Here is a 123,978-nt window from a genome sequence, read left to right on the forward strand (position 1 = left end):
AATTAAGTTGCTTTCTTAGAGAAAAGATGGATTTTGTAACCTTTAGCACTTGCAAGCTCTACAAGAACAGTAGGCAGGGTTTACACATGGAAAAATAAAAAGGGATTTCTTCCCATCAGGGTGCAATAGAAGCGCACGCTCTGCTTAGGGCAGGGCGCACCAACCTGACACCAGGCAGGGCAATGTGATGCATTTTTCTAAGAATTGGCTGACTTTAATGTATCATTGCCCTATAAACAACGTCGGAACAATGCAGCTCGATAGAATACAACCCATTACCTGAGCCACTAAAAGCAGCAAAGTTGTTTCAGCACATAGACTTAATTTCATTTTCTCTGTTGAATTTGGCTACTGCTGGCTGTGCAATGCCCTAAGAAATGCAGGTCTAGAACATGTAGAAGTGAGAGCCAACTGCTCTTTAGGGATCATGGTCCTTGCTGATTGCCTTGAGATGTGAGTGGTTTTAAAAGCTGCAACAAGCTCCAATGAAAAAATAAAACGCAAGTTGCTCATCATGCAACTCAACTGCTTTTTGCCTCCCATCCCTTTTAACCAAGGGTGGGAAATATTAATGTCCAGTATCCAAGCTGCAGAGCTGGAGGAAGAACAGCAAAGTGCTTTATTGCGAGATGGGCTTTTCAGTTCAAACCCATCTCCCAGCTTCTATTCCTTGCATTCGAAACTCGAAGCGAGCTTCTGTTTGGCTTGGAAACTGGCATCTCAATCAGGCACTCGCCACCAAGTGTTCCAAGTTCCAGGACAACGAGCAGAGACAATCACGTATCGCATCCGAACTGCTGAAATTTAGAAGCTTTAGAAGAATTTAGATGGTTAAATTCTACTCCCTGAAACAGAAATATTCCAAGCTGTTGCATTTTAAAAGATTACAGGGATAGAAAGTGCTCTTCCTCTCAAGGCATGTGAGGGGAGAAAACTCCCTCCAACCACAGTTTCTTAGGGAAAGAAACACAAGCAGGTTTGAAACGCGTTTCTGTAAGACAATTATCTTTGTACTTGGGTACCTACAGTGATTTTTATGACTCTCCATCGGACTTGCCAATTACAGGTTTAAAATTTCAGGCTCAATTAACACGGTCTGCCTGATGCTGTTTTCTAAAACTAATTATCTCCAAGTGCCAATACCCGATTCCATATATAATACTTCTGTGAACTTTGGAATTTGCTTTCTACACCATTATTTAAGTATAAACAAAATGGAGCAGACAGCAGTGCCTAAAGCAGGTTGGATACCACATTATGACCTTTTTATTAATGAAAGAAATGCTTACACCGTCAGAAACCCAGGCCTTCTAATTAGTACAGTAGCGGGACACGGGGCTGCTTATTTACAAGGCTCTCTCTCATCCAAGATGCACACGTTGTTCTGTCTTGGGTGATCTTTGTACCCAGAAGGCTGCTTGGGTCAAATAGTAGCACAAGTTTTCATTAGGTAACTCAGCTGCAGCTGGATTTGAAAAGCCATTATCTCCCTCCTGTGGCAACTTCTCTTTGGTGCCTGGAAGGGGGAGTTTCAAAAAAAAAAAAGAATCGAATGTCACCTACCAACATCCTCAAACAAATATACACTCACTGTTCATACACAGTGTTGTGCCTCCACAGGAAGTCATAAACATGTATTTTCTTTCAAGTACCTCTGTCTTTAATAACAGCCAGTCTCGCCCAAGTCCTGCAGCTAGGGAGCTGAAACTCCCGCACCACTCACAGTCCGCACGACAAGCAGCTGCTGTCTGTGGAAGCTCAGTCTTCTATGTTAGCAGCAAACACAGCTAAGCCAGCACCATACAGGTACAGGGCGATACTCAATTTTCTTCACTTTTCAGGTTCCATGGCTATTAAACGCATTGTCTCATGAATGCTGTTGGTTCAAATAAAATGAGGCGAGTGCTTTAAGGTCTCTGAACACCCAATTTCACTCTGCTACAAACAAGGGGATGCCTCCCCTTCCTGTTCATCCCTCCTCAACCCCCTTTCAGATAAGGTGGTTAACTTTACGCAACATTCATTGCAAAAATGAAATAAAACCTTGCCACCACGAAAGCCTCTGCTAGGGATATCTGTTCTTTCAGCACCAGAAGCTTTTCGCACAAGCAGAAGGGACCTGAAAATCCCCCTGCAGCACTGCACTTTAATGTCAACTTACTTTAAAAATTAACCAAGTGACAACGCTTCACCTCTTTACTGGCTCCCCAAAGCAAGCTTAATACTAAAGCCTTTGTGGCTTGTAAAGGAAAGGAGGGTGCACCAGCGGGAAGGACAGGTGGCACAGCCAAATTAGCTATCAAGAGATGACATATGAAACAGTTCTCAAGAAAATACCAGAGAGGACATTGAAACCACAACAGCCCTAGGCCAGCAAACATTCATCCAGGACAGGACCAGAGACTTCCTGGTCTATGGGTGATGGAAAATCGGCTGGGGCTCGTAGGAGCTGAACACTTCCACCCATCCCAAGTGGAACAACGGCTAGGTGGGCTCTTACCCTTCACTGGCTTGTCACATCCAAGTTTTAAATCATTTAGGAAACAGGCTGTACATATCTGTACTGAAGGGCTGAGTTATTTTCCTACTTTCAGTTCTAAAACAAGACAAATAAATTATACGCAGTGTCACTGCTCATCACACATTTCTAACCACTTAATACATGCAAATTTTGTTAACATTTTTCCTTACAATTTTAGTAAAGGGAAACATCTGTTCCCCCCCGCCTCAGAAAGTACATTGCATCTTCCAAGCTGCCACATGCCTTTGAAATTCCATGTTTAATCAACACCATAATCTCTTCCAGAAAAAGACCAGCACAGATAAGCAGCCTTGCAACAACAACAAAACCCTACCATATCAGCATGCATGTTTAAATGTTTCCAGTTTGTCTCAAGAAAAGAGCAGCTTTGAAAACTTCACACCAAACCCAAGGATTTTGCTAATCAAATAATGAAATAAATAGCACAAATTCTGGAATACAAAATTTATTTCAAGCTTATAAAAGATTTCAACATTGCAAATTCTGTTTCGAAACACGAACTGTACATGGATATTTTCCTTAGCATTTAGGATAAAGATCATTGATATCAGATCTCCACAGATTCATTTCAGCTGAGAAGCATCAAGAAATCACATATAGATCTTTACCATCTTCTCCAAAATACATCAGACTCACATCTGCCTTGCCATGCAAGGACTTTTAAATAGTAAAATGTATTAGTGCAACCCCAGTATTTAGCAAAGGATGAAAGGGCCAGAAATAGAACCAGCAATTAAACCATCGGCTCTCTTTCCAGCTCGACAGTTCTCTCCACACATGCCAACTGCTGGGCTGTGCTACTATTGCCTGCACGTGTCATGAAAGGCTTCAAGTGTTCGGAAATCCCTCCACGTGGGCGGCAGGCCATCCTGCAGAAACTTCCCGCAGCGCTGGCACGGAGCCTGGAACAGCTTTATGTAACTTCTTAGCCAGGTCTAAAAGGAAAAGGGAGAGAAATTAAGAAAACTGGATGTGGACATTCCCCTATGTTATCATTCTTGTCAAGCAGTGATCCCAAGGACAGAGAAAGTACTTTGGCAAGGCCCCAGTGAGGTACAGTGGTTTTATAAACAGAAATATGCAGAAGATTACAAGGTCACTATATAGCTGAATTCTCACTTAGTAAATATTTTGCCTTTTAGTCACTTAAGCAAATTTGCTAACAGCAATTCACACACACTGAACAGGAGGTTTTTGCAGCTAGAGTATCTCTGCAGAAGGCAAATGTTCTCCTGCTCCTCATATTTTTACTGGAATTTAATTGTTCTTGATGGGTACCTTCTTCAACTGAGTATGGTTTGTCTCTTCCTATGAGCATCTATCACACCCCCACTGCAAACGTTCTGCAACAGTCTGAACTCTTAATAGCTGAAGATACAAGCACTTTCACAGCAAGCTAACTAACTTCCTCCCTAATGCAATTTTAAGATCAATACTCACTGGTCATAAAAATACTCAATGATTTTAAATCTGATTACGCTGATATATATATATATATATATATTCAGTGATATAAATATATACACGTAAAAAGGCAACTGCTGAACTACAAACAGCAAGTACAGGTGTTCTAGGTAAAGCTCTTGCCTCTCAAGTGTTTTTTCCCATTGTCATACATAACAATAAGCATTACATAACTCAATTCCAAACTCAAGGAGATATGCAACTAAAAAATACCTAGAGCAGCAGATTTATACTGTGAAGGATGCACATGAATCTTGTCATTTAAAGTCCTATTGAATTACATCGATAAGAGAAAATTGTTCCCTGAAGAAGAGGTCAACTGAGTTTATTGAAACAAATCCTTCCATCTTCATCAGAGCCTTCTCTATAGCAACCAAACCTTTGGCCGTCGATAACTCTCCTCCAAAAGAACTGGATCTTCCATGGGTTTAGCAGTAAATATGGGGACAAGGGCAACAGAACACTACAAGTAAATTGCTGTTATTTACTTCAGCTTGGATGGACTCTGCTTGCACAACAGAGAAATCGAATTTTCTGAACTGCGACACAAAAATAGGTAAATGAAGTTGAATTGCGCATTTAAGACATCTGTTGAAAGAAAAAAAATTCTTCTCCATTGCCATCGGAAAATTAGGGCTTCACTACATCCTGTCATGTGGATTGCTCAACTGACAGCTGAACGGACTAATTTATTGACACTTTGGTTGTACATCTGGTTTTGCTTTGTTAAAATTTTTAGTAGTGTTTTATCGAATCAATAAGGCAGGCCCATGGCTTAAACAAACGTGATACCCATTCTATTAAACATTAATTTTCAGACACATGTCGGAACATGAATTTGACCAGTAAGAGTTGTTTTCACCTTTCAAACCCCATTTTAAGATGCACTCTAAGAGAAAAGACTTTCGTGATCTCTCATCTTCGCGGCCTTTTTATTAAATAAACAAAGAAACAAGCACAGCAGGTAAGCGAATCTGACCTGAAATCACACATTGGAAATGAAAGACATAAAAGAACCGATGCTATCTCACACACCTACAGATTGTGAATGGCAAAATTAGATGTTTGTTTTTAAAAAGTCTCAATTACATTGTTCCAAGTTAAGGGGTAATGCAATAGCTGAACTAAAAAGTCTGAAGAGCAGAAGTCTCTCCTCAAAGCCTCCTTTACAGTGGAGATTGCCATGGAGAGAACAGCGACAGCGTTCACTGCCAAAATCCTGAAGGAATTCTGAATCATAAACCCTTGTTCTCACCCTCTAACAGGACTGCTTGTACACAAGTTTATTTCACAAATAAAAACCTAAATACAAGCAGAATTAAAGTGATAAACTTAATTCTGCATGCGAAGGTAGAGTAGATTTCATTAATTTTGTTCAGTAAGGAAACAGTGGAGTACCTCAGTGAGCATTTCCTCCATTCCAAAAAGCTCGGTGCTGCAGCAGGTGGAAGTCCCTTGCAATTCCTTAAGGAACTAGGTTTGGGCTGAAGGTGGATGCAGCAAAATGGTCTCTTCCTGATGATGTTCCTGCCTCTGCCTCGCCACTCACACAGTAACTCTCCCCACAAGCCATACTGGGCACACTGACAAGCAGGCTGGCTCAGCTGGAATACACTGAATGGGAGTTTGCTCTTACTGAGGAGCTTTTGTTGACGCTGACTTCTTGCATCCAGAAATTGACTCCTTGCACGGCAAGAGCAGTGTGAAAGAGCTGGTCCATAACAAAGAGTTTGGCTGAGAGGGTTTTTTTCTGCTATCTTTAGAGATGACCCAGACTAGCTTTGTAAATAGGAACCACTGAGCAAATACTGAGAGCTGTGATAAGAGTAACTGTATAAAGCTCAACCTTCACAATTACCCCATGGTATTGAGATTTTTCATCCTTGTCCAGGTATGAGATAAAGAATTACAGTCAATCTCTACTGTCTAGCTTGCTTAAACAGGTGAAATTATAAGTGCATCACAACTGCCTCATGCCATTCACTGCCAGCAAGCCGAAGCCTGTCTGGAAGCACGTTTCTTCAACCACACTTACCATGAAAGATCTGACTACCACGTCGGGCATCTGAGGCAGCTGGTAGTGCAGCAGAGCAGTGGTCGCGTGATCTGTCACCTGTACCAGACAAAAGGAGAAGAGGCCTTATTCATTCTGCATTTCTGACAAATTAAGTGCTAATGTGAAGAAAAAGCAGCATAAACTCCATGGAGAGGTAGCAAACCGAGGACTACATGACTGTGAAGACATTCTTAGAGTAATTTTGGTAGCTTTCTCCAGGTAGTTTCCATTCCTGCATCCAACTTCACACAACAATCAGCTAAAACAATCCTGATAATTATTTATATGCATACGTGATAATTATTCATATGCACACAGTAAAATCAGAACACCTGTGGAAATTCAAAAACATGACAAAAGCTAGTAGTGTAGATAATCTTTATCACTGCTGAAAGGACAGAAATTTCAAAAAAAGAGAACTTGTTCTTTATTAAAAGCATCCATAGCAAGTAATTCACCTAACTTACTTATGCCTACAGCATAAGAGCAGAACCTATACCTCTGTGACTGAAATCCCATGTATTCCATGAAATCATAAACAAGCAAAATCACTAAGCAAATTTTGTCAGTGGAAAGCACTTTGCTTTTCCATGTTCCCATTTTTCACTTTGGTAATTTTTAGTAGAGAATGTATTTCTTCAACATATGTTGATCTGCTCAACAAAAAACAACAACAACAAAAAAAAACATTGACAATAATGTAGCTAAATTAGATAGTTCTGGAAGAGGTCAGGACTCCTGAGAAAAAAAACAATAAAGTTTTGGGTTTGGTCTTCTTTATTAGAGAGGAAAAAAGAAGAAAAAAAAGAAGAGAAAAAAGAAAAGGATGAGGAAAACAAGGTAAAATAACCTCACTTGAAACTGCATTTTAATGAAAGAGTGAGGATACTCCTCTCCAATTTCATGAGAACACTTGAAAGATTTAAATCTTGTAGTTCTATTTCAGGTTGCTTACGCTGAACAAATAGGAATCGAGCTCTCATTTCCTCTGAAAACAGGAATCAATTAATATGATTATGGCTCATAACTACTTGCATTAGTAAAAGATTCCTGATAGAAAGCTTTTTAATCTACCAGACAGAGCCATAACAAGATCTTACATCTGGGAATTACAGCTAGACAGAATACAAATAAAACATAAATTTGTAACTGCAACAATAATTAAAAAAAAAAAATCAGTAGAACTAACCAATGGTTCAATAGCTTTTTTTTTTCTTCCTTTTTTTTTTTTTTTTTAATTACTACCATTTAAAAATGATTCTGAAGGGGGGCAGTTTCTGAACAGCTATGATATAAATTCACCAGCAGTGCCCAGCCTGCCAGCTGTAGTTTTAGAGCTTCCCAAAATATTATCACAGTCAACAGCTTGCTTCTTCACAGAAGTTACCAGCTTCAGGCAGAAAGTATTGGCAAAATTCTTTGGTCTGCACTTACAAAGATCTCAGACAACACAACCCCAGTAGCTCTTTTGCATCTCATAACTTGTAAATCTATTTATAGCCCTCATCAGTAATTAATAAGGAGACGAGATGTTCTTCTCAGGTGTTGTCTTTCTATTTTCCAGGGCATGTCTACATAGTATAGTAAATTCTGAGTAAGAAAGTGTGAATTGAAATCACAATTGCTGTTCCCAACTAACTCCACTTGTTCCTAATTTGTATTTAGTCTAATTCAGCAAAGCGAATTGTGCTGAAGCGCTGAAAATTTCATTGTAGAGAGGCTCATGCCTGAATCTATTCAGGGAGGTGAATCTGTAAAAGATATATTCCTGAAAATCCACATACAGACGGGCTCTAACCATACAAACTTCCTCCGCAGAACACTAGATGAACACAGTCTATCCTGCAGTTTTAAGTTACACTGCAATTTTAGAAACAGATTCTGCTCCCCAGCATTCACACACACGCCTCACTCCTAAGGCAGCTCCAGCAAGTGCAAGGACAGCTGATTCTGGCAGTTGGAAGGTAAAACTTCTGGGAAAACGTTCACAAAATGGACCTCAACCTGCTGAAGCTCTTTATATGCCAAACACACACACACAAACCCAGAAATAACACGATTAACTGTACGCTAATAGTACAGCAGAACACAAACCAGGCATTTCTTTCAAACATCTCATGTGGTGTTTAGAAATGACTGTAATCCAAGTCCTACTAGTTACGTGATTTTTTTTTTCTTTTAAGATGCTGCTTTTATAGGATAACACCAGACATGTCAAAGAATAGAAAGTTCTGAGGATATTTATGAGCAGGCGCTCTCCTTCTGCTGTATTTCTACTTCTAACAAACTGTATTTTTTTCCCCTGAACAACAAAGTTGTTTTCTCTTGGCATTGAAGATGTGGAAAGTTGCTAAAAAAAAATACTGCTATTAACAAATTTAAAGGGAATGGCCACTTTGGCAATGTTGCACATATGCTGTTCCCATTGTAATGTAAAGCTAATGAGATTCCACAGGGAGATAAAAGCCACACCAGCATTGCTAGAACACTAATCATGTTTTCTGAACAAAAAGGAGGCGATTTCTACCATAAGCAACTGCTTACACAGTGCTTCTGAAACAGATCAAAGCGGGTGTCAAATCTGAGGAAGAGGAGTAGGGGAACGAACCCCGCCCAGTGAAAGCAGCACACAACACGATGGCAAAGAGAAGAGAAAAGAGAAATGACAAACTGGCCAGTGCTTGGGAGTGAAGGAAGAATTAAAACCCTTGCCCCCCAAGGTAACAGAGATGATGAGAGAAAGCATAAATTGTTCAACAATTCTTTAAAAATAGTAAAATAATTCTTAAAAAAAAAAATCGATCCTGAGCTTTACTAATGGGAATATGATTTCACACCGAAGCAAAGCAAAACAAACTGCATATGAGCCAGCTCAGTTAAGGGACACATTTTTTCTTCCAGCCAAGCTGGAATCACAAACGAATTTATTCTGGGTGTAGGATGACATTTTGTGCGTTTCAGGACTTTATTTTATTAACCTCACTTTCATTGCTATATCCTACCTACTGCTATCTAAACTATCAGTCACTTTTTAATTCTACCTCCCTCTATAGAGGAGCATATTCAGAAAAGTACAAATTGATTAGGATATTTGTTGCTCTGGACCTTGTAATAGATTTTCAAGTGATGCTGCAGAAAAACTCAATATCTCACAATTCATATACTGAAAAGCACCTGGCATTTTTGCCAGAATAAAAAAAGAAAAAAAGGCAATCTACTGAAGCCACAATTTTGCTAAATAAAATAGCTGTTGCTTAACTAAACATGCTCCCACTCTCAGACAGAGGAAAAAAAACTTCATTTACAAGAAAAAAAATATTCTGGTCTTCACCTTTAAACAAACCTAAGCTGTCTTGGGCTGTATGAAGTGATTCTGCTTTAGTGAGGTACAGTCTTGCTTTCAGTTTGAACAAGGAATTGTTCTTTATTAATAGTTAGGAAATATTTTTCTCGTTTTTGTTTCCAAGCTGATTAGAAACGTGCGCTTCTTAAACCCATCTCCGCTCCCTCATCTAGAGGGAATACAAAGCAGACTGATACCGGACCAAACCCAATCTTATTGTGACTTTGTGCAAACGCCATCTCCCCTGCTCGCCCCCCCTGGAGACCACCCAGGCACTTGCTGCGAGATGCTCCCTGCGGAGGCGGTGGCGCTCGGTGGCGGTGAAGCTGCGGGCTCCTGCCCTGCTCGTGCAGCCGGCTGCTGGGCTCGCTCGCTCCCTAAGTTATAAATAGCTCGGGAGACCAGCACACAGCGGTGGGCAGCAAGCGAAATCCCCGTTATTTGTCTCAACCGAGCCCACGCCAGACGTTTCTATGGCATTTCTCTGCCCGCTTGCTAGCGGTGCTGTGCTGCAACGAGCTGTCCAAAAATGGCATTATTGGGCCTTGACAAATGCTGTTAGTCATACATCTCCAACAGGGAAAATTCATTCAAAGAAGCATCCTACAATCCTACAATTGTTCAGCTGGGAAAGCTGAACAAGTGCTTCCTCTGATTGCCAGAAGAGGCACAAAATCAAGGACCTGGGGTATGGCATTTCTCCTCCGTAGATTAGGCACGTTCCACAGACGTATGAAGCTAGAGCTGGCCTAAAAACTAAAACAGAAAAGTAAGAATCACGTCATCACATGGCTAAATTAAAGAAGCTGTCTCTATTCTAATATTTTCTCATTGCTATTGGATCTGCTTTTCAAGAGGAGGTGCAAAACTTCCTCTAAGAGGCATAACTTTCCTCGCAACTTACTTATTGGTTTATTTCCTCCAGTAGAGCACTGAGGACTCAATCTAATATAAAGGGATTCTCTAAATCCCCAGAAAGTTTTTTTCATTTTTTTTGTAAACCCTGCTAGGTTCGTGACCTTAACGGCAGCCTATGGCAATGAGTTCTAGGGGATAATAAGAGCACTAAAAGAAAAAAAAACAAAACTATTTTATTACTGTTTAGACCTTTTATACTGTGGAAAACTGCATGAGTGCCTTTGTTCATTTCCAAGGATTCCCATTATTCAATCTTCTCTCCAGGAACACGTTTTAGTCTCTCTGGAGGGAAGCAGGAGAGCACAAAACCCAGTCAGTGCCTCGGAGGCACTCTGGAAGGATGATAAATGGTGCCTCTACAAACGAGCACTGACGAACGCCACAAAAATCCTTTACACACCTTTCCCCGCTCCTAATTCAGTAAAACACTACCAGGCTTTTCTGAAGCACAGGATTTCTTAGCTGTTTTCAGAGCTCCCAGCATTTAAGTTTTTATTTTGCTTGTTCTGCTTACTTGGACTGGAGCAGAGATTATTTTTTTCCGCCTAAGCAGGTCTTTGAACAGAGCCAAATAGTGATCATGTGAAGGAGCAGTCCCGCAGGTGACCCTGGACCAGCCCATCTCCTCTCCTTGAGCAGACACATCAATAGCCCGATAGCTGTCTCATGCATGCATTCATCCTGCATGTGATTTTATTCTGAGATTATTGACAAGAATACATCTTCATACATTACAATACTTATATGCCCTTGTAGTGGTGAGAATTGTGCTCCGAGTTTGGGATCACACATCTCACAAAGAGCTGGGGAGGCACAAAGAGCTGCTCAAAGTTTAGGTTAAAACGTGACTTGGGAAGAGGCATGTCAGTCCAAACAGAGAGCAGTTTGTGGCACGATAAAGATGAAAAACCACTCAGGTGAAATTAAGAAAGGGACTCGAGATCAGTAAGAAACAGACGTATGAATATGACTCAAGCAGCCCAACTGATTGTACCGCATAGCAAGAAACACTGCTGCTCTTACTGAGCAGCTTGACAAACGAAACAACTAATGTTTCACTCTGTTTCCCCAGTTACACAGCTTTGATCCATTCAGAGCAGTTCCACTATTCTACATCTCTTTTTTTTTGAATGCAACTTTACGAATTTCGCACCTCTCTCTACAATCCATATATATAATTTTTAAACTTTCTGCACAGTGACTGGAATCGTGCAGTCCTCACACAGGTTTTTCCTCCCACTAAGATTTAAGCCCCCAAATACTTCCCGATTTCCTATTTGTTCCTCCTCTTGTGCCAGCGGACCAAGACATGCAAGGTGCTAAAATAAGGAGGTTTAAGATGAAAACAGTTGCTACTCCTGCAGAGTTTAAATGTCAGGCAAATATGGCAGTCTGAAAACCTTTTCATTGCTCCTTGTGCTTTTGCCCTTTCAGCCTCCCCTCTCTTATTTCTCAGCTCCATTCTTTGAATTTAACCCTGCTGGTGGATTCAATAGCTACGAAGCTTACTCACCCCAGGACCAGACTCAAGAAGACTCCAGGGAACGCCGAAAATGACCGTACGCTAACTAGTAATGGGCCCTCTGGGAGCTGTCCCCCATCAAATTATACACACTCGGGTATCCTGACTAATAAGGAGCGAGAGAAAAGGCTTGCTGACACAGCCAACGTTTGCAAACAAAAGTCAGGACAAATTTAGCATCGTTTGACAGGGTTGGACTGAAGATCAGAGGTCTCTAGTCCTTAACGTAGAAAGTCATCCTGCAACCCTGGGAGATTTTGACAGGCTCGCAGCTACCACAGACAGGTATCTTGTGAGCTCCAGATGTTGTTGTATTATCACTGAAGACAGAGCTTGAGAACTTGGTGTGGCTTTTAAAGAGAAAAGTCCCTGCCCTTCAGAGCGATGATTGATTTTGCAGCATTAAAGATGGTAGAGCTGAAAGGGCTGCCCGGGCTCCTCGGTGGCAAGAGCAACTCATCCATATCCTTCCTTCTGGGCACAGCGCTCCCACGTAGCGTTATCCACAAAGCCGTACTGCTGATTGGCACCAGAAAAACAGTTCAGGAACATTCAGCTATACTCTGATACAGCTACTGATGATTTTTAGTGGCATGAAAACGTTTGTTCTGAAGATCCGTCAGTACTACAATGCTAATAGAATGTAAGAGTTTCTCTGTTTTAATCATTTCCTCTATTTTGCTACCACTAAACAGCTATTCCAGGGCTGTACAAATGGATACAAGCACAGCTTCAGAGAATAAAGAGAAAATCAAACGAAACACAACACCACAGAGAAGAAACTTACTATGCTGGACCACGGCATTTTCTGTTTTCTGTTTGAAAATTTGTCTTCAGTCCTAGCTTTAACTTATTTAACTATCAGCTCAGTAGTGCCAAATCTATTGATTAGAAAGTACCATCACCTTGCATTTTTATCCCATTTTTATGCGAGGATCTGAGAGCACAGCGCAACCAATTCAGCACTAGCTCCTGTGAAGTCAGCAAGTATTACCCCAACTGAAGGGATGCAGAAATCCGATCCAAAGAGAGGTGAAGTTGCCCAAGGTAACACAATGACAGAGCCGGGAACACAAGCTGTAAAAGCACAGGCAGCTCCTGCACCTGTTAAAGGCAACCTTTTCTCCTGCAGTTTCTTTTCTTTTTTTTTTTTTTTTTTCCTGGGCGGGGTGATGGAAATATTAATGTATTTGGTATTATTTACCAAGAGAGAACTGGAAGACAGGAACTTGTACTCAGGTCACCTTATTTTAGAGAATTAGGAACAGACCAGCCACTTATTTTATATACTTAGAGACGTGTGCACAGACCATAATTAAAATGCATCTTCTCTTGATATATTTTTAAGTTACCATCCAGTGCATACTATTGAAATTAGTATTTTAAATACAACCAGAGAACAAATTCATATGTATCCAAAAAGCAGCCACACAGGCAGCAGTAACAGAGGCATTTCACATTTTCTCACTCACCTCTCTCACTTTTGATCTGAAGACCCTTGCCTGGAGCTGAAGAAAAATTTACTTTATGTACTTATGCTCCCTGAGTCCTTAACTTGGGCTCCTAAGCAATCCTGTACATTTACTCTACACTTATCTTTTGTATGGACAAAGTTACGCAATCAAAACCTCAAGATTTATTATCAATTATCTCAAATCCAAGTTATTCAAAACTAAAACATCCAGGAAGACAATCTTAAACTCAAATGAAACTATAACCTAAAACACACATGGGGAAATTGAGATGATGCACTTAATTACAGAGTCTTAAATTTATTCCATTGCAAAAATTACTTAAAAGCATACTGATAAACAATTTACTAAGATTTACGCTGTTTTGCTTCCCTCTGGATTACCCTACTTGACAAAAATATTTTGAGGAGCGAGGAAAAAAAATAAAGAATATTTAATCCACTAATCTCTGGAGTAAAGAATCAACTACAGCAAAATTCTGCTTTAATGCTAGGCAGAGAGGAAGAGCAACCAACTTCCCCAAAAGCCGTCCTTTGATCTCTAGCACGCTAATACCATAGGTCAAACATCTTCACTTCTGACTGCATCTGAAGTCTTGGAAGAAAGATGCACAAACGCAGTCAATATGCCATACTTTTGACCCCTGCTTTTATGCCCTTTAGAGTCCCTGACCCATTATTCGTTACATAAGCTACAAAAGTAGATGAAAGGAAGCTAGCGTGCGGGCTGGAGACTCAGGTGCCTTGAACTGTGGCTTGAAGGTAAGGAAATTGGAATTTAACCCTGGATCAATCTGAACTTACAGCATTCTGACAAGAGGCCTTCAAAGAGAAATCTTCTCCTACCTGCCTGGAAAATAGCAAGATACAGATCTATCCAAAAACCATCTTTGCCTTCTTAGTAGTTTCATATTTATTGCTCCTATTCTCTCTGTCTTTTCTTACTGAAGGGAATGCCGTTCCATAAAGTAAGTCATTCCTTTTGCTTAAACCATCATGAGAAGAGAAATAGCCAAAACAGCATCATGTAAAAAAATTTACAAACTTGTTTTGGAAACCTAGTTTACAAATTTATTAAAATCAAGTCCCCGGGAGAGAGGGGCAACTGAAAAGAATGAAAGCAACAAAATAAAATTCAAAACAACCCGGTCCTCCCACTCCACAAAAGATTTAAACTGAAAAAGAGTACTTGAAAAATTCACCTGAACTTTAAAAGCTACAGAAGTAAAGTCTCCAACTTCCTATTCCAAACCACGGGCTGAAACTGTGATGGGAAATAAATCCAAACGAAACAACTGCAGAAGTGGTCTCCTTGTTTTCTGCTTGCCGTTTTCCATTACTACAGATTACAGTCTCTTATTTGCAAGTTGTGATAAGAGTTACAGAACAAATGACAAAGGAATAAATTCTGAATTCTTTTGCATAAGGCCCTAGGTATTTAAAATAAACTCCACCTGTCTTCTATACGCATTATGTAGAGAGAGATGATGAGGGACTTACCTTCTGAAAAACCTGATAGTTGGATTTGGACCATATGTCAAGCTACAATAGGAAAAAAAAGAAAAGTTATATATTACCACATGCAATTACTGAGGAAAAAATTTTTAAGTAGCTGTTCAAATTCAAAGAGAGGGCAAGGAGAGTTATGGAGCCTTATTTCTCAGTTCACTAGTTTGACCCATCATCTTTACCTGTTGCAATCTGAGAAATAATGACAAGATTTCATTTGTTTTGCAACAAAAAATGAACACAGTTCACCACAATTTCATTAAAAAAAATCTATACGTACACAAGACCTGCTGAATTACTGTGTTCTCTTTAAAAACAGCAAAATCTTCATCTGTCTGGGGCTGCGGCTAATCTATGCAAATAATCATCAGTTTCAGTTTGTTTCTAAAATGAGGGCATTTTTATCAAGTTGATGCTTGTCTTGTGTCTGAATAAGTGATTCAGTTACAAATGACACAAAGAACATTTAGCTGAATTAAACCAAAGCACTGGTCTACTGGGGCTAAATAAAACATCCCTTAGGAAACTGCATTTACATTTGCAGACAAAAATCACACTAACCGAGATTTAAGGCTGCAAATAACTGCACACATCCATGGCTTAAATGCGTGCTCAACTGCGTATGAACTAAAAGAACAAAATTGAAATAAATGTTATTAACCCCAGAAACCAGAAGGTAAGGCTGCCCTTGTCAAACAACCAAATGGCTCGCACTTTAAAAAAAATTCAGCTGATGTGCTAGTGCTCTTTTAGCCCAGCCTTGTGGAGGATCTTGTACGCTGTCAAAGAGAAAGCAGGGGGAGGAAATAAGAATTTCCTTCAATCCCTGACTTGCAAATCACTTTTGTCTGCAGATTCCACTATACTCAACATTTTCATGTGCACAAAACTTCCCCCAGGAAAGGTGTTTGTTACAGCATTAACCTTAGGAACCTTAACCTAGATGAAAGAAAAACTGAGTGCATTTATGAAGCAGGTACAGCTCCTCTAGTGCTGGATTATGCTCTTTCGTGGACAAAAAATTGTCCACGAACAGTACCACTAAGAGAAAGGCATGGAAAATGACTGGCTTCATTCATTGCTGGTGGGTTACTTCCAAAGCACATAAAACCCCTTTGGACCACATGGCATGATCCCAATTGCAAATTCACCTTTAATCATTGAGAAATGCACATATATAGTGGTTCTAGCCTTCTTGGAGAAACACATTTAAATGCATATGTAAAACCTGCATTTACAATTAATGGAATGACAAAATAACGTATTACGTTTCCATCTGCTGTATTTTAATTAAAAATGTAAATAAGAGAAATCAAGCTAACTGTAAAACTGTGAGAATAAATAGGGTATGGTATGTTCGATACATTCTGCTAAGTTTACATCTTAAAAGAAGTTGATTTAAAAGAAGAGACACTTTGTTGGATTCATCTCCTTTATAATAAAGTGCAGCTAATTATTTTCATTCCAATTTTTGACAGTGTCCGTAAGTGCTAGCTGAAATTACACGTCTTCTAAAAGGAACAAAGGTTAGAGTCTGAAATGAAAGAAATGAGTGAAATACACTAGAGGGAGAAGGATGGTGAACCCGAGTAATTAATTCACGTAGCTAAAAAGGTTGAGAACCCTAGAGGTTCCCACTCCTTTAAGAGTACCAGTGTTATGTGGCTCCCTTCTGAATACTGGTACAGAAGTGACTCTCGAGTCCCCAAACCTCAGTCTGGACAGGAGGTACTGTTAAAGACTTTAAACATCACTTCGGCGTAGATGTTTCATGGCTTAGTACCACTGACCTTGCCGTGAGACAAAAGGCAGCTGACATCTCGGTGCCTTTTCCAGGCTAGCTGAAGACAAAAGTACCCTAAGGCATGTACCTGCAACACTTTACATTTACTGCCTCTTAAGGTGGGTTCAGGAACCTGCCTGAATTCCGACACCACTCATGCTCTGGGCCCCACAGCCGGTGGTTCAGCCAGGACTTGGACCTGAGCTTGATTCACAATTACAATACACCTGTGCCTATAGGGAAGACAGCATCTCGTTTCCCTATTACAAAAATCTACATTTGCAAACAAAAAATTAACACAGATTTTTTAAAACTGTTTTCATGTAATTTCAGGCTTGCTTTAACTGCAGACAGAGTTGCTATAATTGGAATGTATATATGGTTTTGCTAATCTCTGGTGATCAAACCAAGTGTGTGATCCTCTCCAGTTAGACTCAAGACCAAAAAAAAAGGAAAAAAAGAAAAAGGCCACTTCAGATGCTGCATTAAGATGAGCCCAACAGGTTCTGAATGTTCATTAGTTGACAAGGAGATTGAAAAGCTGAGAAAGTAATGAATAGGCATGAGTAATGAATAGTTCTTATAGACATGATGTTATCCAAGTTTAAAGAAAAAAAAAAGAGCCACAAACCCCCTCCCCAAGCCACATGCAGACATCCTAAATGACTGCCCACCTTTTCCCCTGAAACAGAGGATTAAGGCAGAGGCGGATTAAAGAATGCATCGTTACAGGTCTATTATTCTTCAACTTTTCACTTTCAATCAAGACACACATTTGTAACTAAAAAACTGCTGAAAGCACAATTTCAGGGCATCCTCTGCATGTGAATTAAACTGGGGCTTTCTTTCCCAGCGCCCCACTCTCCCCACCCACCCCCAGCATAAGTAACAAGAGGCCATTTTCTGAAGGTCGTCTGAACGATTTCAAAGGCGATAACAAATCAGAATGTTCCCTGAATCTAATATCAAACAGGTCCAGTGCCAACACTTATTAGAGAAATCGGATTCAGCCCCCCTTCACCCAAACACACACGCATCCAGCTTTGAAGTGGAAAGAATGTGGGGATCAGAAATTACCCGAGAGACAGCTCTGGCTGTCTTTGAAGCTTTCCTTTGATACTACTATTTCTTTTCCTCTCTTACGCTAGGAGGCTAAAAGCTGCCTTTTCTTATTGATATGGGGTAATTAATGAAGCCATAGCATTAACATAACCCAAGTTCCTTAACGTGATAATTCAACAGAGACACTTATGTTTCTTCCATCTAACGGATGCAAAAATAGGAATTTGGCTAGACAGTGAAGTTAAGCACTCACTCTAAATACACCCCGTCACGGTGGTTCTTGGGATACGGATCCAAAGAAAAGCAGGGAATTATCATGCCAAAAAAAATCCCAATGCATTTTTCTTTTTATTGGCAGGCTAGGGATACTAACAGATCAGCTGACGATATGCCTGCCGTGCAAGAGTGAGCTGCATAGCTTCATTTATTCAGGAATCAGGACATCAGTAATTAATTACTATCCACGGTTAAATTCCAGTGCACAATGAGTATGTCAAAGTTTGAAATTAAGGGTGGCACAGTGCCACTGCTAAAGCTACAGGGCTAATTAAAATGCATCAGTATGTGGTGGATGCAACGGGTTAGTAGGGTAAGCAAGGAAGCCTGCAGAACAGTCAGCGTACAGAGCCGACTACATGACAGAGACTGCCAGATCTCACCTATTGTTTTTGTGAAGTGTCACCAAAAATGTCTAAGTTATGCAGCTGGCAACCTGGCAAAGACACATTCTGCAGGGTTTGTGAATAATTCACGAGAGAAGTATACGAAGCACTTAAGAAACACACTGATGCTTTGTCTGTATAAGCAAAGCTCGAAAATAAAATACCAGAATACAGTATCTTGTTTTACTCATTACAAGCTTAACACTACCTTTTATTTTTTCACCTTTTATTTTTTCACCTTTGTTTTTAAAATTATGTAAATCTGAAAGACAGAGTAACCAATTTAACCAGACTTCAGTACTGCAGAAACCGTGTGAAGCCTCCACATAAGTACCTGTCAACACAGACAGCACAACGCACGAGTACAGCGCAACCTAAAGCACCCTGGATAATGCAATGTCAGCTTTCCTGCGCAGCCGCTAGCTGTGCCTCAGGGTGCCAACATGCACAGTTCCACAACTACCAGAAACACCCATATTTGTTTTAATTTGATTTGCCTAATGCACCAGAGGACATCAATACCTCTATTTGGACTCATCTCTTTCCCTTCTCTTCCCAGTAATGTGAAATTAGCTAAAACAGCTGTATTTTCAGAGATAAACGATGACCCCCCCCCCCAGTTCACAAGCAAACAGATGGTCTCTTCTGTGCTTTGCAGTGCTTTTCACACTTACTGTCTGTGTGGTCATCGAGTCTCCCAGTGATGGCCATTTCCTCTTTGGTTGAATATTGCTGGATATATGCCATTGCCCCAAGCTCCGCTTCAATCTGAGAAATCCTCCCAGTGAATTTCACCCTTGTTACCTAATGGACCTTTGGACTTGTGGACTTAGGGGGATTACTCAAAAGACCGTCATTCAGCTAGTTAAGTGTAGAGAAGTACAATGATGCTACGACTTATTCCAGCATTCCTTCTTCAACATGGCTTACAGAAAAGACTGGAGATTCAGAATTGCCGTATTGTATGATGCCTCCTAGTTAATCTCATTTCTGCTGTTTACAAATATTAAATGGTCCCTAGAAATACATAAGCAACCCCCCAGATCAGCAATTACTGTGTAACCGCTCACGGGAAAAACAGTCCTCTCCTATTGTGATGCTGACAGCTCTCTGTATTTTTATTATCTAAAGAAGATACTCGCTGATCTCCTTTTTCATACCCTTCTCTCTCTCTCTGAATGCTACTGCTTCCTCCCCAACATCAGGCTGGGAACAGAGAAGCTAGAAAAGTATAGTGAAGCCTCACTGGAGTACTCTCCCAACAGCATCTGTTGTGACAGAGAAGGAATTGGAATGGACTATGTTTGCAATTGACTGTAATCGCTCATTCCCAGCAGGCACAATAAAGTAAAGCGAATCATTGCAAGAGCACAATCTTATTCTTATACTCCAATTACCAGTGTAGTTAATTAGCGGAAAAAAGGGAGCCCACTGTTTGTCAATATGTGTTCCAGTTGGCAAAACTAGCAAGCTACGCATTTATTCACTCTTCCAAGCCAAATTTACTCATGATTTAAGTGGCTGCAGCTCCAGTTCTACTTAAGTCAGAAGAAATGTACCTATTTATACCTAAAACGCAGACCATCAGGTTTGCTAAAGCCCTGAGACGGCCCAGTGGAATAGCAAACTGCCATTGAACAGACACAGGTTCACTCAGCCTCTGGGGAGCAGTCACATAGCCTAGCGTTGGACACTGAAAGCTGAATCGGTAGAAAACAGCCTCTCCTGCAGCCTGGCTTAAAGCAAGAAAACAAGCCAGATGTTAGCACGGATGCTCAGGTGAAGCTAACTGCTCCCCACTGACAACAGACAAAGGTTAGTGCCCTGTGCCCAAAGTTAGCCTTGGTGAGCACCGCTCTCGAACGACGGCAGAGAAAAGGTATACAGCTCTCCTGAGAGTTAACCTTGAGCTGAACAGAAGCCTAATGCCAGATGCTGAGTTTTGCAAAGGAACTCTTCTACTCAGCTTTTCAGCATATATAGCATTATTATATTTCAAGGGAGCTTCGAAGGAAACTGGATTCATCAGAGAAAAGGAGCACATCCAAATGAAATGTGACACAGGAATCCATCAAGCACTGTCAGTGCTTTTTAGGCAGACTATCATTTCACTTCTAAACAGAACTTCGGGTAAAGAGGGGCTGGTGCCGTAACTCTGCATTTATATGCTAATACACAGGGAGTATGCTGCAACTGCTGCTGCAAAATGGTATTTAAACCAGTATATTTGAATAACGCAAATCAAAACCAGGCAATTTTTATTTTACTACTTCCTAGGTCAATCCCCTGCCCTTCGAGTGAGGATCTCTCATCTAGGAAACACAGTTGTGCTATATTCTTCAGTAGATCAGCTCCTGGCCTTTTCTGGGGAACAGAGGTTCAGACTCAGAGCTGCTGAACTCCGGGTCAGTACATAACGTGCTTCTGTGTGCTAAAACACAGTTATCACTTCTGAAAGGAAAAAAAGTCTCACCTCATTATAACATGGCCTATGGGTGCCAAGTGCTCATCTTGATATAATGAACTTTGTATTTTAATAGGCTTCATAATCAGAAAAGAAAGCTCCAGAGAGAAAATGTGCAACATGGAGGCATTTAGTACTGTTACTGGCAAAGGAGCATCCTGGCGGATGTCTCCTTAAGAGACTGTTCCACCCTGAAAAAAGAAACAAACTGAGCTGAAGGCCATCAGGTCCCATTAACATCTTCTGATGCGCTAAAAAGAGAGCCATATGGAGCATGTGCAGTCGGAAGAAATTTGTGGGTTCAAGCAGGGCGAATTGTTCATGAAACGAAACACTTGTGTAAACAGGTAACGCTTGCTTTTAACAGCTGCTGTTCAAGATGAGCTACTACTGACAAGCAAACTGAGGACTACCTACCAATGATTCTCATAGCTGAGCTTATCAACTTGAACATAAAGCTAGCCCAAGATTTCCCGATGGCGCTCAAAAGAGAAATCTGAACCTTGGGCTACTGATGTGCTGGTACACTGAAAAAATGTTTTCTCAGTAGACACTATTAATGAGGCAACTGGGGTCTAAGGTGATAAATCAGAAATTCAAGCAATGGCATCAGAGCTTAGAAAAAAGTCAGACATTTGGGTATGAAAAAATCGAAGCAGAGCACGATAAATTTAAACCTGAGCGCTTTGCAAAACATCCACAAAGTCTTTTGACAGTTCTATGTTTCTAGCACACTTGTGATGGGATTCCTTTTCTATCATTTAAATACCAGGTAAAAATAAAATTTAACGTTGCTGGATATACAGTAACCTACCTTGCCATCTTCAGTATAGACGTTTTCATTGTAGCCTTTTACTATTGTCCGGTCAATGAAGAGGCTCCGCATCACCACTATCACTTTTAGCACTTTTCCTAAGGTAACCTGTCAAGAACAAGAGAAGGACAAAAACAAGCTGAAGGAGAGCTAATGGTGTCTGACTTCACAAGACCATCAAGTTAACAGCTTAAGTTGATGCAATTTCAGTTCTCAATATTTTATAGACAGAACAAAATAAAAGATCTAAAAACACTGTGCGCATTATGAGGAAGAGAGACTATAAAGTGCAGAACAAACATTCATTTGCAACTGAAAATGTATGAATTCACAGAATTCCCTTGTGTAGACATGACACTGCCAAGAAACTCTTTCCATTTTATTAACAACACAACTCAATAACTTGTCAAAAACAATGAGAAAATGTGATTAGTTTCAATGTATTTTATATTCTCCAATGTAAGTCCATTTATAAAAAAAAACTTGAAAGAAGAATCAGACTCTTCTAATGCTAGCTTTTAACAGGAATGCCACTAGTTTAATGTAAAACACTTTAGGTCCGATAAAAATGTCGAATTATTTACCAGAAAACTGAGTGGGACGGGGGCAATTACAGCTACAACAGTAAAAATCTTACATTTTCAAAGGTTTAATTTTCTTCTGTAGAAGTGGCAAAATGCAAAGAATAAAGCTAGTATCACGGAAATCACATGTAAGCTTTCAGTATATAACAGAAATAAGCCTAAATTATATTATTGACAAAAATACAATAATGAAGGCATTTTAATCTAAAAATCAATTTACAATTCAAAGATGAGCTTGCAGTTCAATATGGGTAAGATGTGTCTAATAAGAATTTTGTCTTTGTGTTTTGCTACACAGATATTATTACAGAGTTTTCACTCACCCACAAAAGCATAAAACTAAGATCAGAAAAACATTTAAGCTTATTTTAACATTTCCCAACTGGCACTGGCCAGTTTTCTACTGTTCATGTTCCAATTTTTCGTCCAGTTTAGATTAACACGTGATAACAATCGTCTTCTTCCGCTAACCTCAGCAGACAAATCCACGCCCAAAGAAATCAGTCAATCTGCATCTTCATCCATTTGTTGTATGTTTTTCCCTTTTAATTTCTGCTAATGACTCCTACCTCCCACCTTCAACAGGAGTAACCTCAACCCGATGCTGACTACGACTAACAAGCAAATCAGCTCTGACGTGCAGAGATGCTTTTCCCCAAAGCAAGAGGACGGGAAATCTGGTACAAAGACCCCATGAGCAAGCAGAGGCAGGGACCGTGCTGGAGGAGGGCTAGGAGTGATAGGAAGTGCTAAGAAGGGGGTGAGAACACAGGACTTTGCAGAACAGCTACCCAAGCCACTGTAAATATTGCTTTTCCACCTTGACGAACCATATAGCAGGACAGGGTTACAGATCCTGAAAAGAACAGCTGACATCTCTTTGGTACAGGATGTGGAGAAAGCAGCTCCAGGGCAGAAGACTAAGCAATAGGCAAAAACGAGCTGACAGAAACAGACAGGACATGGAAAGGAGAAAGGAAAAAGAAGTCGGTGTCAGACTTCAAGAAGACAGGCTGCTAGGCATGATTTTGCAAGAACACGAAGAAGAAAAGCAGGTCAGAAGAACTAGTACATTTTTGAAGAAAAATGTTACAGGCTGAAGTAGGGTAACTTGCATCGAGGCCTGAACTAAGCCGACAGCATGAATAGTTTACTCTGATCCCTTTCGTCTTGCAGATTGGGATTTTACGAACATGTCGGAACTACCTGGTGTTCTCAGGCAACCCTATCATGCTATCAAGTGCTGTGAAGTTGGTTCTAAATGTAGAATTTTGCTGGGATACTCCGTAATAAGACCTAGCTGGCCTGCAAATAAAGGAAAGTAGCAGAGTTATTTCGGTACCTACCACTGCATCAACTAAGTTAAAAATACGAAGTCATGACCCAGATGTGCCTGATCTATAACGCTGATCATCTGCTGGAATCAGAAAGACAGTTCTGTTATAACGGCATAATTAATTCGATGTAGGATGAGGAAATGGAGACACTTTGAAAAAAAGTTGTCAGCACATTTAGAGTTAATATTTTTTTCCCTACCTTAGTAAGCCTGGCAGCTCTCTAGGATATATGCCTACTGAGAGAACTGACGCTGGGTAATCATACACAGCAAAATTAGGAGGAGAAAAAGAAGAAATTTTAAACAAAAAAGAAATTTTCTTAATGAAGAGCAAAAAGGCAGTCCTACAAAAATCCAGACCCAGCTTTATATGTAATATTTTCTATTTTCATTGCCTTCACACACTTCAGTGGATGCTCATTTCTTTCCTCTTCCCTTACGTTTTGCATTTATGATATCTCACATTGCTGCCAGGCAGGGAAAAAAAATTGGATGAAGTTGCTCTGAAGCCTGTGTGGGATGTTCCTGAAAATCCTCAGCATTACTAGTCACACGTAACAAACTGAAGAGTCCCATGCTTGGCACTCCAGCTTGCTTGAATATACTTACTGCTGGCCTCAAACCTCCCCACAAGACTTACCTGCACAAATCCTTTCAAAATGCTTCTGCATTAGCTCATTGCCTTTTTACACGTCATCTGTTCCCACATCTTCCTGTGATTCCCTTTTGCGAAGTGTCACAGGTACCCAGACCCCAGCTCCCATCCATCACGCAGCACTGAAAGGTCCAATTCTGCAACTGGTCTGGGACAAGTGGGGATCCCCCAACTTGTCTGAACGTCAAATACGCAGGGTTATGCTGCCTACCCGTCCCTCACATCTGGAAGGAGCAGTGTAAAACCATCCTTAGATATGCATTTTAGATGTGGGCTCCCTGAGGAAGATATCAGGTTGGAATCACTACTTACACAATGATTTGTACAATGGGGTCCTGTGCTGGGAGTAGGGGCACCCAGACATTGTGGTAATACAAACGACAGAATACATTGCAACTTCAACCAGGTTAGCACCAGGCTGTGTGAATGAGCTCCGGTATTAGCAGACCTAATTAGCATTGAATTAGCAGTCTAGTATTGAAATAAAAAACCTCCCTGTTTTACGCTGCTGCTGTGTCGGCATGGGGGTTGTACAGATTTTATAGTGGCTGGGAGATGAAGACTTTCAGACAAACGTTGTGGGACTGTATCAAAAGGCATATTAGTACGTGAGTTAAGTCTGACAGAAAAAACAATTTTGAAAAAGCAAGCATAGCTCAGAGAAATTATAGTTCATCAATTTAACCGCACTGAAAGAACGAGGCAAGCAGTACAGAGAATGAACAGCCTGGCACTGGACTGGAGGATGCAGTCAGACTTGGAAGCCAAAAGGATGCTCCACAGCTCTCTTCAGGGTAAAGCACGTTCTGTGCTATCTACAATAAACAAGGTACCTTTTATTTTTTCCTCTGATAATCGAGGCTCATAACTGTTTTGAGGACTCAACACTTTTGTTCACCTCGACCGTCTTTTACACATCATGTTTTCCAGCAAACTATTTTCTTTCAGTGCCTGCTGAACATGGCTAACCACAGTCTGTGTTCAGAAGAGATCTACGTATGGAATATAATTTACACCTTCAGTCATACAACTGCGTCCCTATGGATCACCCGAAAGAAGGCAATAAAAAACTAATGGCTCTGATAAAAAAGTAATCGGATAGTTCGACTGAACTCCCATAGTGCAGGTCTCTGCTTCTGGAGGTCAAGGCTCGCCTGACTGATCCCTTCTTAATGGGCACTAAAATGCCCCTGCACTTCCACAGATACCAACTGCAAGGAGCTTCTTTCATTATACAGAAAAGATACCTTTCAATTGTGACAAAAAGGCAACAATTCCCTTTCTAAGCCAACTTTTCCCATTAAATTTCAACTTCTTCTGTCGATACCCTGTTAAGACAGCACTTGGCTTTTTAATATTTCGCCTGTAGGATATATGCCAACATGTCCTTGATGTAGAAAATTTTAATTCAAATCAATACGTGTACAAGGTCATTTTAAAATTCAATTAATATGAATGAAAAAATATGCCCCACAGTTCTGTGAGCTGAAAACGGAACAGTTGCAAGTTAAATACTTCTGTAGCTTCTGTTTTGGTCTGCGTAATAACAATGCACATCTAACTTGCTTTTAACTCAAGTGTACTAAATTCAGACAGTTAAGTTATTCATAATGCCCCTGCTTCCTAAAACAGCAGGCTCCAGAAGAAGGTAGGACAGGCGGCTGATTGAAATCTGCAATATTATGCAGCTTTTCTGACAAAAATATATAAAATAAAAATCCTGAAATATCCCAGTTTTAAAAATATTTTGTCTATCACCAAGATAACTCTCAAAGAGCATATGACAGGCAGTGCATGCCAAGGATGGGGGAGGGAAACAGAATCATCAGGGAAAATGCTTTAGATAATTTCTGGTAAGACTGCTAAAAAAGTTCCCAGTTAACATCACTTACTGACTGGAAAAGCAGTGAGTACATTTCCAAATAAGTCAGTACCAGGGCCAAAATTAATTTACAAAATGAGAAGCATCAGAATTCATTTACCCTGCCAGAATTCTGCCTGGAGGAAATAGCTTGAAACAGCCCCCCCTTAATTTTGCCCTCTCGTTGAAACCGACAGCAAATGAAAAGCGCTTTTATAAACAATTTTAAAAATGCATTAACAAATATTCTTCCTTCAGATTTATTTGAGTTTGCTATTAGGAGAAAGCGTGCTAACACCACCGAGCTCGAACGCTTGTGCAAAAAGGTTCCCACAGCTCCAGATTTCCTCTCGGCATCCCAGGGAATCTGCTGCTGATCTGAGCTGCAGATGCTCTGCATTGCAGAGCTAAAAAAGAAAACACGATTTTCAGTTAACATGGGTACCTCCCTGCTAGTAGAAGGAGGAGGATGACTTGGTATGCAGCTTTTATTCACCTTAGCAAACAACAATGCAACGTTGAACCAGGGATATAGCCAAGCTGTACGCATTACTAGCAAAAGGCCAGACACCTGCTCCTTGTGACACCGTCAGCCATAAGCTTTTCCTCCCACTTCTACATTTATCTTACTAATCACTAGAATGGTTGGAGATCCTATTTATATAGACTGAAAAATAAGGTTTTGTATTAAAAGAAAAAAATAATTAGAACCCACCATCCGGGCCTTCAACTAGTTTGTTGGTTTTTTCCCTGTGTCTCATCTGCTGCTGGTGTGAATGCTGTGCCTTCCCTCACATGCTCGCTATTCTTTAATGACGCCTATTTGTAAATAGCAAGATAAGATGCAATTAAGCCATTAGAGTTTAAATAAACAAACATACTAATTAGGTTCTTTACAAGGATTTTTTTTATTATTTTTTATTTTTTATGTTAGGGCTGGAATTTACCTTTCATTAATCTAACCTAATTGCAAGAGTGCACGATAAAACGTCAGCATAAATGAAGGACTTGAAATCATTTTGGCATATCAAGGATGAGCTGGTGATCCTCTCCCTCAGTACCATGGCACATTCTGCTGATAAGACGAACAAACCACATTGTTCAAAGGTTAAACGCCAGATTTTGCCAATGGCCAGTCACACTTACGGATCAGTCACGCTAGTCCAGCACCGCTACGGATGGCAAAACGGATTCTGCCTCTTTTTGCATTCTGTGTTACAGCACAGCAGGAGTTTTACAGGGATTTTACAGAATGTAAAACTGTAAAAACACCAACACAGACCTGCAAACCACTGGGACTGGTCAGCGACCCTGGTGTGCATTAACCCCGTGGGAGGGAGCAAAGCTGAGGACATGGCTCTCTGGTCTTTCTCTACTTTTTCCTACTCCTGTTCACTTTCCCATCAAAAGACCGTTCCTCATCTTCCTGATTCTTACACTGGACAAGTGGAAAATTTACAGCTTGATTCCCACCCACTGCTCACACTGAATGCTTTCTACCTCCACATACATGACCTCAAATGCATTTTTAAAATGCTTCGTAAATGCTGGTCCTCAATCTTAAAAAACAAACTGTGAAGCTACAGCAGTCTCAACAGTCTCCCTACTGGTTCAGAAGAGATTCCTCAAGACCCAGTTACATAAGGGATCCTTGGACATCCCAGCAGCTTTGTTAAAACCTACCTAGTGTCTCCAGGAGAATAAATCCCCAAATGAAGACTCATCACATGTGCCTAAAATTAGGTGCCTAAGCCACCAAAAGTGGCTACGTTCCCATCATAAACCTGCCTACCTTTCATCCCCGCTAGCATTAAGCATGCAGGATATCCACATTTTCTGGAGTCACCGATTCCCCAGTGCCAGTAGCCTCTGGTGCCCTGCTTTGCGTTGCTCTGCAGGGACGAGACATCTGACTTCCAGAAGAAACGCTCAACTGGAAACCCCTGGAGAATTAACCACTAACATGTGAAAAGTTTGCTGTCATTGCTAATTGGAAGGCAGATGTCACAAAGGTCAGTTCAATTAGAAAAAGATACTAACCACAGTCATCTTATAACTTGTAACTTCAGGTCACCAGAGGGATGCGCAGGCACCAGCCCACTAGGAGCAGATGCTCCACGTGCATCCGAGTGCTGCCTCCGAGAAAGAAACGGAGGAGCTCTGCAAGTCCTAAGGCAATACTAGCTTCCTAATGAACCACCGCAACGATAAAGGGAAACGCTTACACTGCTAAGCAGTTTGGTGAAAAGAGCATGTGTGTGTCTTAGGAACAGCGTTAATTGTTTCTAGTCGAGTATGACATTAATACTAATTTTGTATCAATTAGCATTCTTCTTCCCCCTGGTTTTTCAGCTTCTCCCAAGACCAGGGTGTCCTGACCAAGAATCAGCTTGGTGGCCTTTTTTATTGGGCAAATAATAAATTTCAGAATCCATTTTCCCAGAGAAAATCATCCTGACTTTATGTAAAACACTGATAAACAAAATTCAGACAGAAGAAATTATTCAGATTTAGTGAACAGATGTCAAGCCTATTTGCAATTAATACAGCCCGCTTCCATACAATCAGACTGTTTAAAATGCTTGGAACAAGACTTGAAAGTTGAAATGCAAATGTCTGGTTTTACTGAGAATGAATAGAATTTGTAGAAGAATGTGTCGTACTTTTTATAGGAAAGATCTACTAAAAATCTAGGCATCTGTACAATTGTATGAAAAGAATTTATCATCGGAAAGTTTTTAAGATAACATGAAAACAAGAACTTGTGATTTCTGAAATGAGCTTTGGTTTGGCAGAAACAATTTTTCAAATTGAGTTAGTTATACATATCCTTATCCTTTAGAAACAGCTCAAAATATAGAAAACTATTCATTATTTGTAAAAATATTTACCCAATGTTCCTAACTTGTACAGCAGTGCTTTTACATAGCTTTACAAACACTGGGGAGACAGAATATCCTTAAAGACCAAGTAGCTCCTGGATCAAGACAAGAGAGGAAGTTTCTGTGTCCGACTAGGACTCGCTAGCTACGTGACCCTAAAGAAGTCATATCTGTCATTGAAAAAATAGTGCTAATATTTGCTGTTTTGTAAAATATTTCTGATATCAAACAAATGAATTGTATACAGGAATTGGTAGCTTCACACTGAAAAAGTATTCTGAATTTTGGTAGCAGAAACAAGGTATGTGAAACAATCATACAGTAATCACACCATCAAGGTACCTTACTAGAAAAAATAAGGTATTATCTAAGAATACAACTAACCATTTAATACAAGCAAAAATCAAGGTATTTTTAGGTATTTTTCATTAATTAAAATCAATTTATGTTTTCTTAAGATATGAGGTTTATCTATTTATATAGATCCTGGCATTTGACCAACAAAATCTCACAAAAACCTTAAGGAGTCCTCAGTTCCCTCTGCTGCTACTGGAAATTAATTTTGCACAACACTTATTAAGGCTGATATAATTCCATGTTTAGTCTTTTTTATGCATAGTGTGATTAAAAGATAAATTGAAAAATCACTAGTGAAGATTGGGATTAAACAGCACCTTGAAATGATAAACTGCTTTTAAAATCAGTTGAGGATTTCACACAGCTCTGAAAGATTTCAATTATTTATGTGTTTGGTCTGTGTAGCATAAATCCAGACTAATGAGGTACAATTGCTATGTATAAATCTAAAACAAAAAACTCCTTATTGTCTGGAGAAAACAGTAACCTCAAAGGACTAGGAGGCAGCAACCTTTCAAGGCACAGCATTTGCGCTGCCAGGAATAATTCTTTTTCTTTTTTTTTCTTTTTTCTTTGCTTGAAGTTCTCAGCTAGTGTGAAAGCTGTACCCTGTTTAGGGAGAACCCAGCTTAATACAAAGGTTACTAGCCATAAGACTTAGACCAGCAGCTCACACCACTGATAATTATTCCTCTTGAAACACTGGATGAATCGGAGACTCTTCAAGTCCCAGCTCTACAGCTAAGGACATAAATTGATTTCCATGTGCACATAAACTTGTACCTCAATCAGTGTGGGGCTGAAACTTTCTGTATTAGGTCTTTTTTTCCTAAAGATTATTTGTTTGGCAATGTCTCCAGTTATTCTGAAGTTTCAAAGAATCTCAAAAGCACACCCTTTTTCTTCCCCAACTCCTTCCAGTAATTTGCACACTCTTAAAATATGTACGCTGTTTATCACGCCTTTGACAATGACTACATGTGTTTCTGATAAACTGCATGATTGCATTTAAAGACGTCTTAACATAACAAATAGATAACCTCTACGTCCAAGATCTTCACAAGCAATGGCAGGTATGACAAACAGTCCAAGGATGAAACTGGTTGAGATCACAGAGTTACTTAATTAACCCTGAGCAAACACTATGGTTGTGAAATATTCTTAAACAAAACAAGCATTATCTGAATCCTTTGGTATTATGGTAAACCACTCTGCTGTAAGGGAGTAACTCCAAATCTAACTTGGGATGAGTTCATAGTGAGAAATCACAAGTACTGAAGAAACCTCCCTTCTTCTGGGGGAGGTGCTCTTCACACTGCCCATCCTGCAGCACCTTTCGCTGAATGATTTGTGGCTGAAAACAGCAAAAGCTTCTGTAGCAGTCAGGGCCAGATGGAAAGAGCCATATTGGCAGCATCAACTGAGACAGATGGGAGAGAGGGAAAACCTGCCTAAAAGAAAAAATGATAAACCCATCACACAATCACATGCAAAAATACTTTAAAAACAGTCTTTCTGATCTCTGATCCAAGGAAAATATGCATGCCACTGGTTCAGTACAGGGCTGCTGTCTTGTAGCAACAATGTCCTTGATTTAGATACCAACTGTAACATGGAATTCAGTAAGTTACTACTGATTGCAAATGGTGCTTCTTTTACAGTGTCCACCCTTCCAACATACCTTGTTCCTAACCAGTTATATCCAAGAAAATTTACATAATTTCCTAATCGCGCCCGAATCTTGAGAACTATCACATATTTTCTGACCTCAAAAAGCCATCAGAATTGGAAGGCACTCGCTAGATGCAAAGAGGAACCTAAGAGAATGGAAATGGTTTCCAAGCAAGGAAGTAAAACCAAGCATCTTTCTACAGTGAAATAGTTAAATATAAAGTCAGCTTAGCAGCAAATGCAAAAGCTTCCACGACTTAGAGCTTCTTAAGACTGCACTGATGAATTCAATTCTTTCATGGAATATGTTGTTCCACTTGGTGAATCCAACAATTGCAGATTAAATGTTTTAATTCCAGTGGAAGCCAGCTGTTTGTTTTAACCTCTGACTCAGTTAATCTCTTGCAAATTTTGGGCTGTTCAAAGAAAGTTAATAATGGAGTGTTAGAGAGTTGATTAATAAGAACAACATAACCACAGTTATACTTACTATAGGAAAGTGAACAAAAACCTTGAAAAATACAGGCAACATCTAAAAATAATTGGGCATTCAAATTAACAAACTCTATAAATAGTATAAAATCTATTGACTCAACAAATCCGTTTTGGCAGAATAGCTGAGTTTTAGATTCGTGTTACCATTTAATTGGAAACAAGAACTATACTCACATCACATTATACCCAAGCCTTCTGTAATAGCCTGGATGAAAAAGGAAAATATAAGAGGAAGTGCCATGAAAAATCTGAGATGGAAAAGACTGATTTGGTCCCAATTCTTAACAGCGGTATAGAATATTTTCTAGTTTTATTTAAAAGTTTGCAAAAAGATGAGACTTCTGTCTGTCATCTTACTAGAGGAGAATCAGTTTCTAACTGCCATGCTATTAGACCTCAACAGACTCTACTTCTGTGATGATGTCCTCGAGTAAAAACTTTAAAGACTCCTCTCTAGCTATAAGCACAACAGCTGCCTGTGAAAATTGATGTGAACAATAGGCTCTTCTGGAATGAAATCTTGCTTGGTCAGGCAGAAATAAGTCGAATGTATTGGACCTGTTTATCTATAATCCGGCCTTTACTGCTCATTTACTTCAAAGGCAAATTCTTGACTTCATCATAAAACAGAAATTCAATGAACCAAGATCAATTTGAACAAATTTAAATCATATTGGTTTCCTTTTTCTTTCTCTTCCTCCCACTTTTTTTCTTCTTAATTATCATGATTAAGACACACTCATTGCCAAGACTGCTGAAAAACAGAGTGCGTATTTGAGTTTGCGTTCATATTTCTACAACCATATTTAACGATAAAATGTAATAGGTCTGATGTTTAAATGCAGAATTCTTTTTGTCATCCATTTGCCTAAGAGCAAAAAAAAAAATCTTATGTTCCTCCCACCCCACCAGCAGGGACAAATGAAGAACAGTGTTTTTCTGGGAAAAAAAATAATCTTTAATAACCTGCATTTTAGAAATACTAATTAAATCCTTTAAGAAATCCATCTTAAGGGATTAAATGATCCAACTTACCAGAAGCATTGCAGAGGTCCCATTTGGCCGGGACAGCTGGATAGTCATTTCAGGGAACATCCTATCAATGCGATTGATCACATCATCGACGTATCTACCAAACAAAGCAACATAACAGAATTAACACACACACGCTCCTGGGCACAGACTAACAGATTACTACTCCTTTTTAATAATATCCACAGGTCTTTAAATTATTTCTCTTTGATACATATATATATATATATATATATATAGATATATATATATTTAAATGCAATTAAAAGACTTACTGATAAAAGGAAACACACCAGAGCCCTATGTCATTTTGAAAATTAATTACTCTGCCTTTAAAAACATGCATTTACTTGTTTTTTGTCCAAATCTGTCAGCCTTAAATTCCTGCTATCATATTCCCATACTTTTGCCTCGGGGGGAGGTCAAAGGTTGCATTATCAACATTAATCTTTCAGCATAGAAATTCATAGGTTATCACATCCTTACCCCCTCTTTGAGCATTCTAACCATTCTTAGTGTTTTCTTTATTTCCTGAATCTTTTCAATTTATTACACTTCATTATTACAATTCATTTTCCAATTCATTTATAGAGCGCTGGTGACTGAAATTGGCTGGCATGTTCTGGAAGTGACCACATGCAGGGGTACGATGACATCCTTTCTGCAGGGCATAATCCCTCTGCCTCTGTTCGGGCAGGCCCGGCCTAGCGCCCACGCATTTGCCTTGGGTACCCGGTGCTGCGAGCAGACCCCACACCCACTGACGGTGAAAGCTTCCTTGCAGACTGCTCGCTTCCCAGGCCACAGCATCCCATCCTATGTGCACGTCTTATGTCCTTTAGCCATCCTTTCGACACGTTGAAACGCACACTATCTGCCTCAGCAAAGTTTACCACACAGTCAATACTGTGCTGTAAACTGATCTGTCTTCCTATACCACTTCCAGTTCCCCTTGCCCTTGGCATCGTCTATGTGATGTATCAGGGATGTTTCTGCGCTTCCTCTTCGGCTACTCATAGAAACACTCAAGAGCGCAGGGCCAGGTACTGCTCTATGCCATCTTCAGAGACTGTTCCACATTTCCAAACAGGTAAGGGAACAACGTGCCATCCTCTGGAAACCAGCATCGGAGTCAGAACTGAGAACCGAAATGTGAAACAGCAAATAGCAGAGACAGGAGGCCCACGAGGCCTACCGAGATGTCAGCTCCTTACAAAATGATCTCTGAGAGGCTGCAGACCCTGCAGTGCTCGATCCAGTACTGACCACAAGAGCTGCCCACCACAGACCAGACAGAAACACCGCTACGGAGGAGAAGGGAAATGGCCCTGCTACCTCCACCATAAAGCAGCTGTAACGTGACATGGGGAGAGCTGGAGCAGGGCTCTGTCAGTACACGGGAGAAGGGAAGATGGCAAAACATGTACAAAATGAAATATTGTATGAGGAGAAAAAAAGGAATCTTGCCTGACCTTAGATACAGATGAACTATGAGCCCAGGTGGATGCTGTACATACATATTCAAACAAAAATACACAGCATTTTAAACAGTGTGAGTCTGGATATTTAAATATGTTTTTGTTTAAGAGAAAAGTATTTCTGCAAAACATTCTTAAACTGAGCCAAATATCCTTTATTATGCAACAGGTGAGTCTGCAAATGTTTGGAACAAAACACCTGGCAGTATTTGTCAAGTAAACTCCCTATGGGATTTTTCCCCATCAAAGTTACAGGACACCAAGATCGAGGGCTTGTAGATGAGCTTACTCATAGGAGTCACTGAACAATGAAGCCCAACAAGAAACTCCCATTCTGAAACCTGAAAAGTTTTCACACCTTTTCAAAACAGGGAGATGCCACACTTTCCAACTCTGTAAGAGATCGGTCAGGAGGGGCACTACTGACACTAACATCTTGTGCATTTACCAACTCTGCAACTTGATCACAGAACCATGAATGCATTTCTTTACAAATTACTTTCATGCTAGCTCACATATGTGCTCTGATAAAAGATTTTTGTAAAAGATTTTGGAAACTCAGTTGCCCTAGTTAGATCAACAATAAAACTGAAAAATCTAATTATTTCTCTTTAACCTGCTTAGATGAAGGCAAAAAATCTTGAATTCTTGCTCTTCAAAGTTACCCAGGTCTAACGTTAGTTGCTGGGAAAACCAAACAAAAAAAACAGCCCCCCGTCCCCCCAGGAGCTGCCCTCCATTTGTTACTTTGCAAGGGATTAAAAATAACCACCAGAAATATACATATATATATATATATATACATACATATATATATATATACACACATATACATACACACATATATATAATGTATGAATCAAGAAAGTTATACACACACAGCTGGTAAAATCAGTCCATTTTTTACATATAACAAAAGAGTGGAATTAGTTACGCCAGTTTTGCAATAAAACCTTAATCCGCCTTTCCAGTTGTGCAGAAAAAAGTTTCCCTGTTCATTTGAATGACTCATTAACAGCTTGCTTGCTAGTAAGCCTTCAAAATATCCACAAGCCAAGAACTTCCATAGCATGGTGAAAGAGGCATGTAAATGCTTCAGAATGAATAATCTACACATCAAGAGCACACACCTATTTTTAAACATTACTGAATCCCATACTTTTTTTTTTTAAATACACTATGAGAGTTTATGCTACTTTGTAAATGCAATTACTGCAGGCTTAGCAAATAAATTATCACTTGCGTGTGAACATAGCCTGGGACACTCTAATGCAAATGATTGCGTAACTTAAATTTTCTAATTTTCTGAGGTTAGGGTGATAATAAGTTAAACACAAACAAAATACAAAAAGTTGCACATCATAAAACAAGGGCTCCTTGCACAATGACAAAGACGATATGCATTAAGGAAGAAAAATTCAAGTAATTTTAAATTGTATAAACAACAGTTGGATTTGGGCATTTAATCTGCTTGTGTCTTTTTGAAAAAACCCAGTGGACATGCACATTTATCCTTTGAAAATGTGATCCAGGCTGGTTGGAGGTAAGCAATTCTTCAACTCTTAGACCTGATGATTTTTAAATGTAAAACTTCTCTTGACTGCGTGCATTAAAACTTGACTCAAACCCAACAATCAACTTGTGCTACCTGAGCAGCAGAAGAAAAAGCCCTCATTTTTCTTTCAGAAATGACTGGTATAAGGCAAACAGGGAATTCCATGCTTGTGAAGAGTCCTAACTGAAATCAGGCACAAAGCTAACCAATTGGTTAAAAAAGCTGATACAAACCAGAAATCTTCTGAAGACTGCTGTTTGTGTTAATACCATGTTAAGGTCTTTCAAAAGCTGGTTAGTAATATATTTTGCATTTAGAAGCCTGTTAATTTTGTAACACTCTTCATAGGTCAGTTGACACCCTCCCCTCAACCCCATCCCTCCAAAAAACCCACAAGCAAACAAACAAACAAAATTGCCAAGAACCCCCCCGCACACACACACACTCCTAAGGAAATATGTTTTACTTTGGCAAGGCACAGCAGCTTCTGGGACAGTCCTTACAGGTAGATTTTCCTTTCCTTCTCTCACTCGAGAGGATGCCAGAAAAAATCCAAGACCCCTTTGCCTTTTTTCCACTATTATTTTTTTTTTTTTTTTTTTTAAGTAGACATCAGGGCTTCCTGAGGACTCATCAGAACAGAAGGATTCTTCAAGATTCACATAAAATTACTAGATTAGCCTGACTACATGACAGCCTCAAATGTAAAATGACAAACAACCTAATCTAAGGCAAATTCTTCTAGAGATATGCCCTTCAGAGAGGACATCTGGTAAAACATCTTGTGAAAGGATGGATATGATAAGTCAGATGCAGCACAGCAATGTAGAAGCATAGCTGGTGACGATCTTAGAGAAAACTGAAGAACATATGATAAAGACAAGATAAAGAGCACTCCTGAGGCTGTCTGGAAAAAGGGTCAGAGAAAAAGCTGCTGTCTGGAACTTATTTTGCAGAGCTGAAATACATTAATTTAATGCCAAAATAAGCAGTCACAATTTACACATCTCAATCCAGCAAATTACAGCTCAAAAATATGATGGCTCCTATTTATGTTATAGGATTTCTTATATAGTATCAGAAAGCATACCACTTAAGGATGGAGAAAAGTGTCATTTTACTTCCGCTGTAAGTACCTTTAACTTTTAATGTATTTACCGTGTCTCAGTTTTTTCCTACTTCAATAGATGCTGGTTGGAACGAGCATTTACAGACACAGAAATAGTAACACAAAGCAGGGGAAAGCCAATGGAAATAAATTTGCTGAAATATTAGGCATATCTGCATCTGAAGAAAAAAACACATGGAACTCTCAGAATTAAATACGAACTGAAATCATACGGCAACTGTCCTTAAACAAGCACTGCTCCACCTCCAAAGGATTGAAAAGAGTGTCTGGAGAGATAATGGGGAGACAAACCCCTTCCCACAGCTTCTCTATCATGCAAAGGATGCTCCAACAGGTCTGAAGACAGACTGCAAAAGACCACGCCCAGGAGTTCATGCATTCAATTACAGCACAGTATTTTAATTCTTTATAGACAATTTCATCTTGCTTATTCCTCTAGACCTCAAAAAACCTAACTTTAAGACCCTCGGTTAGTCCCATTCTATTCAAAAGAGCTTCGAGTAACTTGAGCAGTAACTGCGCCATGATCCAGATGGGGACACAGCCCAGTCAGTAAGGAACGACAGACTCGATCAACAAGACTTCCGATCATTAAATCGTATCAAATACTAAACCAATTTAGTTAATGTAATTTTACTAGTCAGAGGGAGGATTTTTAAAGAAGCTTTAATAGCTGGCTTGTAACAACTTCCCTCTCCCATTTTTTTTCATCCTTCTCTCCCTCATGCCACAGATTCATGATTTTTAAAGAGGTTTCAAAATTATATTTTTGACAGAAAATCTTTATTTTAAAAATGATAAATAGTAACACTCGGGGGTACGCATCTGAATGTGCAACAGAACCTGTCCAGTAAGATCAGACATAACATCAGATGTTCTCAAGGCTGTCAACACCATAAATCGTTATTTTCATTTTAATGTAGTACAATACTGTTTGGTACAAACATGCTATGGTAATACTGCAAAAGTCAAATCTAACAATCTACTTCACAAACACCAGAAAGACTAGAACTAATTCAAAATGCTATACTCCAAATAATTTTCTTATGAACATGCAGACAAACAACACTATAATAAAGCAACAGAGATACTCTTTGAAAATTTCTCAGCAGTTTTGCCAATAAGCATGTATGTGAGCCCTTTAGTCCATATTACGAGAATAATGCTTGGAACAACTGGAAGAAACTTTGGAAGCCAGTTATAAAATACTGATTAAAATGGACTAATTAGTTATGCAAAATGCTAAGCAAGACGTTTTATAGAGAAACATCAGGCTGACAACACAGAAATAATTCAGGAACCATCTTTGTAGATAAATGCCCTTTGATTCCCTCCTAGAACCTCCATAAGACAATAATATGAAAAACTAATTCATTATAAATACCTTTCAATTCCATACTGGACAGATGGCTTAATTCTCTAATGTGACCTCTTTCTCTCTCCTTTTTATTTTTTTCTTTATTTTCATTTTTACTGGATTAGATCCAGTGATCCAATGTTAGCGTGACGTTTAGCAGCTTCGGCAAGATTTAAATAGCATTTATCCCACGCAGTGTTTCACTTGCATGCTGTTCATTTTTTTCCCCACTCAACAGTACAGTTTAAAAATTAGAAATATAGGTATTAACAATTTTTGGAGGAGGTCTTCCAGAAGAGAGAAATTTTTGTTAAATGATTTTAGATAGAGATAGAAACAGACAGATGCTTGTAATACTTTGGAGCTTAATCTTTCCTTATACACTCAGTGAAAAACCCACACATGAGACGAAGAGATGCTCCGATTCTGTTGAATCTGTGATTCATGATATTCTGGACAGCAAAAGGGGAAACTCTCCACACATTCTCTCTCTTACGAGCACTGTATTGATTTGCTCCCAGATTTTTGGGAGGGCTTTCAGTTACTATTTTCATCACAGCTAATAGCTTCTTTTTATGTGACCAATTTTTCAGAAATATGGGCTTGTGCTGCAAGCTTTTGCTAGTGTATGTAGTGTTCACTAATAAAGACGGGTGCAAAGAGCCTGCTTCCACTCCGGTAAGACCAATGGCCCAACTATTTTTTTCAGAACTAGGCTGAATAATCAACTGAAAGCTTTTAACAGTGGCAGGATTTTGAATATCCCAGGCTTTATAAAGAGAATAAATAGCTTTCAGAAAATCTGATTAGAGAAATATTATGTTTTAAAACTTACAGTCACAGTTCTAGCATGATTTATTAACCACAGAATTAAAGTTTTAATTTGATTCAGCTACCTGCTGAGCAAGTCTCTGCAGGTAGCAAATTCAAGTTGATAGAAGGCTTTTGAGCAGCATCAATTAACAATAGTTATTAAAACAGTGACCTCTGCCAGCTTTTGTGAAATGACACTTCCTGCTTGGATAGGCAATGAAGAGCATGAAAAGAAATTCAACAACTCTCACGCTGAGAAAGCACCTTCAAGTCTCAAGACATTAGATTAGACAGCTGTCACAACCTGCAATATCCGTACATCGAACCTGGAAGTCTCTGCCTCTTTCCCCAAATTCCACAGGTTTTGCTGATTTGTTGTTATTTCAGGCCATTGCTCTTCTGTATAGAACCTCTTTAAAAATGCTTGTTTCCTGACTTCAGTACTAAAGCCATTTGCCTGTTTTGACCAACTTCTCCCCAGCTATAAACTTCCTTGCCAGGCTGTCTTGTCTTACATACATACCACTGCCCTTCTGACCTTTCTGAACAAACTGCTGCAATGGTTTCCTCTCTTTTCTCTCATCCAAATTCAAAGTTTCTGTTGGTGGAAGACTTCAGCCAGGCTCCTCACAACAGCTCATTGTGCTTCCTTCTGTTCCTTTGTCATCTGCGCACTAACTCATTCTTCCGCTACTCCTTTAATGCCTCCGTTCCTGCTGTGAAATCTTTATTCATGATACGCTGTAAAGCAAAAATATTACCTTATTCAACTAACAAACTTCTAACTACCATGAGGTAGACTGAGGGCACAAGAGGCAAACTTGGAACTCGAGTTACATACAGCTCCTCCGGCTGGGGGCTACAACATACAGCAAGCACGAGGGAGTTCTGGCACCAGAACATCTTGGTAGTGTGACTCCACGGGTGTGGGAAGAAGCAAGCCAGAATGTGCGGATTGGAAGGAGCAAATTTGCTAAGATATCCTGGACCACAATTCATCCCCAGCCCAGCATAGAGAAGTGAGACAACGCGCATCTGAAATCTGAAAGATTCAGCTCCAAACCCAAGAGAAGGCAGCTTTCCACTTATTCCAGCAAGATAGCTTGTTTTCCACTTTGCTAGCAGTCTTATTTTGGTCATAAAGGAATTACGTTTCATTACTGAGTGGATGCAAAAGATTAACTTCTGTGCCTAAATAGTCTAAAAGTGTTTACATATAAACACAGGGTGGTCTGCTTCAAAAGCATATGCACGTATAGCTGTACCAAACACTTAGCCATCTGCACTTCTCGCTCACAAAAGGCCAAACTGGTACAGCACTTAAGAACGCATGCTGAGTAGTTTGGACAGTTCTCTAGAAGCCAAGACAGAGTGTTTAAGGGTTGGACTCACAAAGGCATTTAGAAACCTGAGGCTGTGATTCAACAATCTTCAGTCTTCAGCACCACTAGTGACATAAGGCACCGACACATCCCAGCCCCCTCAGCTGTGCTGGGAGAGCTGGATCAGAGCACTGATCTGGCTTAAAAAAATAGATAAAATAAATGTATTAAACGTAAACCAGTTTCATGATTCAACTCACTATGTGGCTGTGCACACTGCGTGCCAGCACAATCCCTGCAAGGACCAAACCTCATGGGACAGGAATGCTGTGCATTGGTGTCACTCTATTACAACAATGAAATATTGTTTTACGGTAAAATGCGTTATTTATACTACATAGTTTATTCAACACACACAGTTCTGCATTCTTCAGTACCACTGCGAATCCACTGATAGGTGACGTGGTGTAAACACATAAGGAACTTCCTCAAAGGTATGAGTTGACAGTGGTACTACAAATGCACACGAGTTCTCATGCTGAATACTTATGAAATGCAAACCTGCCCTTACATCAGTCTCCAGACATCTACATGTTTAATAAGAAAAAGTGTGTTTTCAGAATGCGTTAATCAGTGCATAGTTTGTTTTTTTAAGACAGAGCAAAAAGACTTCTCTTCACAACATCAAATTCCAGTGTACCATCTTAAATAGCGTAACTTTAATTTGGAAAGCCTCAAGTTACAAATAGAGACCTTGCAATCAAATTCCCATAGACATTTCTCTACACAGTCAAAATAGCTTTCTTGGTACTTATATGGAACATTCTTCAAAATGCCTTAAATTCACGGTAGTAATCAAGAGATGAATATGGATATTACAATGTGTGAATGCTGGTTAACAAAATAAGCATGCATCTACTTTACAGTCATCATCAGAATCTTGTCTGAGCCTGTTACTAGACTGTATGCTTTATGAAAAACATCATTAACTCCTTTATATGTACCTCTAGAGGAAAAACAGCCCTCCCTAACTATGCAACATCAGTAATAATAGAATTTCAGAAGCAGTACTTCACAGCATACATATATTGTTTTTATTTCCACTTGCTTGAGAAACTAGATGTTGCTCCACAACTAAGACTAAATGCCAACAACAGTAATTTTCAGAGGCCTGTATGGGAATCAGAATCACTATATAAGCATTTATCTACAAAGACGGTTCTTAAGTTACTTCTAACTTGTTAAGCAATTTGTGCCCCACCTATTAACCTAAATTTGAGCATGCACATACAAGTTTCCATACAGTAAAGCTATGCCAAACGTCCTCAGGAGAAATTCTGAGAAACAACCCTGCACTGGCACGTCAATCAGGCAGCGAGGGAGAGAGAAACAGGAGTAGGTTGGGACATGCTGATGTAAAACCAGTAGACAACAGGCAGTGCTTTGACGAAATCCTCAAAGTAATGCATCATGTTCAGTCTTGTTTCTGGAAAAGACAATGGGCTGAGTTGGGCTTTGGCTCAGCTGCCTTGCCGGGATCCTAAACAAAGTAAACAGGGCTCCCTGCAGATGGCAAAAGGTCCGATTGTTTGGACTGTGTGATGGGATCCTGATGTTCTGTGCTGCCATTCCTCTTCCAAAGCTGGAATTCAGTGTTTTATAACACATTATTTTCAGCTCTGCTATTGAAGACTTATTTCAACAGCAATTTCTTCTCACTTTTTGTGCTTTATTTCTCCCTCAACAGAGCAGAAATTACAGTACTTACCTCCTTTTATTTAAGGCAACAGATAATGCATGATACCTCTTATGTATTCTATACCTATCAAAACTAGTGAGATTTTACTTTTGGGTTGAGAGATTGATGAATAAGAAACAAACTATGTTTTGCACAATTAGACCTTTTTTTGCCCTGTATTTGACCATACGCGAGCACTGCTGGAAGAAGGAGATCTTACTGATCATTTGTTAGGTGCATCCAGTCCCAGAACTTACTGAAGGCAACAAAAATTGCACAGAGTGAGAGGAAGGGAAGATCAAGGATATAAACCTCTGGGGAATGTCTAACAGTATCAAAACATGATCAAAACCACTCTCTTTTCCTAAGACAGGTTTTGTTTATATCAGTTTAGTTACCAAAGCCCTGACATTTTCTGCTTTAAACAAAGTATCCCCTACTTAAATCACATTCTGACCTTATGCAGGCAGTACCATGTGGTTTTAAAACAGGCTTTAAATTCAGAATGGCTCAGTACTCTGAAAATCTGTCTCGGTAGAATTTCTCATCCTCACCATATGTTTTTCTTTTAGTTTTGGCTAAAAACAGAGCCGTTTATTGTCTCTGCCATGTCAGCATCTAATGCAGCAGCACGCATATCAGAGCTTCAGCCTTCATTCGTGAATGCATGTAGGGTGGGCTGTGTGGTTATCCACTCTACCATACCTAATGTATGTTTCATGACTTGATAGAAGCTATCAGAACAAAGATATTCAACTTTTTCATGTAAAAGTTTTATTCTATTGCTATTACCTTAGAATCTGTACTGGACTCTAGCTGTATCGTGGAAGCAGATTTCTGAAGCTTGTAAACATGCTAACATCTAAGGATACGTAGATCAACAGAAGTGCCTGAAGGAGCATATTCGTCAAGAGAAAAAGCACAACCCCCCAAAAAAACAAAAACATTACAGACATGAAGGCATTAAAAACATGGCTTCTGCAATCTCACCGAAGTCGTGACACACTGCATTGCTAGTTCCTTTAGAATTGTATAATTCCTACAGAACAGGGTTTGGGAATACATAATGGGAGCACCAAGAAGACAAAGACTCAAATTTTAGGCCTCACCAACAGACTCCAAGCAGACACAGCAGACTGTCCACTTCAAGATCTTTGTGGTTTATTAAAATGATATACTATGGCAAAAAAGCCAAATCCTAAGAGCAATATTTCTAAGGTACTTAGGATACTTGATACAAGCCTTTAAGGACACTTGAGATTCTTCTCTAATTACACAGGCAATTGAAGGTGAAAAATAAACATTAAAAAAATCACGCCTCACATCAGAGTAATGAATCACAAACGGCACTGCAGCATGCAGTGTGATGTTACTTACATTATCAGTAACTCAGATTCAATTTTCATGACGACTTCTCAAAAACTAGTACACAATTTTGAAGAATGCATTATAGATGGGCAGCCACAAATCATTCAGTCATATTAACTGTACCCAACAACTTAGTCTGAGCCTGTGAGGCCACGAAGTCTACCATTTTTTAAAAGAAAGGTCACACATGGACATATATTTGTGTGTGTGTACACACCTCACATACGTAACTGTTTATACTTACTCAAACAAACAAAAATTTTTTAAAAAGTCAAAAAAGCAACAGCAGGAAAAAGCCTTGGCAGGTGAAAGGTCCAAACAGAAAACCTGTTGCTTCTTCAAATGCCAGGTTAAATATGAGAAGTCCTTGAATACAGAAGAGGCATTAGAAGCTTTAAAAAAAATACCCATGTTTGGTGGCTCATAAACAGCTCTCCATCAGCTGTGTTGATCAGCATTACAAATGCTTGCACACAAAACCAAGGACGCTAACCCCTTGTCTTATTTCCTGCAAACAGACTTGATGAGCGAGCCCTTCCCCAAGCACTTCGGAGTGCAGGATTTTTCAAATTTCAATCTCATGTCAGCACCCTCAGTCTGAGACAGCAAGAATAATTACAGACAGCACAGAGGCACTTCCATTATTGTAAGACGCTAAGTTTTACTGAAGGCAGGGAACGGAGCATGTTAAAAACAAGCTGGGATGCTCGGCGCCCCTGAACTAACACAGAAACACAGCCTCCGAAGCCAAACAGGGCAGCTGAGTCCCCATCCCCAGCTTGTTTGTTAACATTATCCTCACCCAAACCTTGGACAGCCCATGTCATTTAAGGGGCAGAATGTGACCTGTTATAGCCATAAAACAGCATCTCCAGCAGTGCCCACTGTGAAGCCATAGTCAACCAGACTCACAGCCACCTTTGGAAACCAAGGACCAAATGGATGCACAACTGCAACCCTCTCGTTCTTGCCTCTTGGGAACTGACTGGTCATCTGTTTCCCAAATACCATCACCTTCCACCTTTTACAAATGCAACAGCAGATAGCCAAACTCCCAACTGACTTTCTATAGAGGTGTTAAAAACAAAAAAAGATGAAATACTGTAACAAATGATGACTTGTGCAACACAGTACAATCAATTTATCAAAAATTTTTACCAAAAAACCTCTTTCAAGTTTTCTGATCATGTACTTCTCAAGTTTTCTTGAGGCATTTTGATACTTAATCCTGATTTTTCACTTCAGGCTTATGCTTTGACCAAGTATTTCGATCTTCCTCCAGTACTACAGAGATGAAAAATCTCTTAAAACTCAGAGGTTTATCCAAAGTCTCCTTCAAGGTCATCTTTACACCCCTCTAGTACAAAAGCTGCATATAACAACTACAATTAGGTATTTATTAATTCAAGACTCTCTTGTACAAACATTTGGAGGAGAGAAGCCCTTCAAAACATTGTTTTCTAGAAGACATGCCTCTCATCACCTTTTCCTCCGTGACTTTTTAAACAAGCTGTTCTCATTCCAGAGCAAGTTTCCTTCGGTTGGGATTTTTACAGGGCACATGGAAATGAATGGCATCGTTTCCACTGAAAGTCAGCGGGGTGGAGAATTAATTCCCTTAAGTACTCTGGAAAACAAAATTCTCTTTCAACTCCACCACCACCAGCAGAAGTAAACAACGGAGTCTGCTAAAGGAAAGTGCTTATCGTGCCAGTAACCCTTGGGCTTGCCAAACACAGTCCAGACACCTCAGTGAAGCAGCTCTCCAGAATTTCACTGCACCTTCTTGGCTACCTTCCCACTCTTGTAATCAGGTTCTCTCTCATCTGATGTTATTTCCCCTCACACACAAGGATCAGTGTGCAACCACAGCGGAGATCAGAAAGGATTTATGTTTGCTGTGGCTTTTTAAATGCTGGAGTCTGTGCTCTGTCTGCGCTGTTCCACTGTGCTCACCGGGCAGAGCAGAGCTTGAAGTATTTCGTGGGGCTGAAGTCCAGATGGAAGCCAAAAAAGTACTATGGGAAGCAAACATTGCTCTATTCAAAAGTATATTCTTGTACCTGCATATCTTTACCTCACCTGCACAGCTTCCTTAAAGAGTAAAACATAACCCAGCTTTCCTGCCCAAAACATCTGAGGTAAAAGAACTCCTTTAGGATAGCTGTCTCCAGTGCAAGCAGGGAGAAGTTTTCAGCCTACTAAAAAAAATAAAAAACCTATTTATGTAAGTATACTAAGAGAGAAAACTGCTTAAAGTAAAAAAAATAAGGAATGACAATCTCCTTAGGAAAATACAAACACGACCATTAAAATTGCCTAGCTTCAAGAACATGAAGCTTGAAACAGTGTAAAACGCAGGCTCCTGTAAGGAATGAATGTCAAGGTGCTTACCACAGTAAAGAAATTCTGAGACGCTACAAAGGTTTTTACAGTAAATGATTACAAAAAGAGCAGTCTCTGTGCACTGAGGGTCCCTATTAAAAAGGCTGCCCACCGTGATGTGAGTGACTGGCCCGACGCGAGCCGGCGCTGGCTGGGATCCCGGCCGGCCCCACGCCAGGCCGCAGGCTGCCAAGCAGCATTTCAGAAGTTCTGCCACAGAAGGGCCAATAAAGGATTTTGTGCAGGCTCGGAAGACAATACGTGCCTGATCAACCTTTTCTAATCAGCAGCCAAAGCGTCTCGCTTGCCTGTCAATGACAGTGTCTCTCAGCAGGGAGTGGTTTATTATTCTAATACGATGCTCCAGTAAAGAGGGGGTCAGCCATGAATCGCTACCATGAGAAGATTTAATTAGATTTTTACACAGCCTAAAGACACTTCCTGCACACAGACAAAATTTTAAATATGGAGATAAATGATAATGTATTTTAAGGCAAGGTTACATTTGTTTTCCTGTGTTTTAAACACAGTGCTTCTGTTTTGCCTTTTCTGGAGATGGCTGTCCAAATGATACAGTTGTGCTGTTGAGCTTACATGTTTATTGTGAAAAAAGTTTATAATTTAACTGTAATTTAATTATAAACTCTCTAGGCAAATCCTCCAGAGTAGTCCACCTAACAGAGAGTTCTATATTTTCCTAGGAAAAGTCTTAAGATGCCATAAACAGAAAAAATACTCAATTAAAAACTAACTCTGCTTCGTCACAGAGCAAAAGCTACATAATAGTTTGATATTAAAGACAGGCATAATATATATCAATATATTACTTTAGTATGGTGTTTATATAGTGTATGTATATATATTACATAATATATAAAAATATACTGTATAAAGGAGTGCAGCTCAGTTATATTAATAAATACATCTGAAAACTATCTGTATTAGCAGGCAGACCTTTCAGTAAGAGCAACCTGATATTTTCTGAAAACTGGAGGAGAGCTGAAGACAACCATGAGGGCCAGGGCTGTTATAGCTATTTCAATCATTAGGAAACCATTATCTCAAATTCATGCTGCTACCAGAATACAGGTTCACCTAGTAACATGACAGCAAATTACAAGATTAATTAGCTAACATATAGCTACTGAGAGTCAACCAGTTGAAGCTGATGCCCTGCAGAAGCAGATGAAATATTACCAAATGGCATCTATCACCTCAAAGATCATCTTGCAGTTAGGTTTCTGAACACCAGTAAATTTGCAGACGTTTCAAACTGCTCTCCATTCATATCCAATTTGCATTCACTACTCACTGAATTGATATGTGTTTCTGTATTTGGCATTTGTTTAAACATTTAATTATTCTTCATTTTCTGCCTACTTACAATCAGGTTTTCTGTAAATTCCAAATACAAAAAAATTATAACTATTGATCTAATAAATCAATCACATTCTTAATAGCACTTCATAGTTCGTTTTTTTTTTTTTTTAAATAAAATTATCCAATGCAATGCAATCAATGGCTTACATAACTACTTGGCAAAAGACACAATGAGATAAACATTGCACATCATCTCTGAAAAGGAAGCATGAAGATGGGAAAGCTGAAAAAGAAAGCTTGACTGAAAACAAGTCAAATGTAGTTATAGTTACATCCTCAGCTGAGCTACTCAAAGGTTTGCTGCTTTGACTGTCTGTCTGCAACCCATCCCATTATACAGAAAATAGGCTTCTTTGTAAACTGCTGCTAGTAAGAAGCACATAATAGCAAAAGACAGAAAATAAGGGCAAACTAAACAGAGTGCTCATTTTACTCTTTCCAAGGGCTTTAAAAAAATCCCTAAAACATTAACTGTACTTTAAATGTGTGTGTATATCGCACAGTATCACAAGGCAGTAAAGGAGCACGTTCCATCCTCGCATGCCACACTGCATCGACGCTAACTGACAGCTCCCGAGAGGCTCTATACTCGAATCAGAGCTAAAGTTTTCCCAATATATCCTGTCCTTCACATTCAGGAGATGGAAATGAAATACTTACTTAGGATTTGAAAGCGAAGGAAGTCAACTATTTGGACAGGCTGTGAGAGAGAGAGAACCTCTTTATTGAAATGCTCTGAACCAACCAACCAGAACAAGTTAAGATACGAGCAAACATTTCAAACAACCTGAAAACTAAAAACCATCCTACAACCAGCTTCTCTTAAAGTAGCTTATTTACACCAGCATTTTAAGATGTGGAAAAAATTTTCAACAGAAGTGTCTGAGAGATCTGCAAAATGCAGATCTTTAAGATACAGCATACACTGACACTTCAGCAAAACATTTAACAGCAAAAGCAAACAGTAGTTCAGTTGTGTAAGAGCTTACTGGTGGAGAATGATGTCTAAGGCATGATAAAAATTAAGTGGGTATATAAACAGATGATTCAAACATGGTACTGTACCAGCAGAAAGATGCAGAAGTACATACCAGGAGAGAGAAACGGGTATTACACCACACTGGCTTTGCTATTGGAATTTCTATCTCCATTGATGTGTTAATAAAAAAAAAACAACACACACAGGGAAGACAGCAATTGTAGAACAACAAAAAGAAATTAGTAGCAGCAGGTAGTATTTTAGCTGTACTAGCAAAAATTATAATTGATTTTCTGTCTGTGGTGTTGAAGTTGCTATCTGTGCATTGAAAATAAATTTTCATTTTCAAAGCATAATCACATGTTAAAATAGTTCTACCTGGCGTTTTCTGTCAACAAGCTCATTTTACAGGTGCCATACAAAAGCCACCATTGTTGTGACACATCAAGAAATTAGTTTCACTTTCTCAGAAATACCTAAAACTAGATAGCATTAGATTTGCTTACCGACTATTATGCTGTAAAAAAACCACGGTGTTGAAACAGCCTTTTGTTTAAATGAAGAGAAACTTTTGAAGTAGAAAGGATCATGCAAGCACGCAACCTGGTGGCTGATCTGGTCTAGGCCTGAGTGGCAGGCTTCACTAGGCGACTCCAGACCAATCTCTACCTGGAAATCAAGCTGCAACCAAGACCCGGGAACATGGAGCACCCACTGCCACAGCACACTTCTCCACTGCCATTGACTTGACTAGAAAATGCAAACACCTGCAACAGGCAGAGGGTTAAGAGAAGCAGTACCTGAATAATTACTGCACATGAGAACAGAGGAAATACAAGCAGGAATCTGTTCAGTGCACGCAGTGGATGGATCACACTTCAGGAACCGAAACACCTGAGCAATGATTACCAACCAGGAATTATTTCCTAAACATTCAAATATGCTGGTTACTTGCTAACCATACAGCTCAGTGACATTTGCCTAACCAGCCTAAGTCCTTTTTTTCGTTTTTTAAACTAAAAAGCAATGAATGTTTAAACTACCTTTATTATAAATAACACCAAGAAGTACTTTCACCTACAACTGGGATTCTTCAAACTATGAGAGTCTGCCATGTAGCTGATGAGCCCCAAATTCAGATCCAAGCTTGATTTGTATTTCAGTCCTTCACAAAGGGCTCTTTTTATAAGACCTGTCTACAAGGCACATACAGATTTGTCATGAGCAAAAGCATCATCTGTCAAAATACAAAAGCCAAAATGAAATAGAAGGATCTGCATGTAAAAGACAAGTAGAAAAGCCGGGTTTTGGCTTGAGGGGAGCTCAGTTTTATAGTGCTATTTTGGACAGAGCTGTTAAACTTTGACTTAAAATACATCAAAACAGTAAGGTATTTTTTTTGCAACTTCTGGAGCGTATTTGATTTTAACACCAAACATTAAATGTAACAATCAGCAAAAGAGCACAACAATTTTGAGATTCAAGACGTCTAGGGAGCTTGACACAGACTGACAGGCTCCAGCCAAGCTTGCTGTGTAATTATTTCATGTGTCTGCACTTTGTCTTCCATCACTGAAATGAACACCTAAAGGCAAGAACACAAAAGATACAGAATAATACATCACCATCCATTTATCAGAATTAATACTGACAGTGGATATTTAGAGCTTCCTATTGGGTCTCACAGGTAGGAATGATACGGCCATTCATTCTTCACGTGTCACTCCTGGACTTTGAATTTTGTTTAAAAAAATTAACTGGGCTTGAACAACTGGTAAGACAAAATTCCAGACTCCTGACCTATATGAAAGTATCCACCTTACAGTTAATGCTTTCTTTTATCCCAGCTTTGTACAAGTATCACTTGAGTAGCTCTCAGCACTCCCACACAATTCCCAGCTGATACAATTCATACAGCTCAAGTGGGGAAACCGAGGCACACAGCAATTCAACAAAATAGCAATTTGGTCTGCAATAACTTAGTCAGGAAACTCTGCATCTTTAAGTGCTTTTAAACATATGTTGGTGAGAATGAAAAGGCTGATCTCTATTCCACAATTATATTTTGTGATGGATGGAAACAAAGTACCACAGGCAATAATGGAGCAAAATGATCATACATAGAATGTAAACTTTATTTCATTTCATCCAAGGTGTGCAGATAAACACTGCAAAAGTTAAATGACTAATTCACTATTTTATCATGATCACTGCACCAATGTATTACTTTCTTTCCCAAAATAAAATTTGCAAGAACCAAAAGCCACAGAAAAAAGTCAGAATAGTCTGCTAACATTAATAAGGTCTTCCTTGTCCAGCATTTTACTCCCTATGTTACCCATGCAAAAATAAGAATCGGGGAAATCAACTAAAATACTGAGGCAAATGTATCTATGTCCACTTAGAAATGTATGTTACACTACCACACTTGTTTTCAAAATAACATACACATACTACTGAATAATATTAATGAAGTTACAAAAACAGTGCTAAGACTTTATTAGGTAAAAATCTATAGAGCAAAGAGGAAGAGCTCTGCAAAAATAAACCATCAGGAATGCAAATAACAGTAGAGCAACATCCATAGAGAAATGAAAACCAAATAACTTCACCCAGTGAAATTTCAAATGGTTGCATTTTATTTTTTTCATACTTGCAATTGGGAAATTGGGACAAGCAAATACTTGTACCAAAATACTTAAAATCATTAGAAATGAAAATAATGTTTAGAGGAAAACTCTGAAGTGATCAGCTAGAACCTGCTACCCAAGCTTTTTTCATTTAACCCATCCATAGGGTTCCTTGTAAACACATGAATACCCAGCCAATGCCCTAAAGTGAAATTAAAAAGTACTAACAGTTATTTTTAACATCAAGTAAAGAAAGCATAGCAAAGCAGTTCTGCTACTGTGTATCCTTTCCAGACAGGGCATTTCCCGGTCTTTCTCCAACTCCGCAGCCGGGTCAGTTGACCAGCACGAACACAGCCGCCCCGAGGCAGCGCTGCCATGCTCACGATGGTCCTCAGGGAGGGGAACAGCCACTTTAGTCCCCACGTAATTCCCACTTTAGCCCCCAGTAAATCCCCTTCTGCAGTTCACTGCTTAGGAAACCTTTCCCTTTTTCTTGAGTTATTGTCAAAGATACAGGTGACTCTGTAATTGTCTTTATTTTTAGGTAAGATTCGTCAAAGTTTTCTTACTGTGAGACATCCAGAGCTTCCTTCTCAACAGCACATTTCACATTTGAAAGTACTTTTATTCCTGTCACAGTACGGCTGTTTAGCTTTTCCCTTAAATAGCTAAAGGTTACTTGGAATCGCGTAGAAGTACAGAAATGACATCATTAATAAATACATTCAATGTTCATATGGCATCATATTACACAATGTTACGCAATAATGCTGGTTTTGCTAAAGCATCGAAATATAGAGACCTTCTCCCCCACCTTATTAGGGTTCTGCTCTTTTTGCTTGTCATCTTTGACAATGGAATATACAAGCAATGAATATGGAAACACTTGCTGTAATGCATTTCTGAATTTGGCAGGCAGCAGGTTTAATTTATTCTTTTCAGACTGATCGCCTGCTGCAGCAAAGCAGCCTCTAGTCCCCCTCCACACAGTCGAGCTAAAAAGAGGGGGTTAAAGCAATTATATGATGAAAATCAGAGCTTTAGAAACAGCTTTGATATCATTATTAAGTTCATAAAATTTTCTCTTATCTAGCTTGTTCTTCACTAATTAGCCCAACCACTACTAGCCTGTTCCATTTTTTTTTTTTTTTGGACAAAGAAACAAGCAGTTAAACTAGTATTTGTAGCCTTTAATTACACATCAAAATCTTCATCCTTAACTTTCCTTTTTCTGAAAGTACAGGGATTCCCTACAGTGCAATACTGGTGTTGTGCTCTAAAGGCTGCAAGGGCACCTTCTAATGGCTGGGCCTCTGGAACAACTTTTAATGAATTGCCACCGTTTAATGGCACAATTCTCACCCAAACATTACCTTTAAGGCAAGCATACATCAAAGAGTCAGAACTTTGCTGTTTTACAACAGAACTGCAATTCTCAGTAACGCTAACGTTCACTAAGGGCTACACACTGCTTTGGATCTGTGCATATCCTGGAAAATGAACACGCAGAGCTAAGATGGTACACGGCCCCCAGATTCCAGCGAGATACGGCTTTTTCATCTCCCAGCTGTGAAGTGCTCCAGCTAATCTTTGGCAAAGTAGATGGGAATTATTTCAAATCACTGTGCTCAGTCACACAAGGCTGTGCATCACACCCAGAGCAATCCTATTTGCGGGATTAGTTTGCGGAGTATGACACCAAAACATGAACAACAATCAGCTCAAGGCCTCTTTTAGCTAATGCCTCCAAGAAAGACGTGTTCATGGAGCTATTCACTACAAGGACACACGAGCTAAGGCTGTCAGTCCAGAACAGCTCACAGCAAACTGGTAAGAGAAGCTCTTTACGCTGTAAAGAAATTATGAAATCTTAATTACGTGCACTCTCTTTCCACAGTGGTCGGTTAGAATACTTGCTGAAAAGTGAACGCATAGTACAGATTTTCCCCTGTGTTAAAATTCACTGCAAAATTTTACAACACCGCTAATGAAAATCTCAGTAATTTTACTGGGACTAAAGCAACATCCACAACCTCTGTCTCTTGTACTGGCACGAATAGAAATTATTATCCTGTTAATGAATATCGCAAGGAACATTTGGTTTTAGTCAAGTTCTTTTATTTGGACAATCTGTGTTGATCAATGCCTGCTGGTTTTCTGTAATTACTTTGTAAGAAAATACGCAGCTGTATAGCACTTATCGGAATGAAATGAATTTCAGCATATGACTACAGCCAAAAACAAGAAAAAAGGCGTTGATCAGGTGTAACAAAATAAAGAGGATTATTACAAACCCCCCTGCTGTCAGATACATCTACATATTAGGAGATTAGATCAAGATTAAAGTTTTTTGAAGGGATCATATTTCTGAAGTTGCATAGAACACCAAGCTATCGACTCCGTAGGTACCAAGCATCGCCAAGCAGACACAAGAATGGCCGCTGGTACAAAACACAACAAACCTCTGCATGAAGTCCCGTTGTACCCGCGCAGCGGCCTGGGGAGCCTACGCAGCTGTTTGCTAGACCTCTGGCAACATTGGGGAGCTCCCACAGCAGTGATTCCATGGCCCACCTGCTGCACAAGGGGACTGCAGGGCAGTGCCTCCTTCACGGAACACATCCTGGGACCCAACTTGGGGCCCAAATAAACATAAATGCAAATCCCATATATATTCCACTGTAAGAGGGTTTCTCCCCCTGACTGAATGCTGATTTAATAATGTTGGATTGCGTTTACAGAGTAACACAGAGCAGAAATCTGAGACGCACAAGTGGGCTCTGAGTCCCAGCAGATACCTGTTGGAGGACCGAGCACTACAGTACACTTACCACCTTTTTTCCCCTCAGATTTCAGATGCTAATTAAATCTGTGCTGGTCCACTACTGAAACCTGCTCCTTACTAGAGGAACCACATACATCCTTAATGAAGCACAGAAAAGGACAAACAACTGACCTCAAGACCTTACAGACCAAACAGGGAAAGAATGAAAAATACAGCTGTATCATCTTCCTTCCTTCAGTATCTCTGCTACCTTAACATGTGGCAAAGCACATTCAGGGTTTCAAAGCTAAACACGACAGATAACCCTAGTGACAGCAGGGAATAGAAAGAAGAGAAAGCAAATTAACAACTCTATTTACCTCTTACACCAAAATTGAAAGTTCACTTGGACTACCCCTTTCTCCCTTTTTTGGAGTGCAGCTCGGTAAGGTATCTTTGGCTACAAACAGTAAGATGACTGATCGATGTTAAAGCCCCAGTAAGTTATCGGATTTGACCTCACTGGAGTTGTCTAACACGACCCTTCATAACCAAAGCAATACTTCTGGTTTTTTTCTTCCCAGTGAAATTATACTGAGTGCTGAGCAGTAAATACCACGTAACTGAAAGTGACAAAGTGCTCTGTAGAGTGCTTTTTTCCCCGAGTATTTAAACAAAATGCACAAAACGAAAGATAACACAGCTTTGGCAGGCTCATCACCCCTCTGCATCTGGGAACAGTGGACTGCTGAGCTCTGCGAACCAGTCCTCACTGCTGTTGACACGGACCTTTAGGAAAAAAACTTCTGAAAAGCTTCAAATCATCTTTTAGCTAACTAGTCCTTATCACTTGGATGTCTTGTACCACACCCGAAAACCAGAATTAACAACTTGACACCTATATACACAGCTGTTCTCTAGATAAAACTCAGTTCAATAAAATTTAACAATGTGTTATGACCTGGGAATTTTCCCTCATAATCTGTTATACAACACAGGTTCAATCATGGCAGTTGCTTCCCCAGCTCTGGGATCTGATTGTCCCAGCTACTGAATCTGAAAAGAACCTGATCAGTTTACACCTGTTAAAAATTGCCATTTAGTTTCAGGGTAACTTAAATCACAATTTCTAATACTGTGGTGGCAACATACATTACAATAATCCTGACAGCCACATTTCTTAGGTGGGGAAGAGTGGTCAAGAAGATAAAGAAATTAGGATTATGCAATTAGAGCTTTTCCTCCCATGCCTTAGAATACAAATTTAATACTTACTGTATTTGACGAAGCCAGAATTACCCAAAGGTTTTGCTCAAACTAAAATGAAGGTGTACTACTTCCTTAGAAGATCCTGTCCCATTTCCCTAGAACAATCTGTCTCAAATCAATTGTTGTCATCTCTGTTTGGTAGGCAGAGGAGAAACGTGAAAAAAAAATCCAAAACAAAACATGGCTGTATCTTAAAATAACTTGAAACTATCATATTTTCAATAGCTGCTGAAATTCATTATGATCTGAATTTCTCAGCACTTATCTTCCTATAACAAAGCTGTCAAAATAGTGCTTTCCTGTTTGCTCGTTACCCCTTTTAATATTCTACATGGTTTGAAAACAATCACTTAGGGACTTTGCTATTCTCTGAAACAGTGTTGGAGGTGGCACTTTGAGCAAGTTCATGCTATTCTGTAGTTTTCCTTTGAAGAAACCTAACACTGTATTTGCACTATCTGCATTCCTTTGAAAGACTGTACATGAATGCATAACCTGGAAGAGCATCGTCACATCCTGTCCCTCCAGCACTATATTTAAAAAAGAATGGACACTAGTCCCCCAAGGGAATGGCATGGCTTTGAAAATTTGTAATGGATTTTCATCTAGTTAACGGACAAATGCTCGCAAAACCATCTACGGAACGAGCACAGTTCTTTTCACCAGAGGTCACCAAGGGCTAACACTTCATCTAGCTAGATTAGTTGTGGTAGTGAAATACCAATATTTGGGGGGACAAAAGCACCAATATTTTGCACTTTGTCCAAAATTAAGGAAATCATTAAAAAGACAAAAGTACTTAAACACCGATAAGGTACAACAAAAACTTACACGCATGCAGAGGAAAAAAAAAAGACAAAGAACAGATTGGTTAGAATTCTTTAAGAGGCAGTAAGAGTTATTTAACAAGTTGATGAAGTATGATACAGGAAGTTTTAAAGAGACTTTGTATTTATTCTGACCAAGTGAAATACTGGAGACTCGGTTAACAAGAAGTCCTGCAAGATGTGCAAGTAAACTCTGAACACGCTAAATCAGTATGAGTTAAGATTAAATGCAATCTCACTGCATGACAATATGCTGCAGCTCACACTAAAACAGCTTCACAAAACCTGTGCAGAACAGGCATTCATCAAATTACCTAAAAGAAAACAATACAAATGTGATCCAAATTGTTCACAAGATACCAAATAATAAAATTCATGTTTGATCTACATAGTACATGGCTACAAAGTAATTAAACCTGTTCATGTAAATGCTATTGTCTTACATGATAAGGAACTAATTTTTAATCTTTTTCCCTCATATAAAAAGGGAGTAATTTGCAGAGCAAAAGGGTCACACATTGTAGCAACATGTTCTTTTACAGTTCCTGTTGCACTGTCTTGCTAAAAGTCAAGCTAACGGAATACCGGGAGAAACTTAAACATGAACAGGGATATTAAGTGAGCTCCAAGTATTCGAAGTTATTGGAAACTGATCTCCTCCTTAATAATACAATTCCCCATCATGTACAAAAAGATATCTCCATGTTCCAGAATGCAAACAGAGTTTTAATCTTTAATTATATTCTCAACCTCAACTCTTCTGGAGAGAAGTATAGATGTGGGCCCGAGGATTATTTCTTTATTACATTATCATCTCGGTGGTATTTAATGAATATTGATACTTAATACGGCTTTGCCAGTAGGGGGAAGGAAGAATTTTAGAACTGCGCAAAGAACTTCTGATGACTTTTCTCAAAAAGGAAAAGACAGCCGCACATTTTGCTCTTTCACTCTTGAATACTTTTAAGAACAGGCCCACATGTTAGATTCCAGCTCCCAGTGCTCACAGAGTGCTGTACCAACACTTGCATGTTAAACAACCCCATTTCCCACAGCTTACATACTGGTGTCACGCTTAACTGGTGCGTCAGATTCTTGGTTTCGGAGTATGAATTCCTGGCTGGGATTTCAGACCTCTAACACAGCAAGGTCAGACGAGATAAATGTAATTTAAACATACGGTCTTAAAAACAGACTTTAAACATATGGTCTTAAGAACAACAATGACGACAAGCATCTCTTGGCTTAAGCAAGCTCTGCCATTATCCTTAGCGCGATCTGCCTCTTTCATAATGAAACTCCTGAACCTAGGAAGTAATTAGACGCTGTTTATAAAACAAAGTACTGAAAAAAAAAAACTTTTCCTTCAAAAATTCTTGGCAAAGGGCTCATCTGGATTTTTCTTAATGTAGAAATGATAATTTACACAAGTTAAGTTCCAAATAATTTATTTTGGCACATCTAACAACTGGGTATATAGCTTATATACATATACACAAATACCTTTCAGTTAACTGTTTAAGTCAATCATTTTTTTTGACTACTACATTGCTGACTATTTTTAGTTACATTTCTTCCTCGAGACTCACCTGATATGTCTTGAAGAAGGCTCTTAACAAATACAATAGAATCTTGTAATGACACTTGTACAGCAGAATCATTAAATCTGATAGGGCATTAACACTATGAAAAATCAACGCTTCTGACAATGCTAGTATTGAACCAAGCTATAATAAACAGAGCTTGGTATATCTGTAAGTTTATTTTCCACATCCAGATGAACACATATCTGCTGAGCCTGCAAATAAGCTCCTAAAGGAGACTGCTCACTGAAGAGCATCTTCTGGTAAAGTAGCTCCAAAACAAGTATGAACTACTTTTGAATATATCCATCTTCTCGACAAAAAGTAAGGGGATGGGAGCCATCAAAAGATGAGGGGATGAGGAGTTTTGCACAATAAATTGTGCAAGCAATCTTGACAAAAGATTTCTTATTAATCCAGACACTTACACAACCAGAAAGATGGAAGAAGTCAGTGCTTAGGACTCCGCATTCTGTGGCTACATGATGTGGGAACAGAATTTCGTTATATGGCACCTAGAGATTATACAAAAATGGTATTATACCACTAGAAGAACAGCCCTCCTGAGTCTCTACCCAGCACTCTATCCTCAAGTCCTTATTCCCTTCTAAAAGAAAAATTATCTTCATAGCTTTTTGTTGCTCATTTATCTACAACAGTATTATGGGCAGCATGTCTTTTTTTTAAAAAAAAAGAAAAGTAATTTTGCTGGTCTGCTTCTAGCAATACAGTTTAAATTCACAAAGATTTTTACTCAATCTATTAAAATGTTTTCACTGTCAAGTTAGGAAATCCATCAGAGCACACGAGATTTACAAGACAAGTTGAAGTGCCCTAAAACAAAAAATTGGACTCATTTTTACTCAAGCCTCTCTATCCACTGAGCTTGCAGTTGTCAAACAAGAAGCAGACTTGCAATTGTTTATTGTTTATAGTGTCCTTATTTCTGCAGAACTACAAATGTCACAACAAATGACCCTAGAAGGCACCATAAAGGGCAAGAGTCTCAGTACTTATAGTGGTGAGCAAGTTCTTGTTCTGGCAATTCCCTTCCAGGCAAAGGAGACAAATGATTAATTTGGAACACCGAGAAAGCCCCATGCCACAGAGCTATCAGAGTCCCAGGGTTTTCAGCTGAGACCCCTAAAAATTCCCATTAATACTAACTGACTCTCCTGTGTGTGCGCCAATGAATACAACCGCATGAGCACAAAGCCGATGTCCTGTGCTTCCTCTTTTCTCTCTTCCTCCTCACCTCGCGGTGGTTCACTGCTGTCATTTCTCAGCAGCACGGTGCCACAGCGGAGCCTGCCAGGCTCTCAGCGGGGTGGCAGCTGGCAGGGACACGTGCTGGCAGGGACCTGCGTGGGCTCGCTGCTCCCAGCCCTCCCGAACTGCTCGGGGCGTAGTGCTCAGCTCCTGCAGGGGTCGGGGAGCTGACACCGCCAGCAGGACTTTGTTTTTCAGACACTTATTGTAGAATAATACAAGATTAATTAACTGCATCAATGAATATATGTCAAGGGGGATAAAAAAAAAATCCTAAACCTAAGAATCTTTTTCTTTTAAAATAAATAAAATAAAGCAAACCCACTCCACCCCCACCTCAGACCACCCTCAAAAATAAGCCATGCTGGCTTCCCGAAGTGTTGCATGTATACGCTTTCCTAGTCACTTGGAAGGAGCTGACAGCTTTCAGCACTTCAGCACACACTGCTCCGCAATTCTGTACCAGAAGGAAGGAAGCAGCAGCCAGATGAGAAGCATGTGAGGGAACGCATCTATTAGCAAGTACAGGGAGATGTCTTGTTAATAGAAGACAGAAGGAGGGACAAAGCAAGAAGAGAAAGCAGCCAGCAGTTAGTCATTTTCTCATACAGATACACTTGGCTAGAAATGCGATACATAGCAAGCCAGTATTCTGCACTTTCAGAGCCAGAGGAAACCAATACTGAAAAGCAAACACGAACACCAAAAGGCCTCTTTTCAAAACTGAGATACGGCAAAATCAGGTGAGAGATGCCACCTGACGTGCTAAGCCGCCTGTTTCAATTCGGCACCCTTAGAAGCCCTCAGATAATAAAAACAGAGGGAAAATGAAAATTTTACCGAGAGCAGTCACATCGGACAGAGACCTTCCATTTTAAAAAGTATCTTCTTATTCAAAATGACTGATGCTATTACAGATATCTACTAGCGATAACGTAGAACTTCTCACTCCCAAACCAGAGTATATCAAAAGATGGCCTAAGACTGGCAAGGGACAAACAAGCAGGACTACCAAGCATCAGCTGGGCCATTGGCAAAACCCCTTCTCTAGCTCCTTCTGCAAGCAGAAGAAATTGTTTAGCATGTAAGACAGGCTGGAGTTTTTTATTTTATGTATTTTTTAAGAGATACTTTGCAGAGGAAAGGAGAAGAAAAGGAGAAGAAAAAGAAGATAAAGGAGAGAAACGAAGGCCTCAAGTGAACAATGAGTTGCCACAAGACAAATGTTGTTGACAAATGAGTTGCCACAAGACAAAACACATCATGTTTTGCATCACCACTCTTCCAAGACATACCACTTGGCAATACTCAGCATGTGGGATAAAACTCAAGTGTCACCACAGCAATAGAGACCAAAGCTATGGTTAACAAGATAACTGCTCAGATTGCATCACCATTTAGAATTTAATACCACCAATAACAAAAGTTACCTATGCAGTTTCTTCAAGAAACAGGAAAATAAATAAAAACTTCAGTAGCATGCTCTTTGATGTGACTAAAATAAAGCCATTAGATATCAAAGCATACGTATCCAGAATCAGCATCAAAATAAAGAGTTTTTAGAAGATACTTTGTCCAAAGCATTATTTGTTACCTCCTGAGCAAGAGCATTTCCTGCATTTCTTTACTGACTGAAAAGGATTACTGCAGTGCTGCTATTTCCTCCAACCTTAAAATGACGTCTTGGTACATAGCCAGTTTTCTCTACTTATGTTTAAGAAAAGCTCTAGGTAATATAGTCGTTCTGAACAACATTTAATATATGCTTGACTCATAGCACATTGTTACTCAGCCCAAAGACTTGTCACTGAACTTTATTTTATTAGCATAAATCAAAGCAAAAAGAGAAAAAAAAAAACAGTTACCCCTTTCCTGACTAATCAATAAAACTTTAAAAAATAAAATAAAATTCCTGAATTGCCACAGAAAAATTTGCACTGAAGTCAGAAAAGTCCACCTTTTTCCCTAAGATGCCCTTTCAAGGAGATACATAGTTCTGTACCTGCATGTTTTCTTCTTCTGCATTTTAAAGAGAATGAAGAAAAGAATATCACAGAATTATTCATCATTATTTGCATGAAACTATAGAAAAATCAAGATGTTAAAATCCCATTTGCCATACTTTTTTTTTTTTTTTTAAAGAACACTTTTCATAAGTCTATTTTCATAAGTCTTTTCATAATCTACCTCTGCCTTGTGTTAGAGACATGGTATTGAGCTCAACAGCTATATGATTTGACTTAATATAACAATTTTTCTCTTTTAGGACGCATCAAGATAGCAAATAAGAACAAAAACAGAAAGGTCAAAGAAGTCAGAGAACAAGAAACGAGGGATAGATAAAGGGCTCAGCTCAGTACAAACACATTTTCACTATGAATAATGCTGGAAGTGGTAATAATATACTAAAATATAATTCAAAGACTAGCCAAATTTTAGTTACTGTGTTCAAATTTAATTCTATCTCCAAATTGCAGATAAATGCAGCATTGAATGAAAAGGAAAAATCACCTGCAGATAAAAAGACATCTAATACTTTTAAATTTGTTTACCATATTAAGATCTATACAGCTGAAAATCTTCAGTTGTTTTTTGTTGTTGTTTGTTCATGACAGAATATACAAGTACAGACTTTTATATGCAAAAATGTAAGCCAGCTCTTCCCCCCTCATTATGAGTACTGCTAGTAACTGGGGAAGCCATGATAAATATAGTTTTATTTTAAGGCCTCTGAATTAAACCTGTGACAACTGGTATCACAGTGCTCTAGTTTATAGACTTCAATCAGAGAAATTTTATGCTCAAAACTCAACACCCCAACAAAGAAAACAACTATTGAACCAAAGTTTGTCACAATACCCCACTGTCTTTTCACAAATATAACAGAAAAAGCATCTGTTTTGCAAACCTGTGGTTCTGCTACAGCTGCCCTTCTAACCATTCCTGTTCGATTGATGTACCGGTAAAGCGACAGAACATTTTACGGATTCCTGAATTAGCAACCCTTTAAAGTTAATATACAAGGGGAGAGTTCTGTTTACTGTGATCTGTTATCATTTCATATAAAGAAAAAAAATCTAAACTCCTTTTGATTGCTTCATCAACTTCGCCCTGTGGACTCCAGTGACAACAAAGACTTTTATTATTATAACCAGGTTTTTAGTAACATAGTTTATACATCAGTGACTCTTGTTCTGTGAAAAAACACGCAGCTTCCACTAACTACAAAGATGCTCAGTACGATGAATAATTGCTTAGTGCTTCATTTTCTACATAATAATCATTTTCTTATATGTAACTAAATATTTTAAGTAGTTTATTAATTTTTTAAGTTTAGTTGTGGACATCTCTGTGTTTTTGGCATCAATGCACAGACCGCCTAAAGTGTTGATACTCTATGTCCTCAAACAGTTTCTAAGTGTCCTCATAATTGCTTGTCACCTGTAAAAGAGGTTTAGATCCAATGCAAAATTAACATATGGTGAACAGATGGACTCAGAACAGGCATTTGTCAAAAAAGTACTCACACCAAAGACTTTTTGGCTTCAGCCTTTTAGGACCTTCAGAAAAGTGCTACTTGAAGCTCCAAGTCATACTAATCAAGGGAACATCATTCCTCAATGACAATCTCGTGTTGTAAAAACTTATATGCCCTGTTATGAAGAAGAATCCTTGCAACTTTTCTGCTGTCAGAGTGCCACCGAATGTAGAAGAAACAAAATACTGTTTCCATAGGGTACCCCACCCACCCAACATGAAACAAAAATGCAAGCACAAAGTTTTCATTATTATGCATTTTTTAATAACAATAATCACAATAAAAAATTAAAAATAACCCCACCCCACCATGTAAGCCCTTCAACACAGCCCATTACTTACTGAGGGGGTAAGACGAGAGTTGTTGGCTGGGCTTTCGGTCTGCGTTTTGCAGATACTCCCATCTGGTTGGCTGACCGTTTCAAAGACTGCTGATTCAAAAGGCCAGATGCTAGCCCTGCATGGTACTGCAACTGGATAATAAAAAAAAAAAAAAAAAAAGAAAAACATTAAAATATACACCACTGCAGCACTCTGTGTCAGACCTCTACAATCTGTACCACTTCATTAAAATTACAGCCAGCAAGCTATTTCATGTATATATTTCAATGCTATTTCATATATTGCTTGGATGGAAGATGATATGAACAGAAGCATATAAAAACAGCCTGTTGTAAAAGAGGTATTACAAGGAAATTATGCCATTGAGAAAATAAGATGATGAATCAAAGACTTTCTCAAGTCCTAACTCTCCTGAAGCTTGGACTTGCTTTTAAACATTAAGACAGCTCCTCCTCTCTAGGGATCAAGCATCCAAACCATCTAAAGGAAGGTAAGAAGAAGAAAGGTTTGACCCTTCCACTGTATAAACAATTTTTTTAAAAAAATAACATTCATTTTTTTTCTTGAACGAAAACACACAACATTCACAAAGAAATTTCTGCCCTCTAAAGAAAAACCTAGCCTTTGAAATACCTACTCACACATTTCACTATCATCGCAGAAGATTCACATTCAGTAGCTTTCTCCCCTAACCTTTTATTTTAATTGCCAATAAAAAAAAAAACAAATTTATGAAGGACACACGTGAATTTACAAGTTTTGGAGCACATTATCACTGCTCAGATCTAAGAACAGCCACAACGCTGCGTCTGTCCTGAAAGCAGCTTCAAGTGCAACAAGTTTCAAGTTCACCTCTGCATGCTTTCAGCTCCCCGTTTTGAGAAGGAAGGTGGGTGCAGAAGCTCACGATGCAGTGTCAGACAAATGCAATCCCTTTCACCACTCCAGTCCCTGCATCATTGCTTTCAGTCAATTGTCCACAGCCTTGTTCTGAAGAAGGTGAACTTTTTAACGTTACCAACACCGATCCCATGATCCTCGTACAAAAAACGTTAGATAGGAAAGTGTGGCTTACAAACGTTCAGAAAACGAAGTGGTCTTAGGCAAAGCTGTTCTGCGGGGTAATGACTGAAAACAAGGGGAACAGAGCTTGGTAAAGCAACCTACCTGAAAATGGGGATTAAAATGAGTGAAGCTATCCAGTGAGCCAATCTGTCCCAAATATCAACGTTCAGAGCAACCCGAAGGCTTTCTACCAGGCCCCTGGCTTATGCAGCTGCTTTGCCATGCAATTTAAGCCGTGGCAGAACAAGAGGATGCACAGCGTGGCTAACGGGAAGAGAACAGCACTCAGCCACCGAGGGAAGGGCTATTTTATTGCCCTAACAGCTCATCTTAGGCCAATGAATTTTGCTCAAATTTGTTTTTCTGCTACAGATCTCTGGAATGAAGAAAATCAATGAGAGCAATGGACAGCACATGTTTGAAAGGCGATGTTTCAAAGTGTCAAGGGCTTAGTTTTCTATCTTCACCACCGAAATTTGCAGCGAGTGCAATACGCAGGGAGTTAAAGGGAAAGACAGCTCTAGCAGAAGGCCCCTCTGACTCAAGCAACATGCCCTTCCCTTTATTTCTTGCATCTTATTACAGCAGCGCTCCTTCAGCCATCTTGTGCTGGTGACACCACCCAGTTACGTCCTCTGCTCTGAATGACATTGACAGGTACTTCAAGTAAATAACATCGTTTGGTCACTTGCTCAAAGACAGACGTAATCACAGGTGCTAATCAGATGAATTTTAAATGTAACCTTTGAAAAACATTTCCTAACCTCCTGGCTAGCCTGACATTTCGCGGTCAGGCATGAGAAAAATAGGAATTAAAAATAAATATATTCTAAAAAACAATTCTGTCCTTGAAGGCTGACTCCTAGTGATTAAGCCATTTTTATTAATTATAAGTATTTATACATAATCTACCTTTGCTTCCAAGAATGCAGATCCAACTGTCAAAATCTATAAGGGCCCATTAAATATTTACCGAACCAGCCTTATAATGGGAGAAAAGGTCAAAGTTAATAAAACTGACAGGCAGCTTCTGTCCAGCTTGATTTATACATTATTAAAGCATCACATGCTGTACTGCACTGAACGCATTCCTTTTTGGGGGCAGAGGGGTGTTAACTGAAAAGACTGGGAAATTCTTTATTAATCATTTGTTCTGATGAGCAGAAACAAGACTGAAAGCAGTGCCAAAGCAGCACCGGTAACATCAAAAACACCGCCAGGAGATTCAATGGTACGATGCAGAATGAAATGAACGTCCCATTCTGTGCATTTTTCCTCCTGTAAAATACCCTTTTCTGCCAGCATTGCCCACGACAGTAAATCTTAGCTAAAATCGTAACGGTCCCCTCAAAATATTTGGTTACTGACTTGAGAACGCTATTTCCAAACAGACTATCTTCGCTCAGGGAACCCACGCAAAACGTACTGTCAGAAGATATTACGGGTACCAAACAGCTCACGCAGGTACAAGGGAAGCCAAGACGAGCTCGGGGGAGACAAACCCTTTGAGGCTACCCAACACCTGCTTTCGACTTTTCCAACCTTAATGACTCTATGACTACTGTGCTCATTTGAACCAGCAGAATGGTAAACAGCAACAGCTTTATCCATAAAATAGCTAAATATACACTAAACTCCGGTACCAGTGCAGCACTAGGTGTAGGTGTACTGTCAATCGTTTCTTTATCAGCCACCGAAGAAGCCCCAGCATTCAGAGGCAAGCATCCATGTCCTTCAGCCCGGGGGAATTCCAAGTGGTTTACACAACGCTGAACTCTTTACTTCCTTATGAGATACTCCCCTAAAATTTCACCAAGATTGATCCTTCCCCCCCCCCCCCCCCCCCCCCCCAATACATGCAGATGAAACATAAAATCTATTTCAGAAGACTAAGAAATAAAACAACAACAACAACAAAATCAATTTATAGCAGTTAACAGCTAAGATATACACCTGTGCCAACTTGTACAGTTTCACGATACCTGATATTTCTCTCACAACTGTGGTTTCAGAGATGTGTGAATTCCACATTTTAAAAATCAAAAGAGACTCTCATTCTCAAGAACATTGGGAAACTACTGAAAATAATAATTTAATACATACAAAAGCTTTACCTAAAGGTAAATAAAACAGAACTTGGATTATTTTTCATTATTTTTGAGATTCACTTTTTTTTTCCCTAAACAGCAACATGGCCTATATTTTCAGGAAGAAAAGATTACCACTAATGTTTTACAGGTGCCATAAGTCACATTTTCACAGTGTTTGAGTATATGAAAACTACATTCGTATATTAACAGTGCTCAGTCTTCCTCACAAAGTCAAATACATCACAACAAAGATAGCACTTAGGAGTCACTGTTCTCACAGCTGAAATTCTAGGAGGGCAATTTCTTCATTCCTGTAACAGGTCTTTGGCTTTAACATGAACTACTTAAAAAAAAAAAAAGGTTTATTAGAGAATTACAGATTGGATTTAATTCCATAAGCATTAATATTTTTTAAAAGTTAATCACGTAGGATCTTCTATGTATTCTATCCTGGTGATTTTTTCCTTACCATCAACCAAGGCAATCCACCCCTTAAAAACACCGAAACAAAAAAGAACCTCCCCATTCCCCCAGAATATCCCACTACCTTGTACAGATCATCTTTAAGGTTTGGAGTAGACAGGGAATTCTGCTAAGCCTACCTGCCAAGGGGCTCAAACCACAACACATTTATTTGGGTCCCTTCATTCAACACATATGTACATCATCTGGACAGATTATAGGGTGGCCTACTATAGGGTGGCCTGTAGGATTACCCTACAGTGTATGTCATGAAGCTACATATATGTACGCAGTGCTAATTCAAAGCTTTTTAAACTAAAGCTTCATCATTAGAATTATGCTTGGTCTAAAGGTCTTTTGCTTACATAATTTAATAATTTATGGGTTGGAGATTTTGCCTGGGCTGACTGCTGACCAAACAAGTCATTACACTCCACTTACTTACAAGGCCACGTAAAGCTGCAGAAATTAGGGGGTAGGGTGGGGAAATAATCACTTGGAGCATTTACAGTTGATAATCTCAATTCTCAGTTGCACATTAAATTTACATATTACCATTATTCAAAGCTTTTTAAGCACCAGTTGGTTTGCTTAAAAGAATTGAAATCAGAAGGATGACTTTTGTTTGTGATCACATCACGCCACAGTGACGTGTTTTCCAAAGATTCTCATCTAAATATGTACAGACCACACATGTAAACAGAAAGGCATTTTCTCAGGTATAAGTAATATTAAAAATAAATTATTTGCACTTCTTGGAGAAATGGAATTCTACAGAAGTGGCTGACATACTTATTCATCATTGAATTTTCTGAGCTCACTGCAATACTGTCAAATGCATGCACATTTGCTTCCTTTTAAGTTGCACAGTACTTTGCCCCATATCATTATATTATTTTTCCCTCGTGGCTAACAAGGATTTGTCTATTACGATAAAACTCTGGTGGTTCTTTTGAAAAGAGCAATAAGCAAGCAAGCAGGACACTCCCACAGTTTCATCTCTGCAAACTAAAGTAGGCAAGTGAGAGATTACACTACCTTAATTGATACTTTTTTTAGCTTGTCTCAGATAATGAGGCTGGTTTGGAAATTCTTTTTTTCCAAACAATGTTTGATCATTTTAGGATGGCTGAATTCTTAACTTGGCCAGAACAGCATCAATAAACTGAAAGAACAGAGTCTCCAATTTATTTATGCATTGCTTTTCCTCTTGTTGAACCGGGCTGCAGGCTTTTCAATTAATAGGAAAGCTAGACATTGTGCTTTTGCTCTAGTTTACAACTTAATTAGGATACTTTGTTCTATTTCATTGTTTTTTAAAACATTTATTCCCCCCAAACACTTTCTAGTTTACTCGATTATTTTAACAAATACCTATCATCCATGATGGGAACAACAGCTACCTCCACTTCCCTCTTTTTTAAATCCCTGTACAAAGTTATTCCCTCTTTTCCTGAATTCCCTGATCCAACTAAACTGTGAAACTAATGAGCTCGCCCTTCTGTTAAAAGCCTCTTGCATGCCACTGCTCTTATTTGCATTGCATGGTGATGCACAGTGCCAGTGCCTCCTCCGGCCGGTAACGCAGCAGACGTGGAGCATTCTGTGGACATCTACCCACCTACACGTGCCCCTGCACAGGGAAGCTTGCTTCCCCCTTAGGTCCCTCCACCCAAGGCTCAGGAATTGAAAAAGAAGTTGTGACATACATATACGTGATGCAATAGTAGGAAAAGCATCAATACATTTCCCTGTTTTAATGCCTTGTCTTCCCTGTATCTTTTATTTCATTGTCTTTGGATTCATACTTTCGCTGAAAGCACTGTTTTAATTAGTGTCAGATTTCAGCCTTAAATTGTGTTCATCCCGTGCTGTTCTTCCAAAAACACTGAAGTTCTGCTGATGAATGACTGCATCAATGTTCCCTCATTCCAATACTGCTTGCAAGTCTTTGGCTTTTTGCCATGCCAAGAGCGCAAATTTGGCACTTTCTTCAAGAAATTGGTCAAAACTTCAGCATCTGCATCCTCGCTGCCAATAAAATCAGCTGCACTATTCCAAGTCTCTGCAAAAGCCACTCCTCCTCCTCAGGTTTGTTTTTTTTTTTAAAAAAAGTGGTTTGGAATACATTTAATACCTACATCAGTGACATATTCAAGTTTTTTGAATAACGTTAACACAAAAGGACAGCCAAAGGCTCTGAGGTTCAAAGGGATCTTGTTTTTAAAATGGATACAGGCAGAGTAACCATAATTTAGGGCTGCATACAACCTTATTTACCTTTTTGGAAGAATTATTTTAAGCTTAAGATGCTTATAAACAAGTACAAGTGTTCTGAAGGCTTTGAAAATAAGTATTTCCTGAAATATAACTAAATGGAAATAAACTGGCATTTCACTGGATATGTATAAAGCTTATGCAAATCCAACTAGTCCAAAGCGCACAATGAGGCAAAGGGAAGGTAGACAGTCCAAGAACACAAGAGGGACATCTGTTAGTAGATGGAGCAATGCAGCAGAAACGACCCTGCACTAGCACCACTCATGTATTTTTACCTAATACATTGAATTTAATTATTTTAACTTCCGCTAAGTGCCTTTCCTTAGCTTTGGTCACTCACGTAATAATTCAAGTGCACAATTTATTTAGCCTAGCAAACCCCCGTACCGAGTGTCAGCCTACAGCTGTCAGCCTAGCCATGGTTCGTTCTTCCAGCATGGTGAAACCTGGCTTCATGCAGTCTCTCGTGGCCTTCCTGAGGAAGTTGTGCTCAAAGAGCCGAACTCCAGCTTATAGTTCATCCTGACACAGATATGCCACAGGCAGATGGATGCGCTCTGCAAAGCTGCGCCAGATGTTACCGCTCACTTCTACTGCAGATTATCACACTTCCACAGCAGCAGAAGGGGTTGCGTGAATACTCTTTAAGCTGTTCTGGCTGAACTTGCCAAAGCAGGAGATAATTCTTGCTTAAATGGTTACTTTGGCTAATACACAAAAGTAGAAAAGAAGAAAAAAAAAGCCACCTCGCCTCTTGATTTTTTTGCTCAGTTTTCTTGTTCATTCTCAGCACGCCAAACACGAACTTGTCTTTCTTTACATCTAGTAGGCATCACGACGCAATGTTGCTGGGAAAGCCAATTTCCTGCCAGCTAGCAAGGACAACTAATAAAAGTTTTAAGCAACAGTTAAGATTTAGAACAGTGTATGCAGCCTATTTCCCTATATGAACACTCCTGCTATAGCTTTAGAGTATTTGTGACCAGCGTAATTTATACTCCTTTCAAGGCAGCGTAAGCTAACCCACAGAAAGCATTCAGACGAAAGAACAACCAATCCAGGTCACTGTTATATGCAATTAAAGATAATTGAGATTCCCACCCCATCTCTACTAACATGGATTTTTACACAGGCAAACCTCACAGTCACCACAGGCAGCTGCAAGCTATGGATCTGCTGCATTCCAGAGGATGAACGTTGAAAAGAAATGCAACATTTTCCCCCTTTATAACATCACAGTCACAGAATGGTCATCTCTAGAATCTTACTGGAGATGACCATAACTAAGGCACTTGCAAGTAGAATGCTGAAATGTAATGGTCAACAAAATCTGAAAACTGTTTTGGTTTTGCCACAGAGTAATTGAGTTTTTCTGTCCTTACTCAAGTTTTCTGTGTTCAAAAATGAATGATACACATTCGAACCCTGGTGGATTCAGCCTCACATTGACTTGTGGGTGACGCAGCAATCCCAGTGATCACCAGCAGCAGAGTGCTCCTCCTCCTGGAGAGCCTGACTGAAAGTCTTCTCCAGCTAAAACAATATTACCATTAGCTAGTATCTGTAAACTTCCTTTAATTCTTCACAGTAGCCATTTATGGCTTACAACATGGACTTTCAGGAATTTTATCTGAAATAAAACACCAGACTTGAACAAAATTAACATTCTGCATTTAATTAAACGCTGACAAGAAGCTTGATAACCATAAACCTGCAGTCCTTGTCATTTGTACTCGAGGTAAGGAAATCTTACTCCTCAGCACTAGACATCACAATGGATTTTACTACATCAATTTGTGCAATGCGCTATTAAAAATGGCAAAATGTGACCAAACTTTATTTAAAAAAATTAAACTCCCCACCTTTAGTGATTTTTGAATATGTCTCTACTTTTAGATGATCAGACTGTACTACACATAAAATTCCACTTTTGAAAAAATCACTTTAAAAGAAATTTCAAGCTGGGCATTAAAAAAATAGGTACTTATAAAAATCTCAATCAAATTACTTCTTTAGACTTCGAAGAGTTAAGTTATGGTTTTAGGAATGAAAACAGAAACTATCAGGTTTGATTGATAAAAGTGTAGCTTTTAACTAAGACTGAAAAAACTGAAGACTGGCAACATTTTCTCCAGAATAATATGCTTCCTCTGCTTTTTTTTTTGCACAGTGCACATAAATCAAAGAAATGTTAAAGAGGCTCATACATCACTGGCTGGCATTTCTAAACTATTTACAAAATCTGTAATAGTCAAGAGGATGGAATATATAGAAGTGTGACCAGAAAAGTTACTGGAAGAAAAAAGGCGGTTCTTCCATCCAGGCAGGGTTAATTAAGGTTGGAAATGACTCCTGATAGCAGAATTCAAAATACTAGACCAAACTAATCCTGATAACGCAGGGTTACACGAAGCAAACAAGTCCACAGATTAGCCAAAACAGGGAGAAAGTGTATTTGAATAACATGCTTGTTCCACAATTAAGCACAGGGTTCTGAAAATAGATAAAGCAAATGATCCATAATGCTTGAAGTACGTGCAAAGGCAGGGCTGACTTTGCAGCAGCAGAAAGAGCCCCAAAAATATCAATAACTCTAGTGCTTAGCTGCGGATCCATCCAATTTTCACACCCTGACATCTAAGCATACAACTGACTTATACAGATGAGGTTTTCCTCAACAACTTTTACAAATGAGAATCTCATCTCCTCTTCTGAAAGGAAAGACATGGATTATGGAAAGTTTATCTGTCCATCTGTTGAAGATGTCACACTCTGACTAGAGAGTGCAAAAAGCAGAGAGTTGTTTTACAACCAAATCCAAAACTTACTGTAGTCTGAACTAGTGTAAAAGCCATATGCTTTGCAAAAACACCTCTTTTGCTACACTTTTTTTTTTTTTTAAACCGCAGCACAAAGAGTAACAGTTCAAAAGCTGCTGTAATCTTTATTTCTGAAAATAGATCACATTCTCATCTTCCACACTCGGGTAAGCTAACCGACCAGAAATCAGAAAAGCAAGGAAATACTAGAGCGTGCAATGCAAACTAGAAGAGACGAGCTCCAGTGCAGGAAGTTACCCACAGTTTGCAGGTACAGCAGCAGCTTGGAAAGCCCCGGAATGGGAACAGGATGGATGATGCACTGAGCAGAAACATTTGGTGGAATGCAACAGAGAGTGGTTTTACAGTTTTCTCTGTCAGCGTAGAACATTTCAGTAGGAGTATTTCAGATGAAGCTTGTGGAACCTCACGAAGATCTTTAGGATTAAAACAAATGGAATACACTTCGTATTATTTTCATGGGAGCTTATAAGGATATTGTAATTAACTCAATCATACCACAAGATTAATAGCATTTAAAATGCTCCTAGTCATTCATTACAGGCCTAATTAAAACTCTTTTGGTGCTGAGCCAGCAAGAAATACAAAACCACTTGCTAACTACCCATATATAAATATACATGGTATTATCTATTACCTTTATCATGCTATTTGTTTCCATGTTTATTGTACAGTGAGCAGTTTTTCTTTTTAAAAAGAAGTAAAATATATCAAAGACAGCAATAAAAATGGTCAGGACAGCACTTTAGTGGAGGCTTCAACACCTGCAACAGCATACCAGCTCACTACAGCTAACCGGTTTATTTCTAGTTTTACTGCAATAGTTCAGGGCTTCTACAATAGCAGATGCCTTTCCTCCCACACATCAATTAATTTGCAAATGCACTCAGGTTGTAGAAATAATGAAGTGCTGAATGCTTTTCTATTGGCAAGTGTTGCTGTCAGGAGGTGGATGCTGTAGGCGAGGTGCTAAAACGCGCTGCTGCTATATGCATGCCAAAGGAAAGACATGCCACATGAAACTTGGTTGACAGCTAACAGGGCATGTCAATTATTTTATTTACCCCTCTCTCTCACTGGCACCAAAAGGAAGAAACCCCCTCCAGAAAGGTTTTTATTGTATTTATCTAGGCATTTATAGCACACCTTTTATTATAGTGAGATCTGAGCTTATGTGCTGACCCAAGAAACATTTCATATTTAAAGGCTAACATACAAGAAGAGAGAAGTGATTTTTCATGTACTGTTATATATGCTAAGAACGTTACATTCAAAATCATTAAGGTTACAAATGAAGCATTCAATAACTAGGAAATGCTTGACTTGATATTGCCCATGCAATCCAAATCAGTCTGCTTCTGGTGAGGATTCAGACTGATCACACACCTCTTTCCAAAGGACCTCAAGTTAGCACCGTCTGCAGGATTGCATGGGTGAAACAGGCAGTTATTCAGCACCCATTTTCATGCACAAAATGTTATTTACAGTATTTCTCACAGTGCCCACACTTACCTTCTCAGATGTCTTCTATATGTTTTCCTGCTTTATCTTACTTTACAAATATTAAGTTTGCCTTCAGAATTCTTATTCCACTCGCACTGGGAGTAGAGTGGCGTAATGGTTCCTAGAGACAACAGCAGCAGGCAGGTGCTCAGCAATTCTTCAAAGCAGCCCAAAAAGGCTTTAAGTTGGGTTGTGAGCAAGGTTGGAATCTTTACATCCCAATTCTACCACTTGAAATAAAGGAGTAGTCGGCAGCATTTCACCATTACTTTCTGTCTCAACTGGCCATTAATCGGCATCAAAGCACATCTTGCTACCTATACACTGAAAATAGGTTAAAAATTTGAAAGTCCAGAATCTCAGTTAAGTTCCATGCTTTGGAGGACAGCATGTTCTCATGGATACTGACCCTTCACGTTTTAAGTCCTCAAATCAGAAGGCATATAGTTAGTGAGCCCAGCAGAGACAAGAGTGAACTACACTACAGTTCAGATCCTGGACGGTTGATCCTGGCACAAGTTTCCGAGGAAATATTAAGTCAATCTAAAAGAACCTTTGTGAACATTTAGTCTTGCTTCTCACCTAACATAAGCTACTTCTGTCTTTAGAATTTAGCAAACATAGCTAGAAAAAAAGACGTGCTCACCAGTGAAGTCTTCCAAGGAAGGCAAGCCTCATTCTCTCTCTCTCCAGTGCTTTATTACCATGAGCTTTTACACCAAGCACCTCATTACCGAAGTCTGAATTTAACTTCCACTTTCAAATATGAAACAAATATATATATTCAAATATATATCACATTTCCTTGCTAAAATGAAGAAGCCTGTTATCTCCATCCCCCACCCCATAAAGATGCTGGTACAAAACAAGCGACTCATCCGTTACCTTTTCTTTTGTGAGTGGTATAAATTGAACTTGTTTGATCATACAGAGGGAGCACATGAACCCAAATGCTTTTAATCAGTTCTCATGTCTCTCAACCAGAAAGCACAGATTTAACAGGCACCTGAACAAATGGTAACAAAATAGTTGTACAATTAAAATAAGGCTTAAAACCATTTTCAAGGTTTAAAAACTGAAAGTGTTATTAGTAAAGGTACTAACAGGTAAGAAAATTTGTTGTTAAAAATAGATGATTTTCTGCTTTTAAAATATGCAATTTTCAGGCTCACCTTGTCGCCTTTAAATTTTTATAGCATCTTCAGTTCCAATTTAAGATTTTCATACTCAGTAGGCAAGGTTTCTTATGTTCTATATTAAATTCAAGACACCTCCTTGGCATGATCTGCAATATTAATAATATAACAGTACCAATTTCAGGAACAGCAATGTACCATCAACACATGCATACCTACACGAATGGAAATTTAACTGTGTGTATCATGGAAATCTTTCATACGTCACAGAAAAAAGCAGGTCTAAGATAGCTCGAAGATAATTCGAGATTTCCGCTTTTGCCATACAAACGCCTGACCTTGTCATGCTTCACAAGGTAACACCAATGTATCTGAAGCAAGAAAGCATATGCTTCTCTTTACTGGATGCAAAATAGGAAGAGAGGAGGGAGAGACAATGATACTCGGGGCCAACCCCAAGTTTCTGAAGAGCAGACTCGCAGCTGGCACTATTCAGCACAAACGCCTCCCCCCCCCCAAGCCCTAGGATATTCACAGAACTAATTGCCACAGGAGAATTTGAAACCTTGCACTTTGGAAACAATAAACACTACAAATTCCTTGTTTAGCTAGGAATTTACACTGGTGTTATCAAAAGAGCTTTAACTTTGAGACTGAGCTGTTTTTAAGTTGCCATGGGACTGAGTTAAAACCACAGGAAAAGCTAAATGATTAATTTTTATGGATTTCAAGAGTCTGGCATACATTCGACTTTTCATGCCTCAGCTGTCTTGCAGGCACTCTTCGATAACACCATTACCCTCTACCTGTTGACCATCTAACCCACAGGCATTTCGGCTCCGTCTCTATCTGGACGTACCTTCTTCCTATATCCTGCTAATCACTAAGCAAATCTCAGTGTCACAAAACAACAGCTCCTCTGCACCCCAGTTTAAGGCACCAAGCAAACAGCCCTCTCGCTGCTACGTGGTCTTCATTATTATGAAATAAAAATTGCAAACATTAATGCGTTGCTTCAGGTGACCATCGTAAAAAAAAGGAATAGAAACTTAGTGTGGCTGGTCACAGTGGCTTACTTGGTGCACTTACTGGAAGGTAAATTAGGGGCACTAATGACCACAGTACTAATAGAAACTTCTTCTATACGCCTTCACCCACATGAGCACAGCATTTCCTCCGTCAAACCATACGACCAACTTCTGTGATCATTTCAACTACTGCTCCCTTTTCTACTGAAGGCACAACTGCCTACAAGCCATGACGTTACCTGAGTCAGAACAGACAGACACTGCTGGTCTTTTTCCCATTTTTATGATTTTTCCCATTACCAGTGGGGAGGGGAGGGGGTGAAATCGAGATTAAAAAATTATTTGAATTACTTGGTCTCTTGACAAAAGCCTGACCCCCACAGAAGGGCAGCAGCCCCGTGCCCCACTCCCGTACCTCGTGCACTGACTCAAACAGCAGCAGCAGCTCAGGAGGTGTTGGATGCTCCAGGGACTCAAAGGTCTCGCAGCTAGATGGGAGCTGTCGGGCACTGGATCCAAAATACGCAGAGGGAAGAAACGTCCTCCTTGCTGTTCAATTCATTTTGTGGTATATTATCAAAACTGCCCCTCTATCCTGGGATGGAAAACTCTGAAGCATCCCGCTAATTTAGGAGATTTGGCAGAAGCAAAATCCCTCTTTCTGATTTTTGTTAAACAAAAAACAAACAAAACAACAACAAAAAAACCACAGGATTTTTTTTAACATGTTTCTATTACTCTTGCTACAAAGACTTTTGTAAATTAGGACACTACCTATATACGTCCCAAAGTTTATTTTATCAAGCCAACAATTTAGGGACACGAACAACGGACAATTCATTCAACTGCAGGTTTTTGCCTGAGGCACTAAAAAAAAAAAATAAAAGAGCAAGTAAAACTTACAAATGATGCTGAAAGAGCCAAAGACTCGCTTCTGGCATGCTAAGCAAGCGGGAACAATCAAAAGCCATGGAGCAGTTAGTAATTTATACTACTGAGCCTAATGCTTGGACAGTAAGGGAAACAGATGGCTCTGCAATATGGAGATGGCTCCGGGAAAGCAATCGGCACCGGGACACTGCAAGAACGTAGTAGCAATGGTTTGTCTGGCTGTTGCAATAGCCACAGCAAACTGAATGGCATCATTTCTGGGTATTAAAAAAAAAAAAAAGGCAAGTAAAACAGAACAGAACTTCTCAGTTCAGTAAGCTCGTATTCCTTGGTTTAATTTATTTTTTTTTTGGACTAACCTGCACAGTTCCGTGCAAGTAAACGAGCACGAACTGCCCGGCACTAGCAGCCTGCCTCTTCCTGGCCCGTCCCCCCCGGTAATCCTGCATCATGCAGAACGGCTGCGAACGTCAGCTATTTAGTTCTACTTTTAGCTCTGCCTTAAATAAAAGTGTGCTGAGTGTGAGCTGCATAATGAAGGCTCAAAACCATGGAGATGGTACAGACTGCAATGGGACAGCATTACCAACGGGTGGGGGCTGTGTTTTTTGGTTTTCCTTCTGGCAGACTTATTTAATTGGGCAGAACAAAACCAACATTTGCCATGGGATGTTTACAACTGCACGCTGGAGCAGATGAGCAGCCGGCTGTTTTCGCACAAAGTCCTGCTTCAGACCTGGGGACACGATAAGAGGCAGCGGACCCACAGTGCACACGCATACACCAAGATCAGGAAGGGACTTGGTGAGTTAACTCAGTTCAGTTTTCTTGAAGTATTACACTTCGAGGCCTTCACGACTAAGAGATGCACCAGTCATGGGAGGACTTCTATGAACCTAAAAGTTTAGCCTGTGACTTTTCAGAAAGACCAAAGCATTTTGTGCTCTGACCACAGGAACCTCTTACAACCTGCTCGCAGTGAAGTCAGAGGATAAAGGTGCAACAACAGGGGGGCACTGATCAGCCGTGAAACCAACTGGTTTAATTTCTATCAGAGGAGAAAGGTAAGTCGTCAATAAGAAAAGTACTTTCCTCACTAAAGTTTCCATGGTTCAGCAATGTGATCACAGGTACCGTTTACGCAGTACCATTACCTATCCGTGTTCTCCAAAATCTGAAGTTTTCCCGTGAGCCTGCAACAACTTCTGGAAGACAATTTCCAACACAAATCCCGCTGCAGATGAGAAAAGCGAGCAAGTAAATACACCAATGTGACACACAGAGTAACAGACAGACAACCGGGGACAAGTGGAGTTAAAATAACGCAGAATAAATGGTCTGCAGCATTTCCAAAGCCCAGTGACAGCGTACTGAAGGTGTACACAGGGCAGAGCTCTGCAACAAGTCAGCGCTCAAACACAGCTGACAGCCCCTCTCTTTAGTTTGTACAGGCACGAAGGCACAACTTTGTTATTGCACTCAGCTAACAACCAAATACTACCGCTCCTTAAAGCAATAATCAAGACAGGCATTAAAATAAACTCATTTTAGGGAATATGCTTTCAGAACACATTTCTCTTCTTCTGCATTTAAGCCTGATCGTACATTGTGGAACAAGAATTAGAACAGAACCTGCAACATAATTACCAGCGTGTATAGTCACAGCCTTTGCCTACCATAACAGCTGCCACCAGTATTGCTCCTCTCAAGGAAACAAATGATTGATTGAATACCTACTTTCCTTAAATACTCTTGACAATACAGAGATTTTTCTTTCCTTTTTCTAACGGGTATTTTATGTTGGCAACTTATGGATCCTGTATTAAAATGTTTTCATTCACAACAGCAATCTGCTGTTAGGACAACCAAACCCAAGACAAGAGCCCTGTGATTTGAAGGGAAAGCAATAGGAAGAAAAAAACATAAAGCCAGCACTGCAGTATAACATCCCTGCTGGGGCAGGGAGGGGGCCTTTTTCTTCAAGAAAAAAAACTTGCAAACTTCTTTTCACACAGAAACAATCTCTCTTATAACCTGATGATTCCCTGAAACCCGGAAGCTTCATGAACATATGATATATTCCCGACTTTAACCTCTTTGAAGGGCCCTCAGGTGTCGTTCTCATCTATTGATCAGGAGGACATGCAACTGTAGGCGCGAAAACAACAATCACAGCTCCAGCACTCTTCGTGCACCTCTTTTGTGCTTTAGAAAATTCACCATTTCCTAGGTATCCTCCTACTGAGGACAGACACCATCAAGGGTTAAAAAGTAAACAGATTTAAGCAACTCGCAAGAAAAAACCCAAACCAGTCAGTCAAGGCACCGCTTGACTTCATCAGCCACTGAGAGTCACAGAGGATTTGCTGCTACTCTGATTTGATCATGCAAGCCTCTGAAAATTTTGCCTAGTCCATTACTTATTTAGAAAATATTCTTTCCGTATTTACCACGGGCGTAGCGAACACGAGACATTAGCTTCCCCAATCTCACGTTGCGGCTGACAAAGCAAAATGTACACCCAAGTTAGAAGGCCATCGGAGCGCTGCAAGCCTCTGAAAAAGGCCACCTTCAATAAATGCACAATAAATGTCTTCCCAGTCCACTCAAGCACATTCTTCAACTGCTGCTGTATGTCAGCGTCTCTTAAAAGCAGGATGCTTACAGAAAAGCTACAGACCCTCGATTTCTATACATCTGGGAATTAGTGCATTTTGCAAGTTAGCACACAGGAAAATGCACTAAGGACAGTACTTTGTGAGGTAATTTGGACTCCTGGAGTCCTGCTACGAGTAATCTCTGTATAATATAATTTACACATTCCCTACAACAGGCATGTTGGAAAAGTAACTCTTTAGGGGTCATCCTTCCATGTCCTGTTAACCCTACAAAGCCCTTGCTATGGCGTGACCACTGGCGCACTATGATCAAATACATGCAAACCACACGAGAGCAGCACAAAGTTACTTGGAAATTTGCTTGAAGATTAGCTAAAGCATTTGCAACGCAGTAGCCTCCTGTGCGGGAACAGTTCCCGTGCCATTTAAGTCAATTCCATGTTAAACACTTTTCTCTTCTGTTGATCTGTGAAAGACCCAGACAGAAGAACAGTAAAGTTATCTGTACAAAACCAGAACAACAAAATTGTCACGAAGTAAAAGTCTCTAAGAATCATAAACATGCTCTTGTTTATCAGCTTAAACTAAAACTCCTTTTTCTCCACCAATCCCTTTGGCATTTCAGGATTCCTTTTGCTTTGTTACAGGAAACATGAATTATACCCGAGACCCTGGATGCCCTATGTCTCTGCTTCTACTTCATGAAGTCTGCTACGGCAAAGCAGTTGGCTCATTCAGGTTGTTGCAAAAATTACCAAGAAATTTATTCACATCTGCATGCAGCTATGGTTGTCTACTACACGGAAATATGATTTTGAAACACCACATTTACAAAACTGCTTTGTCTCTATGAACTACAGAATACCAAGCTGTCACATAAAACACCAGTAATGAGATGTTCTTTTGATTCCCCACTATCAAAGGTGTCCACCCCGTCAGAGGGCTGCGCAGTGTCTCCATTCCATCTGTGCTGCGCTTTGAAGGGACAATGCCATCTCTTGGATGCGTTAACTCTGGCAACTGAACAACATCTGACATGCCAGCTATGCTGCAGATCTCCTCATAGAAAAAGAGATTTGTCTCCTCCATTTCTGTAGGGTATAGGGGCGTCCTTCCATCCACCTCACGTCTCCCAGAAGGAAGGTGTTGGCTTGGAAGCCATACATCTACCCAGCTCCCTCCTCGACGAGAGAAAGCAGGCACATTGACTTGCGCCCTTTATGTATCGATGCTCCGGCTGAGTAAATTAAGATGTACAGGGGAAAAGCAAAGAGCATCAGATGAGGGTATACAACTCAGAAAAGCATAGTAGCAATTTTATATCTTCTTCAATCTTCCCGAAATGTGATTACAGTTGACCTTTAAATCTAGGGGATCAACCAATCAATTCTGCTGGAACAACCCTGTATGTGTGATCTAAGAGCATATCCATACTTAAAAAAAGAAACTTCCAATGGCTGCCTGGCACAGTCATTTTATTTTGCTGTAAAAGTTACTAAGATTTGTCTCAATTGATTTTACTTGCAAGAAAAACACAACATCAGAACTGCAGCATCAGCAGACACTAAAGGTCTCAGCTTCTCGCAGGATGAATGCGATATCAATAGTTATTAGGATGTATTCATACAAGGTACTCAAGAGGGATGGAGAGAAGATGCTAGTAATCTCACTTAATCCTAACACAACCCCAAGTCAGGTTCCTTGGACTGTGGGAAAAAAAGACTCAGGGAAAATGATAAACGTTCCACAGTATTTGCCAGGCAAAACATTGAATTTGGAACTGAACACATATTTAACAGCTCTTTAAGTAGTAAAGCTTTTGTGTCATGTTAGATGTCAGGTTTTATTTCAGCTGATAAAATGTGCCTTAACAAATAACCCAAGAGAGGCTTCAGGAGGGTATTAGCCCACAGTGGGCTCAGAAGCAAGATCAGCAACTGCCAGCAATCCCACTCATCGCACACTGCAGCCTCTCTCAGATTTCTCAAGTCCTCATTCCGCAGCACAGTCATTGTATAGATGGGAAAACAAAGACATGCATAATGAAATGAGTTGTGAAATTCATCTAGCAAGCTAAGGAGAGAGGAAAGAAGAGGGTGTTCAACTCCAGAGTCCTTCCCGTGCCACTGGGAACCTGGCAACCCTGCTACTCTTGAAACCTTCACCCTTCCCATCAGAAATGTTTTGAGATGTCCACGCACAGCACCATCACACGCTTGTGTTCACACAGTCAAGCAGACAGCAAACTCTTTTCTGCAGAAAGTTACTAACTTCACTCCGCACTATATGCTAGGGTTTCCAAAAGACCCAGGGAATTGGAAAGGAAAGGTTACCTTTTGCTTTCTCAGGCACAAGAGAGCTTACAGACGGGATCAGTTCTGTGATCTGTGAAATTCCCACAAGCAGCTCGGGAAGATGCACTCAGCAATGCAGCTGATGACCCCCCCAAAAAAAAATGACGGCACCGAGCAAACTGAAAATGATACATTGAAATTCTGAAAATACAAGATTTGACTCCGGAGTAAAACTGAACCATACGGCAAGCCAGAAAACTCGCTAAGTCTGAGTGCAGAGACAACTGCAGAGAAAACTCTAAATAGAACCCAACTGAAAGCATATGGGCAAGGCAGGGAACATGGGAATAAAAATCGCACTAATGGTAAAACACACAGGGATGTTTTCTTCTTAAAAGTCACGTAGGAAGAGAAACGTACATCCAGCCTCAATGAGAGAGGACTTTGGGGGAGGGAAAAACCATTATTCTTTGAATGCAGCTTATTTGATGTAAAAGTGGCTTTTTCTCTGAATGAAGAATTCTTCTAACATAAAGAAAAGCCAACTTCTGCAATGAGAGAGAGCCCGGTAGCGCTGCTGTAGTTGAGAATGTCATGATTTCCATCAAAAAACTGTTTTGCAGAGATCAGGAACAGCTGTTTCAAACCGAATTAGACTAAAACTGGAAACAAGCTGTCAAGACCCAAAAAATATATTTTATACATAGAAGAATGTATTTGATTCAGCTGTTTTATCATGGTGGTCAGCCAAAAGAGGGAAATAAAGTAACACTGTTAGATTCCAGACGCTGTCGCAAAGACTCTTCTCATTTTTAAAAGTGAGTTGCTCTTTATGTAGATTTATTTCTTTGAGCATTTGGAAGAGGAAAAATGTCAAACAGCTCATATCACAGATTCTTGAATATTTTCAAACCATGGGCAGCTTAAAACAGTTTAAAGGACACCTGAGCACTTTTTCTGCTCTAGTCCCCATTCTCTTCATTTTCTGTAGCAGTGACAGGATGTTTGCAACAAGGAAAATATACTAAATTGCTGTTGACGTGAAAAGATTAAAATAAGTCACTTTAACCCAACGCTTGCGAGTAACAGCACATGTATATGGTTCCTTTCTGTGCATGCCTGCAGCTCCTAGGAGGCTTTTAGTATTTTCAATATCGATTTCCACAGGAATTGCAATTTCATATAATGAGAAATAAACACATTTATTTTAGAACTGTAGAATGTCACATCTAGGTATAATTCATTTGTGTCTAATATCCCACAAAATATATAGAGTACCTATAACACTATGTTGCTGCCAGTTATAAAAACTTGCTTAGAAAATCCAAGCAGAACAGGCAAATTAATCAAGCCTGGCAGTGGTTTTGAATACAGCTTTCTTCTGAAGCACAAGTCTGAACATCAAAGACCACTGTGATTTTATTACGTATTTTAAGATGTAGTCGTCGTACTCCGCTCTCCAACCCAATCTAAAGTAATCTTGAAAATATTCTTAGCATTTCAACACGTTCATTACTTTTCATAACATAATGATATACACTAATTCTACCCAATAAGTATATTAGTTATTACTATCAGCTTGTCAGTGTGTGTGCCTTTGAAGAAATGTTATCTGGGAACAAGCCAATTCATGAGCATATATAAAGAAAAAGCAAGCTAAAAATGCATTCCCTGGAGTTTGCACAGACACCAGGCAAGCATGCAACTACAGTTATGAGCCATTTCAGCTCTCAGATTACTCACACGGTCTAGCTTTAGGCATTTAACTCGAGCACTTCAGTTCTCAGCAAATTCAGCGAGCACCAGAGCGTGACTGCACCCTCCGCACTAAGCCAAGAACCTTGCAACAGAGCACAACAAGGTAACTGCTGCTCAGGGTACAAAACCTTTTGATCTTGCTGTGAAAAGATCAAAAATGTAAAAGACCAGCACCTAGTAGGATCAATCAGCTTTCACTAAATCTTCTTCTATTAATCCAGAGGACATCTTTTCCTACATGTACTGTAACTGAACAAATGTCTGTGGCTAAAATACTTTATTCAGTTTTGTTTCTTGTGCAAGTGGAAGCTTTATATTCATGACATTTAAAACTAGATAAAATAAACTGCTCAGACTTGGACTAACCTTATATTGGCAGAGAAGCTGATAACACATGCTGGTAAGTCATCTTCAGCTGCAGCCTCCAGGACTGCCCAACTCTAACTGCTTTAAATGCAAGCTGAAACCAACAAGAGGTACCAACCACAAGAGGAGTTAGCAGTGAAGGAGCTCCGAGTGCAATGCCCATATTCTCATCTATCCTCTGTTCTCCATCTCCCACTCCCCCGACTGCCCTGTTGTAGCGCTACTCAAACTTCTACATAGGTCTCTCAAGCAGCAGCACTTTACAACAGAAGCAAAGTCAGCTCTGGGTTTTCTGCAGAAGAAGAGTCATTCATCAGGGTTCTTCCACGAAGCAGAACAGAAGCCTACTGCACAAAACTGAAGTATCCCTAAAAGCTGGGTCAGACACCTGGCCAGATCTGAAATAAAGTTCACCTGCAAAAATAAACAACTGCTCCCCACAAACACACCCCCAGGAGAATGTAAAATGACTGCATCTACTGCAAAGTGTGAACTTCCTAAGTGGCTTATCCAATGTTACGAGTGAAAGCTTACACCGCTGAGAACAGACAACTTTCTTCAAATCACCCATTTCATTTTATTAACAGAAATATTTCGGAAACATCAAATTCTCTCAAAGGCCACCTAAGATCAACTGCACATCCTCTGCAATACACCTTTATATCAAAACTAAAAAGCAGGCATCTACGTGAACAACACGGATGCTGCTGTCGCGGTCTGGAATTTCTTACTCCCATTCTGCACTTGCCACAGGATTGGAGCCACAAAACGACAATGCTACTGCAGGGTAGTGTTATTTTTTTTTTCCTCCAAGGAAAATAAGAAGCTGTACGCACTGAGGCGCATGTACTGAGGCTAGAGATTTCAAGAATCACCATGGACTTTCCATGTCACACGACTCCAATAGTCAAAGCTCAGAATTAACTACTCCTGAACATAAAACTGTTGTCACATTTTTGCCAAATGTACATTTCCATGACACGGTATCCAAATTAGTTGCCTGAACTGCACTTCGATTACATACAGCTCCTTACACAGACCATCTTCAAATTTATTAGCTTTTAGGCGACTTCCATGTTTTGTAGCCCAGTTATTAGAGGAGCGTGATCAAGATACAACAGGGAAGAGCTGAGTATTGCTCATAAGCAATCCAAACCATCCAGTCCCTCCACAAACTGAGGGGATCAGCTTTAGTAACTCCAAAAGAGAAATCCGAACGAGATTAGAGATGAGTGCACTTCTGCATAAAACCCAAATAACAGACACTGCAAGATCAGACAACAACAATAGTGGAGAGCAACAAGGTGACATCATTAAAATTTCTATTTTGTTTGATTTCCTTTAGAAGCTACAATAAAACCTTTTCCACAGAAAGAATACCAATAGGATGTTTATCGACTTTATCAGTTATTTTATATTAGTGTTCATATTCCTTGAATACCCTTCATATGAAGGTCCCCAACCACTTTACAAACATCTTTAATTCGCTTCAAAGAAAGCGAGACACAGCTTCCTTTGAGAGATGAGGAACCCAAAGCAGTTATCACTCCTCCCTGCAGGCTGTAACGGGGTATGTCAGAAGCATTGTCAGTTTTCCCATCCAATAAAACCCTACAACCTAGTCTATAGGAACTACAAGTAACAGGGGCCAGACCTCAAGAAATTCTCTCAAGTGAAATCACAGGCAAATATTACTGTTTTAGGTAAGATTCTGGTTTATGCCTTATGAGACAATTTAAGCCAATAAAATAAAACAAAGTATTTGGGCAACTATGTAAAGAGATGGGGGAAAAAAAAGACAGAAATCCCCCGAATCACAGAACATTAGGGATTGGAAGGGACCTCGAAAAATCACCTAGTCCAATCCCCCATCTCACACACGATAAAATCAACTGTTTGTTGGGAATTTATCTGCAACCTTCCACACAGAAAGGAAACTAACATAAAGGTGGACCTTCTTTTCCTCTGGAAATGTTGCCATGTACATAAAAACCACATTGATCTCAAAACAATACAGAAGGGTCCAGTCTTTATGTATCATAGACAAGTTTACAGTCAGCCACAGAGGATTCAGGAAGTTGTACTGATTTACCAGAGAAAATCTAAAACATTAAAAATAAGGGTTTTGTTCTGCCCAACAAAACAGAAGAAAGCTGTTTTCCACAGCTAACAACCCCTGCCTGGTTCTCACATGAGGATGAATAAACAACTCAAGTTTTTTAAGCACATACGGGCTTTATAACAGCAAGCTCTTAGGATGACAATGAAAGTTAGGCGATGCTCTTTTTCTACTGCACTCTTTGCTGGGGCAATTAGAGGGACTGGAGTCTCTGATAACATCCTCTGCGCTTTCATGGTGGCCACCACGCGCTGGAAGACAGGCAGGCTTTCATCACCAGCAGCAAGTCAGGCTGAGCCACTGGGAGGGCACACAAACCCAAACTTCAGAGGAGTGCTGGCTCCGAGGGTTAGTGACAACGCTCCTGTAGTTCTGCAGTCCTGTTCTTCTATTCCATATTCTTCAATTAATCCCTAGACAGCACGTTGTATTCCTGCTGTATTTCTCAGCTTCTAAAAGTAAAGCATTTTATTCCAACCTAATGTTTGTACCATGACTTATTCATCTACATACTGCAATTCTGTGCGTGTGCATGTCCTAGTTTGATCCCAAGTCTGATATTAATATTAGCAAAGCAGCTTTAACCAATTTGGTCTGATGACAGCATTACACAGCTTAGAAGGGGAAGTGATCACTGACTTACACATCACACAACTCGCCATCCAGCACCAACTGTTTGAAGAGTTCCTGCAGAGGAGAAAAGGAGTTAGGGGAGGAAGAACTGGGAGTGGGCAGAAGTGTTTTGGTTAAAACAGACCAACATCGATCAATTCCATCCTGAAATAGGCTAACAGCTAGAACATTAATACTTAGCAAAGAAACAGGAGAAAAATACTCATTAGCAAATAAAGGTGTTGCACAGCATTAAATAATTCCCACCAGCTGACAAGGGGGCTGTGATTTATAACAGTGTGTATTGATATATCACTTCCCATAATTAGGAAAAGTGAGACCAGTACTGCTTACAGCATTATTTTGATTGGAGCTTTAAAAAATACTGTTGAATAACAACAAACACCAGGCACCACAATAGCGGAACACCTTACCATCCTCTCAGGCTGTTTCGGATTTGAAATGAAGTACTCTAACACAATCCAGCACGAAAGGCAAACTCCATTTGGACCCATATAACCTCATCTCGCAATAGCATCCTAGTGTGAATTATTACAATTATAACTCTGGGAAGATCACAGATATAAAACATCAAAACCATATAAGCCAGAATCAAAGGCTAATTATGTCTTCTTTTTTTTAAAAGTGACAAAGTACTGACTGTCACTCTTCTCTTCTTGAAGGAACAAACTAACCTCAGTCTACTAAAATGTCAATGAACCTCAGCTGACCCGCCAAGGAATTAAGCGTAGCAAAATCTCACCTGCCGTAGCATCTTAGCAGGAATGCAAAGAAAAAAGAGGCTGGTAATTTTCATTTCCTTTTGTTCTGATTATTAGCTGTCAAAAACGTTTTACCAGTTACAATAAACTAGTCAGGATAGCCCTGGGTTGGAGCTTTTTGTTCAGCAACAGCACAGTAATAAAAGGCAATAAAACTCGGCCCAAGAGCTGTAAATCTCAGGGACTCCCAGCTGAGGAGGGAAGATGCACCCTCCCAACAAGAAGACGGACACAGCTGCTGTTATCCATCTCTAATGCCCCCGATGCTGCTTTGGGCAGGATTTCTAGGGAGAATAAAAGCTACAAGCATTTTTTTCCTTCCTCATAAGTTTTACCAATGATTCTTCCACCACCACTGTAATATCAAGGATAATTTGCACACTACCTGCATTTTCCACCCGCATCTTTGCTGGTCACTAAAATCAACCCTGCAATAACAAAATTAAATACTCTCCATGCAGAAAACTGACCAATAATTAATAACCATGGCAGCTGGAGGCAACGAAGTAACACCTGTTGCCTAGTCATTTAAAAAAATAACGAACAGAACATTAATGTAATTCTGAATAACAAGGGCATTGCACCAAAACATTTGCCTAAAATCACACAAAATTAAAAGCCCATTAAAGGGCATTCTTCCAGACTGCCAGGCAAACAACATTAGTCACTAACTATACAGTACTTGGCATCTACAAAGCATTTCCATCCAAAGAACCCAATGCACTTGGGACACATTTAGACTAGAAACTCTCCCGTGAAGTAGGTTAAGTATGATCCCATTTTATCCATAATAAAAATGAGGCATGGAGAAATCATGCATACTGTTCAAGGTTACAACAAAAATTAATAAGAAAGGCAAGAATAGAATCCAAGTGGCCCAGCTCCTATTTTGTGCTCTGTGTACAAGAAAACACAGGGACATGTATCATTCATTGCTCCAGCAGCAGAAATATAAACTCCAATGGCTTATCTACCCAGGAAAGGAGTCCACCCCTAGTAATCCAGAAGAGCCTTTGCAGCCCACTCCCTCTTTGAGCACTGCTTCTGCTCCTACAAAGCAAAGTAAAACTTGCTCTTCGGAGCGCTACAGAAATATTCTTGGGGCATAAACTGTGAAAGCAGCCATTTAGCTTCAATTCAATTCTTATTTTTTTTCATTTGATCCCTTCTGTAATCAAACCAAAGGACTCAGCAACTTCAAGTCTTTTCCCTAAGTAACTTCTTCAGAGCTCCTACTCACCACGAACCTTCCTCCTCCTACCCCAGCAAGCACAAGTGATCTTCAAAAGCAACCTCCAGAAGCACTGGGCAAGAAGCTGATGCAGTTATGGGGACAGTTGGTCCTGGCATTACGTGTGTGTCACATATTACAGAACACTCAAACACTTCCCAACTAGGGTGGCCGAAATCTCAGCAGAAAACAGCTGGATCTCCATACAACAGTATGCCAGACTATTACAACGCTGCATTCTTACAGAATAAAGTCCTGAAAGGACAAAATCTTGGCCAGCTGCCTGCACTTCCAGACAACTGCCAGCACAATAATTCAGTTACACTGTCCATGCTACTGTAAAACTACATTAAATTCAAAATGTTTGAGCGCATCCAAAAATGAAAATTAATGTTCCTTGGAATGAGCACTTCATTTTACAATCAGGAAGAACAAGAAAAAATTGCTTTGACGGTGTTCCTCTACTGTTATGGTTAACATTTAATGGCATTTATTGTCATTAAACTCAATATTTGTGTCTAATCAATACTAAGCTACCAAGGGCAGCCTAACAAGTCTGGACTTTCTCTACAGGCTCTATTGATTTTTTTATTAGTATTTTTTTGAGACCTACAACAAACAATTTACACAATTTATCAGGGAACGTATCAAGATAATTTAATATACAAAAACTATATATTCCTTTTTAATTTTGTCATGTGACTGAAAATAATTTTAATTCGTTAATGGTATTTATCTCAACAGTTCGATTTTAAATTCATGTGGAAAAACAAGAGGAAGCTCTGAAGTAACAAATTTAAATCCAAATATTTTTAATGTATTTCAATACGCATATCAACAGTAACCTCTCTGTTAGATTTGTATTTGCCAGTTAAACGAACTCATGACAACAACTATCCACTTTTGTTCACTTGGTGTGAGTACCACTCATACTGTAAAGTCGATGGAAGTTGCCATAGTCTTCTTGTCACAAATGAGTAAATTAAATAATTTGACCTCAATCCTACTCACCCAGAGAGTCACAAAGTCTGAAAAGCTGATTTTTTGCTTTCTGCTTGAAGTGGTAGATAACAGCCTTCCCAAACACACCACTGCCATGATCGTTAAGTGCCATCTCATGACGACAAAAACAATACCACCACCACCACCGACACACCTACGCATGTTGATTCAAACTACAGAAGGGCTGGAATCTGAGAAAAGCAAACAGACAAATTCAACACACATTTACCTAGCTCACTGGAACATACAGCACCGTGCTTCCATGAAGTTAAGGTCAAGGAAAATAATTAAGATAACATCACCTCTTCAATACAAAAATTGTTCTAAACTTCCCCTCTCTGTGCTGCTGTTAATAATATTCTTTGGAAGTCTGAAAATAAACTCCACCAAGAAAAAAAAAAAAGAGAGAGAAGGCTTGTAGAAAACACACTTGGGCAAGGAAACTTCTAATACTGCAGTCACTCAGCAGCTCTGGGAAGACTTGGTTTGCTGCTGTCCAACAAAGTCAATGTTTTGTAAGTCTGGCAGAAAGAGTGATCCTGTGGAATTTGGTAGCTGATTCACTTTGTGTATTCTCTTCACATAAAATTAGAGAACAAAAAAACAAAGACACACAAAACCCACCACAAAACAAACCAAAAAACCCAACACTCAAGTAAGTAAAAAAGCCCTACCAGAACCTATAGCAGTGATTAAAGCTCAGATGCTGGGCATGAAGTACTTGACAGCATCCCATAAGAGAGGGGGAACCTGCCCTCCAAAGCATTTGCCGAGCTCAGTGAACACACGCTACGCTGTGCATTTTCTGTTCCACCGGAGTCAAAGGGAACACCTTAACAGACACTGCCTCAGCATGCACGGGGCGAGGGTATACAAATGCTCTGCCAAGGGCAAAGAGGATGAACAGATATACACTACAGGCAATAAATAACCTCACTAAAGCAGCAGACAAAAAAAATTTCCCCACTCAAAGAATGAGTTCAAATTCCTGGGTTCCAAAAACCTGCATCTACCCTGACTGCTACAGCTGGATCAGACAACCATACCAGCATAAGTTATTAAATGTTTTATATATGAGATATACATGTTATATTGCTTTAATTGCATCATCAATAATTCCTCTCCTGCCCACAAAACCCCTTGTTTCCCTTGTAGTTTTCCTCGCCTCCTAATACCACCCAGAAGTATGCAGCTGGTGACAAGAAGTAAGGCAGCATCACCCTGCAGGTCGAGTACTGAGGAGCAGTCTCAGGACAGAACAGAAACTCTTCCAACTGTCAGCGTCACCCTAGGTTCTACCTGCTCAGACATAACAATCATAGGACAGAAAGTTTAACAGCTGAGATATATGTAATTACTAAAACCAGAAATCAACTACACCTATTACACGGAGATGGTGTGCATCAGAAGAACTACTGCTGATTTCTGCAAGAGTCCCGGCTTGCAGAGAATATCTTGGCTGCATCACATCACCCGTAGGAATGATGGCTCATTTTTGTCTTACCTAATATCATATCCTCAGTATTACATTAGAGGGCAGATAAGGATCCTTCTGGGAAACAGCACGTCAATTGTAACAAAGGAAACCTCTTTTCTTAAATAAAATTGAATAGGAGAAAATAAAATAACTATGAAGCAGGCCTAAACACTGATGCAAAGCCACTGCACGCTTCTATGCGCCCACAGTCAAACTATTTTACCTGTATGATTTTTACCAATATATAAAAGGAGCCAGTTAGCAAAAGCAAAGACAAAATCAGTTAGCTCCTGCTTGCAATAAGATCGATTTAAACTTCTCATGTTTATGTCAGCTCTAGCTTTTAAGCCCTGTTAAACACCTGGAAAAGTAAAGTTCCTTTACAGCTGCATGTGTGTGTAATTAATGCATCTGACAAGCTGTTGAGATCCCAAACAGCTGCTTCTATTATATGGACAACTTCACCATCTGCAAAACTATTGGGTAAACTACAGTAAGTAAATATCAGGATAGCAGATGCTAATAAATAACAAGAGCTGCCAAGATAACACAATTCTGTAAGGAAAAAGTCTGTGAGTATGATTTTCACTATACTTCCCAGCACTGCTACTTAACTCAGAAAACTTGTTTATGCATCCACCACCAAATCAAAATTGGGTATTTGCTTGACCCAGCATCAAAACAAAGCTGTTAATCTGAAGAAATAACTATTCTAACAATGATAGTAGTACTGTGGTTTAAAGAGCTTCATGTGGTTGATGGTATTTGGAAGGCTACTACCACTACAGTCCTCCAAAAACTGCCTGAGACTGATTCCAAAGCAGATATACTGATATAAATGGACCAAAAAGAAACATCTCAGCTTTTAACCAGACTATTATATAGGACAATTTCTGAAATTCTGATTTCTTTTTTAAAAGCATACCATTTCAGGCCTTTAATTGTTCTTTCAGCTTTAGATAAAAATAAATTTTAAAAAAAAGTATCAAAGCCATTTTTAAAAACATACAGTACTTGGATATACCAAAAAAACAATTTGCTTCTCATGAAATAGCCCGGCTATTATGACTGACCTGACTTATTACTGCCTTACAAGCTACTTTATTATCATGCTCCCCATGTTTTAGAAATAAACAGCATGCATTGAAACATGCAACTGAAATTGTGTGCGCATTCATTTCCCCTGTATTTCATGAATGTCCTTTTGGAATTGCAGCATAGCTCTGAAACTCTACTCCATCTATCCTCCCCTGGCAGCAGCGTGGCTATTCAGGCCATCAGTAATGCATGAACAATCAGAGAGAGAGGAAAATGCCCTTATCTCAGCTCATCAAAAATACAAGCAAGCAAGCCACAAAGGGGTCACAAATTAAAAATTAAATGTGAACAGGCATAAAGCGTATTGACAAATCACCACATCCAAATCCTCCCTTCCAAGCAACAGCAAACACCAGGCACGCATAATAAAAACAAAAGGTGGCCAAAAGATGTAATGAAATAACACTTATCCAGGAAATGTATTTAGCAATGAAGAATTAAGCAGCAACCTACACAAGCACCACTAGGGTCTTCGGTGCTAAGAGTAGTATCTACCCTCAGCACAGGTAACACATCTGTTATTAGAAAAAGGGACAACCTATTCACACCTGCTGGTTATTACAAACCCTAGAAAAGACAGTAGTAAAATTCTGAAGAACCACTAGGTAGAAAGCAATTTTTGAAATACAACTGAAATGGTATCTTTGACTTCCGTTTACAGCTAAAATAAATGATAACAAAGCTAGAAGAAAAAAATGGTTTTTTTCTCCAGGAAAATTGAAATGTATATGTGAGTGCACAGGATGCTAAAACTTTCTGCCTTCTGAAATCAGAAGCCAGTATTAAAAAACTGTTTTTCAAACCTCCATAAGACTCTAAGTTAATAAAAAACTCCATTAGAATGACTCTTCCAGAGCTATTTCATTATGATCTGAGTTTACTTTGATAATATCCTAAAGAAATAATTAAATCAATGAAGACTTAAACTTCTAAACTTGTCATGCAGTTAAGTATAAATGGTAAGTGGCTTTGTCTGAAAGTAGCAAATTATTTCACCTTCAGTGCCAATAATCAGTTTGAATAACAGCAAGAAACGCAAACAAACAAGAAAAATTTTCTCAGCTGTCAAATTTCTACTTTAAAAATCTCTCCTGTCCCACATTTTCCAACCATACCGAAGTTTCTACTGATGCTGAATTCTACGGATTTTAGAAGACGTAACACACATTTGCATTCTGAAAAGTGACTGTATAAATATTGTTGTGGTATTCATACAAAAATCATTGTAGTAGTCCATTTTAATTCCGAATAACTGAGTTGGCTCAGTTTATACAAGAATTTGCCTACCAAGTACTCGTGTAGCCAGAAAGTCTTCCTTGCTCATGTATTGCAATAAATAATTTAGAGTGGAATTGTCTTGCAATGCCCCAGCTATTTTCAGATTTATTATTCTTGCTTACTCCTGCTGTCTTGTACACAGTTGTTAAGAGCTACAACTCCAGAATCTCTCACTAACAGCAGTTACAAAAACAGAAATGAATCCATCCTCTACATTTTGCAACAGCTCACTAAACACTTAAAAAATAATCTTAAGAAAACTTTTAAATAGTGATTCATTTCAATATTTCTATAAAAAGTAGCATACATGTTCAAAAGATCAGGATGGGAACAGGCAAACTGAAGCATAATGGTGCTCAGACAGGGATTAATATTAATTGCAATAATGCAATGTTTACTTATTTAATAAAATCGGATGGGAAGAAAGGGGTATTTTTGATGTACCCACCATAAGTAGACTACGTCCAGAGCAAAGATACCTACCCAACTTCTGTCCCTAAACATATTCTGCATGCAAGATAATCAAATTGATTTTCATCAGAAGTTTCTTTCAACAAAAACAATTCATTCTTAAAATACCCAAAAAAAAAAGCAGTAGTATTATCTGCATTTTCTTTTGGCATTACTTAAAATTCCATAACGTATACAACGCAAAAAACATTAGCTATGCCAAAGATGTTCGGTACAGAGTTAGCGCTGAAATCAGGCAGAAATGGTTTTAAAAGTAGCAAATGATATAGAAAGCCATCAGCATTTCTGATGATGACAACTTCCCTCCGAGTTTTTCTACAAGTAGTTTTAGAGGCAACATAACATAAGCTCACGATTCTCTGCTCTAATATCCCATTGATTTCTGCTACAATGATTACTGACAGGTGTGAGGACAGAACATACTTTTATTTAATATCTACGTAAGACAAGATGCTAAACAGCTATTACAAAGAGAATTATTCTGTCTTGGAGTCAATGCTCCCTTAGAAAAACATGGACACACTTATATTGCAGGAGAGTCTCCTTTCAATTAAAATACCATTTTTGTCCTTGAAAGTAATTCTAGATATATATTATGCTCCCCACTTCATAAAACACTCAGCTATTTTGACAGCCTTAAATATTCAGAGGTTTACTGTATCACAAATCGGTCATTCTGGAGGAAAACACAACTAAATTATATCAGTGTATTCTGTTACCTTATTTGACCATTTGTAGGCTTGCAGAAGTTGGCTGTAAAGAGGTGTTTTGTCCTGAACAGGATCTAGACTCAACAGTCCGCTGTTGTGCAAGGGATGGTTCTCAGACGGTTTACCAACCAGATTGCTCAGACGCTCCAGCTCACTGAAAGAAAATACAACAGCATTTTCTAAAGTCAGACCTGGAGATATGCGTATCTAAGATGTGCAGTCCTTCTACAGAGACAGCAATCATGTTTACACTCTATTTAGTATCTGTACACTTTAAATATCTGTCCAATTTGATTAAAAAAGAAACAACTTAACCACTGCCATTATTCAAAAAGTTTTAAGTGGCCTGTTACTCATTAAACTCATTGCTAAGTAAAGAAAGTACAAGTCAAGAGTCTTTCTAAGACAGAAAGAGTCAAACTATGATGCGTCCTGTTTACAAACACTTCCAGAACTCAAGTCATCTTCTGAGCAAAGCACACCCTCAGAAGCTACAAAATTCTGACTAGAAGCATTGGCTGCGATACTATGGACAACAGCAGAATTATCAAGCAGGCAGGTGTCTTGTAATTTCCGTAATGCACTAGAAATTAACATTGTCCTCATGTAAATATACATATGAACTGGCATTAGTCCCAATCCTGGAGATGGTCCTGCAGAGTTTGTGGCTCTTCTAATGCTTTCCAAGTTGTCAGGGCAAGGAAGCATATCCTGCTTTCCATGAGCAACCTGTACATCTGTAGACGTGTACGAAATACCCAACTAAAGCTTAATAAGCACCATTTTTCCATGAAAAAAAGATCAGTGTGAAAATGATCTATTATTACTTCATATCTCATTTGTCAAACGCTACATTTAATAATAACAAGAGTTAGGCAATGTTAAAAACTTGCATTAATCAGCTGTAGAAGAAAGACTGGCTACTTTGCACAGATATAAAATGCAGTTTTTCAAATGACATGACTAATCAGGTGCCTCTCCTCACGACTCGTGAATGTCAAATCCTACTCTGATTGAACTTCAGACCTTGCACTAAATCAAGAGCAGGATTCAGTCCCTTAAAAGTGTAACTTATGGAAACGTCTGTGAAGAAAAAATCCCAAATATCTCTGTTTACATTTAATGAAGGTTATGAAAATAAACATCAGTGACCAAGGAACTAACCATTAAGAAACTTCTATGCTTTCCTATCACAAAACTCTTCTCTGTTAATCATTATTCCCTCAAGCTTCCACGGCCTACACTAAGTCTCTTGTGCTTTGACCACTCATGAATATGCTTAGCATTTGTCGACACAACCATACGATAAATGTGAATAGACAAGATAATTAAGAATTTGCTGAACAAGGATTCCAGTCAATACTTTCATGACTCAAGCCAAAAGTCCACTGGTAGCATTAACTTCAGTACACGTTGGAGTGTTCACTTTCTACTCAACATCAATGCTTCCCAAAACCAAAACAGAATTATCTAATAATAAGATGCTATATGAATGATATTATTTTTGAGCAGTTACGTTTCAGAAAAAAAAATAAAAAAATACATCAAAATATCACAAACATGATCTAGCGGAATCAGGGAAGAAATGGCACCAAGTACTGATCAACATATCCATTAATGTTCTGGAAAACAAGGTGAAAAAGGACTGGTAAAGCTTTATGATGAAGCTATTCTCATGTAGGGTGCTAGGGACAAAGAGCAAAGAGTCGCTGAAGAACTTCACAGCACCAAAACACCGATGATAAACTGCAACCTAAAGAAGTGTAACATAGCGCACGTAAGAAAAGAGGTCAGAGACTACTGCTATCCGTTATCGTTTGGGAACGAGACTTTGGGGTTAGACTATACAGTCGTTTAAAAAGCCACTGAAAGAAACAAGAAGGATGACCAAATGGATAGTACAGCTTCCATGTTGAGAACAACAAGCCTCATCAGCTTGGAAACCATAAAAACAAAGGGACACAACTTAAGTCTATAAAGCTGCGTGCAGCATCATTCACGAAAATGTTTACCTTATGTCTTAACAGAAAGGAACAAACAGGTAAGAGATTATTTATATCATCAACTACTACAAACTACAAAATCAGCAAAGCCTATTAGCCAAAAACACAAGGCTTCTCCTCCTGAAGACCCTGGACCCAACACCTCTGGAGGCCTGAAGATAGCCTGGAAGGGGTCACTCCGTGCTGGGACACGTCCCTGACAGCGCCGCTGGCTCCACCGGGATGCACCGGCCCCAGCACACCCGGGAGGACCCAGCAGGGCCGCAGTTACCAGCAGCCTCAACAGGTTGTTTTCACCTCTGTGAAGTGCACCAGTCTGTACTAAATAATCATATTTACACTAACTTTCCAACCTTTCAAGTTTTGGTAACACCCTTCAACCACTTGGATGCTGATGATTATTCAGAGCTTAAGAAGCGATTATTATTTTAAAACAAAAAACTTCAGAAAAAACAGAGACCAATCCCCCTGCAACCAAAAACCATCCAGCTAGCCCCTAGACTGCCCCAGCCACTTATTCACAAGCCAAACATTTGAGCAAAGCTCATCCCTCTGGAGCCTCCAGGAGGGAATGTCACAGAGAGGCAGCACCCAAGGAGGCACGGAGCGGGGCACTTTCGCGTTTAGCCGCCCCAAACTTCCTCCGGGAGCCGAGGGGACCCCGGGACCCCTCTCCCCTCCCGGCCACCCCCGGCTGCGGTGAGCGGCGAAGCCCCTCCGAGGGCCGGCTGCTCACCCCAGGTCGCGGCTGACGGAGTGCAGGCTCTCCTGGAAGGCGGCCACGAAGCCCTTCTCGCGGCCCTCCAGCGTCTCCTTGTTCCGCATGCCATCCTTCAGGCAGTCGAAGACCCTTGTCACGCTGGAGCGCAGCGCCTGGATGGCGGCGATAGCCTGGGAGAAAGCTTCCAGGTTCACCCCGGGGCTCAGCACCCCGTCCGCCATCTTAGCCCAGGCCCGGCCGACCTCCCTCCGCTCCGGAGCGTGGCGAGGCCGCCGCGGCACGGAGCAGCCTGGGAAATGTAGTCCGAGGGCCGTGCTGCCCTCCGGCGCCTCCCTCAGCGTTTTTAATTATTTTTTTTTTTTTGTCGCCTTTTCGTAACGTCAGGGGTTTCTTCTGTAAGGGGGGGTTTGCGTCTCGCAACCGTACCCGCCCTGTGTGAACGAAGAAACTGAGGAAATGTCTGCCCGGCCCTGGGCAAAAGAAGTGAGCACTGGCGTGTGCAGCTCTGACGTACCTGTCTCCTTCCTCAAAATGTTATTTTTTTTCCAGTCAAGTGTCCTCTCTCTTTCTATTTTCCCATGCTTTGCATCATTCGCTGCTAGTAGTATCCTAGCTACCTCAGGACCTGGGGTGTATTCCCCTCCTTTTGATGTACTGTATGGATTTTTGCAGGCGTTCAGACAGAAATAAAATCATTTAAAATGAAAGGAAGCCCCCCTCGTCCTCCTGCAACAACTGTGCTTAGTTTTAAGCTGGCAAGAATGTTTCTGTAAGCCTTACACTCATGGCACAATGAAGTTTTTAAGGTTGGGGACTGTGTTATGGTAACAGGGTGAGACCCAGCCTCAATTATCAGATGTTTGCCAAGCACTGTGGAGTTTGAAAGTGCTGTCATAATGCCAAGTATTACTGGTTTGATTTTGTAGGAGCTGATTATGTTTCTGATCCTACCACCAGCTCTTTTTCACCCTTCAAGTGCAGCAAAAATAAATAAAGCTAAATAAGATTAGCGCTGCATGGGCCAGTAGTCACTCCACACAGAGTAAACTGAAGCGCCGGGATGGGTTTTTTGTTTTTTTTCCAGTTTCTAAAATAAATACAACCTCCTTCATTCAGGTATTAATTAAATTAAGTAAGCACAATTCACACAGATCCTTTACTCGGGGATGCTTTCTTTAATATTTAAAACGGAAATGAGTATGACAAGGAACGGCAGATGTGTCACTGGCCAAGTGAAGCGAGGCTTTGCTCTCCACTCAGTGACACTTTTCTGTCTATCATGCAGCAGATTCTGAAAATTGCATCTGATCAAATAAATGTTCTCAGACAACATACAAGGTATTGATTACTGAAACCCTATTACTTAGCATAAAGATTGGGAAAATGAAAGGCTGCATTTCTACCACTCGGATCTTGATAATGCTTTTCTATCTAGGCACAGAGGTAAAGCAGCACTGGAAGCAATATGGTCTGAAGCAATATAGTTCAGCCTACATAAACAGTGAAATGTATAGTGTTGTACTGCAGAGAATCAGCAGTGGACTGAACACACTTAGAAAGGCAAATGCAAACAGATAGGAATAGTTTGTTCTTTATGCAAAAAAGTACTGCATCAAGGAACAGCAGCCAGAGGCAGAAAGGACAGGACTATCTCAGCCAGAGCAGTAATGAGGAGCCAAGTTCTCCTGACTAGGCAACGGCAATTCAGAGCAGTTGGAACTCCTTTGGCTCTGCAAGGGGTTAAGGCAGACTCCACTTCCACACCAAAAGGTAATAGCTAAAGTTGAGAGCAGTTCCTCTTACTACTCCTCCCCGTTTGCCACATATAGGAGGAAAAGACTGCCTAGTTTTGTGTGGTTCGTTTGTAGGGATTGCCCTGCCTAAGTTGCTCACTTCTTTCTTGTGAGAATATTGCTTAAGTAGCATCTTGTCCAAACCATGGCAGTATGCTAGTTTTATCTTCACTACAAGTATATCCTAAGTTGTCATTATGGATATAAGGTACAGGAAACCACAATATCTCCAAGGTAAAAAAGAACTCCTGATTTAAAAAAAAAAAAAAAAAAAAAAAAAAAAAAAAAAAAAAAAAAACGTTTAGCCTTATAATCACTGGTAAAACATAAAAAGAATCCAACTTATGTTCAAAACCTGCAAAATTCTTTACTATCTGACAGCTGTTGAGTGGGCTTTGCAAAATGATTTGGGTGGCCCAACATGGACACATATCCACATCTGAGAAAGCATCAGAACTGACATCTTTTGAACATCTCCACCAGAAGCTCAAGGACCCAGTGATCTCCCTCCAAAAAAAATCACATTAAAGCATATGGGTTATATCCACATTGCACAACGCAGTGTCATGTAGAGATGCAACAGCAGCTGCAGTCCTGGAAGCAGTCTGCTCTGTTAGTTCTGCGTTCTGACCAGACTAATTCACCCTGCCTCTCAGCATTGCTAATTAGCTTTGGCAGACCACTATGCTAACACGGTTACGCTTCAACTAGCCCAGTTATCCGCACACACTGCTGCATTGTGCCATGTAGACAGAGTAAGAGAAGGAATAGAGAAGACTGCACTGAACTGCCAATTCTGGATCTGTTTTGTGGCTAAAGACAGAATTTCATTTGGGTGCTGTCAGTCTCATACATTCATAGCTCTGAACTCACTTGGAGTGAAGGGGTGAGGAGGCGGGAGGGAAGAAGTAACAATCCAAAGTGGCATCACATGCAGCTTGGCAAAAGAAGTACAGTTCTCTCCCAAAGCAGGGAACTGACTGGGGAGCATGTAATTAAGATGAACCTTTCACAGCAAAGTACGTTATGGGTACTCCAATTGCAGCTACTAAGAACTAAGCGGGCTGTAATTAATCAGTAACACCAAAGAAAAGGGAAGCTTTCAGAATCCTTGCAGAGATACTGTAAACAATTTGTTAGGGAAGAATGTACCCCAATTAGAAATGCATTCTCATTTAAAAGAAATTAATTTTGTTGTCAGGAGACAAAAACTAATGGTGACTATTGGGTTCCTAGCAAGTGCAGATAATCTCTCATGAAATGCTTGGATAGGACTCATCATTTGCAATAAATGACGTCATAAGAAACAATCTTCATCTTCCTCTGAAGTAGATAAATGCTGATATTTATTCTGTGGCAAGCTGGACTGATAATCATCAGCAGGGCCTCTTCGTTTCTTCACGCTTCATTGCTACAATGTTGACAAGAGTTCAGAATAAATCTAATAAACTGATGTGGGTTTTTTGTTCAAATAATGGTGAGGCTCAATAATGCAATTAGTAAAATAGTCTTACTATTTTTACATTAATTTCTTTCAGGTATTCAGTCTTCAGTTTGCCACTGAGTTTATTACACAATGTGTCATTGGAACAGAGAGAAGCTGTGGGGTTATCAACTCATGTGTGAGGCTTCTGCCAAGAGAGGGGAATGCATCCTGCCTCCTTTTAGACAGTGTTGGAATGGCAAGGCATATTCAGATGTGGGGGAGCCTTGATCTTCAGTGCTATTTCTTTCCTATTGTTCCCTGAATCAGAATCTCCCACTATATCCAACAATAGTGAGCGAAATCTTATCTGAACATTTCTGCCAGAAGAAACAGTGAAATAATGAACTGAGCTGACAATGATGTAGTTATCATCAGATTTCCTGTAGGATGAATGGAGTTAGCTAGTATTGTTTCAGGCTCTCAGGAGACTTGGCTCCTATTAGAAATGATCTTTCCTCACAACATAGTATGTGGAAAACAGACCTGGAGGCCTTCCAGTCCCCTTAAGGGTCACTATAATTGTAAGAACTACAATTTTTGAAGGGGCTATTCAGTTTCTTATCCAGTGTCTTGTTTTGGTTGGTGGTTATAAAGTGTCCACATCACATACAAAAATTCAGTATGGAACAGATTTGTCTGCAGAACCACTGAGGACTGGATGGATTATGACTCTCAAATTCCCTTGTGCCTGATGAAACTGGCACCCTTGATATCAGTTTTAAGATAATTCAAAGAGATTTGCTGTTATGCTGTGCTGCTTCTGGAGTTTCAGTCTCTGGGGAAGTCAACCTAACACCTTATCCCAGCACTGAATTTGCATGAGAAGTGTAAAGCAAAATACAAAAAGGTAAACCGTACCCAGCAAAACTCCGGTGTATTTTATGCATGCGGAAATTCTGTCCCAAAATATGTCAAATTTTACTTGCAAAAATAAAAGGCTGCTGTTTTATTCTGTATGTGTGCAATCTGCAGAGAATTATACTCAGCCACTTCTTTTCTTTAAACATTCAGTGATCAAGTCTGATGTAAACCGAATGGGAAGAAACTATCATTATTTAAAGGCTACATAACTGCTTAAAATTAGAGTTGCGAAGGCATCAAAAATACCAGAAAATCACAGATGGTTTGCAGATACATTGCATTTAGTCCACTCAACATCTAAAAAAAAACTATGCTTTTCCTTGCTTTTCAGTCTAACTGTTGATGCTTGCTCAAAACATACTTCTTGCTTTAAATTGGGTTTTGAGTCATGTTCTGTTGCCCTATACATTCAGATCCTAGTCACTTTGAAAAATCTGCACAAGTACATGTATTTATAAGTTATGTAGTTAAAATTTAATGTATTTTGCACATTTTCAAAATGACAACTACCCTGAGCAGGTTAAAATGAGACATTAAGCAGGGAACAAAATAGCAGCAGGAACAGACAAGTAGTTCTGCAATATGCAAGTGGCTGAGACAGAATGACCCAGTTACTGCTGCTTGTTGTATTGATGATTCTGCAGTATAGAATCAGTTAAACATGTTCCCCTATCCAAGGACTGCAGGATCAGGCTTTTACATCATTCTGGGATGGTCCTTTATTGTATAAATTAACTAGTTAAAACCCATTACCATTTTTTTTATTCCTGGGCTGTATTTTTGAATGCTCTGTCTTGTGCCTTGGGTTTTCTGTCTGACAACTGGTTCGCTCTGGGGAAAATTCCACTTCCCTTGTCACGAAGGGCCAGGATTTGGCACAATCATTTCAGCGTCACTGCCTAGCAGCAGTCAGCAGATTTTGGATGCTTCAATTCTACTCCTTACCAGTTTCCTTGCAGAGTTAGGGTTTTGCAACAGGCAAGGAGAAGCTTGAAACATGAATGTTTATTCAGTGCATGATTGGGCACATCCACGAGCTATTGCTCTTTATTGAACAGGCACATGAAAGTTTTAATGGCTTGTGTATCTGCTTTCGTGACAGTAAATATAATGGAATTCGTTGTACAATATATGGTGGTGCTTCTTGGCAGGGGCAAACATGCAGCTTAAGAAAGTAGAGGTTGGCTTTCCCCTGTCTCTTTAAAAAAAAACCTGACATGGTAACAACCACTGAGAACAAGTTCAAAAATGTTCTAAGATTCTGATTGGTAAATATTACTTGAGAAAACCCTACAAGGACAATAAGACTTGATATGAACCAGATTCAGGCACAATGTTTGCAGTCTTCAGCTTTGTTCCTCCTAAATATGATCAGAGTGTGCCAAGCAACCATCCTGCCTGACTCCAGAGCTTAGCTTCTCCATTCCACCACCACTTGCCAGAGAGGCCTTTTGCTCCAGGACTTCTAACAAAAGCCAAGCTACTTCTCCTGACCTCTTTACCCTAATTAAACTACTTGATGGCTTTTATAATCACCTCCCCATAAACCAGTCAATCTCACCAGGATTTTTAACAGACGAAACTGGGCTGGTCTCCCTTAAAGCATCAGCCATCCTGCTAGCAGCAGGTCTTATTCTTACTCTTTAGCTTTTCTTGTATGCCTTCATTTTCCAGCTATAACAGAGAGAGGCCAACAACAAAGATAACTGTAGGCAAATAAGCTCAAGGCTGAATGAGAGCATGGAAACATGCAGTTTCCCAGACAAGTCAAGCAAGTTCTAGCTACTTCATAGATCAGATATGCTTTCAAGCTGTTTCACACTGTATTGTCATCAACCCATTAAGAGAACAGACAACCATGCTTTTTAAACAGAAATCCAGACAAAATAGGCAGAATAAATCAAAGCTGTGGGATATTCAGAACTTCAGTATTTCAGGAATTCAGTACTTCATCTTGACCTTTATTAACGAAGTATCAGAGCCAAACTTTAAGTAGATACAAAGGGACTTTTAAATCAATAAGCTTTTCTACAGTCCTGCTGCATGCCTGAAGACTCAGCTTCTGGAATCTGTAGGGCAGCTAATTGAACTCCATTTACAGAGTGTGCAACCAAAAGGCCCTTTCCTCTGGAGTGGGCTCCATGTGGAAAGCACAGCTCTGAAAACTGTGTAGAGCATCCAAAAGTCACTGCTGCACTCTCTGTGTTAGGCAGGACACAATTGGCAGTGCTCAAATCGCCACCGGACTGGATTTATCCAGCAGCTGCTACCTCCCACCAACATTGCTATGGAAAGGTCCTGTAGGAGAAAAAAAAATGGTGGTGTTCAAAGCATTCTGGAGTGTTTCTTGCTGTCTCAGAATGTGAGATAAAAGGAACACCAAAACTTGGTAAAAACTTGGTAAACAGTGGAGGCACCATATGATGTGGAAATAAATTGGCTTCAAATAAAACACTACTTCATTTTGTCAGGATGGAAACACAAACATACTCACTCACTGAGGTCACATTGCTGCCAGCAGCCCCAGCACACGTCTGCCCCATGTGGGTATTGCTCCATTAAGAGCAGCAGACCCAAAAGCACCCTGCAGGGGTGTGCACTGTAGGTGCTGGCCTGCCGTCGCACTGACACGGCAGCTAACATCGTCCACAGGCACATGAAGGACCAGGGCCGTGTGTGCAGACACCAGATACAGAGCAGTTGGATTTTTTCCCAAGGCTGTTATCTGAAAAAAGACTTTGCTTTATACTTGGGCCAATATAGTAAACTGTCCAGTAGCTCAAGAAAAGGTCAGAGGCATTTTAAAGTGAAGAAAGGCCATCTCTGGCAGCTGTATCCAATTCAGAGAGATATATTATCCCCAAAGGAACATGAGAAGTAAAATCCTTATGTATTTTATCCTGAATATTCCACTTACAGCTACCTTGGTGCATTCATTATGTGAAATTGAGCTATGTTTTCAAGCAGAATAACGCCAGTCCTTCCAAAAATGAGACAGACATTGTCTAAACAGACAATCACTTCTGGAATTTGCAGGTCTAATTTCATACTTTAGTATTTAAGGTCTCCAAAAAAGTGATATCCATCTTCCATCTTAAAAAAAAAAAAAAAAAAAAAAAGGAAAGAAACAAAGAAAAAAAGAAAAAAGATTTTCCTTCTATCTAGAGATTATTTAGTGCTCTGTTATTGACACTGCTTCTATTGAAAGATTTAAAGATAAAAATGCAGTGTATTCAAGTAGTGATCATTTTTCATCGTCACTTAGTGACAGTACAGCCTGTAGTCAATTGCAGCTGATTTATCTTTTCTGATATTGATCGCGTGTGGGGCTAAGCTTTTTGCAGGTACCTGGCTGTATCTATTCTGAACTGCATTGAGAAATGCAAAAGGAGTGGACAAGAACAGTGTCAAGCAAACTTGTTTTCATTCTAAAACTGTTTAATTATTTCCTTTTAAGTGGTGAGATAAACTGCTAGAAGATAATTTGCTTATGAACACCAGGCATTTCCTGCCAGAAGAAGGGAACAGCATACGAAAGCAATTTCCCTGTGCTCAGCCTACGAAGTGTTACGGGAACTGGGTTCAAGACACCAGATGTGAAAGAAAACTTCAGGTGTCAAAGTGACAGATCTTTTGTGAAAAGTGCCACTCAGGTCCCAAACCTCCTATAACTTTCTGTGGTGAATCTTCACGTATACTCATGAAGATTCTCATCACATCATGGAAAGATTCCTTTCAGTTTTTGGAGTGAAGAAGAATGGAAAGTATTATCCCAAGGGTTTGGAACTCTCCAGTTCCAAAACTCCATGTACAATTCTTATACATAAGGAAGAAGAATTAATTCCGGTCACCTTCTGAGTTTAGAGTGAAGCTGAAGATTAAAATACAAACAAACAAAACATTTGGATGCGAGGTAGAACCTGCTTGTTCTCAAACAGCACAATATTGGATCCCAGACTCCTGTCTCAAACACATCTACTATTTTAAACAGAGCCAGACTTCTATATATGCTCGTCTTCACTTAAGCCAAACACATCGGTAAGTGCTGATACAGAGGCTGTGAATCTGATGGCTGAATAATGCTTGCGGGAATCCTTAAGAGACCAAGAAAGCTTTCTCTAGAAGCTGTCATGCACCTCCCTGATGGATCACAGCTCACAAGCCATAAATGTGCTTAATGTGGGGAGCAGTCAGGACTGGGTCTCCAGCTTCCTATAGCACTTGCTCTGTTATGGAGTTAAAATGTGCATTTGTGCTTGTTTCTCTTACCAGAAACAAGCTGAAACGTGACCCAGACACCTTTAAAGCTTCTATATATCATGTGTAAGTTTTAAATATAAGGGCTGGAAAAGAAGCATGCAAAGAACTTCGGTGAATGAACAGACCATGGCACCTCAGGGCTATTTACAGCTTTCTCATCCAAGTGATGCCAATGATCTAGTGCTTTGTGTACTCGTTAGAATACTGCTAGCTGGTAACGAAAGCACAGAAATGCTGTTTCTTTGATTCCCTCCTCATATGAAGTTTCTTCTTGAGACCTTTGTTAACTACCCTGTAGCAAAAGCTGAAGCAAAGAAGGGCTTAACCAAATTGCAAGAACAAAGGACCTTCTTAGGTCATCAGAAACTTCACCTTCATGGCAAGGTGTTAACAACTGCATATCCAATAAAGGAAGCACAACCTATCGGAGCAGCAGCACATGTTGTCATTCATCTCAAAGCTGTTCATTCCAGAATTGCAGTAGACCTTCATGTCACTGTCATTTATCCACACTCCCCACTGTGGCTTTCTTTTTTGATTCCCTTTTTGAGTATTGCCTATAAAGCCTAAGGATTAGGAAAGGGAAAGGCAAGCACTAGCCATTTCCTGGACAAGAAAACCTATTTTATTCCTTGTGCCTCCTGCTTATTCCTTCCACTCCTGCTGGGCAGACCAGGCAGATTAATTCATCCCACAGCAAACACTTTAACTTGTCTGCAGGAACTACCTCAAGATGAAAACTCACGTACTTTATTCTAGAGGCAGTGACTTAACCAAAACCAAGCGAGCTAAACAACTAAAACACATGTGCAGATATTCACCCCAAGCATGATCTTCACTTGTTCTCACCTTTCTCTCCTTCCCTGGTAATCATGTGCTACTGAGATTCCTTTTCTAATCACTCTATGAAAGACTTTCTTCTCATACAGAGGCCTTATCTTTTCACATTCCTCTGCAGCAAGCTCTGACTTCCTTGTCATTTCCTGATCCGAAGCCTTTTGATTAATCATCTCTTACCAGGTTTATCAATCTGTTCTCAAGCCTGTACAAGGGAACATACACGTTCAACAGAGATTTCCTCTATAACTTTATCTGCTACACTATTTTGGAGAACTGTTTCAAACTGTGCCAGCTAACTCTTGCTATTTGCAGACATGGGAGATGGGATTCTAAACCGTGAAGAATTGCCAAGGTAGCTATACGAGGTATAGTAGCAAAAGGACATTTCTTCTACTGTAACTTATCTGGTTCAAATAAACTTTACTAGCAGAAGGACTTCCACTGCCTCAGCAGAAGAGTTTTGTTGATAGGACCTTAGTTTTACCCCTGGCATTGCAAACCAATACAGCAATGATAACGCAACTTTCGACCAGGAGTTGTTGTTTTCTCCTCAGTATTCACAGCTGCCAAAACAGGAATATGATCACTGTCTTCAAGAATAAAAAGTAGCTTAATTCTGTCTCCAAAAATAACCTGCACTTTTGATCCATTCCCAATTCTTTTTCTTGCAGGGCTCTCCTGCACAGATATCAACATTAAACAAATTAGCAAATTACTCCCTCTGCAAGAGCCAGGTCATATTTCACCATTAGAGAAGGAGTCTGATTTTTGCTTGGGTGAAAATAAATCCACGATAATAGTATTTGCTATCATTCATGTCTCAACATTTCCCCTCAAAATAATGTTTCATTTTGTTACATTTAATGCTTCAGCATTCCATCTTAAAATAATGTCAATAATTACAAACTGTTTTATTTTAGGCACTATTCTCCAGGAGTGACAGAAGCACACAGATTGAAAATGTTGCTGAAAGGACTGCTAGAAGATTAAAAAAAAAAAAAAAAAAAAAAAAAAAAAACCACATCTAAGCTTTGCCTAAGTGACAAAAAGAAAATGATGCTGTTTGCACACAGTAGCAAGAACATACAAAAGTTTCTTATTTTTATCATTTGCTTAAATCCAAACTGGGTTCTGTAGTAGTCTAAACACTAAGTTTTGTGAGTTAATGGTGTCGTATTTTGGCCCTTGTGGGATGTTATAGTGTAATATTGGAATGAAGGGTCATTCTCTGATGTCTACAATCTGTTGTTGCCTCTCTGGTTGTCATACCTGATTCTAGACAGAAGAAACCCAATAAAGCGTATTGATCCAGTTCTGTCTGATCTGTCACTTAAAAATAGTCCTTCATATGGAAATGAAAACCTATGCAGACAAAAAAAAAGTTCAAAAAACTTCCTCTACTTCAAGTTTAAAGCTCTTGCTATTGCTATATAATGAGAATATTTTATAAGTTTTATGAGCTCTTATCACTGACCTATTCATTTTCTAATGCCTGAAAATTTACAGATATTCTCTTGGCCATTGAATAAGAAAGCAAAGCCCTTTACAAGCCTATTAGGAAAACAATATTTACAACAAAGCACCAAGGAAAATCCTCCCATTAAATTTTACAGCAATTTCCGTGGAAGAGTCCTTTCTACTGAGAACAGCTGGACTTAATTGCAAATGAGCCGACAGAAGGAAGTACATCTGATTGCAGATGTAATAAAATTCATGCTTGACACCTTAATTTTTTTAATATATATTGGCCACCATCAAATCCCTGCACTTGCTGGTTTGCAGGCTAAAGCTATCAAGTTCTGGCAGGAGAATAGACGGGGAACGGAAAAGCTTGTGGAGTCCTTCAAAGCTTGGTGCTTAAGACACAGCTTTTTAATGCTATTGATTCCTAACAATCGATATTTTTTTCAATAAGAAAGTCTCATATTACCCCTTTTCCCAACCACCCTTCACAATGAACTTAGTTAGGATGAAAAAGCACTTAATGGCTTGCTTTTGTGGTCTTTTTTTTTTTTTTTCATGTTCATTGCAGTCTCTTTTTTCTTACAAAATTCACCTCCCCCAGCCCTGCTGGCTGATACTACGTTGTTCTGAAGTGTTAGGCCAGATTTTCTCCAGTGTAACAACCTCCTATCAGGTTATAATTTGACCCACAAAAGCCAGTTTCTTTGAAATTAATGAAATTGCAACCACATCAACCTATTGGTTATTTGCCTTAATAGGTTATTTGCTTAAAATCTACCATAAAAAGCAAAGACTCCTGTTTTTTCCTCTTTCCTGTTGCATTTCTGTTAATGAATTAGCTGATGAGCCTAATGAGCATAATGAACAAGGTTTTTAGGTACATTTTTGCTATTAAATTTGAATCAAAGTAATCATTTCTGTTGGGAGTCTTGTATGACTTTTCAAAAAGCACAGCTGGTTGTCTGCTCTTGGAAAACACAGTCCTCTCGCATCACAAGAATATGAAACTTTGCTTAGAGACAGACCAGAAGGACTAAGAATTGTGATTGCTACCACCTGATGTTGCCTAAGTACCGAGTTTCACTGCTGACTAATTGCAGGAAAATTGTTTCTGCTGGAATCTATGTGGAGTGAACAGCAGCAACAGTGTTTTCCCGTAGAGCAATGAGTTTAACGAGGATGGAATAAGCACTAAAACCCACCTGATTCCTCCTGCAGTACAAGTATGTAATCCCCTTGCCTCTTCAGTCTGGGATTTGAGACAGTGGGATTTTCGTCCAGGTCTCAACCTCACCTGATGCTCTGCTGAAGAAAACATCCGGATAGTTTTCTGATATTCTCCTGCCTCTTAACCTAACAGGATTATTCCTGGACAGAAACATTTCTTTGTAGTTCTCTTTCATCGATGTATTGTGAGCTGAAACTCATAATCAAGGCTCATTACAAATCAAAGCTTTTTTAATTTTTTTTTCAGAGTAACACCGTGTGTGATATGCCAACACTTAAAAAATATCCTGCTGCTCACCGATATCTAATCTAGCACGATGTTAATAAGAGCTTCGTATAGAGAATATTACAGAATCTATAACAAGCTTCATTTTTTTGAAAAGAGAAACATTCCCTGCTTGCTTATTTAAGTGTTTAACTAGGCCTACCAAACATTGCAGATATACACACAAATGCGTTTTAATCAACCACAAAAACACTCTGTAGCATAAGTAGCTATGCAGTTATGCCCACAAGAGTACAGGTAAGTAGTGTAGTAAATATTTGATAAACTATTGTTACATGGGATGGTAAACATAAATATTTAGTGTAATATTTATTTACATTTATATCCTATGTTTAGAGTAATATTATGTCTAAAGATAAGTATACATTCAAATGTTTGGTCTAGTAATAATACTTACAGACATGCTTAGGTAAGATTTTTAATACAGTGTCATGATGCAGGCAAGAAAAAGAAAGGATTAGCTTATAAAATATAAGACACATGCAAATATATACAAATTTAGTTTTCTTTGTAGAGTAATTTCACAGTGAGAAATAAATACAATAGAAATATCAGCATCTCTTTGCAAGAAGGTGTATGTTGGGCTTTTAATACATGACTTTTCAGTTTGTAAGGAATGACCTTGGGGGATGCATTACAAAATGCTGGACTGGCATTGGGGCAGCTTTGCAAGGAACACAGCATGGAGTGCAAATATCACTCCCCCCCGGTGTTGCCCCAAGCGCAGGCAGATTTCTTGCCTTTCTTATAAAGTGGAATTTTTGGTGATTCTTTAGAGAAATTCAGGATGCAATCACTGCAAAGAGAGGTTTCTTAACAAAAGCACTAGGAATGCATTAGGTCCCTAGCAGGACTGCGACTCATCTTCTGTAAGGCTGTCTTTTTCCTCCATCCTGAAATAGAGGTGGTGTGCAGTTTGACACATTAATATTTATTACAGCTTGCAGTGCAGCAATAGTCCTATATCAGAGCTGACTCTATTATAGAAAAGACCTGCATTATAGCAAGAGGTGGCCCTGTACAGGGATTTGCTTTTTCTGCTTGATAACACATTTTGGACTACAGAGTCTCTATATACATTGAAAACTCCTTTTACAGCTACATTGCATTTATGATGACAGACAGCCTATATCTCCTGCTGAAGGCCCATCCAAATAATTCCTTGAGTTCTGTTTTTTTATTTTATTTTTTAATGAATTAAATGAGATTTCTTGCAGAAGATCTCTCTCTGTATGTATGTACAGGCTTGGGTAGCGTTTAGCCCCCTTTATTTTGGACCCCTGACCAAAGCCACAATGCCAGCTTGACAGTAGTATTTTCTGACAAAGTAGAGAAGTCATCTTTGGAAGACCAGTAAAGCAATCAAAAGCATTTAATCTCTAATTCATGGGCTTAAATATGGCCCATGTTACCCAGGTCTTCTTTCACAACCACTCCACAACGACCTTAGTGAGATGTGGCGTGGCACTAGTTCCGGTCTTAATGGATACTAACAGTCTGTTTTACAAAAAATAAACAGCCTCTGTTAATACCTCTGCCAGAAAGACCTATGCACTGTGTTGGGTTTTGTTACCTTTTTTTTTTCTTAGCACGCAGTGTCTTTTTAGCAATATGCCTGCTGAATATTAACCACCCTAATGATCCCAGTGCAGCTCCCTAGTATTGCTGCTTCCTTTAGTGCTAGCTGAAGTGATTTTCTGCCTTTGTAGCAATTTCAGCAGAGGCCAAGGACTGGCAGAACTACAGCAGCTGAGCGACCTTCCTCTTCTTTGCTGTCAGCTCAAAGCCATGCAACACTTCTGATGCACAGGGTGGGAAACTTTGTTTGCTATTTTACCTTATTGATCCTAATTCTACAGCACTTATGCCTTTGTAGCTGGGCTCTGCTCAGCCATGCACTACACAAACACAGGGCAGAGATGCTCAGTCCTTACTGAGTTTCTGAGAGTTAAGGACTTGCTTATTTGATCTCTCTGGATGCGGTTGGGCTGGCTGCCGTGTTTGGATGCCCATGCATCACATGCAAAACTGCTACCTTGGTACCAAATCCAAAATCTTGCTTGTGGAGATGAGCAATGAGAAGGAACCACTTTAATCTGCCAGCTTCCTGGGTGAATTAGTTATTGCCAGGGAGGGAATGAAACCACAATACCTTCCATCCTGAAAAGTGAGCAAATCTAGCAGCAGAAGAGAAGGCTGAGCACAGACAGCTTGATGTGGAGTCGGTAATCGTCCTGCTCAGATCCTAACCGCACTTGGAAAAGTTAAGGAAAAGGAGAGAGAGGCAAGAAGAACTAGTGAGGAGGCCAAACTGACCTCTCCCGTGTGTTTTACCCCAGCATCTTATCCCTTGAAGCGCTGCTGTTCCTTGCACCTCACCCATCAGCAGCCGGGACATGCTGTAATGCCCTGGGGCACTAATCCACCCCAGTATCACAAAAAGGGCCCTGGTCTCTCTTCTCCATCTTGCCCCCAGCCTCCCCCCAGGCACACTTCAGTTTTCATTGAGTGACTGGTAATACTGTGCCTGACTTCATTGAGATGCTTTTAAAATCTTAGTCTTTGCTATTAGTATTGATTAGCTTTGTCCCCTTAATGGGCTATTTTTGTCTCCTGGCCTGTTGCATCACCAGGCTATATATTACTCTTCAGGGTTCTCTGTATGGGTTCATAAATGTGAATACAGTTGGGGACCAGCTCTGAGAAGAGATCCTAATCTTCTAGACAAAACCCACAGGAGACCATTCACCGTGAGAAAAACAGATAAACAACCTGATCATTGTGCTTTTCTGCAAAAATAAAAAATACAAATAAAAAGGAAAGAAAATGAGTAAAGGAGGAGACCAAATTGCTCTTTGACAGGGCGAGTATGAGAATTTAATAAGTTAGTGAGCCAATGTACCAACTTTTTCCCTGCAGCCATGGGTTCTCAACTTAAAAATACAAAAGCAGTAATTAATAGTTTGTACTTATATAGTATTTTCATAGATTAACCTCTCCACAGAAAGTTCACCTAAATCTAAATGCAGCCACTTCTGGAGTAGAAAATAGTGGGAGCTTAATAATGCATAACAATTCCATGCAAGAACTCAAGTCAGGAATATTATACGGAAATAAAAATACGGGGGCAAGGGTCAGAGTGAGAGAACTCAGTTGCTCTGGCTAGAATTGCTTTACGCAGCCCAGCTAATCACCTGCCATACAAAGCTGCGGCTGAATTGTTAAAATATTACAAGTAGGCATGACAAGTACACTTCAGTTCCATATCTCATCTTACAGCTAGCATCTCCCAGAGCTTGGTGCCTCCAGTATAACACTGCTGCATTAATCCGATATTGATTCTAAGGAAACAGAACTTCTGAGCCACCCAAACAATGTTTTGCAGCACAGAAGGTTTCCATTGAGATCTGTCCTCAAGACACTGACCCAGCAGCCCTGTTAGTTTGTGAGAGCAGCAAATATCACATTGCAAGGTGATGTGAGTGCAGTCCATTGATTTGATAGTCTCATCCTCATCCTCTGGGAATGTATCCATTGCACAATTTAGCTTGGATGTCAGAGAACTACTGTAGGCAAGAGAACTGTCTCAGAAACTGATGATAATTTTCCTCTTTTTCTGTCCCTATGAAATGCTGTTTGCTATTTCTATGCCTCATTCAAAGTCCCCCATCCCTAGCATTGTTTGGCATCCGTTGGTTGCCACGGAATAGGGATCAGCTGTCACTTTTAGCCCTCTTTGTTGGGTGCTCGTGCCTGGGGTTTGACATTCAGTTGCCTCATTCACATCAGCTCACTGATACCCCCTGCGGGGTTTGTTTAGCAGTGCCTATTATTGCAGGATGTGAGCTCTCCGGCAGCACACGCTTTGGTCCTCCTATTGCAATGAAGATGTCTTGTGACAGGTGAGGCAATAGCTGGAGATGCTGCTTGGTACACTGAGTTCAGCTCATGAAATAGGGAGCGTACAGTACCGGGGGGAGTTCACTCGTGAGCCAACCCCAGATACTTCTTGATTGGACTTCTCTCTTGGAGGTTGCACTCTAATCAAATTAATTTGCCTGTTGGCCAGTGAGGAGTAACAGTAAATCTGAAGTCCTGAAGGCTTATGGAAACTTGCCCCCATGCAGTAGATAATTTTTAAATATACAGGAGAAAACAGATTTACAAAAGAAGTTTCTCAGCTGGCAAAATAAGCTACAGCAGAGCGCAGCAAAAGGGAGAAAATAGTCTAGAGAATGCTGCAACACAGCCTGAACACAAGGGTTTTGTCTGAGAAAAGCAGTTTCTTGTAATTTTACTGCAAAGGCATTTCACTCTGAAAATGAAATCTAGACAGGATGTTACTGATGGTCCACATCTTATTTTCAATAAATGATGAACCTTCATGTCCCATGAAATATGAAAGTAGAAAGCTGCATTCTATTATATTCAGCAAAGGTTTTTTTCCCCTTTTGTTTAAATACATTCATTATCAAAGGTATAGTGCCCTTGAGAAGCTGAGGCAGTTGCTTGTATTGCTGTGCAAGGAATTTAAGATACTTACTAAAGTTTTTACAAACGATGATGCAGAGATGTGTAGCATGTCTTTCAAGACCCCCAATCCATCTATTCAGAGCTGACACTTAAACTGTAAAGAGACATCCTTGTCAAACTACTTACATATTGCATATACAATGAGATAGCTCTTCATTTCCAGCACACTAGTTGCAGGAGTTAGCATTTAAAGTAGAAGGGCTCTAGACCTCTTATTTCAGACTCTCGTGGCTCCATGTGCAGAAATCACATCGGCAATAATGAAAGTTCAGTATTTACATTGAATGCATAGTACATGAGGGCAAGAAAATATTCTGATGAAGAAGAATCTGGCTAGACACAATGATGTTTCCATCCTGAGCTCCAGAAGTTGTTACCATGCTAAGAGTTACAGGGGAAGGGGGGAGGACTGAGGGGACAATACTTTTCCGGCATGCAGGTTATTCTCCTAAGTCCTTTGCTCTTTGTCCTGCTGCTCTGCAGTGACACTTAGGAAAAGAAATACCTTTGTATGTACCATGCAGCCCCACAATACGACAGACAAACAAAAAGCTATCTCAAATGGCAGGTTTCTGAAAGCCAGTAAGAATAATAAGATTCAATTCACCCCTCGGATACATACCAGTGGCTTCATCTTATTATCCTCTTTACCTTCTACACTTTATACTTTTAACATTATTTTATTTTACTAACAGTTTTTCTAACCTGTCCCTGTCCTGTGACACTGCCTCCTATTCCATATAATATTTTAATTGTTAAATGTTATTCCCTCACACCTGGTTTAAAAGCAGCAATAATTATCTTCTCAGAAACTAACAGTAGTTGCTCTTAGCCAGGTTTTGCTTTCTGCTGTACAGTCAAGAGTAGCTTAAGCACCTTCCATAGCTTACAACCCAGGAACTGGAATAACTAGAAGTAGGTGCCGAAGCTGACAGGAAGCTTTCTCCTGCAATTACATATTTCAAAGGATAGAACACCATTGACATGTGAAGTGCATGTCGGTCATGGTGTGTACTAGAAGAGCTCTATCTTTATGCCTGTTTTTTGTTTGTGTTTTTTTTCATAACAATTTCTCACCGGCAGCCATATAAAATGATGGGAAAAATCTGAAAATGGATGCTAAGCAATGCATTTTCTAAATCTGCTTAGTTAATGTAACTTCATTTCCATTTACTAACACCTTGCTTGTGCCTGCTACAGTTCACCAGTTAAGTAGTTCTCCCCATAAGAAAAATCTCTGTGGGTAACATGGGCATCATCTGAATTGACTATTTCACTGCCAGAAACCAGCAACGGCTCTTAGAATAACAACAACCTGGGCTGCTTTCTTACAAACCATTGTAACTATAAGCTCCAACTCCTGTAAAAAGGGTTGTCTGGTAAAGAACACCCTGGTACTGCACAGCTCTGTTTGGGAGGCAAACAGGAGTTTAAGATTTCCTTATGCCTCCATGAGATCAGTGCTTTTCCTGCAGAGCTGTTTAGAGCAGCAATGGCACAGCACAACCTTGTCTCTGTCTCAGACGGGCAGCCTCCAAAGGCTATTTCAGCAGCTGGAAATCTTTAGAGGTGCTTTATAAATAAGCCTGGTCTTGCAGCAGGTGCCACGTCCTATTCCCAGAAGGATTTTTCCCTGCATCTGCTGCTCCACTGAGAAATCCAAGCAAGGCTGAAGGTCACAGCTCTGAGAAGTCCTTGCATTAAGTGACCTCAGCTGGCTAGGATGTGGTCCCTGGTAATGTCTAATGGGTTTCATATGACTCAGGTTTTTCTACTTTGTCCTTCCCTCTCCTTCTCCAGCGTGTATTTTGCTGGTTAGTGGTTATGCAGCAACAGCTGTAGGGTACCAAGTCCATTTTAAGGCAAGTTATTATTAATATCTCTTGACAAATTGTCACAAACTAATGAATATGATTCTTCGGAGCACCTTGGCCACTGCAACAACCCTCTAAGCAGAGCTTCACACACACTTTTATCATAAAACAGTGGGATCAGTGCATCAGGACAAAAGCCAAGGAATCCTTTCTGCCTGCCTGGAGAGACAGCAGTGCTCCTGGCACCTCTCCGGTGCTCACGGCCAGGTGTGGTTACGCTGCAAAAGCACTGATGGAAAATATTGCTGTAGAGAGCCACGATGCTGCGAAGTGGCAGTTCAGGAGGTGGCAAGGGAAAGCTAATGCTCCAGCGCGATACTAGAGGGCACTGTAAAACCTGGCAGTTTTGGCTTCTGAGTGGGACGAAGCAAAAATGCAAGTGTTTGCTATTTGCGGTCATTAAAGCTCTCCTGGTACTTAGTGCAAGATTAGTGCAAACCCCTGGGTCTTGAACAAATTAATTTGTGGAATTACATTCTGCGGTCGTAGATTCCCCCCTTGCACCTACAGTGCAGGATCTTACCGCTGCAGGCCCTCCACGATGGGCATTGCACATGCTGAAGGGCTCTGCTTCCCCGTCAGCGAGCTCGCCAATTTAATGTCCGGAGGATGAAGGGGAGCGAGAGACCATTAGGAGAACTCAGGAACTTTTTTCAAAGCTATCACTTACAGTAATGTGGTCATTAATTGGCAGCCAGACCACTGCCTGCACTTCGTTTAAAAAACCAATGGTTTCCTTTTTACTGTGGCAGTGAGCGATTCCAGCCTGGGGCCTTTTGTATGTGCCAACATCAGTTTTTCCATGTGCCTGCTTAAGGGTACTCACCTAGCAGAGAGCAGGAGACTCCTGCACAGCAAGAAAGCAAAGGTGTTGAAGAGTCTTTTCAAACATATTCAAAATAGGTATATGCTATTCTAAATGAAGCACTCCGATCAATCCAATCAATAGATTAATGGATTTCAGTATCTGTCTCCTTCTGATATTCCTCATACACCCGCTGTAATTTATAGTGCAGTATTCGACTGAAATAGTGAGATTAGCTGAAAAAACACCAGACTGACAAGTAAACAAACTTCCCCATTTCAATGTAAAATGTTTACCTGATAGGCAGAATCAAGCTCCCCGCTCCCACAATATCACTGCCATACAAAGCACACCCAGGACCGCAGAGAATAAGAGCAAAAGGGATCTGGAGAAGTCACCTAGTCCATCTCCTTCCCCCAGGGTAGGATCAACCCTGCCCAAATCGTTCTTGACAGGTGTGTGTCTAACCTGCTCATCACTGGAGGTTTTTAAGGACCTTCCACAGGCTCCCCAGACGATCCGTTCTGGTTGTCAGCTATTCTTATAGACGGAAGGTTTTCCCCAGCCTCTAAGCCAACTTCCATTTGCTGCTAAGCCCACTGCTTCTGTCCTACCCTGGTGGATGTGGACAACAGTTTATTACTTTCACAGCATCTTTTACACCTTGAAAGATCATTACTGTATCTTCACTCAGCCCTAAGTAATTGACTGCAGCTCTTTCTTTCTGTCTCAGTAGTTTCAGTCTCCCGAACTCTGACCATTCTTTTAATTTTCTATATTTTCCTAGAAGTCCGATGGACCAAAACTGCTCCTCTCAACACACTCGGTACAGATGGGAGCAGCGTGTAGCAGAGTGTACCCACACTCTGTTTACGCACCATGGTGTCAGCATTGCTCTTCTCACTCCGGGGTACCACAGTTGGCTCAGGGCTCGTTTGTTGCCCACAATATTACCCCAACTCTGTAGAGACGCTGCCCACGCAGCCATTTCCTGACATACGTTACGGTAGTTTCCAGTACATTCTGTTTTGCTCTTGTCCTTTTCGAATGTCAATCTATTCTTTCCAGACTGTTTCTTCAGTTTGTCAAGATTTTGAATCTTTCTCCTGTTCTCTGAGAGCACTTGCCGCCCCTCTCAGCTTGGCATTGTCAGCAGATCCAATGAGTCGACTCCATTTTCCATTTCCCGAGTCACTAACAAAACTATTGAGTGATACCAGAGCCTGCACAGACCACTGCAGCACCCCACTCAAGCCATCCTTCCACTTCGACAATAACCAGCTGATAGCTTTTCTTTATGGTTTCCCAGTCAATCGGTATACCTTTAAGCATTTATCCTAGATCAGATTTCCCTACCTTGCTCACGAAATGCCACGCAAAAACAGTGTCAAAAGCCTTACTGCAGTCAAGATGCATCACAATCTCCTGCTTCTCCCCTCTCCGAGACTTGCTGCCCTGTTGCAGGAAAATGAGATTGGTTTGACATGATTTATTCTCGACAAAACCACGGCTTGTGGAGCTACTGTATACCTTAAAGCCAAAGCCTTGCCTTCGGATCTAGCAAGCAAAATCCTGCCCCCATTGAAGTCCGGGACACAACTCCCACCATCCAGGAACGACTTCACCACATCCAGAATCGACCCACCATGCAGAAGCAGAGGAAATGCTTACATACGATCCTCCTGCCTCCCTCCACGATGAAAAAACTGCATTATCTGGTGCTACATGATTTCATTAGTATCCTTGGTGCAATGGGTCGGATTCAATATAGGTGGAAGCAGGTATAATTTACACGCTGACGGGAACTGGAAGAAGGTGTAAATTACTCAAGCACAGACTACCTAAGATGCGCTTAAAATTCACTCTGAATTTGGCACCAGATATATGGGAGATAATAAAGTTTTCCTTTTCAAGATCTTGTGTATTTAAAACCTGCTGTGTTTAATTTTTGCAGTCACAACAATGCTCATTCATAAATATTTCCAAATGTTTGATCCTATTAGTATGTGCAGCATTGTGTTTGATTAATGGTCTGGAACAATAGGATCAAATATATTTTGGGCTCCAGAATACTAGTTTGTAATGCCTAATATTTGATAAGGTATTACAGACAGTCTTGTCTTCTGACTAGGTTTGATTGCAGCTGAATTTTGAGAAACTCAGATACTGATCTTGGATAAGATCTGAATTTCAAGTGAGTCCTAATTACACAGTATGCTGGACCAAACCTTGAGGTCTGCACATTTCCAGCACTGGATTCTTCACAGATCAGATGCAAATGCTGTTTCTTAGCTCTCTCTCTCGGGAATTTATAACATATTCAGCAACTTGTAGTACCTAAGAGCCCTGTCCAATTGTATTTGGAAGACCTTAATTTGACTCCAGTAGAAGTTTAACAATATTAATAACCAATATTAAACTGGATTCCTAACGGGGATGCTAGGACAATACCCTTTGATCACTGCATTAATCTGGCGCAATTGTGTTTATATCAGTCTCGTTCATCCCGTGTGTGCTTAGTGCCATCTTGGCATGAATATGAAATATGCAAATCTGGGGGATACACGTTAATAGTGGGTCCATCTGCTAGAATCTTTTATTAAAGAGAAGTGTGAATGCAGTTGCCATGCAATACACTCTCACACACAAAGACCATGAGTTACGAAAACAAGAGAAAACATCTCATGCTCTTGCCTTATTGGTATTTCACATTCATCATTTCTGCAGCTGAGTTTAGCTTTAATTTAGAAATTTTCACAAATGCGAAATTTGAGTGAAAAAGCTCAACAGTTAGCAATGTCTGTGCGTATATATGCACGCACATCCCTTCCTCCCTGGTGACAGACAGGATATTACTTTTCCACTGCATATGAAATTAATACCAGAAAGCATAAGAAAAAGCAAGTAAATTCCAAACCTTAAAGCCTGATCTGGATCTCACTTCTACTGCTTAAGACAGCGATAACCTAGAGGAAAAGTAGCTGTTCAAATTAAAAAGAAGATAATCCAGAGCTGCTGAAAGGTGAGCCAAGCCAGAACTCGAGCTCAGCCTTGAATATGGAGTCATAGCCCAGTGCCTCCATAGGATACGGATGAACTGCCGTGTGCTGCTAGTTCACTTTTTCTGTAATAAACAATTCTTTCAACTCTATCCAAAAGGAAAGTCTCCTACGGCTCATTGTTCTTGTGAACTGCTGTGTCCTTAGCTTGTCTCTCCTGGGGCTGTGTGCTGCTCCATGCTAATAGTTTGGGTGGAGCATGCTGTAATTTATTTAACAGTTGGCAGGTCAAACCTATGTGCCCCAGATATGCAAGTGCTGATTCGGATGTGGAGTGGAGAAGGTGTCCTGATGACATAAAGTCAAGGTATCCATGATGATGAGCAGGAACTGCCTTTTGTCCACCAGCCTGCAGGTATGGAAAGCTTTTGTTACCGTCTCTAGCTCTCACACTGATCCCAGAGGGCTGCACGGAGCAATCGCTCCTTTATTCAAGGGCACTGAGATCTGAAGTACGAAGAAGCCCCATATTCTCCTCCTTGTGTCACGGATATTTGAGTAGGCAGGAAAGTAAGCAAGAAGGCTGTTTTTTTCCATATCTTCAATATGCAAATAGATTAGTGAGCTCAGCTCTCTATTCACTGCTTCCAACATACATGACACAGATGATGCTGTTCCCATTGTCAGACTGAAACCGGGGGCTAGATGACAAGAAGCTCACCGAGTTTCCATCTGCATAAAGCTGGGATGATGGCTGGGGAGGGAAAGTCACTGCACTTGAATGCATCAGCTCCTCTGACGGCGTCCACAATTTATTGGCTGTGTTTGGGATCTGAAAAGCCAGTTGTGCTCCCAGTTATTCCTGCACAATCAGCTCTTAGTGCTACCTGGTGTGACCTCATTTGTATCTACCCAAGGGACTGCCAACTTTTCTCCCTAGGACGGGTACAGCTACTGTAATTTAGGCTAGAGCCAGTGAAACTACTGAAGTGCGAGCTCATTCAACCAGCATACGGCTCCAGAAAAAGGGTTGAGATTGATTATATGTGTATTTATTAAGTTCCAGTGATGCAAACAGCATATTAGCATAACTGGGTCAATTATTTGGCAATCAGCACATGTGTGCCTGGGAGGAAAGCATGTGCATATATCTGCTGTTTTTGTGCTGCTGAACACATCACCTGCTTGGAAGAGAATAAATGTGTTTATCCCAGTGCTAAAGAAAGAGAAAAAAGAACAAGTCAACCTTCCAGAGCTAGCTGATTATGCATTTTCCACATCAAATTGTCAGCATTTATTCAATTACTTCACTCATTACAAGTGTGTTCTTCAGCCACTAACCTAAAAACCCTCCCTGCTGCTGTCAGCTCCATTAGAAGTGACACGTTCCTTCCTCGGGTTAAAAAGAACTGGTGGAAAGCATCTCCTCCTCCCCGCGTAGGGTTCAGGGCTGCGAGGAAGCAGAGCAGGGTGGGAAGGGGTGGGAAGCTCCTTTCCCCATCACCCAGGGCTCTGTGGGAGGCTGGGGGGGCAACTCTGGGGCTTTCTGTGGGAATCCTCTCCATTTTTTAGCCGAAAGGATGGTCGAGGTGAGCCCTCCGTGGGGTTGTTTTTAAAGCACACACACGCTCTGAGGCAGGGATTAGAGGAATTCACAGGGCTCTGTCAAGGATACGTACGAGATCCCCAGAGCCAAAAATGTATAGTCTCAACCACTTCCATTTTAATAGTAAGTTAAAAGGAAAGTTTCCCTTCTGAGGGGTTGTTAATTATAGATCCCTCCTTCAAAAGCTCCTCCTGTTTTTATCCATACTTACTCCCCCACAGCTGGTGAAGATAAGGAAAGCTGTACCTTCCCCAAAATCAAATAAATCTTAAACGCTTCCTGAGCTGATTCACTTGGCTAAGCTCTGATTTGATATATGAAACAAAAGACAAGGCAAAAGACAAGGCACAGAAAACAACATATTTTCCCCGTGTCAAGGTGAAGTACTTCCCATCACCCAGCCAATCTCTCCTGGAGTTAATGTGCATCAATAACATTTAAATGATCAAAGTTTTTCAGCAAAGACAGTGATGGGTTTTTTTTTCTGACTTGTCATGCTTGTTTTCCTTAAAGAGGCAATGACCTGCCGTGGTTAAGGCTTGCAGTTTGGCACGCAGGAGCATTTCGAGAAGCGTTATCTCCCTAGCAGAACAGCAGCCTCATGTTTCCCTGCACAACAACCTTTCTTAGCCTAAAATGCTTTGCATCCCATTTCCTTGATCTGGCTAAGTGCTTGCATGCTGAAAATCCCACCCTCCCTCCAGCTGTCCTTCTGGCAGGAAAGAGACAGCATCTTCTCTCTAGAGAGTACAGTCACTGCTCCTTTGGTTATCTAATCAGGGAGGGCAAAATTCACCGAGGGCCCTGTAAAACCTTCCGAGCTGCAGAAATTGCATCTGAGGTCTTGTGCGTGAGGGTGCGAGCCAGGAGAGGCAGAGGGAAGCCTCCCCTCCCAGAGCAGATGCTCTCTGCCATCTCCCCAGTAGCTTGCACAAAGGAAAAAAATTTAGAGTACTCCAGGGACTGAGGCATTAGGCTCTTCCCTCTCCTGATCACTGGGTTTGTGCGTGCCAAAGAGCAGGGGACTGGTGGTGCCTGCTGCTCTGGCCCGGAGGCTAGAGCAGAGGTGCGCAGGAAGGGCAAGAAAATAAATATCCCCCACCCACCCTCCTGGACTGCATGTACCAAAGCTGTCTGTTGCTCAGTTTCTCAGGCTTTGTGTGGGTTTCCCAGAATCTCTCATATCTATGAAATATTATGTCTCTTCCCTCTAAAACATGGCGATTTTCTCTTCGCACCAAGCACGAGGTGAGGGAAAGCACAAACCTTCCCGTGCTGATCAAGCTGGGGGCTTTCTGCACACCCACCTTATTGAGAACAAAAGGACAGCACCAGGGACAGGGTGGCGAGATGACCCAAATCTGCCCCAAATCTGCACAAGGTCCAACCCTGCTGTGCGACAGCCTTCCCTCCATCATCCTTAATGTCCCTCAAAAAAAAACAGCTCCAGTCCTTGCCTCCCTTTTCCCTGCAAACCCCTCTCCAGAGGTGCTGGCAGGCAGCGCAGCCTGCCCGCAGGGAGAAAGCTGCCCCCAAAATACCGGGGTCAGGCTGAGCTCTGCTTCTCTGATATTGCCCGAGACCCTCCCTCGCAGAGGGGTCTCTCGCCTACTGCTGGGCTGGAGCACAGTTACGAGCCTCGCGTTCCCACCTAATAAAATGCTTACTCACTTCCAGGAGGCACTTTGACATCCTTGGCCGCACATAGCGAGATAAGGACTATAAAAAGAACGTATTGCTATTATAGGTGATACAGCAATATGTATCCTCAAATGAAAGATCCTTTGTAAGCCTGGTTATTATTCTGGCACTAATCTCGGATCTCTCTCTACGGACTCAACTCAGCTCAAGTGTTAGCAGGTGCATCTCCACCGAGAAAGAGGACTGCGAGGTGTCACGCTTACCTTCTGGTGTTTCAGTTTATCCTCTGTCATCCCAAGTTGGGAAAACACTTCCCTCCTCTCCCGCGCATGTCAAAATCATCGCTTGCCATTTAGATTTCGGGAGCCAAATATAGCCCTAGTATAAACAGGTGCGAGTCTGCATATGTCAATAGAATTACACCTGCTTATAATGGGTTTACATTTGGCCCTTGAGCCCTGGGGATCCCTTTGGGAGCAGAAGCTGTATTAAATATTAAGGGCCTTATTCTCCACCCTTGCCTACGCCGTGGTAATTAAATCTCAGTGCAGCCCATTGATTTTCAACCTCGCTCTCCTTGCGCGAGAAGGTAGCGCTCAGCACGAGGGAGGGGGCAGAGCTGTCCCCTCAAGGAAAAGCACATCCATTTTGCTGCTCGCGGAAGTCTCACCAAGTAGGAGACGATACCGAGCATTAAGCATTTGCAGAATGTGCTTGGGCAAAAGAAGGCAAATGGTCTAAAATTAAACATTCGCTGCAACTATTCCCTATTCCTTCCTGCCTGTGGAAACAGCACGGCCGCATGGTTCGTGATGCGTCTTTTGAGCTCCCATGTCCGTCTGTGTCACGACCGATCTCTCCCCTCTCTGGTGTAAGGAACCCTTGGAGCCAGACCTTCCTCTTCTCTCCTGGAGCTGGAGCAGAGCAGTTCCCATCGCCAGCCCGCTCCTGGCTCTGCCCATCCTTGGGCAAACCCCACAGCTGCTGCTCCTGGTGATTCGCCTGCAGCTAGCGCCTTTTACCTGTGTAGGTATTACTGCCAGCTTGTGATCTTTTGAGTTTGCAGGGCTGAGAAAAACAACAACTTTTTTTCTTTAAATGCCAAGTAGCCCAGAAGTGTGACGACTCATACTGTGCTGTTATTCTTTCCAATTGAAACCTAATGATGCATGCATATCACTTAACTCTGATGTCAATAATCAGCACACCACTTGGTCTTTGCCGTGGCTATTAGAGGGAATGAAAATGAAATACCAACTCCTTTTTATCCTGTTACTGTACCATAATAACTAATAAAGGAGTAATAAGTGAGACATGGGGAATTTCCAGGGGATTCATTACTACAGAGGAGACCTAAAGGCACGAAGTGAAATCCAGGAATACTAGCCAGCCCTGAAATCCCAGCCAGTGCTTCTCATTTAAGTAATACTGCTGCTATAAAGTGGGTGTTTACAGAAAAAATAACACGTGGAAAGTATCTGTCTGGGTCTTGACCAGAGACGGGGAACGGGGATTGACCCAGAACCAAAGGCAGTCCCGCAGGCAGAAGCTACCCCCTGCCTCAGTGTAGCAGCTAGGTGGGGCCACAGTCAAGATACTTTCTATCATTTCCTAAGTCTCACTTTTGCTCCACTACACCGAAACATTTCCCAGGAGAGCTCTAAATCACCTCTGCCTGGTCACAGGGTGGACTGTGGGTTTTCCAGGGACTCTTGGATGGGAGAAGCCACAGAAAGACCCCAGAGCAGCCGGTAAAAGTAAATCATGTAACGAAATACTGAGTCAATGAGATTGCAAATCACATACAGATTGGACACTGCACTTTCTGGCTTAGAAATTATTGAATTATTGGTGAGGAACGAACAGTCATTTTTTGATGGTTGTGTACGTGCGGGGGGACAGCGGGTTTCTTTGTTTCTCCTCCCTGCAAATAAGCTGCCATTTATCCCTCTGCATGTCAAAAACCCGTCGCTGCCTAGGAATGAGCCTGGCTCCAGCCTCTGCCAGGGCAGTAGCCAGGGGTCAGCACAGCAGAGCCTGGTGCAGGGCACCAGGGACCTTTACCTGCCACCGCTTCGTCCGCCCTGCGCCCCGAGAGCAGCACCCACCAGTTCGGTGCCCTGGGCGGGAAGGCACCGTTGCACCCTACAGGTCTGTGCTCAGCCCCCTGCCTCACATAAGGAAACAGGGTTCGGTTAAATCCCAGAGCACGTCCCCCCCCCCCCCCCCCCCCCCGTTCTCAAAGCACTTCCCAGCC

General features: G+C 40.2%; 1 protein-coding gene across 2 annotated transcripts; it reads right to left on the minus strand.

The window, feature by feature from the left end:
* Positions 1 to 2,971: 2,971 nt before the first annotated feature.
* On the minus strand, positions 2,972 to 96,489 carry MED27 (mediator complex subunit 27). 2 transcript variants are annotated; one of them, XM_040531181.1, is made up of 8 exons: positions 96,062 to 96,489; positions 93,332 to 93,476; positions 62,212 to 62,342; positions 32,487 to 32,580; positions 21,611 to 21,718; positions 14,817 to 14,858; positions 6,042 to 6,119; positions 2,972 to 3,477 (listed from the first exon to the last, which is right to left on the minus strand). In XM_040531181.1, exons 1-8 carry the CDS (start codon positions 96,265 to 96,267, stop codon positions 3,343 to 3,345), a joined length of 939 nt encoding a protein of 312 aa, XP_040387115.1. In that variant the 5' UTR covers positions 96,268 to 96,489; the 3' UTR covers positions 2,972 to 3,342. The 2 variants fall into 2 exon arrangements, with proteins under 2 accessions (XP_040387115.1, XP_040387116.1); XM_040531182.1 differs by lacking the exon at positions 14,817 to 14,858.
* Positions 96,490 to 123,978: the final 27,489 nt, after the last annotated feature.

Source organism: Cygnus olor, chromosome 19, assembly GCF_009769625.2.
Source record: "Cygnus olor isolate bCygOlo1 chromosome 19, bCygOlo1.pri.v2, whole genome shotgun sequence".
Lineage (NCBI taxonomy): Eukaryota > Metazoa > Chordata > Aves > Anseriformes > Anatidae > Cygnus > Cygnus olor.

What these genes read in the sequence shown, in the direction of transcription:
- MED27 (XM_040531181.1), bottom strand. Translation starts at nt 96,267, where the DNA reads ATGGCGGACGGGGTGCTGAGCCCCGGGGTGAACCTGGAAGCTTTCTCC. An exon ending in CCTACAAATGGTCAAATAAG is followed by an intron (nt 62,343 to 93,331) that starts GTAACAGAATAC and finishes TTTATTATCCAG; the next exon opens with TTGCAGTACCATGCAGGGCT. An exon ending in ACTCTCGTCTTACCCCCTCA is followed by an intron (nt 32,581 to 62,211) that starts GTAAGTAATGGG and finishes TTTGTTTGGTAG; the next exon opens with ATACGTCGATGATGTGATCA.